The 120,147-nt window shown below is 41.8% G+C and overlaps 3 protein-coding genes across 5 annotated transcripts; 1 reads left to right on the top strand and 2 right to left on the bottom strand.

The window, feature by feature from the left end:
- The first annotated feature begins 4,686 nt into the window (after positions 1 to 4,686).
- Positions 4,687 to 33,873, top strand: wdr26a (WD repeat domain 26a). The gene is made up of 14 exons (XM_042489825.1): positions 4,687 to 5,343; positions 10,437 to 10,536; positions 10,769 to 10,825; positions 12,781 to 12,917; positions 14,236 to 14,333; positions 15,698 to 15,854; positions 16,617 to 16,755; positions 16,851 to 16,991; positions 19,886 to 20,005; positions 20,604 to 20,749; positions 21,658 to 21,736; positions 21,874 to 22,003; positions 23,696 to 23,890; positions 30,665 to 33,873. The coding sequence occupies exons 1-14, from the start codon at positions 5,045 to 5,047 to the stop codon at positions 30,685 to 30,687; spliced, it is 1,821 nt and encodes a 606-aa protein (XP_042345759.1). The 5' UTR covers positions 4,687 to 5,044; the 3' UTR covers positions 30,688 to 33,873.
- An 8,843-nt stretch (positions 33,874 to 42,716) lies between these two features.
- ppox (protoporphyrinogen oxidase) lies at positions 42,717 to 56,800 on the bottom strand. Of its 3 annotated transcripts, none has more exons than XM_042490898.1 (13): positions 56,625 to 56,800; positions 53,528 to 53,618; positions 53,029 to 53,163; positions 50,959 to 51,074; positions 49,264 to 49,396; positions 48,785 to 48,929; positions 47,514 to 47,707; positions 46,423 to 46,483; positions 46,043 to 46,161; positions 44,407 to 44,520; positions 43,659 to 43,808; positions 43,462 to 43,504; positions 42,717 to 43,373 (listed from the first exon to the last, which is right to left on the bottom strand). In XM_042490898.1, the coding sequence occupies exons 2-13, from the start codon at positions 53,609 to 53,611 to the stop codon at positions 43,237 to 43,239; spliced, it is 1,431 nt and encodes a 476-aa protein (XP_042346832.1). In that variant the 5' UTR covers positions 53,612 to 53,618; positions 56,625 to 56,800; the 3' UTR covers positions 42,717 to 43,236. The 3 variants fall into 3 exon arrangements, with proteins under 3 accessions (XP_042346832.1, XP_042346833.1, XP_042346835.1); XM_042490899.1 differs by lacking the exon at positions 56,625 to 56,800 and adding an exon at positions 56,473 to 56,610; XM_042490901.1 differs by having other exon boundaries at positions 43,259 to 43,373; positions 44,364 to 44,520.
- Positions 56,801 to 59,820: 3,020 nt separating this feature from the next.
- dyrk1b (dual-specificity tyrosine-(Y)-phosphorylation regulated kinase 1B) lies at positions 59,821 to 104,264 on the bottom strand. Its single transcript, XM_042489612.1, is given in 14 exon segments — positions 59,821 to 61,564; positions 63,519 to 63,622; positions 65,820 to 66,002; positions 67,485 to 67,605; positions 68,202 to 68,342; positions 69,768 to 69,914; positions 71,118 to 71,254; positions 72,939 to 73,088; positions 74,409 to 74,556; positions 75,759 to 75,947; positions 76,520 to 76,639; positions 81,615 to 81,710; positions 81,712 to 81,785; positions 102,176 to 104,264. Coding segments are annotated over 14 exon segments (2,229 nt in total). The 5' UTR covers positions 102,279 to 104,264; the 3' UTR covers positions 59,821 to 61,048.
- Between the last annotated feature and the right edge of the window lie 15,883 nt (positions 104,265 to 120,147).

Genomic DNA, 120,147 nt, shown 5'->3' with positions numbered 1-120,147 from the left:
TCTTTGTACTATGAAACTTGGTGGACGCGGCTTCAGGAATTTTCCTTGAACTGCAGTGTGGTCATATGAGAAAAGAAGGCTGTAACAAAATTATTTTAAATACATTGTAAAGGTGTTATATTTCATAATGTAACAAATCCTGGTCATGGTAATTCTAAGTGCTAAATCATAGGTAACTGGACTTGCTTAAGTTGAATATGATTCAGCTCTCATCCAAGAGGTTTCTTCAGTTCTAACAGACTGGTGGGGAGTCGCAGGCTTTACCTGGAACGACCCTGCTAAACAGAGGAGGTGGACTACGACGCCACTTATCAGCCACTAACAACACTGTCAACAGACAGCTTAAAACCCATTTGCACCTGGACACTTACATGACAACGGTTCTTGCATGAAACATGAAACTTTTGTTGCCATTTGGCCTTTCATTCACATGACAGCAGCGTTTTGGGGTTCTGAAAACACAAACTTTTGAAACCAGGTTCCAGAGTGAAATCTTTTGAAAACGGCGCCCTGGCAATGTGTGGATCCTGTGAGAACGATGACATCATGGCTGCACTTACATACATACATGTGGTGTTCTTCTATGGTGTTGTCATTACAAGTTTAAACCACCAACTGCTGGCCCAGCTGCAGGGTTTTTGGTTGCTTTTGCAGATCGCTGTACATGAGGATCGTTTTCACAATTTTATCATATGAACGCAATTTAGAAACACAGAGGAAAGACTTTTCATTTTTAGTATGGCTGTTCTTGTCGTAACGTGGCCTAACCCTGGAGACCCACATGATGTCCAGGTGGGTCAACAACTCAATGTGAACTCAGCGACTCAGTGAGGGTTCACACCCTCACTGGGTTTAAAGCCGCAACTCCTCACCAGTGCATTTAAAACTGAAGAAGCCTGGGGCGTCCGGTGGCTGAGTGGATAAAGCAGGGCCTCGATTCCCGCTCGTGGCCCTTTGCTGCATGTCGTCCCCTCTCTCTCTCTTCCCCTTTAACATTATTGATCTGTCCTATCTAATAAAGGCTAAAAATGCCAAAAAAAATAATCTTAAAAAAACTGAAGAAGCCTCTTGGAGGAGAGGTGAAATGTCCTCAAGAAACTCAAGCATGTCCAACAGCCTATGAATTAGCTCCTCACATTCATGATGTAAAATGATGACAGCAACAAACGGTTCGAATACATGATGTTGAGCTTGTCGCAGCCTTCTACATTGTTTGCACATGATTTGGATCATTCCCATTCTGTCTCCATATAAACCTGCAGTCTGGATAACCACATGTGATAATGAGGCCTTTGTAGGACAGTCCTGTCCCACCACAGTGCTGCTCTTAAGCAACAGTTTCCACCTTGCTGTCATCCATTACCATCCAATAGGGGACCTTTCAACTTGCTTATTTCTTCAGAATGTGGTCAGACTGTACAGGCCTTGTTCACACATGACTGAGGTCTGATCACACTGTGAGCCAAATCACCTCCAGATTTGCATTCTGTGCGCATTTACACCTGCATTACCATGTGAATTTCTGATGCAGATAAAGCATCAGATACAGATCTCATGGTAATACCAGGTATGCACGGGGGCTTACTTTTCTGGTGAATTATGGCCTGCAGTTTGCTATCGTGTGTTTGTCATTTTAGTCTCCGCTTGCTTGGTCTTTATATTCCAAAATGATCATGGATGTGTACTGCAGACAGGTACAGGGGTCTGCATATGCTAACATTTTCACACATGTGGTCTGTGTGATCCAAAAACATCTTTGGTCCACACAGAAATCTGCAAGCAGTCTACACAGACCCTCACAGGACTTGGCTGGGGGAAAATATGACAGCATTGGGGGTTTCCATTACAGACTTGCACAAAACTTAAGCGATATTTTTGAAATATTGATAAAACACAATTTTTAGATGACTATGTTTCCATTGACTGATGTTCTGTGACTTCTCCTCTGGTGATAACATTCCATGAAGCATGGTGATGGATGTTCAAAACATTAGCAGCTTTATTTGTATTGCAGCCACCACACTAGCTGTCATTATTTCCAATCCAAGGTCACGTAGGCGTGTTATGTAGCCATCATGGAAAGGCGAGTCCCTTATACGTGGGAGCGGCCACATATGAGGGATTTCTGAAGGTTATAGTCAACTATTTCACAGAGGAATTATTGATTCAAACTTCTGGCTAATCCCCTCAACTTTTGAAGCGATGCAGTAACACCTCTTGTAGCGCCTGCAGCATCATACCTGATGGAGCCAGTTTCTACTGACAAGCACATAGCCATAGCATCATGTGACCTAGAAAAGCCAAAATAGGGTTTCCAATTGCAGTTTGGATATATATGGCTTTTTCAAATCACCTGAAATACCACCTCATGCCAGCGTAAAACCTTTGTTAGTGATATATGGGAGGGTTTTTTTTTTTTTAATTGACATGTTTCCATCAGGTGTATTTGGTATTCACCATCTCAGTTTGTTGAGGGTTAATGGGAACCTGCATACTGGAACATGTGGTCACACAGTCTACTCATAAGAGGATATGTCCTCTCACAGCTTTCGGATGTCTCAGCAGTTGAGTCTTCTTGTCACCTCTACCTAAGGTGGAAGTAAGATAGAAAGGCTTGATGCTTAAATCGACATGATAAATTAAGGTACACTGGAAAAGATTGTCACTTGAAGCTTAGAAATGTGGAAAAACATGTTGGTCTTATGATGAGAGTTTGGAGCAGTTGTAAGGCAAACTGTGTGCTGGAAGGAGGTGAGCCAGTCTGCTGACATGCTGGGACTGCTGCCCGTCATGGCACTTCTTTTTAGTCACAAATCTCATGTTGCTTCTGACTAAACACCAAATGAGATTGCTGAGAAGGTCTAACTCTCCCTGAAGTTTGTATTTGGGACGTACGAGGCGCTGACATGACAGCAGTGACAAGCAGAAGAAAGAGCACACCCAGCCGGCAGGAAGCAGATGGACTGTGTGTGTTTTGGGTGGAGGTATATGTACACTGATCTGTCCTCTGCTGATTGTAAAGCCTGTACATGTCTCTGTAGAGTGGGATGAAGTGCAATAGTTTCTTCTTCGACAAACCTGATGCTCTCCTCTCTAAAGGAAAGGTTCAATCATTCTTTCCCCTTTAATTCATATTTTTATAATGTTCTGTATGAGTTTAGTTCTATTTAAAGAAAGGGAAGAGGACTGAGTGTCCTCACTGTACATAAAGTTTAGACAGTGTTTATTGTTTAGATGTATTTATTGGAAATGACAGGGACATTGTTGTTTTTTACACAGATGTGAAAGTGCCAATAATAAAAGAACAGCTTCAGATGTAAAAAGCCAAACGTGGACCACGGCTATTCCCTGATGTGTATTTAAAAGAATCTCAGGCTTGGGAATAAAAAAGCACTTTGAATAATGTGTCATGATTCCAGCTTTTGGTTGCAACTGAATTTTTTGAGCTAAGTAACAACACGAGAACACTGAGAGGCCATCTGGAAAGGCCTGTGCCAGCAGAGCCAGCCGATGGTAACAAAATGATTCAGTGGTGTGGTTCTAGTTGTTGTCAGCGTTCAGCTTCTACTGTTCACAGTTTGATTCCGAACTCTGATTCCTCTTCACAGTCTTTGTGATTTGAATTAGGTATACTGTAGGTCTACTTAGCCTGTTCTGAGCAGCTGATCCCAAATCTTTTTTGCTTTTTTTATGTTGAAGACCTTCTCATTAAGTGGTCCCTCTTTCATTTCAGTTGTCATCATAAGGTGAGTTATTAAAAATAAATAAATTACGATGAGCCTCTGTGTCATGATTACTGCACAGTGAGTGATACTGAAGAGCTCATCAGCTCTGCTGTCTCAACATCAGCACAGGTGACTGAGTTTGAGCAAAGAGGCCAATAAGAGCATCAGCTAATGAGTCAGGTGTAAAGGCAGAATCTCTGGCATCGCTGCTGCTTCTCTTTGATTTTGGCTCGGTTTTAATTTGCACACACTTAGAAGTTGAATAAATTTAGCTCAGTGCTTTAGAAGAAAGAGAGAAAATACTTAACTGACCTTGGTTGTGAATTCTATCATCACCACAGCCAAGTTACACGAAACACAGCAAACAACCCAGGAGCACTCACAAAGAGGTAGATCACCCCAAATAAGAAAACTACAACTACAGCTACTTTAAATGGAAATTAAAATAAAAACTGGGACCATACTCCATCACTAAATCCACTGAACACAAATGCAAACACAACAAAAGTGCTGGGTTTTGAGTTTTTGGTCAGTATATTTGATTGCAGTACCTTGTAATATGCTGTAGCCAGCATTACTACATACTGCACTGTGTAATGAATGTATGCAGAGATACAGTTCCGTTACACTTGCAAAATTACAACCTGTAATTTAGATATTAATATTAAACTTATAATTTATAATTTATGTCCAAATTTGAATTAATCTTTTTCTGTATAACTCTTACTGCAATATGGAAGCAATTGAAGTAACACCAGTGGTATAATGTGCTGATATTGAAATACGGAGCCACATTATTAGTATAATTTTAATAATTATTAAATAAAATTTAATATCGGTTTTGACTGAGGCCTACATTATGCCTAATAAGGTAAACAGAGGAGCACAGCGCCCCCTTCGGCGACGCAGCCCGCGCAACAAGACGTGAAGGAATTTCCGCTGACGTCACTGCGTATGTCCATAACAGGGCTGCAGCTGTCTGAGAGCAACAATAACAAGCTCTACCCAACAACTTCACCGCGGCTCTAACGGTACCTGACAGCGCCAAACACCACCGAATTTCTCACAATGCGGCTGTCGAAATAACTCAGGCCTCTGTTTCTTCGTCGTCCGAGTCGAAAATCAGGTATCGTCGCGGCCACCGCCTCGGAACAAACACGGAGACTCGGCCGCAGGGGGAACAGGGCAGTTCGGGGCTGCATCTGGGTCAGTGGGCCTGTCGGCGGCAGGACCGGAGCTTTTTGTTCTCCCCGCAGTGTCCCGTCGCGCCTGTCATCTGTTTAACTCCACACCGTGTTACCCGCATAAACCGTGAGAACATGCAGGCTAACGGGGCAGGACAGGACCGAGACTCAGAACTGTCCTGCCGAAATGGTGCGCAGAACGGTGAGTCGTCCTCCACCGGAGCGGCTCACTCCAATGGACTTCAGTCAGTCAGCAACAATGGAAACACTGTGAGCAACAATAACAACAACGGAGTGTCAGCGCAGCCCGCCGCCAACAACAGCAACAGCCCGGCGGACAGCAACACGGGCGGCAAGAAGAAGAAGCGTCTGTCTCAGTGCGAGGAGGATGTCATCCGGCTCATAGGACAACATCTACACGATCTGGGTCTCAAGTAAGTCAGCCAGTTCAAGTAAGTTACGTTGTCCTCAGCCGGCCGAACCTGTCCTCACAGCTGTCACATGAATTATCGCACTCAAATCCATCATGCAGGCGGGACAGGCATGGAGGGAGGAAAACATCCCAAAGCTCTGTTGAAAAATCCGGCAGCTCGATGCTGGCCTGTATATCAGCAATGCGTTAACATGAACAGATACTACTGAGTACATGTGAGAACTCTGAAGGACACAGGTGGATGGTGCTCCCACATAACCCCGCAAGCAAACAAGTTTTTATCATGTGTTTGGGCCTCTGGTCCGCAGTGGAGGAGACAGTCCCGCACAGGATTGAAGTTTTTAATGGAATTTAAACTGGCTGGCTTTCTTTTTAGCATAGAGCTACAATCAAGTAACCGACTAGTTGAAAAGTATTTATAGCCTTTAACACCCTGATCAACATCAGTTTTCTTGTGCTGCATTCAGACGCCTTTCACATGCACTCAAACCGCTGACACATTTGATTTCTTTCAAAAACATGGGAAAAACATACTGAGCAACTTGGCACAAAATGTCCCGCAAACTGAAAAAATAAAATAAAACAAAACAAAATACTACTACAATTACTACTTTTGCTACTATTACTACTACTGCTACTACTACTAATAATAATAATAATAAGAAGAAGAAGAAGAAGAAGAAGAATGGTTATTATGATACCATTACTACTAATTATAAGTATGATCTGAAAATTAGCTGGGTGTGATTATTAGATATGATCAAAAAACAAAACATGGAAAAAATGTCCAGAAAGCTTTATTTATATTCTCTTATACATTTAAAATGATGCAGCAGATTTTTTAGCATTTTTTAGCATTATTTTTTTTGTTTAAACATTTTCTCTTGGTAATTTTATTTTTTGTTGTTCACTGTTTCTTTTTTCTTCTTTGTTTTTGTTGCTTATTTTCAGGTGATTTTCTTGTAATTTCTTTTCACTAATTTTTTGCTAACATTTCGACCATTTCTGTTTACATTGCTCATCACCCCCTTTCAGTGTTTTCAAAAGAAATCAATTTGCTCAGGTTTCGAAGGGTTAATTAATCAGCAAATAATTTCATTATCGATTTGATATTGGTTTGAGCATTTTTTAAAGAAAAATGTCAAAATTATGTTATTCTATACTCTTTAATGTAAATGTTTTTGGTTTCTTTCCTTCTCATGACAAGACACTAAATTTCTTTAGTTTGTGGACAAAACAGGACATTTGATGACCTCAAATAAGGCTTTTGGCATTTTTCACCATTTTCTGACATTTCATAGACTAAACACCCTATTAGTTAATTGAGAAAATAATCAACAATAAAACTAATTGTTAGTTGCAGCATTAGTTTGACAGAACGTGATGTAGGATGATGACAGCAAGCATACCTTTACAGTCAAATACAGCTTGGTGGATATAATTGACACATTTAAGAGATGCTCCTAAACATTTAGAAAAAATGTCAAAAGAAGGTTGAACCTGCCTCAGCTGATCACCCTTCATGGCCTAAATCCCTGTTATGCTATACTGTAGGACCAACAGTATGGTGCTCAGAAAGATAGATTCACTGCAGATATCTCTTTCCCAGTCTAAGTTTACAATGAAAAAAATCTCATTTTGGGGCCCAATGGCATCACCCGACAGACCCAGAAGTTGTAATTACACAGTTTGGCCAGTTTGGCACAAAACTGTTTGGAGTATGGCAGCCTGTCATACTCTGTTAGTTAGGGCCTGAGCACAGACCGGTGCAGGACCTTCTTGGAATGCAAGGAATTATTATTATTATTTTACCAAAATAATTGCATTTTTGGAGCTCTAAATATGCTCAAAAACTCATGAAAGTTAGTACGGTGAAAAATTTGGTCTTTTGGGGCAAAATGGCTCCACATCGCCCCCTAATGTGTAGCCCCTATAGGAAGTTCATATAAAGTGTCACCTACAATTACGAAATTCGGTACATTCATGTATCATGCGGAGACACACATAAAGCCTTTTGGACCCATCCCTCAAACCCAGCAGGAAGTCGGCCATTTTAAATTTTGTGCTCATTTTGGGTGATTTCGGGCCTTCTAATTTTGCCATGTTTTCCTATAAGATTCATTCGATCGACTTCAGAATTGGTGTGTTTAGTTATCACAGGTTTGCGCAAAACTTTTACGGTTTTCCAGTTAAGTGGCAAACAATTTTAGTGTTTCGCCATACAACAGAAAATTGTTGTAACTTTGATGTACATTGTCTGATCTGCCTGAAACTTGAAAGTTTGATGAGGGTCGCGCCCTGAATAGATCTGTATGCTAATTTTCACTAGTCATAATAGCACCACCTACTGGCAACAGGAAGTAAGCCTTGAGGGACAATTATCATTGAGTTTACTTGATATTTACATGGTTTGGCGAACAAACGATGTACACAAAGACAACATGGAATTTGTCTCTCCTCCGCTGCCACCTTTTGGCCGCTGGAAGTACTACACCATGTGAAGTAGCTCACTCCAGGGTCCAAACTCTTTGCTTATATTATCCGACGTTCACAGAAATGAACAACTGCTTTAGCTTAAGTCCTACCAGTACCCCGACATAGGTGGGGGTGCTAGGGCCTGTTCATCGCTGCTTACAGCTTTAATTTAGCTTGAAACTGCTGAACTAGCATACTACCATACAAAGACACTGTTCACTATAAAAAATACAAGCACAGAAACAATTAAAGTTGCAAGCAGTGATGAACGGGCCCTCGCACCCCCACGCAAGTCAGGGTTAGGGGCGTAACTTCAACTGTCCAGATCTTTAATTCTAGTGAAAGTTGGAGAAAGTACGCAGTGTGAGAGTTTGGACCCTTAAGTCAGATATTTCACATGGTGTAGTACTTCCTGTGGATGTCGCTGGAGGCCACACAAAATCGAAGTCATCTCGGTCTACATCATTTGGAGACCGCACAATGTAAATTTCATGTACATTAAAGGATAGTTGTGTTACGAGGCTTACTTCCTGTTGCCAGCAGGTGGTGCAGTGAGTATTGTATTTAAATGACATGTTGATGTGTGCAGGGCTGAAGCCTGACCACAACTGTGAAATCTGAGGCCAATCAGTCGATGCAAAGTGAAGTTACAACATCTTCCTTTTTGGCGGCAACCACTGGGTCTCCATGGAAACGGCGTTCATGGAAGAACCTATACTTCAGAGGCAGGCATCATTAAGGTCGTGAAGGTTTTGTCACCAGATTTGAAGTCAGTCGGATAAAATCTGTAGGAGCAGACCATCAAAGAAGAAAGCATGTAATTTCCATGACATTTCATGTTGCCAGTAGGGGGCAGTATAAGTAATGATAATGGTTGTCATATAGATGTGTTCAGGGCAAGACTGTCATCAAACATGAAGTTTGGTGAAGATTGAACCATTTCCCTTATAGTTATAAAATACTTCCTGTACTTCCTGGTTAACGGTAAGACATGGAAATGTCTGGCCCAGAAACGGCCACACGGTGTGACGAAAACTCACAAATGTAATAACGTTTTATGTCCCAGGCCTTCTGAGAGGATGTTTTCATTTTGAAGTCAATCGGATGAAATCTGTAGAAGGTCTAAAAATTGCGACCCCTGAAAATGGCCAAAAATACGCCAAAAGTGAACATTCAATTCAAAATGGCTGACTTCCTGTTGCGTTTAGGGTATGGCTCCAAGAGACTGTTTTGTAGGTCTCGGGCTGTTACACATGCCTCCCAAGTTTTGTAGCTCTAGGTGAAATGTACCACAGGGGCTGCTTCATTGAAATCTGTAGGGGGCGCTACAGAGCCATTTTGGCACATCAGTGCAAAAGAAAATCATATCAGATATCACATTTTAGGACTTCTGATGTGTGTGCCACGTTTGCTGAGTTTTGGTGCATGCAGTTTTTGATGTCATGTCGAAACATTGAAATTGACCACCCGACTTCGGTAACACCTTTCAACGAAGCTCTCAATATTGATTTTCAAACATCATCAACGTCTTAAAGATTTTTTTAAACCATTTTGAGATTATTTGAGTCAACCTGCTAGGAGCTGGACTTCTTAGTGTAAAACTTTGCCTTTCCTGTGCCAATAGGTGGCGCTCTCATTATCGCTTAAAATTGTCATATAAATGTGTTCAGGGCAGGACTCCTATCAAACATGTGAAGTTTGGGTTATATTGGACAATTAACAGCAGAGTTACATACCACTTCCTGTTTACTTCCTGGTTCAAAACACAACATGCAAATTAGATGCCTCATACAGATCACACGGTGTGATGAAAACTCATGATTTAAATAACTTTTACCGTCAAAGGTCTTATGAAGGTAGCCATAACATTTGAAGTCAATCTGATGAAAGCTCTAGGACAAGTTTTAAAAATTATGACCCCCCTTGGTTTTACGGTATGGCCCCAAGAGACTTTTTTGTTAGTCTTTGGGTGTTGCACAGGACTCCAAAATTTCACAGCTTTAGGTAAAACGTGCTGCAGGGGCTGATTCGTTGAAAATCTGTAGGGGGCGCCACTAATACGTTTCCTCCCACCGAGGCACAAGGCCATTAAAATATCAAATTTTTCACCAGACCTGGTAAGTCTGCAAAGTTTCATGACTTTTTGAATATGTTAAAGCCCTCAAAAAGACAATTTATTTGAGAAAATAAAAATATAATTAATAATAATGATGATAATAGTAATAATTCCTTCAGTTTCAAGAGGGTCCTCACACTACTCGGTGCTCGGGCCCTATTATTAATAATTCCAAGAAATTCAAGAAATTATAATGTATAAATACCATCATTAATTTTTGTTCAACCCACCTGTTTTCCTCATCTCTTCATCACTGGTTAGTTACAAAAATTACTATGAAAAAAATCAAATGTGTCGCTCGTCCCTCTCAGTACATAGTGTCACACTTGTGTATAAGCTGGTCACATGAAAAGACTGTACATGTTCTATTTTCAGTGATTTTATTAAACATTGATCATGTGTGCTGAGGTATGCAGAGGTTATAATTATTATTAGTACTGGTATAGTTTTGTTTTTAGCATTATGTTAATATATTTGTCTTGTGCTGCGTTCATTGTTTGCAGTCAGACGGTGGACCTCCTGATGCAGGAGTCTGGCTGCAGACTGGAGCACCCCTCTGCCACCAAGTTCCGCAATCATGTGATGGAAGGAGAGTGGGACAAGGTGGATGCAAGTTATCTGAACTGCATATCCATACTCATAGGATTCTTTTGGAACTTCCTCTGCTGAGTCTTCTTTTATTTAGACTCAGCAGAGGAAGTCTAATTTGACAAAAAAACAGATTGTTTTCATGTGTGATGTCACCATTAGTCAGTGTTTATCTATTAATGGGGTGATCAAATGTTCGACATACCCCAGTTTGTTTTGTTGATGCTTTATCCCTCTTCTTATTCAGGCTGAGAGTGATCTGAATGAGCTGAAGGCATTGATGCATTCTCCAAGTGCTATAGTGGTAAGTGGCAGTGCCCCACAATCCTCAGAGCACTGACAGAGGGCTGTGTCTCTGTGCTGTCTCATCAGTAAATAAATGTTTCATGTGCCGTTCACAAACACAACAATCGCAGAATTGTATACTGACGAAAAAAGTGGTCAAAATGTTTATGTGCAAGAGAATGAATAAAAAATATAGACTTTTCGAAGTAAATTAAAAGTGCTACATTTAGCTGTTCCTGCCCAATACGCTAGAGTTTCCCAAACATTGATTTGTGGCAACTGCCATAGTGTTAACATCGACAGCCACGTATTGATTTTCTTTTTTTTTTATGCCTCCATGCTGGTGATAGCCGAGGCTTCAGGCATTATGTTTATGGGTTCCTATAGTCGCGTTATCTGAAGAATGCCCTGAGGGAAGTTCTTCAATTCTGGCACAATTATTTGAGTAGACTCAGGGATTAACTTGTTTTGGCGGCCATAGGTCAAGGTCATCTTGCATTCGTCTCATTCTTGTGAACGGGATATCTCAAGAACACCTTGAGTGAATTTTTCTTCAAATTATCACAAACATTCACTTAGACTTAACAATGAGCTCATTAGAATTTAGTGTTCAAAGGACCTTGCGTCTGTCTCATTTTCACCCTGCCTTGAGGGAGTTTCCTCAAATTTGGCACAACGCCCATTTGGACTCAAGAATTCACTAATTAGAATCTGGTGGTCGCAGGTCCAAAGTGAAGGTCACTTTGAACTCATAAAACATGTTTTTAGCCATAATTCAAGAACCCTAGATGCCCAGCTTTAAACTGTGCTGATTGTATAAATTGGCTGTGCTGCCGGCACAATAAATAAATATACGAATAAACACAAAATATAACTGTAAGAATGTGATGTGATGCAATAGATTTTCACACTTCTTTTAACAGTTCACCGCAGTTTATTTCACATTGCACTAGTTCTTATTTCAAAAAGTCTTTTTTTCCAAGGTGTCTATTTGACAATCCCATATTCCCACAGTAATGGTGATTTCCATCCCAAAGTATTCTTCAAGACAAAGCAGAGCAGAGACAGTTTAGGATTGGCCAGTCACCTCAACAGACAATCTCTTCAATCACGTCAAACTTACAAGATAGACAGTGATGAACAGGGAAATGTGGTCAAAAATGTTGATAATGTTTTCATATTTGTTTTGGAAGTACAGTAACACAGGTTTTTTGTTCAAATCAGTTTGAAAGTGTTCCAAGAAAGATACAGAGTTTTATTAAGTGATGGCCCAAGTGAGACAGACAGCCAATCAGAGCGGAGCTTCTCCTCACAGCACCAAAGTGTCTGAATGAACAATATTCAGAGGTGGAAAGTGACTTCCTTAGACTTCTACAGACCACTTTATGTTAGTTTCAGGTTTTAGTCAGACTTTGGATGAATTATTTAGAAACGCCAGGATGCATCACTCCGTGTCTCATCCAGCTGCTCGCGCTGAGCTTATTATTACCAAGGGCAGATGTAATGTTTTTGGGGCCTGGGGCCACAAGCACACGACCTTATTTTCAACCTTTCTCTAACTGAGGGTGTTGGAAGGCTATTGGCAGCTATAGAGGAAGTAGGCCTATTCAAAACTTTTTTTTTCCAAAGTTAAACAGTTAATAGCACAGAGCAGAAGTTGAAGTCAGAGTCCTGCAGTCAGGAGAGGTTGTCCTATTATGAGCTCAATGTATCCGAAGTTTGTTTAAGATGGACTTTTATTTCTTATATAATGCTGGATAGTTTAATAAATAATAATGCATCATCGTTCATTACACACCATGGTCACATGAAACCATGTCAGTGAACTACGAGGGCAAAATACAAAACAAAAAAAGCAAAAAACAAAACATTTGTTCATTAATCATAATCGAGATGAAGTGTTCAGTTCAACCTTTAATAACTAATGTCCTTGTTTAATGTGTGGCCTTGTCATCACCCTGTCCTCCTGTCCAGCGGATGAAGTTCTTGCTGCTGCAGCAGAAGTATCTGGAGTACCTGGAGGACGGGAAGGTCCTGGAGGCTCTGCAGGTCCTCCGAGCTGAGCTCACTCCTCTCAAGTACAACACAGAGCGGATCCACATTCTGAGCGGGTCAGTTCCCCAGCAGACAGGGACGCTGCTGATGGAAGCAGAGTTATTATTTACAACACAATGTCAAATGTTGCTCATTGTTTTTATGTTTGAGTTTAGCTTTTTATGCCTCTCCACTTGAGACAGCTGTGGTTAGAGGCTTTATAGTCACAGATTGTCCATCTGTGGAAATGTACATATGTATGTTTGTCTTTGTCCCATTCTTGTGAATGCAATAGCTCACATACACATTGAGGAAAAATATCTTCTAATTTGGCAATAATGTTCACTTGGACTCAAGGATAATCACATTTTTAGTCATAACTCATACAATAATTATGACAAAATCTCCCACAAATGTCTGTTAGGATAAAATAATGAAGTGATGACTTTTAATGAAGCTCAACTTCACTGTGACACAATAACGTTCTAAAATTGGGTTCAATATCTTTGGTGCAAAGTTGACAGTTTGGCCTAAGAATGGGGCTAGAGGGATTTCTCAGTCCTCATAAACAATGAGAACATCAGACAGCGTCTACTGGGGACCTTGAGCATCTCTGGATATTCTTGACATGAGATATAGAACTGTGGACCAGACTTACCAACATTCCCTAAAGTCACCAGGTCTTCTTGTGTAATATTTGTTTGGACCTTTTGCCAAGTTTTCCTCCTTTTAATGCTGTGAAGATGATACAACTGATATAGCTAGCCAAGTATTATCCCTAAAAAATTAAAAAATATATAATAAAAATACAGAACCAGGGAGATTAAAGTGGTAATTTACAAGATAAAAACATGGATATTCTATAAGATTATGAAGTCATTGCAGAAAAAAAACATGACATTAAAGTGACATTATTTTTTTCTTTTGTTGTCAAGGAACCACATTGCTTCACTTTGCAAGGTTGGGTCAACATCATTACATCAGAGACACTGTCATGGTTGAACTTGTTACAGTGCACTAAAAAGATGAAATAAGCCATACTTTTTGTGAAAATACTTATGTAAGATATTAATTGGTATTTATTAGGTTGATTTTTGGATGTGTAACACCTCCCTTAAAAGCCTGATTTTGAAAATTGCATTTTGTTTGCAGAGTGGTATGTGGTATTATTAAGCGTCCAGTTCAGTGGCATTTTCCTGCCTGTTTTTTGGGGGTTTTTTTGTTTTTTTTGTAGGAATAGTGGAGGAGGAGCCTTAATTGTATGAGTTGCAAGCATGACAGGATTGACTGCTGATGGAGAGGTGTGTGTGTGTGTGAGAGAGAGAGAGCTCACGGTAGAAGCAGGTGTGAGTATGTCTGACAGGAGATGAGAAACTGTCCTCTTGTGTTCTGCAGGTACCTGATGTGCAGTCATGCAGAGGACCTGCGAGCCAAAGCAGAGTGGGAAGGCAAAGGAACGGCATCCAGAACAAAGCTGCTGGACAAGCTGCAGAGTGAGTGCAGTCTGACTCAACTCATAGTTTTCTTACTACACACAGTTAACACTCTCTCTGTACTGTCATTACCATGTACAGCAAGAGCAGCTGCATCAACAGCAGTGGGTAGTCCTTGTGTACAATATATATTTGAAAATGTCAAGCTGCTTACAAGCTTACGTCTCAACCTGTGCAAACAACAACGTTGAGCAGTGTGCACATCCTGGCCATAACAATCTTAGGATGCAATATTACCTTGATTATAACTGGATGTAAATCTTTAGGCAGTATTAAAATATCATGTTTTCAGTTGCCCAATTGAAACTTATTTAATCACTTTCCTATTGTTTGGGACCGGCTTCACACTGGACACACCAAGAGCGCATTTCTCTGCACCAATCAGCAGCCATTCTTCTTCTCTGCTTTTTTCTAATCACATGGAGAGCTCTGTCCCTCCCTGCTTCTTTGTGTGTGTGTGTCTGTCTCTGTGTGTGTGCTCGTCTCTCTCCCTCTCTGTTTAGACACACTGGATGCATATTATATCATTTATATGATCACATTATTTATATCATATCCAACATATCCTTTATATTGTCAATAATAGAGTATTCAGTGTGTTTTCCTGCCAGAGTCGCTTATGGCTTGTGGAAAAATAGACCACACACCGAAACTGTTGCTGCAGATTGTGAGCCTGACACAGAGTGTGAGGCTGCAGCGCATCCAAAATGAGTGGTTGAACTGCTTAACATGGGCGCCAAAAGCAAGCAGCTGGCGCTTGATGGAAAAGTGGTGGGCTTTGTAGCCTTTCCTTGGAGAAACCTCATCTTATTTGTAGCAGATAAACACATAAATTGACAATTTTGGCACCTAGCTACTTCTCTATAGATACACATACACGTCACCGCGACCTACACAGAGAATGGTGTTATGGGTAACTGTAGGACGCAGAGGATCACAGAGGGCAACGTAAACATATGTACACTTATAAATTGTACCCCCCCCCCCCCATGAGTCATTGTTATGAGCAACTTAAAAAGAAATTACCCCAAAATTAGCTAGAAATTAGTAAAAAGGTACAAAAAAGTAACGTCAAAATTAGAGGAAAAAAAGCAAAAAAGGAAAGGTGTTTTTTAAAAATAAAAAAACAGAAAATATGGGGAAATTACCTCAAAAAAGTGTTTAAAAATATGGTCATGTGTGTCCCAGACCACCTCGGCAGCTGGTTTCAGTGATCAGATCAGAAATGTGTCTTGGTGGCCATTAACGCTTGTGGTTCACGCTGTTCACTAATGATCACATAACCCAAGATGCATGTTAACAGCAGGTGTGAACAGGGTGTAAATGTTCTGAACTGATGAGAATCTTTCTGTGTTTAACTGCAGCATACCTGCCTCCGTCAGTGATGCTGCCTCCTCGCCGCCTGCAGACTCTGCTGAAGCAGGCGGTTGAGCTGCAGAGGGAGCGCTGCCTCTACCACAACACCAAGCTGGACAGTGGACTGGATTCCGTGTCTCTCCTGCTGGACCATGCCTGCAGCCGGTAAGAACCCACACCAGGGCTCCACACAGGCCTGTTTAACCTTTAGGTGCTGTTTGTCCCACAGCCATCAAAGCCTAAAAACATGCATTGTATTAATTCTAGGTGTCGTTCTGGGCTTTTGGCCTGGAATTTGTCATTTTTACTATTTTCCATCCAACAAATGGCATTTTTTACCATATTTGTTATGTAGAAAAAATGCATGCTGTTTCAACTAGGTGCACTGTTACAACCTATGTTACTGCTAATCATTGACATATCTCAGGCTGTGATCATCAAAAAAATCTACTTTGCATGTAGTATATTGAAAATAGTTCATTTTTTGCGTGTGTTTTTTTCCTTATAAAAACATAGCGGCATCATGACAAAAACCTGGCAATTAAAGGGTTAAAATGCTGAAATGTAATGAATATTTGATATACATTATTATAACTGATTTTGGTTTGAAAAAAATAAAACTCAATAAAAGGAGAAAATTTGATTAATATATAATAATTTTTAAAACTTGATTTTAAAAAGTGCATTTTGTGCGCAGTGCAGTTCAAGTGTGTGTAATATTAAAGTGGGCCCTGTGGGTTAAACAAAGTAATCAAGCTTTGATGTGTGTTTCCGGTAGTCTGCTATAAATACGTAATCCTTCAGTGTACATCATAGCCAATCATATTAGATAACTGTCAAACCAATGTATCTGACCATTTACATTGTTAAGTTGTGTTAGCATGATGAAGCTTGATGTCTACCTGTGCGTGTGTTTCTGATCTTTAGGAAACAGTTCCCCTGCTACACTCAGCAGATTCTCACTGAACACTGCAATGAAGTTTGGTTCTGCAAGTTCTCCAACAACGGCACAAAACTGGCAACTGGGTCCAAAGACACCACCGTCATTGTGTGGCACGTGGACACGGTGATCAATCATTTCCTCAGCATCAGTGTCACCTCACAGCACAGAGAATGAGTTGAAAGAAACAGATTTTGACTGGTTTGTGTGTTGGTCAACAGGAAACCCAGCAGCTGAAGTTGATGAAGACTCTGGAGGGTCATGCTTACGGTGTTTCGTACCTGGCATGGAGCCCTGATGACACCTATCTGATAGCCTGTGGTCCTGATGACTGCTCTGAGCTATGGCTGTGGAATGTCCAGGTACAACATGTGTCACACGCTGTCAGCTGCTCATCGGCTTCCTTCTGTCTGACTCATTTGTGATCCACATTTAGAAAAATCAATCAAATATAACTACAGTGACAGTAATTGAATGGCTGCTACTGTTAGCTCTGTGGTGAACATTAATCAGCAGCGGGCCACTGGACAATCAGCTATGAGCTCAACTATGCAGAGGCCACTAGCATCATTCTGTAAGATTTTATTTATGTTTTTGTCTTACAGACTCTGAGGGTCTGTCCTGCAGGCTTTAAACAGCTGGAGAGGGTTCCTGTAAGAAAAGCCAGCATGTTATCACAGATGCCAGTTATGTACTAATACAGAAAGTGTAGAGTAGTTAGTACTGCAAAATTCTTAAAAGGGAACAGCGGCCATTTTTAAGAAATTATATTATTCAGGAGGCTGTATAACATGATGCAAAAAATACGACAACCTGCTCATGAACGTGCATATTGCCAGGGCGCTGGGAAACCAGTAAGTGTCAGCTAGAGCTGGGCGATATGGCTTCTAAATAATATCACAATACTTTTAAGTGATATTGTGATACATGATAAATATCACGATATTTTGAAATCTCAAAACTACTGTAAACTACTAAAATACAAAATAATTAAATGAACCACAGTTACAGATAAAGTAGCTACTGCCATAAAATACATTTACATAAAATACTGTTATAATAAAGTTTAATTAAAACACTGACAAATATAAACAAATATAAAGTTAAATCAAGTGCTGCTATAGATTAATTGCAGTTAATTGTATTTGCAAGTCATAGTGGTGCTTTGTCTAACTTTTTATACCCAAACCACATTCAAATGACAGGAGGAGCTCCTCTTTTAGGGCCCTCTGACTCTTTCAGTCAGAGGCTGGATACAGGTACATTCAAGCAGACAGTGTGAGAAAAAAGTGTTTTTTAAACATTAGAGTATGTCAGCACGCAAAAGCATGAACCTGAAAATGAGCAAAATGTGGGACCTTTAATATAGCAGTATGAAAATTTGAATTCGTTGTTTATCTGCGGTTAACTATGCAGCTGCAGCCCTAATGTATTTTTTGCTCGTAATTAGAAACAGTGGGTTGTTAACTTCTCCATGACAACCAGCTGTCACAGCCTGTCCATCTGTCACTCACTCAGCTCACAACTGATTCTTCATGGTCAACAGGAACTCCCAGTCTTTGTAGCAGAGTGTACTGTCTATCTGCTGCTGCTGGTGACATCAGCTCAGCCCCCTGCTCTTTGCTGATATGTACAAGTCTCCTCAGCTTCTGCTGCACTTTGAAAAAATCTGAACTAATGCTTTAACAACACCATCTATCTTACCCACATGGAAAAGGGTTTTTTCTTCACCCTCCTCCAGCCCTTCATGCTGGCTGTAAAAAGATCCCGGTAATGCTTTGTAAACTTCAGCTGAAGCTACTCTGAAGGTTTCCACAGATACTACAGTAGAGAGTTAGTAACACAAAGACAGTGTTGGTAGGAACTAAGAGTGGGCTAGAGCAAATCCAGATATGGTGTTTTGTGTGTTTGTACCCTTTGTAGTTCTTTTCTATGTATTTGAACACAATCTGGCCAAAATCAAGATAATAATGAGTAAATCAGTTGAATCACTGTGCACAAAAAGGCTGAACTGCTTCTTCTTTTAATTAAATCTTCATTTTGAACAAGAAACAACACGTTTTGCTCACTGCTTCATCGGGTTTGTATAACAATGCACTACACCGTGTTTTATATGGGCTGCAGCTGCAGCTGCAGAGTCCAATCAGAAGCAGGGTGGAAAACCTGCTTAGTAATAGGCCATTTATGGTCACATATGCATGCCTGTTACTTCAAACTGTCACACCTTGTATGAGCAAATGAAACAGATCCTATTATTACATATCAAAAATGATAGTTTGTCAGTAACACGTCATCTTAAAATATCAACAAGACAGATTAACTACATATCCCTACATCATGGGGAAGATAGTGAGAGGGGAGGAGGGAGTGTCCTGCCTTTCCTCTTCATCAATCTGGTTACATAATCTGTAAGCAGAAAAAAATCATTCATTAAATAAATTGCGATGTAGGAAGAAAGAACAATTATCTAAAATTACAATGACGATCAAGCTCAAAGAAAACAAATAAATTATAAGTGGGGAAAGCAAACATTAACCCAGTAACACAAAGATATGCACAAATTCAGTCAATATATAATAGATGTCCAACTTGATGAAGACAGAAGACAAGCTGTGAGGACTGACAGTGCTGTGCAAGAGGATGTGCCTTTGAATGTGTTCATCAAGATAATAATGACTTTTGATCAATATGCATCTTGTAACTTCTTAGATTCTGACTTATTCTTGTATCCCATTCGTGGGCACTGAACAAGACTTTTAGATCCCCCCACACTAACCCAGGACGGTTTGTGTATTCATGGTGTAACCCACCAGACAGTGTTTTAGTATTTTGCATTTTTTTAGTATTTATTTATTTGCACAGTAAAAAAATCAACAAAATAGAACAGATTGTGCAGGTGAGATACAGAAAACCCCTAGAGGCATATAAGAGAATCTCACATCAAAATAAATTACAAAAGCAAAGAAAGAGTCCCACAATATTAAAGCAAGTTCACTCTGCTGCAGTCTGGCAAGCGATCCAGAGGATCTCTGAGCAGCTTCTTTCCTCAGCTCCACCTCATCCTCTGCTCTCCACTATACAAACACTTAACTGCCTCTTCACACACTCTCAAACCTGAAGGGTTAGCAGTATTTGCTTTTTTTTATTTTTCGGGCAATTAGAAGGTCACAACAAAAAAATGGAATAAGTGTGTTGTGGAGTTGTTGTAGTCTGATCTTTTCAGTCCTATTTCTCTTTCCCCGCTTGTGTTGTGTAGACGGGGGAGTTACGAACAAAGATGAGTCAGTCTCATGAGGATAGTCTGACCAGCGTGGCCTGGAATCCAGATGGTAAACGCTTCGTCACCGGTGGCCAGAGAGGCCAGTTCTACCAATGTGTGAGTATCTGTCGCTGACTCTGAGCATTACATACAGTGTATTTACATCACACTCTCTGACTGGAAAAAACACATTTTTAAAGGTGTCCTGACGGTGGTTGAAGCACAGAAGCGAGTGCCACCTCAGTCCACAATTTGCCTAATAATAATGTTTTCATTACCTAAATGCTGCTGGTTTATTTACAAAAGGATGCTTGGATATGATCGGAAATGACATTCTGATAATCGCACACTGACCAGTGCAATCTCTGTTTCATCTGAGCTGGGATGAAAAAAACATCCTTCTAACAAATCTAATGGCTTTGTTTGAAAAACATCAGCCATCCTAAAAAAAAAAAAAAGGTTGTTATGGTACTCTGTTGCCATTCATTTAGTGCCTCCAGGCTGGATCATTAAGGAAGAGGGGGTAGATGTTCAGATGTACAGTACTTTGACCTCACCATCCCTGCTGTCGCCCAGTTACTCAGAAACTTTAAAAGTGCTGACACCACAGAATGTTGGGTCCGATAATGTCTTGAGTTTTATGTTTTCAAATACTGATAAACATTGTGGTGTTGATGGTGTTTCTGAATGCATCCTGTTTCCTCCTGACTCCCAGGACCTGGATGGAAACCTGCTGGACTCATGGGAAGGAGTTCGGGTGCAGTGCCTGTGGTGTCTGAGTGACGGCCGGACCGTCCTTGCATCTGACACCCACCAACGCATTCGGGGGTACAACTTTGAGGACCTGACGGACAGAAACATGTAAGTTACCACTAAAATTAAATAATTACAAATGCTACCAAAATTCATTCACATTTAGATTCATCAGATGAAAATTTCTGAAATAAATTTATATCTGAGGCTGCAGTGACCAGATATGTAGTGTTGTATAATGTAATATGTACTGTCCAATAGGCCTTGGCGAAATTATCCTCCAACACAATATTGGTCCTCACATGTCTATTATAGCTGAAATATATTCAGTTATGCAACGGCTGTTATGAATTTTGCACTATATGCACTATATGCATATTGCACTTTTTCTTTTTCTCTTTCTTCCACTTTGCTTCACTGCATTGTTGCAGTGTATCACAGCAAAGTAACAACATGCTGGCAGACATCTGACACTGTACGTAATTACCCATGTAGGCCTAACCCCATCAGGAAAGATCTGCTCACTGTCTGCTCTCTTTGGCAAAAAGAATGCAATTACAACATTGTGTTTGTTTAATAGATAAGAAAATAACACTTTTTTTGTAGTCATTCACTTTTAGAGAATTACAGTCAAAGGATAAATTTATTTTCAAAAACAGAAGTGCACCAAATGACTTGAATGACTGAAACAGCAGTCATAATAGATAGTGTCTTAACATGTCTCAGCCAGGGAGTCAGCAGGGCCATCAGGAAAGAAGGAGTCAGAGGTATAGGCAGTATTTTGATATTGACATGACAGCTTAATTGAGTGGGTTGTATTGCGTGTGTGTGTGTGTGTGTGTGTGTGTGTGTGTGTGTGTGTGTGTGTGCGTGCGTGCGTATGTGCGTGCGTGTGTGTCTAACCTGCCCGTTATGCAAACTATTTGTCTTGTTTTGTGGCATACCTGTGTTTTGGCCTCTCTGTGCAGCAGTGTGTGCTCTGCCTGTGGTTGATGATGTGTGTCGTATCATTGCAGAGTGCAGGAAGACCACCCCATCATGTCTTTCACTGTTTCCAAAAACGGAAGGTTAGCTCTGCTCAATGTTGCAACTCAGGTGAGCAGCTTGTTACTTCCTCACATTCACACAGCAGCACAGTATCACTTCCCCTTCATTTTATCTTCAGTCAATGGCTGAAATATTGGGTCTGGTGATTTGAAATGTATGTCTCAATAAATGTTGTGTGTTTGTAGGGAGTGCACCTATGGGACCTCCAGGACCGGGTGCTGGTGAGGAAGTACCAGGGGGTGACCCAGGGCTTCTACACCATCCACTCCTGCTTTGGAGGGCACAATGAAGACTTCATCGCAAGTGGCAGTGAAGGCAAGACAACAGAAGGCAGCTCAGACAGACCAACAGATTAAAATTAACATAGTATCACTACAATGACATCATCAGTAGTTATTTTCTCAGACTTGGCAAGGCACCTTTAGAACCATAGACTGAGGGAGGAATTATGGCATAAGACATAAATAAACAACTGTGCAAACCCACGCAGAGATGGCGCTGGGTAAAACTGGGTCACAGAGTTGATGGACACATCTCCCAAATCTCAACAAGATGTCATGCAGACATGCGCGTTAGGGAAGTTAAAAATAAAATCAAAGTGAAAATTAAGTATGGAACAAACAGTACAATTATTATAAACAGCTACGCATTCATTTCCAAGTGACCCCTGTAGGCTGCACCTTCGCCCACATGCAGCCTGGAGAACCACAACTCCAGCCTGAGAAGTACGCCACACCATGAGTGAATAGATTCTTAAATAATCAGTGAAGTCACCATTTAATTCTAATCCAGTAATCCAGTCCTAATAAAACCAGCTGTAGCACGCTAAGTTTTAAAGATAACATAATGATAACATATTAAACTAGATGACTTAAGGTATCGGTTGGTACCACTCATGCTATCTAGTCGGGAAGGGAGGAAAAGAACGCTCCAAAGTTGCACTACATTTTGGCAAGGGATATTATTTTTGAGGGGAGAGAGAGGTGCAAAACAGGTAAAGTGTTTCAGGTAATTCTTTAAACACTGGGGAGGGAGAAATGTTTTTGATTCGCCATGGGGGGACAGTTAACGTAAGTGGCTGTATTTTGTGTTCAAAACTCACAACTGGGTTTTTGCCCCAGCCATCCCCCTTCACTGATAAATAAGTCTGTAAAAACAGTGTGTTTAATATTTCTGTATAACAGAATATTTTTTTATATAACCCCCATGGGTGTGAATGAGGGGCCCATTTTGGAAAACTTTGTCCTCCTGCCTAAAATTTCTAATGGCTGGCCTGCCTGCTGCTGCAGCTTCACATGAAAAACTTTTATTATAAAGTGGTCACAGAAAATACAATGTGTTTGTCAGTCAGAATCAGAATCAGTTTATTGTCCCTTCCATATATAAGCTAGCACACATGGAGGTGAAATACTGTGTCCCACAAAACAAGACAGCAGCCATTTGCAGTATTTATTGATGACAGATGAGTCTGAAGTACTGCAGTGAGGAGCAGAGAGGAGCAGTGAGGAGCAGTGGAGCAGTGAGGAGCAGTTCACTGTGCTATCAGGTTAGCTCTGTGTTTGAGTACAAAATGTTGCCAAATACAAGCTTTTGCTTGTCATTTTGATCCCAGATCCTCCGCTGTTGTCTTGATGGTTGAAGCTCATCAAGTTATTAATGAAATCTGACTCCTGCTCCTTTGTGCTGCCACTGCCACTCTGCTGCTGCTTTACCGAGCTGACACAGTTTAGAACTGTGTTTTCCTTTGTCCTAAGTATGTATTTTAAAAAAAGTTAACTTTGGTGGGCTAATACTTGTTGAATGCCTGAACATCAGTGCAGCAATAGTCTGGTGACCTTTACAGGGTGTACCCCGTCTCTCGCTCAGTGTCAGCTGGGATAGGCTCTAGCCCCATGTGACCCTTAACAGGATGAGTGGTTACAGCTTATGAATGAATGAACAGCATGTAACATGGCGTAGCACACAGTAAACTGATAGCTGATGAAATTATGTCCTGTTTCCTGTCAGACCACAAAGTTTACATCTGGCACCGGCGCAGTGAGCTGCCCATCGCAGAGCTGACTGGTCACACCCGCACAGTCAACTGTGTAAGCTGGAACCCCGTCCTGCCGGGACTGCTGGCCAGCGCCTCTGACGACGGGACTGTCCGAATCTGGGGACCTGCCCCCTTCCTGGATGTTCAGGATGCAGAAGGGCTCAACGGTATGAACATGACAACTACTCACTGTATTTAAAGAGCATACATCAAGATGTTTTTAAACAGTCAACAAGAAACAAATTATATAATATCAATGAAACATAATTGAACTGAGACAAAAGAAGAAGACAAAAACAGTTGATGAGACTGCAGTTCTGCATAAATGCTTTTTTTAAGAGAGACAGAAATGAAGAAACAGGAACTTCCGGCACGACTCCAACATGGCGGGAGCATAAAAAGGGAGCTCCCTGACATTAAGATTAAAAAGGTCCTATGACCTATCAGTTTGAGAAAGTGACGATAAATGCACAAATGTGGTGGTTAGGGCAATTAGTAAGACCAGAGGAAAAAATCGAAAGTCAAGTAAAAATGCAAATTTGAACCTCAAACAAGATAACGAGCCAGCTAAGCTAATAGGCGAGTCAACCGAATTGATGTGAGAGACTACTGAGCTAGCTGAGTCAACAGGTGATAGAGGGACAACCAACCTAGCAACGAGACCGAGCCAAGAAGGAGAAGAAACACAACAACCTGCTAAAAGTATGGCAGACCTGAAGTCAATATTGCAAGGGATACGTGAGTTTCGCCGGGAGAACTTTGAAAACCTGAAAGAAATCAAAGATGATATTAGGAAGACAAACAATAGGATAGATGACACTGAGAAGCGGGTCAAGGAAACAGAGGAGCGCACTCAGAACCTGGAGGAAGGCACGTTGGAGCTCATGGAGCTGCAGAAGCAGGTCGAGACCAGAATGACAGATTTAGAGGGGCGCGCAAGGAAGGAGAATGTTCGGATCCATGGGGTGAAGGAGGGTGCAAGGCAACACTCAATCGATGATCACTTTTGTTGAAAACCTCCTGAGGGAGAAACTGGACTAACCCACATCACTGAGCAACCTACCAAGGACTCCCCGCCTAGATCCATTGTGATGAAGTTACAAAGTTTCCAGAATAAAGAAGAACTTATTAAGATAGCCTGGCAGAAAAAGGGCTTCACATATGAGGGGAGAAAGGTGTTTCTAGACCACGACTATGTGCCGGAGATTTTGAAAAAATGCAACAAATGCGCAGAGGCAAAAAGGGTACTAAGAGATAAGAATCAACAAAACAGGGTAAATCAACAAAATTGCTGGCATAAAAAACTAAACAGCAGGCAAAAAACAATATCTGTAGAATAAAGGACGCAGATACAGGATCAACAGTGGACAAAACAGGGGAAATTCAAAAGTGCTTTGAAACTTATTGTAAAAATCTATATGCTCAACCAAAAACTAGTAATAAAACTCAGATGGACCAATTTTTAGAGAACTTAAATTTACCAAGAGTAACAGAAGAAGAACAGAATCAGACTTTAACGGCAGAAATTACAGACGAGGAAATAAATAAGGCGATTTCAAATCTTAGGGCTGGCAAGTCCCCAGGTTCAGACGGATACACTGCAGAATGGTACAGATCGCTTAAGGTAACATTAATCCCACTTCTGCGGAAGGCATTTAACTGGGTGTTGACAGAGGGAGAAATTCCTCATTCATGGAGAGAAGCTATGTAATTCCAAAGGAGGGAAAGGACCAGCTGGAATGCTCCAGTTATAGACCTATCAGTGTACTTAATCAAGATTACAGATTGTTTACAGCCATTTTAGCCAGACGTCTAGAAATAATTCTGCCAGAAATAATCCACTTGGACCAGACGGGATTCATAAAACAAAGACAGGCGCAGGACAATATCAGGCGCACTCCACATGTAATGCAACATGTAATCAAAAATCAGATAGAGACAGTAGTGGTGGGATTAGATGTGGAAAAGGCATTTGATTCTGTAAAGTGGGATTTCCTATATAGTGTGCTGGAGCGGTTTTGCTTCCGCAAGACATTTATTAAGGTTATTCAGGCCCTGTATAATAATCTGACAGCTAGGATCAGGATCAGTGAGAGTCTTTCAAAGTTTATCACATTAGAATGAGGCTGTCGTCAGCATTGCTCAGCGAGTCTGCTTCTTTTTGCCATTTTTTGGAACCCCTGAGCTATTGGATAAAACAAAATGAAAATATAACAGGTATAGACATGGAGGGAGGGATACAAAAAATAGCTTAATTTGCTGATGATGTGCTAATATATTTATCAAGCCCGAACACGTCCCTTCCTGCACTTATGACAACCCTTACAGATTATGGTCACCTATCGGGTTTTAAAATAAATATACAAAAAAACTCAGGTTTTTACTTTCAATTATAGACCAGGCCAAGCGATTAGAGACAAGTACAAGCTCAATCAAAATCAATAAAATATTTGGGAGTTAATCTACCTCAAGATTTAGGAAAATTAAAATCCACCAACTACGATCCGTTACTCAATAGAATTAAATCTGATATCAGCAGATGGAATTTGATACCCTATATGAGTTTTACACAAAGAGTGGAGGTGATAAAAATTAATGTACTGCCGAGGCTTCTGTACCTGTTCCAGAGTCTACCGGTGGAGGAGACAGATATTGAATTCAGGGAATGGAATAAAATGATCTCTAGATACGTCTGGCAGGGGTGGAGACCGAGGATTAGGTACACAACGCTGCAGTTACCGAAAAATAAAGGAGGGCTAGCACTTCCGTGCATGAAGAGCTATTATCAAGCTGCACAAATAAAAGCATTGCTAAATGTATACAATCCTTCCTACTCAGCGAGATGGAAAGAAATTGAGGCCAGCACAACAGACGGGGTTTCTAAACAGGCTATAATAGGGGACAACAACTTGAGAAAACACCTCAATGAAGGGACAACCCATGGTTGGATATATCACTGAAGCTTTGGTTTGAATTAATCACGAAAAACAATTTGAGGATACAAAGTAGATTATTAAGATGGATTGGGTATGATTACGGATTTATACAAAATAGAACAGATAAGAGTTTTCAAAATTGGGAAAGGGGACCTACGATGTTCTGGGAGCTCTTAAGAAAGAAGAAGATTAAACATTGTCAAGAGATAAAAGACCAATTTAGGCTGACACATTGAGATCAATACAGACATTTTCAATTAAGGCATTATCTAGAGCAAACACTAAGGGGAATAATAGAGAGGAGGGGATTAGCAGTCATTGAGATGTTTATTTCAGCATATGAAGCAAAACTGGGGGAAAAAACTTATTTCAAAATGATATGGGAGTGGAAGACTTAAAGGTAAATGACACAGTGTATACAAAAGAGAGGGGAGAGAGAGGCAAATATTGTCATATTAGTGGATGAATGGGAAGAGATAAATGAACAGCAGTGGAGAACAACTTGTTCCTTGTCTTGGAGAACATGGGTGGAAGAATATCATAAGATTTTTGAGAACACCAGCGCAAGTGTTGGCGATTATGTGGAGCTGATAAAGCTGACCACTTTCACGTATTCTGGAGTTGCCCCTCCATTTGCAGCTACTGGCAGGAGATTAAGAAGTGCATGGATAAAATACTGAAGGTAGACCTCCCACTTACATTTGAGGTATTATACTTGGGGAAACTGGACAAAGATTTTACAAGATTAGAGGACAAACATATTTATAGAATAATGTTGACTGCAAGCAAAAAAAGCGATTACCAGGAAATGGATGAAGAATGAGGTACCTAAGGTTGAGGACTGGATTGAAGTTATACACCATATATATGTGATGGAAAAGTTAACTTTCTCTATGACACTGGAGGTGGACAGATTTAAAAGAATTTGGGAAAATTGGATAGAGTTCATAAAACCAATTAGGTCAGACTTTATTTGAGTTGTCCATCATTAGATGCAATGTACAATTTTGCAGTCCTCCTACAGCTTGTTCACAAGTGTGCTCGAACAAAACTATTTTTATATCGCTTAGTTTTACACCTCAAGACTAAAAACCTCTTCCCAGAGGGGAGAAGCTGGAACTCACCGTGCAAAGGATGCAGTTCATCGGCTAACCACTGTAACTGTCTGGTATACAGGGATGCCGGGTTCAGCTGGGGCTCACCAAGCAGCTTACTTGACCATTTCACAATCTGATTTAAAGAGTTCCTGTTCTTTACAGAGAGACCTCCAAACCATGACACCAAAGAAAAGGATAAAACTGATTCAATAAAAGTATAATAAAATAAAATCATCATGGTTTTATCAACGTGGAAGTAGTACAGTAGTACACAGTAGGACAGTGGAGTCACTGGTGTCCTTTTGTTACACACAGCTGTACAGTTTAGTTTTGAGTCAATGACAGTCCCAGTCCCAAGGCCACACATTGCACTGACTGGCCATTAATGGTTGTGACATCATTGGTGTGAGCAAGTTTTCTAAAATTAATAATCACATCTTTCGTTTTGGCTATGTTCAACTGAAGATATGACTTTCATTATTCTGGAGGAGACTTACAGCAACAGAGTCATCAACATACTTTATAATGGTCCTGTTCTCATATTTGCTCTGACACATGTTTATGATGATTATGGTGATGATGATGATGATGATGAAGATGAAGAAGATGGTGGTGATGATGATGATGATGATGATGATGATGATGATGACAGTAATGTAATGTAATGTAGTTTTATTTAGACAGGGACAGTGCACAATAAAACATTAACCTTATATGAAATAAGGAGAGATGCATTGTACCAAGTTCTAGCAGAGCTGCTATTTTCCGCCTCTTATAGAATAAATTAATACTTAAATGATAGAATTGGATTAAATAAAATACAAAACATCATCCATCCATCCATTTCCGTCCACTTATCTGAGGACGGGTCGCGGGGGCAACAGATAAAGCAGAGCAGGTGTCCCTCTCCCCAGCAACGCTTTCTAGTTCCTCCCGGGGGACCCCAAGGCGTTCCCAGGCCAGACAAGATATGTAATCCCTCCAGTGTGTTCTAGGTCTGCCCCGGGGCCTCCTACCAGTAGGACATGCCCAGAACACTTCTAGCGGGAGGCTCCCAGGAGGTATCCTGATCAGATTCCTGAACCACCTCAACTGGCCCCTTTCGATGTGAAGGAGCAGCGGCTCTACTCCGAGCTCCTCTCGGATGTCTGAGCTCCTCACCCTATCTCTAAGGCTGAGCCCAGCCACCCTCCACAGGAAGCTCATCTCAGCTGCTTGTATCCGCTATCTCATTCTTTCGGTAACTAACCAGAGCTCATGACCATAGGTGTGGGTCGGAACATAGATGGACTGGTACATCGAGAGCTTCACCTTCTCACCACAGCAGTCCAATGCAACTCCTGCATCACTGCGGATGCCGCACCAAACTGTCTCTCCATCTCACGCTCCGTTCTGCTCTCACTTGTGAACAAGACCCCAAGATACTTGAACTCCTTCGCTTGGGGCAGCAACTCACTCCCCACCAAGAGGGGACAATCCACCATTTTCCGGCAGAGAATCATGGCCTCAGATTTGGAGGTGCTGACTCTCATCCTGACCACCACTGTTTGGTGATGGAGGCAACAGAACCACATCATCTGCAAAAAGATGCAATTCTGATGTCCCCAAACCGGACCCCTTCCTACCTCCGGCTGCACCCTGAGATCCTGTCCATGAAAATCACAAACAGAATCGGAAGACAATGGACAACCCTGGCGGAAACTAACACCAACTGGGAACAGAACCCGCATTTATTCCTCCTGAATTTGAGGTTCAACAATGGGACAGAGCCTCCTTTCCAGCACCCTGGAGTAGACTTTCCCTGGGAGGCTGAGTAGTGTGATACCCCAATAATTGGAGCACACTAAAAAATGGGAACCACTACCCGGTCTGCCACTCCACAGGCACCATACCCAACCTCCACGCAACACTGAACAGACGTGTCAGCCAAGACAGCTCTACAATGTCCAGAGTCTTAAGCATCTCAGGGCGAACCTCTTCCACACCAGGCGCCTTGCCACAGAGGAGCTTTTTGACTACCTCAGTGACCTCTGCCAGGGATATGGATGAAGTTTCCCCCGAGTCTTCACACTCTGCCTCCTCCACAGAGGATGTGAAGGCAGGGTTCAGGAGTTCCTCAAAGCGGTCCTTTCACTGTTCGACAGTATCCCCGGTCCAGGTCAGCAGTTCTCTCCTGCTGAGGACAGCCTGAGATAAGCCCTGCTTCCCCTTTCGGAGACGTCTCACAGTTTGCCAGAACTTCCTTGAGGCCAACTGAAAGTCCTCCTCCATGGCCTACCTGAACTCCTCCCACACCCGAGATTTTGCTTTGGTGACCTCCTCCACTGCAGCCCTTCTGGCCAACTGGTACCAGGCCTGCCCAATCTACAAAAATTGTGATAGTGATATTTGTGATGATGATGACTGCTGGTAGTGATGATGATGATTGCGATGGTGATGAAGATGATGATTGTGATAGTGATAATTGTGATGATGATGATGATGATGATGATGATGATGATGGCGACTGTGATGGTAGTGATGATGATGGTGGTGACAATGATAATGATGCTAGTGATGATGAAGATGATGATTGTGATAGTGATAATTGTGATGGTAGTGATGATGATCGTGATGGTGATGATGAAGATGATGACTGTGATAGTGATGATGAAGATGATTATAGTGATGGTGATGATGATGATGGTTGTGATGACGATGATTGTAATGATGAAGATGTTGATTGTGATGGTGATGATGATTGTGATGATGAAGATGAGGATTACCGTGGTGGTGGTGATGATGATGGTGATGATTATGATAGTGATGATGAAGATGGTGATGATGTTGATGATGATGGTGATGGTGATGATGATGATGATAATGATGATTATGATGATGATGTGACCTCTGTGTATGTCTCTCTCAGAATGCTGCAGCATGGACAGCTGATGGCGTGCTGTGGCGATGACCCTGAGGAGCACTGAGACTCTTGTAGACACTTGAATGGATGACGCACGGACAGCTGGTGATGAGACAGCAGCGTCCTGGAGACGGAGCCGGTGCTGCTGCTCATCAGGATGTCACAGCACAGAGATGTTAGACTCAGTGACATTATTGAGAGCAGAGCCAACCACATGAAGCTGGCCTCTACATCTTCCTCCTCCCGACCCACTCCCTCAGCACCATCCAGGACCATCAAGGACCATCCAGGACCACCCACCTCCTCTTATTTATTATCAACCACATTATTTATTCAGGAGTAGTTCACTAACTTGTGATAGGCTGTGACGTAGCAGCGCTTTGTTTGGGGGGGGGTAGTTTTCCTCAGTTCCGAATCTGAGCTGCTCATATGAAGAAGCTTCGACTTTATTTCTCTTTCACCTACTGATCCTTTTACCAGATTTTAACTAGAGGAACATTTGATGGATGGATCCAATCAACAGAGTATCTTTAAATGAAAAGTTTTACGTAATCTTGTCTTGTTTTTATGCAGAGTACATTTATGAATTCTCTCTCCAGTTGCTGCTTCTAGCCAGAGAAAGAATAGTATTTGAGGAGCATGTTGCATAGGATTGCACAGGATGTTTGACACTGGCAGTGTGTCCTGAAAGATGCTTTGTGAGAGTCTACAGCCGCTGATGTGGTAAAACCTATACAGTTCAGAGGATTATCTGTCACCCCGTACCCCCTCACATGGATTATCTGTGTACTTTCCTTCATGCCGTCAGTGTGGATTTGCTCTTTCTTTTGCTGTGACTAGCTTCACTCTTTGCTCTTTCTTTCTGTTGCCATCCCTCCCTGCATACACACAGCAGTCTACATGCGATTTTCACTTGGTCTGTTTTCGTTGTTCCAACTTATTACCGTGTTTGTTTTGTGTTTACTACGAGTGGAGAAGGAACATCTGAAGAGACACTGATTTCTTACTGTACCCAGTAGGGCCCCAAAATCCTGGTTCATCTGTGAACTGTGAAAAAATAAGACTGGTGTTTTTCTCTGTTTCAGATGGTCATCAAATTCCATGAAAAGACCAGAGCCAATAATGTGTTAGTATGTCTGTCAAAACTTTGTGACCTCTTTATCCAGTCTGTGGCACTCAGCTCCAAACTCATTGGTTACTACTGACCATGGCAATCTTAAAAGGGTCTGTATGTGATATTCAGAGCATTAATACAGCAGCACACCACTGTTAGCTATGTGAAGATAGAGTGGAGTAATGGCATCCTGAACAGAGGATGAAGTCACGCTCCCTCTGTGTGTGATGTAATGAGAGCTTCTCTAGCCGATGTTGTGGTAAGCTGGTCCACCGTGCGTGCTTTCTAGTGCATGTGTATATCTCACAGGGCTGTAACCAACTCAAATTATTTCAGTCAAATCAGATTTGGCCGATAAATATTGAATATTCGATTATTCTGGTTTTGTCTGCAGTTTGCAACAACATTTTTTGCTTTTTTGTACACTAGATATCAAACAGAAGCCAGAGACTGTATTGTATTGAGTTGCTGTGAGCTGTGAGGAGTGTTATCTCGGAGCCTTACAGTGCAGAGTCTCTCTTTCTTTGTGCCGCTGCGTCGCACCTGCTACTGCCTCTACCAAAGAGTAGCGTAACAGTCAAGAGAGTTCACTCCACAGTAAAGTCTGGGGACCAAAATGTCCCCAGACTTTGACAGCACACTGACTAGCCTCTGAGTGATGATTCCAATCTCCGTCTCTCAGGGGGCAGTGCTAGTATCTCACAGGTTTGCTCATTGCCACCGCTTTGCAGGCAGGGCCCCGTTCGTTCCTATGGTACCTGCTCAGTAGTGCATCAAGCAGCGGTATGAAAGTACCCAGATCCTCCGTATTACTGGGCCCATGAGGCTTGTGCACAGTGTGCTAGAGCAGGTAACTTCCGCCGGCAGAGCGACTGACATCCGGTTTAGCGCTCTGCTAGCTTGAATGGCTGTCAAAAAATAAAAATCTTGCTGCTCTTTTAGACTTTCTAAATGTTATGAAACTGGATGGCTTAAAGCTAGATAGTGAAATGAATTGTTCCACGGGTGTTTTGACGTTCACAAAAACATATCCACTGATTTACAGACGTCTCTTTCCTGATGAAAGAAAAAAAGAAAATGTCAATGGGGAAAAGTCTTTCTGGGCCCATGTGTATCATGTGACTGATGCAGGCGTTGTAATTCCACTTTTGGCCACTATGTAAAATTATCTTCAAAGCCTGGCGCACTACCTGCGGACTTGTAGCCTAGTGTGCTATGACCATAGGCTACAATGAAATATTGCACATCACAATATACGGTAATATCAGTGAAAGTCAGGATGTAGGCTAGATAATGACCTCACAGACCACAGCCATCTACAATGTTGTCTCTGTTTAAAGGTACAGTACTACAGCCTCCTCCACCATCACCTTTGTTGTTGTGTGAAACTTTTGACTCCGTCCTCTTTAGCCATCTATTGGCTGTATCTATGGCAACATAAAGGAAGCATGGATGTATAAAGGCAGCAACGTTTACACTGTCTGAAACAGACAGGTCTATTTTTCTACGTAAAGGGAGAATGAATGAGCCGTACCAGCATTAGCTCTGTCAGCACTCTTGCTGTTGTGTAGCGCTGTTCATGGAGTTAGCACCATTAGCTGCTGGCTCAGCCACCACCATGTTGAGAACCGTGTGCAGACAACTCATACGCTCTGAATTTTGCATAAAGCCCCTTTAAAGAAAAACAGGCTCAGTCATTTCCTTCAGCAGCTGCTCACTGTAGATTTAACAACAGCCACCCAAAGAGGAGGACACAGTGCATGTGCTGGGGACTATTTTCAGTAGAGGATTAATCCACATTTGGTGCTCTAGTATTTGGGACAGCAGGATGTCCCATTGTATGTGTGGGACTGGTCAAAATCTATTCAGTGTGTGTTCATGGTAATGAAGGAATAGTTTGTGTATAACAATTGAGTGGTATGATAGAGAGGAATAACATCAATCGAGAGTTATTTTTTTGGTTGGTCTTCGTATAAGATTCGTTAATGATTTTAAACACAAGTAGAAAATTGCCTGCTTTATCCTTTACCCTTTGAAACCGGGGGAAATTGGCTTGATTTCTTTCAAAAACATGGGAAGAAGGCAATGATCAACTTAAGAGGAAAACTACAGGAAAATTACCAGAAAATTAGTAAACAAAACAAACAAAAAACAAATAATAAAAAAATGAATTAAATGACTGTGAAAAAGGTGCTAAAAATATATTAATGCTGTAAAGTAATTTTAATTATTTAATCATGATAATTATAATGCAGTCTCATGTTTTTCCCTGGCTTAAAAAAAAATAAATCTACGAATTTCTTGAAATTGACACTAACATTTCTTGCTTAGTTGCCTATTGCCACGAACCAACTTGCACGGAGATCAAAGGTTTAATGCTCGTGAAAAGCGTGTTAATGCAGCACAAGAAAAGTGATGTTTGAAAGGGTTAAGTGTAAGACATCACCAGTGAAATGAGAGGACACTAACAAAAATGATGGAGTGTGTATGTGTAAGAATCAGTGTGTAAAACATTTGTACACACGTGTAACATAACGTTATTATGAACTTCTACAAAGTGTTTCCCTTCAGAGAGTCAAAAGAACAATCTTGTCTACTATGATATTCTGTGTAATCTGTGCTGTATATTTGTATGTTCTGGCATGAGGCTGTGTGCGAGTGGCAGATAGGATGATGCGTGTTTCAGGGTTCCCAGGCCTCTTCTCTACTGTCATATTCAAAAAGGTTTCAGCTGCTCTGTCAGAGCTCTATACCAAATGCACTACTGTTGTAATATAAAGCCGCACATTTTCAATTTTGACTGCTGACAAAACTCCAGTGCAGTCAAGTGTCCATTCTAGATTGCTGATTTCCATGACATCTTTCCAGACTGCTTCTACAGAGAATCATTTTTCCAAAACTTTTTTCCAGTCCTGGCCGATTACTGCAGGACTGTGGGAACCCTGTGTATCTGCCCAGACGCCGTCACCAGCTTCAGCTCTTCCTCACAGAGCACACACGCTATTGGTACACAACGATAGATGTCGCACACACTTGATTCAGTCACTGATGTGGTGTTCTAGTTTCTGCTTTTGAACTTTATTTGTTTCTTTCAAGTATTTCAAGCTTCTCTTCTTTTCTCTTCTTGTTGTAAGAAGCCAGAGTAGGAACTTTGTTTGCTTGCAGGCAGTTTCTGCCACAAACCATTTTACACTTTAAATGTGTTATTACAAAAAGTGATTGTACTGTTCTATATTGTCTGTAGGAGAAGTGTTATGTATGCATATTTTAAATAAAGCATTCAGGGTTTTAAAATGTCATTTAATTCGATGTCCCTCTGTAGATCTTTACTTTAAAAGAACAAAGAATCTCAGCCATTTTGACATGGTTTGTCTTTCATTATTTGAAAGAACTATTGGATTGTTTCCTCTTTTTTCCTTTTGTCCTACCTTTTTATGATGGGACAATTGATATGTTTCTTCCTGTGTCTTGGTGACAGAACCCTTTAGACTGTGCCCATGAACACTGCATGCTTTTTTGATTGTTTCAGCCACTGCAAGTACACTTTAAAAATTAAACAATTGTTTCACTGATATAAAAAGGGTCCTCACAAAAACTCATCTGTCTCTGCAGTATAAAGATGCAAATCCATTTTAAACTTGTGCTACATGAGCAGAGAAAACAGAGAAAATGATTGGGGTATTGGCTTCTGCTCAAAGGTAGAAAACCTACAACTACCAGAATGCATCAGACTAAAAAACGCCCCTGCTGGTGGGTAGTAATGCGACCTCGTCCGTTTGACACAAAGGCAGCCGGCTGGATCTCATCTTCAAGTTAAACAATAAGCTGAATCATTTAAGATGAGAAATATGTAGCTCATTAACAGAATCTTGGTTTATATTTGATCAGAGCAGCTGAGATTTACTCTTTGGTCTCGTTTTTTTGTCCTTCATTTTGGCTGTGCAGGAACCACCAAACTCTATTGCAAAATGGGATAAAAATACATTTCTGAAAACTTAAGCAAAATATAGGCAATGCAATAACATAATCTTGATTTTTATTTGAGTAGCTGGTTGAAAATCAGCAAAGTATCCCTTAAAGTACATTAAGTTGACTCAAACTAAGCATTTTAATGATATGTAGTGTAGTGGATGATGAGGACAACTCTTGATAAGATGATATTTAAATGCCTCCCCAAAACTGAAACTTGTTTAGGAGATTCCTTAGATGAACCTCGGAGTCAGCTAATGGACCTAACTGCCTTGTTGAACTTACAACTCTTGTAAGCAGAACTAAATTACGACAGATTTTATTGCCCGACCAACAGTTTGAGTTAACTTACGACTCATTTGGGGCAACGAGCTGTACACTGAGCGCCTGCAAAGACTCAAGGAGACATCAGGAGAAATGGACAATTTATGTCTTTGTTACACAACCAACAGGTGACATACCCGCACATCTACAGACTGTAAGAGAGGAGCACATTAACTGATTTTTGTATTATGCGACCTTTCATAACCCCCTGCCAGCAGTGTGCTACACACTGAATGGAAAGACTCTTAGTACAGAGTTGCATTTTGATATGCATCTCCTCTATCTGTATCTTAATTATCCTTTCTTTACACTGTTGTGTACAGATGCCAAATTGTTTTGTAATTATGTGAATTGTGATTTTCTAATTATAGGTTTTGTTGATACACCTTTGGTCATATTAAGTACTTTTATACTTTGTTATTTTTTGATGCTAGTACTTGTTATACCTTTACTCAAATAGGATCTTTAATAACCTTTAATTATATCAGTGTTTTGACACCGTAGTATTACACGTACGTTTTTTTTTACACATATTTGTTCTGCCAAATAATTATTTGGTTTTCTCATAAGTGTTCGGTATCGATCAGCAGAGGAGAGTGTCATGGTTTCAAATATTGAAGATTTGAAGGCCTTTAATGAACTCTATCAATACTCAAGGAAGAAATTAGATCATGACAGTTAAAACAGTAGAAGTGATAGAAGGGAGAAATGTATTTTTCAGGCTTTGACTGTCAAGCATCACACCTTTTTTGTCACAGGAGTTGGCGCTTTTTGGCTTTTTGGGTTTTGGGCTCTTTGTGCTTTTGGACTTTTGGGCTTTTGCCTCCCCACCCCCCCTCCTGTGCTGCAGCCCTGAGATGCTGTGAGCTGCTGTTTATCTACCTTGAAAGAGAGAACTTTTGAAACAGCCCGTGCGACATGTGTTCTAAATGACGATTCAGAACCAAAGGACACGAGAGAGACTGTGAGACAAAGAGAGACTTCAAATGAGACCTGAAGCCTGATAAGCTTTCATCCTGATCTCATCTCAGCCACATGAGGTGTCAGAAGATGATCCAGCTGTTCATGGAGAGATGGAGGAATCAAACTCAAGCCGAGTTTGCAACGCTTAAACCGACCGAGGCCAGCCATCGGAACCACAGGAGTGTAACCGAGCTGTCCGTCCAGTGTCCTTATAAAGGCCACACTGCAACTTTCCAGAGCGAACCGTTTCCCTGGCATCGAGACTTCTGAGGGAGGTGAAACGATCTTTCCTGTGCTGTTATGGGGTTGATGCTCTTAAATGATAGGGACACATATGAAGCGTTAGACCTAGGTTATTAATACAATTATGGGGTATTCTCTGATCAGGCCTCTTCTTTATCTTTCCTTGTATGTTTTATGGAATAGGTTACCTCTCTGCTTTTAATCGATGCTTGACATAGACATTTCTTCGATCTTAACTTTTCATCTGCTTGATCATCTTGCACTATTTCAGTGCACCTGACCAAGTCCAGATGTCACATCTAATTCAGTTTCTCACTGGTTTTCATCCCCTCATTTTTATCGTCACTTCATTTATTAGTTTGTTAGTGTTTTGCTGTGTAGTGAGTAGTTTAATAAGCCTTTCATTTATAAAGACACTTGATCTTGTGATTTTTGTGTGTATAATTTCGAGTCCCTGTACACCTGGAAAAAGAACTCTTTAGCAAATTATGAGATTATATTAATTTATAAGGCAAAATGGGCTATCAACCTTTCTATTTTAATGTGGTGCTCTGAGGTTTTTAAACTCTTAATTTTTAATGTAAACTTATTGTTCCTGATAGCCAAGGTTGAGTCCCATTACTCCACTTCATCTTTATACCACCCCCCTGCAAATTGCCACCTTAGCGTGTGTGTGTGGGGGGGGGGGGGGTTGCGTGTCCCTGTGATCCTGGGAGCTGTGTTGTCAGGAGCTCTAGCTCCTGGTAGGGTCACCCAAGGCAAAGAGGTCCCAGGGGAGGGGCCAGACTAAGAGCAATTCACCAAGACCCTGATGATACGGCCAAATCAAGCGGAGTTAACCTTTCCCAGTTTGGGGACACTGGGGCACCACCCAAGTCTGTCTCCAGAGAGGGGGCCCGGTGTCCCTGTACTGGACGAGGTTATCAAAGGCCAGCGTCTGGGGGCTGGGTCTTTGGCCATCGGTCCTGGTCGGGCTCAGCCTGAAGGATTTACATGCTGCCGCCACCCTGAGGGCCCACCGCCTGCAGGACTGGAAATCAGGGCTGGGTGCATTGTGTGCCGGGCAGCAGATAGGGGCGGGGCCCCGGCCGTGCTGACCCCTGGCTTCGAAGGCTAGCTCTGAGGATGTGGAACGTCACCTCTCTGGCGAGGAAGGAGCCGAAGCTTGTGCAGGAGGTGGAGTGGTACCAACTAGATATAGTTAGGCTCACCTCTATGCACAGCTCTGACTCTGGAACCGTAACCTTGGAGAGGGGCTGGACTCTCTCCTTCTCCAGAGTTGGCCAGGGTGAGAGGCACCCGGCAGGTGTGGCGATACTCACAAGTCCCTGGCTGAGCGCAACTATGTTGGAGTTCTCCCTGGAGAACGAGAGGGTCGCTAAGAGGAGGTCTCTCACTGTTGTTTGTGCTTATGCACCAAACAACGATGCCAACTGGGGGCTCCATTGTTCTCCCGGGGGACTTCAGCGTTCACTTGGGCAACAATGGAGTGACCTGGAGGGGCGTGATTGGGAGGAGTGGCCTGCCCAATCTGAACATAACAAACACCATGTTCGAGCATAGAGATGTTCATGAGTGTACTTGTTACCAGAGCTCCCTAGGCCAGAGATCAATAATCAACTTTGTGGTCGTATCATCTGATCTGCAGCTGTATGTCTTAGACACTCAGGTGAAGAGAGGGGCGGAGCTGTCAACTGATCACCACCTGGTGGTGAGTTGGATCAGGTGGTGGGGGAGACTGCCGGAAAGACCCGGTAAGCCCAAATGTGTAATGAGGGTGAACTGGGAACGTCTGGTGGAGGCCCCTGTCTTCAACTCACACTTCGGAAGAACTTTTTGTGCATCCCGGGGGAGGTTGAGGACATGGAATCCGAGTGGTCCTTGTTCAAAGCCTTCATTGTGGAGGCTGCTGCTAGAAGCTGTGGTCAGAAGGTCGTCAGTGCCTGTCATGGTGGAAACCGGAGGACCTCCTGGTAGACACAAGTGGTAAAGGAGGCCGTCAGGCTGAAGAAGGAGCCTTTTGGGCACTACTGGCCCAGGGGTCTCCTGATGTAGCAGACAGGTACCAGTTGGCCAGAAGGGCTACAGCTGAGGCGGTCGCCAAAGCTAAAACTCGGGTGTGGGAGGAGTTTGGGGAGGCCATGGAGGAGGACTTTCAGTCCGCCTTAAGGACGTTCTGGCAAACCATGAGACGTCTCCAAAAGGGAAAGCAGGGCTTGTCTCAGGCTGTGCTCAGCAGGGGAGGAGAACTGCTCTGGGGATATTGTTAAGCAGCGGAGGGAACACTTTGAAGAAGTCCTGAACCCTGCCATCATGTCTTCCGTTCATCATCATCATCGTCACCACCATCATTGTCATCATCATCATCACCATCAATGTCATCACCATCATCTTCATCATCATCATCACTACCATCACAATTATCACTATCACAACCATCATCTTCATCATCATCAACAGCATCATTATGATCATCATCATCATCATCATCATCATCATCATCATCATCATCATCACAATTATCACTATCACAATCATCATCATCAACATCAAAATTATCACTATCACAATCATCATCTTCATCATCATCACTAGCATCATCATCATCATCATCATCGTCACCACCATCATTAATCTCACTACCATCATCACTCTCACAATCATTATCACAGTCGTCATCATCATCATCACAATTATCACGATCACAATCATCATCATCATCATCACCACCATCACAATTGTTACTATCACAATCATCATCATCATCATCATCATCATCACCACCATCACTGCCCTCATATTTTTATAATTTTATAACTACAATTTTGCACAAATTTGAGATTTGTCTTGATTAGGTGGGGTGAGATATGGGGATAATGATGTCAGTAAATTTTATGAACTTTTGTACATAAAATTTACTGACTGGCTTGTTACCAGTTGGCCAGAAGGGCTGTAGCAGAGGAGGTCACCAAAGCAAAAACTTGGGTGTGGGAGGAGTTCAGGGAGGCCATGGAGGAGGACTTTCAGTTGGCCTCAAGAAAGTTCTGGCAAACTGTGAGACATCTCGGAAAGGGGAAGCAGGGCTTATCACAGGCTGTCCTCAGCAGGAGAGAAGAACTGCTGACCTGGACCGGGGATACTGTCAAACAGTGGAAGGACCACTTTGAGGAACTCCTGAACCCTGCCTTCACATCCTCTGTGGAGGAGGCAGAGTGTGAAGACTCGGGGGAAACTTCATCCATATCCCTGGCAGAAGTCACTGAGGTAGTCAAAAAGTTTATCGGCGGCAAGGCAGGTGTGGATGAGATTTGCCCTGAGATGCTGAAGACTCTGGACATGGACAGTAATGTGGGTGCTCCACTGGACCATTGTGGTGAACAAGGAGTTGACCCAGAAGGCGAAGCTCTCGATTTACCAGTCCATCTATGTTCCAACCCTCACCTATGGTCATGAGCTCTGGGTAGTGACCAAAAGAATGAGATTGTGGATACAATCGGCCAAAATGAGTTTCCTCCGCGGGGTGGCTGGGCTCAGCCTTAGAGATAGGATGAGGAGCTTGGACATCCGGGAGGAGCTCGCAGTAGAGCCACTGCTTCTTCGCATCAAAGGGGCCAGTTGAGGTGGTTCCAGGCATCTGATTAGGATGCCTCCTGGGCACCTCCCATTGGAGGTGTTCCGAGCATGTCCTGCTGGTGGGAGGCCCCTGGGTGGACCCAGAACACACTGGAGGGATTACATAGCTTGTCTGGCCTGGGAACGCCTTGGGATTCCCCAGGACGAGCTTGAAAGTGTTGCTGGGGAGAGGGATGTCTGGAATTTTCTGCTTTGCCTGTTGTCCCCACGACCCGCCCCGGATAAGCGGAAAAAAATGGATGGATGGATGGATCTTTATACCAATTCATATTTCTGAATCATAATTTTGCATTACGAGTTATAGTTAAGTATTTTGGTAATGATTTATTACTTAATTAATAATTTGAATTATTTGCTAATTAATTAATGAATCCCCTATTTAAACCACTACATAGTATAGCATTCTGTTCAAAAATTGATGAAAACGTCATAGTATAGTATGTCTTCCAATAATGGAAAAAAACATCACAGTATAGCATTTAATCAAAAAATTGAAATAGTATCTCATCCAAAAATTGATAAAAATGTCATAGGATAGTATGTCTTCCAAAAAGTAACAAAAATGTCATAGTATTGTATGTTGTCCAAAATTTGATAAAAACTTTATAAAATAGTTTGTTGTCCAAAAACTGATAAAAGTGTCATAGTATAGTATGTTGTCCAAAAAATGATAAAAATGTCATAGAATAGTATGTCGAACAAAAATTTATATAAACATTATAGTATAGAATATCATCCAAAAATTGATGAAAATGTCATAGTATAGTATGTTGCCCAAAAAGTGATAAAAAGGTTACAGTATAGTATGTTGTCCAAAAACTGATAAAATGTCATAATATAGTATATTGTCCAAAAACTGATGAAAAGTTCATAGAACAGAATGTTGTCCAAAAAGTGATAAAAACGTCATATTATAGTTTGTTTTATGTATGTCATCCATCTATAGAAGCCCTGAGGGGCAAAGGAGAAAAAAAAAATCAATTTTCACAAAACAAAGTTTCTTGCAATTTTCTTGCAATTTAAAAAAAAACAGATTTTCTCATAAATATTTTTTTTTCTTGCAAAAAACATTGTTTTCACTCTATTTCACACATGAAAAAAAAATTAAACTTAGAAAATGGATCACCAGGGAAGAAAAATTAGCACTTGCCCCTCAGGGCTTCCATATCCAAGTATGTCAACCAAAAAATTGATAAAACATCATAGTATAGTATGTTGTCCAAAAATTGATAAAAAAAAAAAAAAATTATAGTATAGTATGTCCTCCAAAAACGGATAAAAATGTAAGTTTTTATGGTTTTTTTTCGTCAATTAAACATTTTCAGTGCCAATACTTGGTTTGATGCCATTACAACTTTTTGCAATGCAAGTGTTTCAGTGCCAGTGTTTGTTTTTCAGTTTTCAGATTTTTTTTTTTTTCAATGCCAAATTTTATTTTCAATGCCAAACATTAAAGTTATCATTCTGGCTCCATACAAAGCAAGTAAAAATAGACTTAACTTACCTCATTAGTGTGGGGAATGGCGGCACGGTATTTCCTCTTCTTGCTTATCACAGTGACTAGCATGATGTTTTGTTTTCTTAATCACCAGAAAGTTATGTCATCTCGACAAAATGGGCTTTGTTTTCCCAAGATAAACTAATCCGTTATCACGAGAAAACCAGTTTTGTTTCCCAAGATAACAAGAAAAATAAGTCATTATCACAAGAAAACAACTGGATATATGTCGTTATCACGCATAAACAGAGCAAATAAAAAGTATAGAAATATGTCCTTTTAGGGCTTCCTTACCATAAAAAGGAAAAATCTAACAGAATTTTCTTTACTTTTATTTACATGATCACAAATGTGCCTCAGAGGGCTTTACATATGTACACCATAGGCCACCTTAGAGCACTCATGAATGCATTAAAATATAAAAATCAGTTCATATATGCTCATGAGTCCATCATGAAGTCTTTCCCACAGAACCAACATGTGATGACAGGTTGAAGGTACATTAAGGCTTTAAAGTGCAAGTCACATGAGTTGTACTGAAGAGCAATCAGCATCAGCCTCTTTGAACCACACTGTGAAAATTATCACACACTGTGCAACGATCCCAGCACACCTCCCAGCCACGCCCATTTAAAACTTTTTTCACATTTCAGAAGGGAGGCACCCAAGCCAAAAGTGGGGGGTTTAGTTACTCTTTAAGGACTGAACTTGAACACGAAACACAAGCTGTTTGTGTGATACATGAATGAGTGCTTGATGCACACATGGGTACAAACAAAAATGGATTCTCAACAGCACACTGAATATGATGTATAATTTTTTTGAGCTGCTCCATCAAAGTCGAGTTCCCAGCAACTCCTCTGCAGCCATTCGTCCACTGAAGATGACATCGTTGACTGACACACCATCATAGGAGGAACCAATCAGAGATAGTGAGAGATTCTTCTCTGTTATGAAGCTACGCATGGACTCTGGAAAGACAGACAAACCATAAAATAATGTTTCATTAAACCTTATCAATGTATCATTGTCACGTGTCATGTGTCAGTCAGTGCTCACCTACTCTCCGAAAGTGTCCCAAATAATACTGAGGTATGCAGTCCTGATAGGAGAGAAACAGAATGTTCATTACTACTGCAAAGATGCAGAAATAACAGATGTACTGACTTCTAATAAAGTGATGAAATAAACAACAGACAGACAACAACAGAGACATGAACTGGGAACTGGTTTCCACAGACACAGTCCTGTCCTACCCTCTGCACAGTCACCCGGCTCCAGCTGGGTGCTGTTGTGACTCCTAGGTGGCAGTGCACTGCCTCTGTGGCTCGTGCTAAAAGACTCTCCTCTGTTACTGCTTCTGGGGCCCCAAACACTTCCTGAAACCAGGCCCCTCCCATCATCACCTGGAAAACAAGGTCATGACCACAGGTTAGCGATGTGGACTCACTTCACTCAGGGGTGTCCAGACAGTGAGTGAGTGAGTGAGTGAGTGAGTGAGTGAGTGTGTATGTTTGTGGGTGTGAGTGAGTGAGTGAGTGAGTGAGTGAGTGAGTGTGTGTGTATGTTTGTGGGTGTGAGTGAGTGAGTGAGTGAGTGAGTGTAAATGATAAATGGACTGTACTTGTTTAGCGCTTTCTAGTCTTTTCGACTACACAAAGCGCTTTCACAGGACATGTCACACACACACATTCACACTGTAGTGGCAGAAGCTACCGTACAAGGGGCCACCTACTAGATAGTAACCATTCATAAACATGCACACTTCGATGACGTGGCATTGGGAGCAAATTGGTGTGTGTGTGTGTGTGTGTGTGTGTGTGTGTGTGTGTGTGTGTGTGTGTGTGTGTGTGTGTGTGTGTGTGTGTGTGTGTGTGTGTGTGTGTGTGTGTGAGTGAGTGAGTGAGTGAGTGAGTGAGTGAGTGAGTCAGTGTGAGTGAGTGTGTGCGTGCGTCACTGACATATTATAGAGAAGTCCGGGTGTGCATGCGAGTGAGTGAGTACCGTCAGTCTGGTGGTCTGTCCATGAGGTCTGTTGTGTTGAGGGAATGGAACAGAGTCATAGACCACTCCCAGTAACCCCCGATCCTCTGATGATGGAAGCAGGTGACCAAAACCCTGCCACACACAAACATATACACACAGACACACACACACGGCCATAACAAACAAGCCAGAACAACTGACACAAGCTAGTGTGACGTCTGAGGTGGGGAAAAGTGGAACTGACTACCCACTCTCTTTTTTTCTCTCTAAGTTATGACTGCAATAAGTTAACTAAAACTGTCTGAATAAATAAACATTCAGAATTCCTTTCTGGAAAAAATCTGGAGTCTCTCTCAGAGGCCCCTCTCATTCCCCACAAAAAAGGAAGTCAGGGTATCAAAAAAGGAAAGAAAGAAAAGAGAAAAATAGGAAGCAAGCTGAAGGAAAACAACTTTTAACGACTTTCTTTCAAAAGAAAGGTGGGCACAACTCACACAGTTTAAGAATGATTAAAACTAATACCAGCAATTTAGATTCAAGGCAGTCAGCCAGCAGGAGTCTAGCCTGGATAATATTTGCGTTTTATATAAAAGTTTATTATATTCATAAATTACTCAGCATCATCGGTACAATCTCATATGACATTATATTTTTAGATATTACCTCGCAGTAAAGTCAGTCAGCTTTGGAGCGATATTTAGTTAATTTCCCAGAGCTAGCTTAACATATTTCAACAGATCCATTGCAATCTCCAGATTCATATGATGTAACTGACTTTGCAATAGCTTTAAAAGCCTGCTAATGCCCTACAAACATGATGTATTTAATTTCAAGTAAGATTATTTCTATTAGTGTTAAAGAAGTTAACTAAGAATTGAGGGGAATAATTCCAATTTTAGGGTCATAGCATCAAGTGTGGCTGAATCTTACTGAAAGTAAACTGTAGTTTTTGGAGTTTTTTTTCACTTTGAGGGGTTAGATTATACCAAATAAGCCCTTGTTATTCAACAAGTCACTTGGCTTCAAATAATCTTAAGAATAATAAAGAAAGTGAAGCAGCGGCAGGCCCCTCAACATCTGCTCATGTTTCTGAGGATGTGAAACGAGGTGAGCTCATAATGTGGCAACTAAAAGTAATTCCCAAGCAATCATTTGTAGTCGTTTCACCTGAAAGGAACTTAGAAACAGGAACAGTAATTATCCTGTTTTCATGTATGTTAGGCTAAAAGCAGGACGAGACTCTAATATTCATCCTGTTTGCTTTCTTGTTTGTAGAGGGTTCAGTCCTAGCAGATAGAAAGGAACAGGACGTGTTAGAGGATGAAGGAAGTGAAGAGTATGAGGGTAGTGACAATGATGAAGAGAGGACAGAAGAAGGTGAAGAAAGTGAGGGCAGTTCATTTGAGTATTTGCCAGACTGGTTATAACAATTGTGCAGGGTTGTCATGGGCCGTGGTGATGGGGCCCAGTGAGATATGTTTTCATGGGGTCCAGAATTCCTGGCGATGCCCCTGAATGGAGTCATTGTGTTCTTACACCAATCTGCTGTTTAGGTATTTTGCTCTCAAATCCAGTCATCTGATGACCTCTGCAGAGCTCCATTCACAGTTCTAAACTAAAGTATTTAGTGTGTGTGTTCGACTGCACTCCTCACCGTCACAGGCAGGATGGAGCCCTCATACTCCAGATTTACCACAGCGACTGTTACCGTGGAGATGTCTTGCAGCAGCTGGATGAGAGGCTGATAGGAGGAGGGCAGGACAGAGGCGAGCGCTGCAGGGCACAGAGAGGGGCGAAGACAACATCTGTTTTCTATAGTTCTCTATTGTGATAGAATGAGAATGTTTGGTATTGTGTACAAAAACATTGAGGTTATTATTTTGTAGCAGCAAGTGTAAGACATTTATAATATACATTTTACATTCAAATACCGACATTGCACTTTTAATTGTGTAATTTATAGCAATACTTAATAATTTAAATAAATACTAAAGATTTGATCCTACTACTTATATTCTGTTAGACACTACTTACCTTTGGCAGGCAGCGCAGAGATGATGTGGTCAGCAGATACAACTCCATCCTTCAGACTGATCTACACACACACACACACACACACACACACACACAGACAGACAGACACAGACAGACACACACACACACACACACACACACACACACACACACACACACAGACACAGACACAGACAGACACACACACACACAGACACAGACACAGACACACACACACACACACACACACACACACACACACACGATGAAAACAGTCATATTAAAGAGTCCAGCATGTTTTGGTTTCCAGCCTGAAGCTCTGCTCATACATGCTAATGTTTACCATATTCACCATATGAGTTTAGTGTTTTAGCATGCTAGCATTTGCTAGTGAACACAGAGTGCACCTAAGGCTGATTTGAATGTCGTCAGTTCTGAAGGTTATCAACAGAAGTATGGGACACATTCAAATGTTGACCTAATGGTGGCACTAGATGAAAAGTCAGAGGATCACCAAACTTCTTATATCTCTGCTAGTGAAGAGCACCTGTTATTGAGACTGTGATGGACAGAAGAACCCTGATCCTGAGCCACACTGCCAACACACAGTGCGTCAACCTGGGACTCCCCTTTGCACTCCTTTTTAAAAATTGATTTAGTCATACAATGTGATCAGATATTCTTCTGTCACGATAATGGACAAGCTGCCTGTAACATAAAAATAACAAAAATGATTGCATGTTCTGATGTAGTGATTGAGTTATTTTCTCAAATATAGAGTAATGCTACTCTAAAGGGCTGAGAAAGGCACCTTTCAGCTGATTTCAAACCAAAACTCAGCAGCGTAAGTAACCATGGCGATTAGAAGAAAGCCACATTCATAGGATGGAAAAGTCTGGCTTTAGACTCAACATAGCTGGCTAACACACTGATCTGGCTTTCTGGTGCAGATCTTCCCCTCTCTTTGCTCTGCAAACTCTGAGGAACTTTACAGTTTCAGTTGCCTTATTGGACTTGATGATTTCCATTAGAAACACCATGCTGAAGCAGCTAAACATTAACATCACAGTCATAATCTCCATCATGTACATGCAGTTTACAGTCTCACTGACCTCCCAACCCGAGGCTGAAGGGCTGATGTGTCGAACAGCTGCCTCTCTGTGCAGCTGCACTCTGCTGCTCTGCTGGAGATACTCTGTGATGGATTCTGGGAGGGACTCCACCCCCCTACTCAGGGACCACTGAGCCCACGACTCTTTCACAGATCTTTGAGCGAGAGGGCCAGGGGGGACCACAGGAGAGGGACCTGCAGGTTTTCAATCAAACAACTTTAGTCCCATAATGCACAAAGATGAGACACATTACTGTGGGGTTTTTTTTGTTGTTGTTTTTTCACATTTTATACAGCGTCCCAACTTTTTAAGGACTGGGGTTGAAAAATGGTTTCTGTCATGTTTATTTAAATACTCTATACAATACAGTACATATGCATACTACTTTTGTGTAGCTCACAATATTAGATTTTTTTTTTTAACTTAGACTTAATCAGAGAGGTGTTGTTTCAACTCTTTCTATAAACTTTGTATTGTGTGTTTTTATCAGCTATGTTCTGAAACACGAGTCACAGTCAGATAGAACTCATCTGCAAATTCCAGTTGCTTCCAACCTCTATCACATTCTGTTTGCTTTCTTTCCTTCTGCCTTCTGTATTCTGTCTTTTGTGCAGAAGTGGAGCACAGAGCGTCAGGGGGAGCAAAGGTTCTGGCTGTTTTTAATGCTGGGGGGTGGGGGGGAGCAATGAGCAATAAAGGAAGAAATTACATATGAGCAAGAACAATTACCTGAAAATTTGTTTTTTTTTAAAAGAAAGAAGGTTAAAATAATAATAATTATTAAAAGTTGTAATAATTTAGTAATATACTTTTAAATATGTAATTATGATAAAATGATATCTCTGTTTTCCCCAATCTACAAATCCCTTGCAATTTATAGAACATTTCTTACCAAGCTGCTCAGTGCCTTTTTTCCCATGTTTCTTCGAAGATTTTTTTTTGGGCATTTTTTGCCTTTAATATACAGAACAGCACAAGTGTGAAAGGGGGAGAGAGAGAGGGGCAGCAAAGGGCGAGGCCGGAATCGAACACAGCCTCTGTACGTGGGACACCCGCTTTATCCACTGAGCCACCAGGTGCCTCTTTCCATTGTGTTTGACATAAATTGCACTAATTTGCTCAGGATTTAAAGGTTTAAATACTTGTGAGAGGTGTCTGAAAGCAGCACAGGGAAAGTGATGTCACTCCAGGTTTCAAAGGGTTAAGAAAGGAGAATGAATCAAAAGAACTGTCCTCAAAGTAGCATCAGTATAGTAAGTGTTGGAGTGTACCTGAGCCCAGCAGCATGCCCAGAACCACGGATCCTCTGTGCTGCTCTGCATTGTACAAGGGAGGAAAACAAGAGCGCACACTCAGCTTCCTGCAGTCCCCCGCAAACACACCACGACACAAACTGTCCACAGCTATGTCTGCCAGCTGAACACACACAGAGGAAGAAAATGTCATCAAAGGTAATGACAGACTCTTCATAATGACATTAGAATGAAGAGATCCCTTCCAAACAGTCCTCCATTGTATGTGATGGAGGACAAACTCTGCAGTCTTGGTGCTGTCTTCTAAAGCTCAGCTGAAACGGGAGCTTCATCTCACTCAGCAAACAGGCAATGTTTTAAGGCAAACTAGGAAATATGTGATCCATTGGTATCCACTGCACATGCTGTTTATGTAAATATGCTATGCTGCCATTTAGGTCTTTCTCTGGTTTATACATCCTGCTGCTTTCAGCTGGATATCACAGTCATCTCCTCACCTCCTTTCCTAGCCTCCTTGAAACGAATGAATGGACGGACTCGTCCTCTTCCTTGCCTTTCTTCACCACTATCTCCTTGGCAAGACTCCAAAGAAGAGGACGGGAGAAGGGGGGGACAGTCCTCAAAAGTCCACTGAAAGAGGGACGGAGAGACAGAGAGACAGAGAGACAGGACATTGAAAACACAGCTGAGACCAAAAACTAAAAGATCACAATATTGTTACCAGCCATCATATTCATCTCACCTTCTAAAAAAAGTATCAATACTTATTCTTTCACAGGTGCAATGAAAATATGCTCAGTAACCACTTCATGAGGTACACATTACATTTCTATTGGTTCAGCATTTTAATGTTCAGGCAGATCAGTCACTCTGGCCCGAGCTGGTTGCACCTTGTTCTATGACGAGATGAAAGTTTGCACAGTGCCAGGAAAATGCCGATTTAATGTCAGGCTTTACTTGGATACGTATAAGGCAGGCTGAGAAAGACCAGGACGCGGGATACACACGTCCCTGAGTGAGGACCACACACAGCAGAGAGGCTGCGGATGAGACAACAAACAGCGTGCACTACTGTAAGGAAGCGCAATAAAATGTATCTTTGATTAATAAAATTTTACTTTGATAAATTTGATTAATTTTGTTTTCTTTCATTTTAAGACCGTTTTACATTACTTTTATTTTCATTTTTATGTATACATGTTAAGTGTGTGTGTGTGTGTGTAACTGTGCAGCAGGCATAGTGTTGTTGTTTTTTTTCCCCCTTTCTTTTCTCTTGTGTATTTACCCTCTTCCAATATATATTTTAATATATATATATATATATATATATATATATATATATATATATATATATATATATATATATATATATATATATATATATATGTATGTATAGATATAGATAGATAGATAGATAGATACATACTAAGAATTTGTTTTCCTTCATTTCCTTTTTCAGATGTTAGCATTGCTATCACTGTTTCATTTTATTTTTGACAGTAGTAGCCTAGCAGGTTGGGATCGAGGGATTGGAAGTATGAGTAGAGAAAATTAGTGGATTGGGAAGAAGTAGGTGCTTTTCTTTATTTCTACATATGCTCATTTTTGTATATTATTTAGAAAAAAAAAAGAGAGAGTCCGTAGGAGTGTGAATCATCTCAGAGAATAAAGACTCATCAGAATGGGTTGGCAAGAAGAGCAGCTGTGTTATTTGCAGAGCTGAATGTGTATTTTTGAAGGATTCTACAGGAAATGGATTTGCTCTTGTTCTTCAATCTTCTGGCTGTCAAAAACAGGAATGTGGTGGACAAATCTCTAAATATCAGGTACAACTGCACCTCTGTGCAAAATAAACATTTAGGCAGAACAAAAACCCTGGCATGTTCCTCACATGCATCATACAGCAACCCTCAGCAGGGAGGTGATGATATTACTCTAATATGATCTCACTGGAATATGTCGTTGAGTCAGATAACAGGCAACCCGTTTGTTTGCCAGTCTTCTGTCTTACATGCTTCTTCACAGCCATGAAGCCACTTTCTCCTTGTGTTTGGTCTTCCTGCTAGTTAGTAAGACTCGTAACAGTACTATTTGGACTTGCAATTTTCAGGATTTACTGAAAATTGCACAGATTTGACAGCAGTTAGCCACACAACAAGCTGTGGTGAATATGAGACACTTTTCTGACCAACCTGATCCCTGCAGGCATCCTGTGCAGCTCTTTGTTGACGTACAGATATCTGTTCTTGGAGGCGACATCACTGTAGGTGACTGGAAGAAGCTCCCCCCCAAGACCCAGGTCATCCACCTACACACACACACACACACACACACACACACACAGTTACAGGGTTTAATATTAAACCGATAGGCTGCTGTGCCTGAATACCATGTAGCAGAGTCGTTGCTGTGTGTTTGGGATATTTCTGTGTCTCACACTAGATCTCAGTCTGTCATTCCATCCATCCTCACAGTTCCCTCACCTCTCATTAAACCCTTTTTCCACTAACATGGAACCGGTTCTGTTCTGGTTGCCGCAACTTATTTTGAACCATTCAAAGCATTTTGTCCAATAATAAATTGGTTCAGAAGCCAAAAAGTTGGTTCTCAGCTGGAACCAAAAACTAGCAGGTTTTCCTCGACCTGAAGCTTGAACCATGACAACATCAGTGTGTGTGTGTGTGTGTGTGTGTTTATATTCCAGTTTGGAAGGAGAGGATGGAGAAGACAACAATGAAAAGTGGGCTCATTTATGGTTGATTTATGCTTGTTTTTTGGGGGTAAAAAATATTATCTGTAGTTACAGATCAAATGTTCACAGGTAGTCAATGTAATCTGCGATTTTGCTACTACTACTGTTTCCTTCTGTTGTGCACTAATGACACATGATTACAACAGTTCTGTGCAAAACTGATGGAACACAGGCTGGTTCACTGGAAAGCACCGAGGTTCTAAGAATCCTGAACTGAACTGGTTAAAGAACCAGAGCTGATTTGGTGAAGAAGGGCGTATTTGAGATGCTGCTTCATCTGCTGATAATGCAGCTCTTAAAAAGGCAGATTGAAGTGAAGCATCTTGGAAATTAAAGTCTTGCAGTTTCTCTCTGGAGAAGGTGGGGGAATCCATTTGACTCGCTGTCATGTTAATGATGGAGAAGTTCTTCACCTTGGTGACTCCAGTGGTTGGATGATTTCATAGTCTGCTCCTCCTGAGGTCCAGTCACCATGAAGCTGCCCAGCTCATATTTACAGTTTCAGTGTTTATCCTGCAGCTGCTGTGGAGTTTAAAGTCTGCTTCTATCTTGGACTTTTTTACAATCAGAGGTTCCCAATCTTTTTTCCATGGCTTGTGTCTAAGATAAGCCAGGCATCCCCACCCTCCCACCCAAACCCCCTGCCTGCACACACATGCACCAAAAGAATAAAGTGATTCAATACAAATCTTTAATTGCAAAACTGAATATATCAATGAATATCAATTGTAGGTTTTTCCAACCTATTCTCTTTGCTTTACCCTGTATACAGATAAATTTATTTTTCTTTCCACCTTTTTTTTTTGTCACCAAGTGCGTCAAATACACACAAAAAAAATAAGAATTATCGCAAGTACATTAAAATATTTCTGATAAATGTCTCTTTTAAACATTTAAACTTTAAACATGAGCTTAAGCTAGTGCGAGTCGGCCACCTAGCTGATAGACCAAAAAAATATTTTTGAATTGATTTAGGACTTCTGATTATCCCATTGGATGTGTTATTATGATTTTTTATTTAACATGCACAACTACAATTGTGTTAAAAAATTTAAAAAAGTATATTAATTGTGACCAGATTATGTTAACTACATATTCTAGTCCTGTCTTGGAGAAAAAAATGGAGCGTCTTGATGGAGCATCGTTCCTGTGCACTCCTGGCAGCACTGAACCCCTACTCTTGCCTGACAAGGAGTCAATGCACAAACCCGCTACTTATACATATGTCATCACAGCAGCCTGCTCTTTTTTGTTCTGAAAATGTCACTATGCAGCCCTGTTCTGTGGACAATAAACAAGGTGCAGACTTCACTCTCTATCACCGGTGAACAAGGAAATACAGCGAGAGCTGCTTGACCCTGACCACATGTAAGAGTACTGTCCGCGATGGAAACCCTAACAAGATCTAGGGTCTAGGTACATGTTTGTAGGAGTTACTTTTGGTTCCCACGGTACTTTACTGGAAGCCTTTGATGGAAACACAGCTTTAAAATTATTGATCAGCACTTACCATATTGAGTGTGTTGCGTCCCACCGCCCCAGCAGGTCGAATCCCTCTGGGTCCATGTTCAAACACCGCCCCATCTGACCTTCTGGTGGACCACAGCCAGCCTCCAAATCGACTACTGGACTCTAATACAATGACCTGGAGAGAAAAAAAAGGTTTTTACATTTGCAATCGTTACGGTTGGTTGTCTGTCAATATGTGTCATATAGACACATATGTGCCTGCGATGGTCTGGCGAACTGTCCAGGGTGTACCCCGCCTTCCGCCCCATGACAGCTGGGATTGGCTCCAGCCCCCCCCGCGACCCTTACGAGGACAAGCAGTTACAGAAAATGACTGACTGACTGACTGACTTGTGTTCTACATTTCCCTGCAGTTGTTTTGTTGGGGGGGGGGCATCAATACAGAATAACATGATCACACAGTAGTGTGTGTGTGTGTGTGTGTGTGTGTGTGTGTGTGTGTGTGTGTGTGTACATGCGTGTCAGTGTGTGTGCATTACCTTTGTAACCTGGGGGCTCTTGCAAAGGTAGTAAGATGCTGCCAAACCCCCAATCCCCCCTCCAAGGACTGCAACTGTTCTCATTGGCTGACTGCAAACACAAAAGACATGAGCTTAGACCAGGCATGTCCAAAGTCCATCCCAGGGGCCGAATGTTGTCCACAGACTTATTTTAAATGGCCACCGGCTTGATTTTAAATATATACTGGATGTGGCCCACAACACATAATTGGTTAGTCAAGAACGAACACTTGAATTTTTTCCCTCACAGTAACCGCAGCATCAGTTTGTATTCATGTATCATAAGAATGACGCAGGCAGAGCTGATGTGTTTTCATAAACAGACAGTAAACAAGCTAACAGAATGGAAACCTCATGCAGACATGTCATGCTCAGAGGAAGACACGGCCTGCTCAGAGGAAGACACGGCCTGCTCAGAGGCAGACACGGCCTGCTCAGAGGAAGACACGGCCACAGCAACGAGGCAGGAAGACCACAGTGACGACTGCACACTGCTCCTTTCAGGAGAGCTGGAGCACTGAATACCTCTTCACTTAACGATAAAACAGCTGAGTTTGTCTCATTATTTTTAAGAACTCGTGTGATGTGAGAGGCCACTGGCCCCCAGGTCTTTACACATGATCTAATGTGGCCCCCGGGTCTCAACACATGATCTAATGTGGCCCCCAGGTCTCAACACATGATCTAATGTGGCCCCCAGGTCTCAACACATGATCTAATGTGGCCCCCAGGTCTCAACACATGATCTAATGTGGCCCCCAGGTCTCAACACATGATCTAATGTGGCCCCCAGGTCTCAACACATGATCTAATGTGGCCCCCAGGTCTCAACACATGATCTAATGTGGCCCCCAGGTCTCAACACATGATCTCATCTGGGCTCCATTCCAAAATGTTTGGGCCCCCCTGGTTAGACACACTGTGTGAGTGTGTGTGTGAGGTGGTGAGACAGTGTGTGAGTGTGTGGGGGGAGGTGGGGGGGGGCGTGTGTACAGTGTGTGGGTGTGGGTGAGGGGGGGGGGAGGGGGTGTGTGAGTGTGTGTGTGGGGTGGTGGGACAGCGTGGTACAGGGTGTGGGGTGGGGGGGGTGAGACAGGGTGGGGGTGGGGTGGGGGGGAGGGGGGGGGGGGGGGGGGGGGGGGGGGGGGGGGGGGTGGAGTGTGTGTGGGAGGTGGTGAGGGGGTGTGTTGAGTGTGTGTGTGGGGTGGGGAGGGGGGCGTGTGTACAGTGTGTGAGGGGGTGTGTGGGGGGTGGTGAGACAGGGTGTGTACAGTGTGTGGTGTGTGTGTGTGTGGGGTGGTGGGACAGGGTGTGTACAGTGTGTGAGTGTGTGGGTGGGGGGGGGGGGGAGGGGGGTGTGTGAGTGTGTGTGTGAAGTGGTGGGACAGGGTGTGTGGGGGGGTGTGTGAGTGTGTGTGTGGGGTGGGGGGGGGGGGTGGGTACAGTGTGTGAGTGTGTGTGTGGGGGGGTGAGGGGGGGCGTGTGGGGGGTGTGGGGGAGTGTGTGTGTGAGGTGGTGAGGGGGGGGGGGGTGTGGGGGGGTGTGTGGGGGGGGGTGGGTGGGGGGGGGGGGAGACAGTGTGGGGGTACAGTGTGTGGGGGTGAGGGGGTGAGGGGGTGTGGGGGGGGGTGTGTGGGGGGGTGGGGGGAGGGGGGGGACAGGGTGTGGGGGGGTGTGGGGGTGGGGGGGGGGGGGGGGGGGGGGGGGGGGGGTGTGTGTGTGTGGGGGGGGGGGGGGGGGTGTGTGTACAGTGTGGGGGGGGGGTGGGGGGGGGGGTGTGTGTACAGTGTGTGAGGGGGTGTGTGTGGGGGGGGGGGGGGGTGTGTGGGGGGGGGGTGTGTGGGGGGGGGACAGGGTGTGGGGGTGTGGGTGGGTGGGGTGGGGGGGGGGGTGTGTGTACAGGGGGGTGGGGGGTGGGGGGGGGGGGGGGGTGGGGGGTGTGTGTACAGGGGTGTGTGTGGGGTGGTGGGGGGGTGTGTGGGGGGGGGGTGGTGGGGGGGGGGGGTGGGGGGGGGGGGGTGGTGTGTACAGTGTGTGAGTGTGTGTGTGAGGTGGTGAGACAGCGTGTGTACAGTGTGTGAGTGTGTGTGTGAGGTGGTGAGACAGTGTGTGTACAGTGTGTGTGTGTGTGTGAGGTGGTGAGACAGTGTGTGTACAGTGTGTGAGTGTGTGTGTGAGGTGGTGAGCCAGGGTGTGTACAGTGTGTGAGTGTGTGTGTGAGGTGGTGAGACAGCGTGTGTACAGTGTGTGAGTGTGTGTGGGAGGTGGTGAGACTGTGTGATGAGTGTGTGTAAGTGTGTGAGTGTGTGACAGGGTGTGCCTGTGGCCTGAAGCCTGTGGATGTTGATAAGGTTTATCAGACCAACTGTCCATCTTCAGCGCAGACAAAGGACAGTTTCACACTGAGGGAGTCTCTTCTGTCTTGTTCACTTAATGGCAGTTTTTCTTCATTTAAACCTTCCGAAATACAGAAATAAACTATGTGAAGCTGAAGCAGAGTCTCCATCGTCTGTCCTGTAGAACCTGCTTCACCCCCTGTCCTCACCATCACCGAGGTATCCTCATGTGGTCCGGGACATGTTCGTCCTCTCTGTGTCCTGTGTGCAGACTCTTTACTGTGTGCCCCCTCACCTGCATTAGCTAACCTTTCACATGTCTGTGAGCCCCAGTGTCCTCCTCCTGAGGATGGGGATGTCTCGTTGCAGACCGCAGGCAGCTCATCTGAGGAGCTGGAGAGGATCGCTCATGTGATGGTGCTGGTGTTCAGAGCTCTTCTAACCTCTGAAAGCTGAAATCTGAGTTGACTGCCCCGATTTCGCTCAAAAACATGAGCAAAATGCAATCAGCAACTTAACAGGACACGGCTCCAAAATAATCAAGACATTAGTAGCTGAATAAAAGAAAGAAATCAGTAACAAAATCACCTGTACAGAAAAGGGGAATAAATACATGAATAAGAAAAGGATCCGGAAGTTGAGAAAATGATGGAGCTTGACAACTTTCCTCTACTAATAACCGCAGTGCCATGTTGAACAGCGAACCAAAGCAGCCAGCGTGACAGTTTTAATATCCTTACCTTTCCGTGGAGTTAACGTCAGTAACGTTAACGTTACCGAGTCTTAACTCTGACGTCACTAACACACGATAGCTCCACAAACACGCGCACACTGACACTGACTGCGTCACAGTTAGCTCAGGAGGCGTGAAACCAGCGAGAGGAGGTCCGCTGGAACCTCAACTTGGTCCGCGGTACCGGAGTGCGACGTCCGGTTTGACAGTAGCTACCATGATACTTCCGGTCCGGATTCCTTCAAAATAAAAGCGTCTCCTCCTCAGTTCCTCTGCTAGGAGTTTGATGGCACGTGGACGGAAAACAATGGAAGAGCGCGCTATCGCCACCAACTGGTCTGGAGTATGACTCAGAATTAGAAATTAATTCAATAAGTAATAATAATAATAACAACAATAATGATAATAACTTACAACATGACAGCTAATTTTTGCACTTTTTCCACCACAAACTTATTCTATTTTTTCCCTAATCATCATAAATATGCACATAACACATGTAGAAATTCAAATTTTTAACATTTATACTGTGTAACACACTGCAACTTCCTACTGTGCAATAATATTTGACCACTTACTATGCAATATAATTTACAGGCTATATTTCTATATCTTTACAGTAAATATACTACACAGCATGCATGTAGTTCAGTTAACCTGCATAAATATCAATCATGAACATACAGTATCTGTATAAGTAAAAGGTGAATATAGTGTATATAGACATTTTATTATTTTATCTTTATAGTTTAATTTTTGTAATATTTTATCCTTTTTTGCACTCAAACTTTTAAAAAAGTTTTCTCTCCTTCTGTGTCTTGAGGTGCCGTCCAGTTCTCTTTTTCTTGACATTCTATTCTTCACCATTTGATGGCATGAAAAAGTCCTGAGACATCAGTTGGAGCTCAGAGGTCAGAGAAATCATTAGGATGATCTATACTGAGGGTTTTGTTATATATTTGGGGAGATGTGGATGCAGCGCTCCTGCTGCTTATTTTTGTTGCAATAAGAAGAGCCAGCCATCCACTGACACCATGGAGTGTCATCACACTCCTCTGTCCAAACAGAGAGCTGCTTTAACAAACTCTGAACGTAACCCTCGACTCTGAGCTGATGAACGTTGAGATGGAAAAATTACTTTTTGGTTCCAGAGTTGCTGAAATGAGTGAGTTTAATCACCTCTGAGAAGTTGAGCTCTGACATTGCACTTACTGTAACTGTGGCAACAGGCATGCTCACCTGCAAATAAACGGCAGATCTTCCATTTATATCCAGTGGCCGTGTGGTGTGCATGTGGGCCTGTATGCAGAATGTGCACATTTATATTAAAAAAAGATAGAGTCAGAGAGTGGGAAGTTTCAATAAATTAACACAATAATATTTCCTTTAGTGTTGTCCATTAATTCATCATTTACACCGAACCCTATGTTCCATTTTAATCCTGAGCAAACTGACCTGATGTCTTTCAAAAGCATGGGGACTGAGCAATATTAAAAATGATTCTAAAAAGGAATTATAAGCCAGTGCAGTGATGCAGGGAGCGCTCCTGAGTGCTGTGTAATGCCAACTAATGTGTTGCTGAGCCGGGGCCTGGTGACTCTCTTTGGCCTTAACTCAGGTTTGCTTGTATCACAAAGCTGGCTCACTTTGAACAGTGTGAGTGTTTCCTTTCTCACACAGACCAACCGGAGTGTTTGTTATCCACCACACTCTAACGTGATCCTGATATTCAGCTCAATGTCTTCCAACTGAAACACAGCACATTTTCATGGCAACTGGCTCACAAAATATTTGTGAAATACATGATGTGTCTCATGTACGACGCAGCAGCTGAGGAGATCGAGCCTGGTCAGCTGCTACTTCAACACTTTCTTCTGTCACATCCTCAGCCTGACCCATTGTGCTCCCAGTGGGTTGAACTCTGCTGCTGGGGAGTTTTGGGTTGGATCTCTTTCCTGATTCGGGTGGTTTGCTGCTGTCCTGCACAGCATTTACAAGAGTCATTTCAAAAGGAAGTCTGGAACTTGCATGAAATCAAAGTAGAACAGTTACTACAGCTGTAGCAAAATCCACCCAAACAGATTGTCACCTGTGAGTCACCGTTTCAATCTAAAAGTCATTCCTTCATTGAGCATTTCAGGGTTTCACTCAGAAATAACCAGTGAAAAGAGAGAGCATTGAAATATGATGAGGTTGAAGTGTGACTCCACATTTCAGTCCGATACTAACATCACGCAGGCTTCACACAGAAATAGACAAGTCACTTTCAGCTACTTATAGGACTTTTTTTTGCACTCGTGGTTATTTTTATATTTTCGAGTATGACGTTCTCTTAAAGACCATCTGTTGCAAGAGAATAGTACACATTCATAAATGGAGCAAATATGCTACGAGGACCTAAAATTAACTTATTACTAATTCAGTGATTATTATTATTTTGTCATGTGACTGGAAGAGGACAAAAAAGCAGGAAAACAAACCAGTGGACATGTTTAACTAAGCCATCGAAGCATGTCCCCCAAATGTTTTTGCAATTGACCCAGAGGACAAGCATGGGTCAGCAGAGATTTGTATGTAAATGAATGAGCATCTGTCTGATCGTCACAAAACCTGTTGCTTATATTTAACGCAGGCGTCGTAAACTGACACCCAGCTTTCAAGTTTTTAAGCTTCGTGCTGGCTTGAACCCCAGAATTGCTGCTTGTGGCTGTATTCTAACTTTGATATTAAGATGTTACTGCATGTTTTAATGTCTGCTTGTGTTGGACATTTAATGGACAATGATAAAGATGTATTTCTCAGAGTGCTTCTGACCACGCAAAGTTTTCTCTTACCTGAGAGAAGAGCAAAAATAAGAAAGCATGGTGCATCCCAGAAATCAGCAGCTTACAAAGAGAAACAGAGAAATTTGCTTCTGTATCATTGACTGCATGGAGCCCTGTTTCATTCTAAACACTTTTCATCCCAGTCATTTAGGACAACAGCCGCTTATTGATTGGCTGTCTGCTCCTCAGACCAAACAGCCAATCAGGGTTGATGGTGGATTGTGGCTCTTATTTCTGGACAGAGTATTGAAGGTGTTGTGATGTGAACTGTGCGTGGTGGTGCAGGAGGAGGCATCCCGTGTGACGAGTGTCACCGTGACAACACGAGGTCATAAAGTGTTGGATCAGATTAGTAGGAAGAAAAGCGGAGATCTGATGTTTTCTTTGACTTTGGTGTGCAAAAGTATACTCTTTATTCTTATTATATATCCAACTTTATTTTGCCCCAACCCCTCCCCTCCACCCAGCCCCCACAACCGGTGGCATTCCCATGTCACCAGTTACTGTCACTGTTACAATAGCCAATCAGAGCTCACCTGCAGAAAGAAGGCAACCAAACAAAGAAGAGCAGAAAAAAGGGTTACTTTCAGTTTGTTTTTTCTTGTTAAATAGTAATAAATACATTGAGATGCAGTGGTTCTTACTTTATCCTTTTCTCTTAAGCAGAAGGGTTAAAAAGTTTTTTTTTTATTTCTGTTTCTATTTCTTTTTATTTCTTTATTGATCTGTGTTGGATCTTTAGCAGCAATCCGGACCAGTTGTCATGGTGATTAGCAGCACAGAGAGGAGGAGCTGTCTGGAGGAGAAACACAACAGGAGGAGGAGGAGAGGAAGAAGAAAGCAGGGGGAGGGAGAGGACGAGGAGGAGAAGGAGATCCCTATGAGCGCCAGGAAGGCATCAGTGTCCTGCCACCTTCTCCTCCCTCCACCTCCCTCCCTCCCTCCAGGTTCTCCGTCACCAGCATGTGGAGAGCGGTGGACAGAGGGAGGACGCGAGCAGACACGAGAGAGAATCCATGAGTCCTGAATCACACATACGATGGTGTTTCCTCCCTGCGAAACCAGCGTCTGTCTTCTTGATGCAGCGGTGTGTGTGTGTAAGTGTGTGTGAGTGTGTGTTAAGACTGCTCATCTCTGGGGACTGTAAATATGACCATCCTAATGTCAGAACTAACCGGTGTGAACATGAACACGTGATCTTCCTCTTACAGCCAACATATGGAGTAAAATGGAAAAGCATGGCTCCTCTCTCTTTCCTCTTCATCCTCCTCCTCCTCTCCAGGCTTAAACAACAACCAAGTAGAACACACAACTCCTCAAACCCGAGAAAAATCAAATAATATTAAACAACAATAATATTAATAAAAACAAACTTGTCACAATCATTCCTTTCCAATTACAGTCGCAACAAAAGACAACAAACTAAAACAGGATAAAAGGAGCGTTTTCCCAGCATCTTCCTCCTTCCTCCTCCTCCTCTCATGCAGTACAAACTGTCTCCTGCAGCACAAAGTTCACCTCTTTGTCTCTGAACTCTGGCTGTGTGTGTGTAGTTGTAGTAGTTGTAGTTAAAATTGTATGGCTTTAGGGCATGGTTCAGGTTTTATCAAGAGTTGGCTGGCCCCTCGTCTGAGTCCGGCCTCCCTCTGCCCCCCGCAGCGGGGTTATTGTTGTTGGAGGCAGGGTAGTAGTCCTCAGGGGGCGGGGCTTGTGGCCCGGGGGCGGTGGGGGCCGTCCGAGTCCGGAAGGCAGACAGTCCGATTGGCAGAGCGAGGGGCAGGGAGGCAGAGCCAAACTGAGAGGCCTCCATGGAAGACACCGCCCCCAGGTGGTGCAGCCCTAGGGACACGCCCACATCCATGCTGTCACTCATCTGGGGCGAGGATCCCTGCTGGCCCCCCCCTCCACCAATGCCCGTCTGTCCGCCCTGCCGCAGGCCGCGCCCGCCATTCCCATGGTGGGAGTAGGTCGGGTGTGGGTGGTGGGGCGGGTCCAGGAAGTGGCGCTGGTGTTGTTGGGAGGCAGCCGGCTTGTGGAGCAGCAACTGGGTGTATGCTGGGTCCTGACCCCCACCTCCACCATCACTGCCGGGCCACATCCTCATCTGCTGCTGGGAGGGAGCCTGGGGGCAGACAGGGACACAGAGGTTGAGACAGCATGCTCTCATGGACGGACATGAAGATACTTGATGGGACACAATGGGTGCGTTCCAAATCGCATACTGTTTCTTTTTACTTTTAGTAGGTACTATGGCTGCCCTTGCAAAGTATGCACTGCTGCATGCAGTATGCACACAATCAGGACATACTACTTCTTCATAATACTGCACCCTGAACTTTGACCCTCTTTCTCATATAACTGTTACCATGGAGAAAAAACAAATTTCCATTCACCAAACTCAACAGAGACAGAGGTTAAGCTGGAGAGCTCTGCTATCGTTACTTAACAACATTTAACCTTTAAGTTATAACTGCATACATTGTGGATTCTAACATTATATATACATTTTATTAGCCTACATATGCATTTCTCTGTCATTGTTTTTTTTCATTTATTTTTGTTGGATGCTTATCTGTATGATTTTTTTTGTTCACTTAAACAATATATATTGCTATTATTACCATGTGACTGGTCATCAGTCCCTTGAATGCACTGTCATTCATCATTGCGGCTTCTGGGTAAGAATAGCCAGAAAAGCATGCTGGCTTGCTTACTGTAAAATGCAGCCAGATGTAGTAAGACATCCTGGTATTTTTGGCATACTGCATTTCACATACTTTTACTGCCATACTAAGTAGTATGCTGTGAATACTTTTACGGGCGTCTGCATAAACTGGGATAAGAAATCCTTTCAAACACACGACCAAACAGTGCAGAGAAACACCCCAGTACATACAGCACCGGTATTTCACCTCTCATCTAACTATCGCTACAGTGAGTAAGTTCAGAGCTGAAGAAGCCTCTTGGATGAGAGGTGAAACGTCTTCAAGAAACTCAGTGAAGTCCAGTTGTCTACCATTCAGCACCTTAAAGTCAAATATGGATGTTTCTGCAAAGAAAGCTCTTAATCATGGATGCTTCACACACATCTTCCTCCCCAATCAGCACAGAATATCTTTACAATCAGCACATTTTACAGATCAGTGTCACAAACTCAGTATCTGACCAGATGTCTCCCCTTCTGTTCCTGAGATATCAATTAGACATTTGTGTGAAGGTTTGTCATAATTAGTGTATGAATTCTTGAATTATGGCCTAAAACATGTTACAGTGATCTTTGACCACCAGAATCTACTGTTGACACTGGACTTTCTAACTTAGATACAGTTGAGAAATACTGATATTTGATACTACAGGGGAAAAATGGACATGTTACAGGTTCAGACTTTTTGTTTCTTGGTCAGTAGCAGAGAACAGCACAGTAAGGGGAGCAAACATTAATCGTGAGAGCGAGAAAGCACAGTTGCTATGCAGTACCATAAAGCTGTAAATCAATATTGAAACTCTTTTTAATAATCAGAATTGATATGCATCAAAACTACCAATATCTAATCAGTTAATTGTTGAGTACAACTGGACAATTGTGCCAAATTTGAGAAAATTCCCTTAGAGTGTTCTTTAGATATGGGAGACAATGGGACGGACATCCATATGTATAAATGGACAGACACACTGAGAACATAAAGAGGACGAGAGACAGATAAAGGAGCACAGTGCTGCAGTGTTCTACTGGCTGGATGCTGTGCTAATCTATGTCAGTGCAACTTCTTCTAATGTTGTGTGTTCAACACTTCACTCGTCTACCAGGCAGACCATAAACATTATGAGGCCATCCCACTTGTCCCCTTTACAATGACGTATGTAGAAAAAGCTCCCAGAGAGGAGTTTGTCAGTGTGCTGAGTTTGTGGTTCAGGGCTGTCTGTGTGACTCTGTGCTCCATGACAAGAGCACACAGATCATGTGATCCATGCAGGATGTGAGCAGTGTGTGTATGTGTACGTGTGCGTGTGTGTACGTGTGCGTGTGTGTGTGTGTGTGTGTGTGTGAAGCTGGTCGGTGCTGCGGGGCTGTGTACCTGAGGGCTGGTCATCTCATAGTCTGAATGTGTAACAGCAGAGTTGTAGTAGCGGTTACTGTAGCGGTAGTTGCGGTTATCATTGGAAGAACCACTGGAGCCACCTGGAAACAGAACAGACCACATTTAACACACTCATATTAAACTCACACACACTCACCCTGCACTGACAGTTTGTGGTCATTCAGTTTGTCTGATGTCATTTGTCAGAGTTTTGGATGGGCCAGAAGCAAGCTGACTTCTCCTCATCATGGACAGAGACTGACTGACAGCTGGGCTGATGTGCCCCTCTGCAGGGTTACACCAGGCTCCCACATGTTTTCATCAACACAATTTCAAAACTTTTCTAGAACTTTCCAAGCACCCACATTTCCATTTTGGAAAAGCATGTCAACCTGATGGAATCTTCATAGTAGCTGATGATTTTAATCAACTCAACCTTAAACTCCAAAGATGTAGCAGGATCAAGGATAAACAAAATTTTGATTTTTAAACTTTCTTTGAAAAATGAGCAATAAATCTACCTTCTACCCTCTTCTTTCTTCTACACTTGCACACATGCACATGAAAGTCTTGCTTCCTGTAACAAATGTCACCACACTATGTCTTAAAGGGGAAGGCTCGGCTGCTTTTAGTCACAGAATATAAGAACTGTGCTAGTTTTCCATTAGCATCAAGGACGAAACGTCCTTGGATGTGTAACACAATGGCAATGTTGAAACAATATATCATGCAGCTCTGACTCAATGCATATTAGAGCTACAATGTGTCAACAACTAACTTACAGAAAATACATTTGATGTTATGTTACATTACATGCAAGGTTATCCCTGAAAGAAACAGTTAATTTCATCACACTACTGATGTCCAAGACTTTACCAAAACTTGTTCAGGTTTTCTGTGAGCGTGGAACCCTGGCTCCAGTATGAGGAGCCACCAAACACCTACTGAGTGTAGTCCTCATTTTTACTCGCCCTGTATGGAGTCATACTGAGCCCAACAGTAGGGCTGGATGATATGGCTTTAAAAGAGTATTGCAATATCTTGAGGTGATGTTGCGATACACGATCTTGATATTTATTAAATGTCCTTTAAACTAATGTTAACTACTAAAAGTTAAATAAAGTACATTTACAATGACATTTTTTACAAAGTATTGTTATAACTGAATTTATCAAATTCAAGTAGTACTTTTATTTTGAAGGACCTGTCTCACATTGGGCCAGAGGTGATAATGTTTGTGCTGTGGACCTAAAGCTTATAGCCTACGTTTGGATGTTAGCAGACAGTTAAACGGATACCGCGGCACCTTTAATCATGAGGATTCATTCACTGTGAGCAGCAACAAACTAACAACTCTCCAGTTCATAGATTACTAATATTTGCAAGTCGCTCTGGTGCTCTGGGATCATAAAAGGAGCTCTGCAAAAGCCCTGCTTTTTTGTGTGTGTCTGTTAGAGGCAGAAAGCTGTAGGAGAGAGTAACAGAACCTAACCTCCAGTGGCTTATAAAAACTACGAGACCATTTATACTCGATGCTCATGATGTAGTCATTAAATATATATCGCACATGGACAAACCACAATACCCCGAGTATATATATATATATATATATATACATGGATATATATATATTTTTTTTTTTTTTTAAAGATACTTTTGGGGCGTTTTTGCCTTTAATTGATAGGACAGCCGAAGTGTGAAGGGGGGATACAGAGGTGGGGTGACATGCAGCAAAGGGCCGAGGCTGGAATTGAACCTGCGGCCGCTGCAGCGAGGACACAGCCTCTATAAACAGGGCGCCTGCTCTATCCACTGAGCCACCAGGCACCCCACCCCAAGTATATTTAATATATCACCCACCCCTACCCAGCACGGACGCTGGGGATGAACATTATTAGTCCTCCATCATCAACACATCACACAAAAACATCTTACATCACAGCGAGATAAAGGAGATGTGTTTGTGGTATGGTGCCCTGCAGCAGGGTTTTCTCAGGCAACAGGTTCAGGGTCTATCTGCCCTTTCTGCTGTTTCACTGGACAACATGGCTGTCAGGGACATATGAATGAGACACGTTACCCCCTCTCTCTCTCTCTCCTGTCCCTGTCACCTGGGACTCTGTACCACCCTGACTCATTCTCTCTGACAGCAAGGAGGTAAACCAAGATCTTTAAATTTCAGCCCAATTCATTCTGCTGCAGGGTTCATCATTTTCACAGAGTCAGGAAAGTGTTGGAGGAGGAGAAGAAGAGTCAGAGAGTGTGTGTGTGAAGTGTGTGTGTGTGTGTGTGTTTTACCAGAGCTAGAAACAGAGCTAGTAGTGGAGGTTGAATGGGAGTGGTCCATGGCAGGAGAGGTGGATGTCGATGAACTGGTGTTGGTTCCTTCATCTGTTGTCTTCTTGAAGAAATTGTGCTGCAGGGCGTAGAATGGCGTGATGCGGCTTTTAGGGTCATAGTCCAGCATGCGCAGGATCAGGTCTGTAGGAGGTCAAACAGGACCAGGATGATGATGAGATTTTGTGGAAGCCACAGGAAATGGTTGGCCAGCTACAACACTTGTCTCCCCCCGGCAGGTGCCACCATTCAATGCTACCTCACTGATGCATGCTGAGGTAATCATGCATCTGACCACTTCTTTTTTTGAAGATTATTTTTTGGGCTTTTGCCTTTATTAGATAGGGCAGATTCAGTTTTCAAGGGGGAGAGAGGGGGGATGACATGCAGCAAAAGGCCAGGGTCGGAATCGAATCCACAGCCACTGCGGTGAGGACGTAACCTCTGTACACAGGGAACCCGTTCTACCAACTGAGCCGCTGTGCTTTGGCTCTGTACTGGGTAAAGACAGAGGTCATTCATTGCTGCGGCTTTCGAGACAAACTGTCAGGCTGCTTGAACACATTTCAAGAGTCGACTGAACTCCAGCATGAGAAAAAAATGAATCTGCACAACATTACACTTCAAAAGTGTCATTTGTTTGTAACACTGCGTCCTAACAGAGAGAGTGTCTGAGTACTTTTGTTGTGAAATGAGGAGGTTTCAGATTCCTTTCAAAGGAATTTACAATTTTAAACCTGGAGCATGTTGGTTTGACTTCTCTCAAAAAGATGGGGAAAAAGGCAATGAGCAACTTGGTAAGAAATGCTCAACAGATTTAGAAAAAAAATATAAAAAAAGAAGAAACCAAAAAAAAAAATGCTCGGGAAAGATGTCAAGGGAAAAGGAAAAAGCTAAGGTCAATGATTATAACTACAACTATATTTATAATTACCATAATAATGTAATGTTACAGAAAATTATTGAAATGTTTAAGTCCCCTTTTTCAGGTCATTTCCTTGGCTTTTTTAAAATTTTGTTTGCTGTGCCAATTCCAGGCCATTTTCTGTTTCCTTTTTTAAAAATGAATATCCTTACTTAATTTTATGGGTAATTTCTTCTTAAGATGCTCTTTGCCTTCTCCCATTGAGTTTGAAAGAAATTAAGCCCATTTTAGTTTATGTTTGAAAGAGTTAACTGCCAAAACTAACGTCAAATATCCATTGATTTAGAAATGAAAGCTTTTTGTGTGTGTGTGTGGGGGGCGGGGTCTGTCCTGTGTGTTGCTCTAGTCCTGGACCTAGAGCAACACACAGCTTTTCTCATAATAATAATGATAATGACTAACAAAAAATATTGTTTGGTCTGTTTCTCTTGACAGTTATTACTGAGGTGGATTTGAATGGCATGTTAATGCCACATGCCACGTGTTGGGGGATTCCATTTAATCCATAATAAAAATGATACTGCAATGAAACGTGTGACTTTACACCTTCAGTAATGCATTGGGTTATCAGTGATGATAATTTTTCATAAACAGGTAGCTGCCATAATGGCTGTATTTTGACTTACATACATAAATAAATAAATGGGAGTCCGACAAATCTGGTGTGTGTCCCTGCAGATCATTACAAAGTGTGGGCTTACCTTTAAACTTCAGGTAGTCACAGGGGGCGTGTCCTGGCTCCCCTGCCCTCCGCCCCCCTGGGCCCCCAGTCTCTACACCCAAAATCTCATGAAGACGCCGTGTGGCTGGGGGCTTATACTCCTGGGAAACACACGCAAAACACACAAATATTTAGATACAGACAGAGAAGGATTTAGAGAGCCCAGTTACCTCCCACAGCAGTACCCACAGGCTCTAATAGATGCATACATCTGCACGTCCTGTAAACTCTTAATCATTTCTAACACTACAGCTGTGTTACTGTTTTGAACACGTTGCTGAGGTTTCAAACTATTGAACACTGAGACAACAATCAAGGTGAAGTAATGAAATCCACAACAATCCATGTCCTAATAAGCCACAGACTAAGTCAAGACAGTTCTTCTATTCTTCTCCTCTGACAGAAAAATAACACCCAATGAAAACTCCAGTCATTTGGAATTCATAGTCTTTAACACTCTTCACAAAAACGTGCAGCATCTAAACATCTTTTTGATGAAGACTTGTAGTAGCAGCATGTGCTTCAGCTGCAGCACACCCACACGTCCCAGTGACTTCATTCACATGCTGCCCACTGTTGCTTCACACTCACGAGGCTTTCACTTTGTTTACAAGTCCAGCTGCTATCTGTGTCACCAGTAGGAGTCAGAGGACACGAGGTGAACGCTGAAGAGGGACCTCTGAATGTAGTCAAATACCTTCTTGATGTCCTTGTTCTTCTTCACTGTCCACAGACCGTCTGACAGCTTGTCAAAATACTTCCTGGCTTTAGGAGCTGCGTCCAGCATGTGGCTGGGAGGGACCCCCAGAACCTCCACAATCTTATTCATCTGGTCAACCTACACACACACACACACACACACACACACACACACACACACACAGATAATTAGTCTTTGTATTGTGGACAAACATGTGAATTGAGGCAGCAACATATAACAAACATGCACCCGAGTGGGACTAGGATCCAATTAGAGCGGTTCAGGCTCCTGACTCTGATGGTGCACGCTACACTCCAAGTCTGTGACCAAAAATATGCTCCTTTTCCTCGTTTATTAGAAGTGACTAATTTGCACACAGCATGCTGGGATATCTTTGATGTGGACAGAGTTGGCTTTGAGCGCGTGACAAGTCAAAAATTCTAAAGGTGCTCACATCGAGACGGACACTCAGGCTGCAGCACCGGCGACTGTCTAAACAGCTCTTTGTACAACCAGGAAATGCTGAAGTGAGACTAATGATACATGGATCATATCTGATAATCTATACATATAAAAAAAACATGTTTTTCAGTGAATGCCTACGTTTAAAATATTGTTCATTTGAGTCAGCCGTTTCCAGTTGAATTTGTAAAATATGACAGAAAACCGTTGTGTACTTTTGTACTGTGCCTTTTCTTTAGGAAGTATTTCACTAATATAAAAAAGACCCTCACATAAAACTAGGCCATTTTTGCAGCAGAATGATGCAAATATTTATGGAACTGTTGCTACATGAGCAGAGAAAACAGAAAAAAGGACACTTTTGATCAAAAGGTAGAAAATCTACATCTACCAGAATGCTATGTGCCTGATAAGACCAATAAACTTTTCCACTGGAGGCTGATGATTTGTAGACTGGTCTGAGTAAAAGAATGGCAGCCAGCCTGATGTTGTAAAACATATAAACTGTAAGCCTATATACGTTTCTGAAAACATTTGAGGCGAGAAAAATGCAACTCAGTAACAAAATCTTGGTTTATATTTGATCAGAGCAGCTTAGTTTTACTGTTTGATCTCTTTTTTTTCACTGCGCAGAAAGCAGTATGGCGCCCACTTCCAGTTCACAAACTCACGCTATTACAGCTAAACAGGGTGTTTAAATGTGTTTCTGCAAACATATTAGGAGAGAAATGGGTAGCGCAGTAACATAATCTTAATTTACATTCAATCAGCCATGCTAGGTTTACCTTTTGGTTTACCACATTACTTTGATGAAAATTCAAAAAAATGCACTGCAGGAAGTGAACAATGCCATCAGCAGCAACATGCCCGAGCCGCCGGATGGAATTCTTCATAGTACCTGCCGATTTTAATCAACTCATCCTTCAACTCCAAAGATGTAGCATGAATGTATTGTTGAATGCAGCAGAAAGTTTCTTTTTAGCTCATGTTAGAGCTGGAACCCAGAAACCACGGCCTAAAAGCAAACCAAATCAAAGGTTTCCACTAAATCATGGCTCTAGCCTTTTTAAAAGGATATGTTTCTGGTGTTGTTGCTATTACCTCATTGGAGCCGCTGAAAAGAGGCTCTCCTGTGTGCATCTCCACTAGGATGCATCCCAGAGACCACATGTCGATGGCCAGGTCATAAGGCATTCCCAACAGCACCTCGGGAGAGCGGTAGAACCTGCTCTGGATGTACTGATAGATCTGAGAGGAGGAGGTGGAGAGGAGGACACATTACACCACAAAGCTTTGCTTTATATCTTCTCATGTTCAACTGATTCAGCTGCTTTGTAGAGCATGTGTTGCATCATTAACAACTGTAAAGCACACGTCACATCAAGGTCTCATATGGAAGAAGTCAGCTGAGTGTAGCGTCAGTGTGCTGCCTGCTGTTCCAGGAGCTGTCCACTGTGAGGAGCAGCAGCACAGCCAGTCACACACAGTCTGTTGCTGCCAGCCAGGAAATGAACCCTTCACATTAAAGCTCACCTGACTGCAGTTTGTTTTCACACAGTAGCACTCACATTTCCCACCTGCATCAAACACTGCTGCTACAGTAAGGCCAAAGGGCTGTGGCTCAGAGATAGAGCGGGTCGTCTTCTGATTGGATGTGCAGCAGTTTGATCCCCGGCTCCTCCAGTCAACATGTCAAAGTATTATATACTATATAGGATATTGAACCCCAAATTGCTCCTGATACTGCGTCATCGGAGTGTGCGTGCGTATGAATGGATACTGAGTAGCGGGTGGCAGCTTGTACTGTAGTCCCTGAATGTGTGTGTGAATGGGTGAATGTGACATGTAGTGTGAAAGTGCTTTAAGTGGTCAAAATTTGGATTACACTTATTTATGCTTATTTAAAAAATCTAATAAAATGAGACAACACACAAAATCAATGTTTGGATTCTGTGTTGACTGGGACATATGTGTATGGCACATTCATACATCTATTTTCTAAAACTTGATTGATGAGGAGCATCCCCCAGTAAGTACATGTGAGCGACAATTATAGTGAATTTCTACATATGAAGTTAACTGATAAATGCACTATGGGGAGCCTGTTGGCTCAGTGGATAGAGCGGCGCCACATTTACAGAGGCTGTGTCCTCGCTGCAGCGGCCGCGAGTTAGAATCCGGCCTCGGCCCTTTGCTGCATGTCTCTCCCTCTCTCTCCCCCTTTCATGCTCACACTGTCCTGTCAATTAAAGGCACTAAAAGCCCCAAAAAATTTAAAAAAGTAAATGTACTCTGACAGGCATATTTGGAAGGTCTGTGTGTGTGTGTGTGTGTGTGTGTGTGTGTGCGTGTGTGTGTGTGTGTGTGTGTGTGTGTGTGTGTGTGTGTGTGTGTGTGTGTGTGTGTGTGTGTGTGTGTGTGTGCGCGCGCGCATGCGTGCGTGCTGCTCACCCTCTGTCCGAGCTGGCAGGAGGATCCAAAGTCGACTATCTTGATGGCAGATCTCTTGGGGTTACACAGCAGGATGTTCTCTGGTTTCAGGTCGCAGTGGATGATTGACAGCTCTGGAGTGGCCAGGAATAATAACGCTGTGGACAAAAAACACCATCATTCTTTTTTATTATCTGGACCACCTTCTTCACTTGGTGATCACTGTAGTTGTGTACATCCTATTTTAACCCTTTGGAACTTGAAGCAAGATCACTTTTCTTGTTCTGCTTTCAGACGCCCCACAAAAGTATTCAAACCTTTGAATAAAATGGTGTGATTTCTTTTGAAAACATGGGAAAAAAAGAAATGAGAAATGTTCCACAAATTGCAAGAAATTAGTCAATTAGAAAATTATTTTTAAATAATTATTATTAAATGCTAATTATCAAAAATACATTTTTAAAATCTTACAGAATTCTTATTATTTTCAAGCACTTTTCTGGGCAATTTCTTTTATTTAAAAAAATATATATATATTTTACTCATTTTCTGGTAATTCTTAAAAAAAAATTTCTGCTGATATAAAATTGATATGTGGCATAAGTAGGGCTGGGGCAACGAGTCGCTGTAATCGATTACGTGAATACATCGATTCCGGGTAACGTGTGTCAGCTGCAGCACATCTAGAGAAACGGTGGCTTGCCGTTTTTCTGTTTGTCAGAACAAATCGACAGTGAAGATGGTGCTTTGATGATTATAATGACTCTATACCACTTTTTACTGCAGTTTAAAGTCTCTCTGTCACAGAGATGAGGAAATACAGAGATGTCTGTTTTACCTCAACTTCCTTGCTTCCCTTTCAAAACAAAAGCCCTTTGACTGTGTTTCTGTGGACAGAATGCCATCAGTTGCTGATTCAATGCATTTTATTTTGAAACATTAACAGGACGGTGTTGTCAGCTGTGCAGAAGCTTGCACAACTTCATAAATGAGTGGAATATGTGCTAATAAATATGAAAATACAGCACTCATGTCAGCAGGCAGCGATATGTCTTAAGGCCCAGTTAAGGCTGGACTTTTGATGCAGAAAGAATGTACTAGTTATAATGGTTTCTGTTAGAGAAAAGTTATAGTGTTATTCAAATTGCACTAATTTTACTGTAAAGATGTTTTGTCATTGTTTGTTACTATAACAAAGAGTAATTGTTTTTGTTACTCCTCCCATAAGTGACTTGTATTTTACATTGTTTTATTTTTTTTGCTGTTGGATTGCTAAATTGTAGATTGCACTACATTCCTTTTACTTGAGTGGAACAAGCTCTTGCATTAATTTTATTTTGGAGAGACTTTATATCAGGCTGTAATACACAGATTACCAGTTAAGACTGGGCTATTTTTTGTGTATACTCTGTCATGATTGAAGATGATTGAATAAGATATTGAAATATAAATGACAAGTTTTAAAATGATCTTTTCGGAAAAGTCCTTATTATATTAATCAAGTAATAATAAAAAAAAGTTAGATACTTTTTTTTTTTTTTTTTTTTAAAAACAGTCGATAAAACAATAATCGATAAAAAAATAATCATTTAGTGCAGACCTAGGCATAAGCAGTACATGAAATACATTACAAAGGGAAAAGACCTCTGTCAAGGAGCTCTTGAATCATCCCCCTGATTTATATTTTCATAATTATGAAATTTTGTCCTTTGCTTTAATGAGCAGCATTTGACCCACAATATTTCTCCCTGCCTGATGTGATCCAAAACTGCTTTCTTTTGTCCACTTGGGGGCAGACAACAACAAGCTACAGAGCACATGTGAGCGTTTCCCTGCACCCACCTGTACAGAGCTGCTGTGCAAATTTCCTGGTGAGGTTGAGGGAGACTCCTCTGAAGTTGGTGTTCCTCAGCAGATCGTACAGGTTGTAGCTCAACAACTCAAACACCAAACAGAGATGGTTCCTAAACATAAAGTGACGCTTCAGGTGGACTGCACAGAGACAGATTGACAGACAGACACAGACACAGACACAGACACAGACACACACACACACACACACACACACAGACAGATGGGAGACAAGGAGGAAGGTTAAGAGATCAACTGAGATATGAATAAGGTCCGCAAACAGAGCACAGAGCAACAGGACAATCCTTTCTTTGAAAATTACACACATGTCAATGCCATTTCAAGTCAAAATCTCCTGAGTAATCAGATCTCATATCAAAAGTGGGGTGCAGGGTCGTCAAATGCGTCTTTCATCATTCATTCTGGTTTGCTGGTCTGGTTTGGGAGGAGCTGACTGGAGATAGGGATTACTGATCCAAACCGTTCAGCTGTTCTGTTGTCCTCTTGTACTGTCATGGTATGTGCTCACCTTATTAAAGAACAACTAAGCCCCCCACTTTTGGCTTGGATGCCTCCTCCTTCGAATGTGAAGAAAGGTTCACCCAATTGTGCTGCTTCTCAATCCACAGCACCTCCCTGTCCCCCGCACTCACCCGAAGTAGTAAGATGGTGAGAGGAGGGCAGTGCAGTAGTGACAGGGGGCTTGGTTGATGATGAAAGCAACTCCTGCTTCCAGGATCAGCCAATAGCAACATTCAATTGCAATAGCAGGTTTGAACCTTTAGAGGGCAGTCACTGTGCATATTTATAACACAATATGAAGAATTTTGATACTGCCCCTTAAATAGAAGAGCTGGACCTGAATCAATCAACAACACTACTAAATACAAATATATATTGCTTTTCAGCTAAAAAAGGGGGGTTTGGGGGTTTAGTTACTCTTTCAACACAATTATATTACTTCTGTTTATTAACAGCTAAAAGTCCCTTTCTAGCTTTTTCTGGAGCTTTCGATAGCATCCCACAGTCTTCATTAGTGGATGGATCTCAATCACTACTCAACTGTGTTTTTGCTTTACAAGCCACATACTAATTTGTGTCGAAGTTAAAAGTTCAATATCACAAGTGGCCATAATGAATCTGTGTGTCTACAGTGATGGTCAATATAGATACTGATTAATTTACTGAAGATTGTGGGGGATAAGAGGGAGCTCAGTGGGAATAAGAGTTCAGCTTGACTGTGATTTTATCCTCCAACATTTCATTATCATTCAGGACTGGCTGTTTGCAGTTTTCATCGTAAAATAAACCTTTCTATCTATAGTCTGATATTAGTGTGACTGGAATGTCTGTCTGTGAGGTTTCATGTTCAGTCGATAAGCAAGGGAAAAAAAACCTTCTAACGAAAAACAAAAACCTTGTGTGTGTGTGTGTGTGTGTGTGTGTGTTGATCCTCCTTACCTATGTAATATTTCATCTCAGTGTCATGCTTGTTCATGAGCTCCAGCAGGCGTAGTTCAATCTGTGCCTGGTTTAGAAATGCCTTCTTGTTCTTAATGATCTTTATGGCGACCCATTCCTGCTCATGGTGGTCGTAGGCCTTCACCACCTGCACACAAACAGAAACACACTTTGTCAGCTCATGCCATGATAGGCACATACGCTTAGAGTTATTATCTTCTTCATGAGTCAGGGAGTAACTTGATGTGTCCTGTCATGTATAGTATAGTATAGTATAGTATAGTATAAAGATAAGATAAGATAAGATAAGATAAGATAAGATAAGATAGACTTTATTGTCCCCAGCGGAAATTTTTCATGGACGTAAGTGCAGTGCTTCTCACAGTAAATACATTATTTAACACGGAAAGGGAAAAAAAACAAAAAAAAAAAAAAAAACACAGACAGATAGTGGTCCACAATGACCCAAAACAATCTGTGTTGAGAGTACAGAAACTTGCCTGTTCAAAGCGGGAATATCACGTGGAAAAGGGTGACAGGGTGGTCTCCCCTCTGAGCCAGGATAAGAGGTAGTAACAGACACCGAAGCGAGGTCTGTGTAAAATGTAAAGCTGCAAGAATGTGACCATGGTTGGCACAGGTGTGCCTGTTTTGATTTTGTGTTATGTTGGCGACCATATCGCAGGAGATTTAAAAACAGCTGTTAGCACAGTGGCTTAGTCAAAGAAAAAGAACAGCGGCTGTAAATGTACGCAAACTGGGAGAACAATGAGATTCAGGTGCTCCTTACCCTCTGAACAGAGGACGTGATTAGCCGCCATATAGCAGAGACGGCAAATGATTGTGATAGACATGTTATGCCTTTGTTATTGTTTTGAAGGTGCTGCTGACACATTTATTATATGTCACACTAGACAACATGCTGTTGTGCTACACGTCACGCCCGTCGTGCCTCTTCTGATTGCGGGATGCAGTGATGCAGTGTATAATCACACACTGGAGTGGAATAACGCCCTGGTTGTCTGTGAAAAATACAAAGGAGGCATAAAGAGGGGACTTTGTTGCTGCCCTATGGTGCCATCTCTGTGTAAGAGCAGCTTTTGGCAATTCACTAAGACCAACTTATCTCTGACTGTTGGAGCCACTCAAGACATTAAACAAATCAACTGCAATTTGGTGACATTTCTGCAAACATGCTTGGTTTGCCTACTGTCCAGTTCAACCAATGTGATGAGGAGAGGGTGTTGTGCTTTGAGAGATCTTAGAGTTGATTGGTTCTTGATACCCCATCTCAGACTGTTGGTGTTTATAAAGAACCAGAATTTGTACGTGTGGATTCAGGTTCCTCACCTGTCCGAAGGAGCCCTTCCCGATCAGTGAGTCTATCTCATAGCGGTCCAGCCACTTTTCTCCATTCTTGACAATGTAGTCATAGTTGTCGTCGTCATAGCCATCGTTATAGACTTTTCTCTCCTTCTTGGTGCTGCTGTCCTCTGGAGGGACCTGCTGGGCCCGCCGCTTCTTCTTAGTATAGTACACCTGTGGATAGACACAACAGCTCAGGCTCCTTGCTCTGTATCATGGTACACCTACAGAACCCCACAGCACTAACAGACCATTAACTAGCATTATTTCACTCTTTTGTCCTTCTTAGGGTATCAGGAGCTTGAAGCCTACAGCTGTAACATCAGCAGCAGTTGCTGTAGTAAGGAAACAGATATGCGTCAAAAGTAGTTAAAAAAACTCCTAAAAAAGCTACTTTAGTAGTATTTTATTAGAAACGTGTATTTTTTAGTTAGTTAGTAGTTCAGTGCTAAGCAAAAGCTGATGACACATGCTGATACTGAGTGGGATTGACTTTACGTAGCTTCTAGACCCCTCTGCTCCCACCCACAAACAGTAAACCCCAGCCAAGCCTGATAACCAGCCACGTATTCCTTACAATGATTTATCCCACATTTGGCTTCATCTCAGCAAAACAGGCACATACACTGAACACCTGAGAAAGTCTTTAAAACAACAAGAGTCAAAATACACACGTGTTTGTTTGTGTGTGTGTGCACGCACGAGCATGCATGTGTGTGTGGTATAGGCAGTCTCATGAATCATACCTCATTGATGTGCTTGTAGGTTTTGATGAGGTCAACAGAGAGTTTCCTCAGTGGGGCGCTGGCAGGGTCTCTGAAACTAGGGGGGATCCTCCGCTGGAGTATGGTCATATCAGACAGCACCTGCAGAGAACAGCAACATTTCAGACACACGCCTCAAGTCTCAATGAGCACGTGACAATCTGGAAACCAGAGGGTGGAGCGTAGTTGCCACTACCTTAGCACAGACATACAGGTGTGGAGGTGTGACAATGCTGGGACATGTGGATCTATCTGTCAGAAAGATGCTATGACGACGGCAGCGCATGTAGATGCAGCAGCCAGTAGCTCCTCAAATCCTTGCTCCTTTTTTGCTATATTTTTTCGACACCATGGCCCCTTCTGCTGAAGCAAGACTTTTATACGATAGAGAAGCACTTATCAACATCGGGAAAAGTTATGTGGGTTTTGGACTAAATGCAACAGACTGTGTGACAGCGGTGAGTCAGACCAGAGGGGAGAAATGAAACCGAAAGCGCCGGAACGGAGAGAGGCGCCGGATTCTACCTTCATCTGTCAGGACATTACTGAGCACTTAAAAGAACTGAAAACACTATGTGGATTCTGTATATCAGTAACTGCAGTTCATCTCTGCATTTTCTGGTCATAAAAGATCAACCACATTTTATTGGACTACAAAAGGGACCAAGGGCAGCCAAAAGAACCATCATGTTTTATCAATAATGTAGATTCCCACCAACTGTGCCTAGTGCAGGAATGCCTTCCTTTGGCAGATTTTTGGACAGCTCAAAAAATGATCAAATGTAATATGCTATATTACCTTGATGAAGTCATTTTAATAGTAACATAACTTATAACATTCTTAGCAGGGTATCTAGTAATCTGTAACCTATTACATTTCAAAGGTAACCTCCCTAACACTGCTTATGAAGAAAACAGAAGTTATAATGTCTGAGAGCAATCGAGGATGTGGAGGAGGATGTCAGGACAAAAGCAAAGGACTAAGATGTCCAGCTGACTTTTGCCAGCAGCTGCTGATTGCCACCTTCAGAGAGTGGACATAACCACTCATATTCCTAACTCATACAAGTTCAGCTGAGCAGTGACATGACGTCAGCTTCATGCAAACATCTTCTTCTCTTGGTCCCTGTCCAAATGTTGGGAGCAGAGGGGAGAACTGGAATAAGGACTGATAGGTAAACAGAGAGCTTTGCTGTACAGTACAGCTGGATCTCCTTACCCACAGTTCAACACGCATGCGTGCGCACACACACACACACACACACACACACACACACACACACACACACACACACACACACACACACACACACACACACACACACACACACACACAGCATCACAGCAGCCCACAGTGCCGGCTCCTCTTCAGTTAGTCTGACCAGGTCGCTGTAACACCACACACCTAAAAGCTGGTTACACCTCAGCGCCACCTCCAGACTTACTAGTCTATCACAAAAACTTTGTTGGATTTAAAAGCTATTCTTGACTCAACCCAAATCACCTGAACACAGCTCTGACTCTCAATATTCAGTTCATGTCATCACGGCCCTTGTGCTCAATTCTCTGCAGCACCTCCCTCAGATACCTGGGAGAACACAAGCATTAGCTTTGTCCACATCCACAGATCACATGTTAACAGTATTGGCAAACTGCCGTGACCCTTGGTTTATCTGTGAGAGGATCAAAAGTTGCTCTGTAGGTTGTCTGCAGCCAGAGGAACCCTGGCCTTGTTCTTCCTGGATCTGAGGTCCTACAGATGGCTTCCCCAGGCAGCAGTGGGATTCTATGATAGATGAGACACACCTCTGCCTCACACATTTCAGAACTGAATAATACTGAGTAACACTTGGTACCAAAGAGACCTAAAGAGCCTTGGAGATGGCTCTAACACCCTGGCTGTTGCAGCTGTACCTCCTGTCCAGGAGGCAGGACTGTCAGCTTCAGGTGCTCCTCAATGTGCTCCTCACGACTGTGTAGGAGGGGGAGTGTGTATCTCTGGCAGAGCAGTCACTGCACTGCACTTCTCCTACAGGATACACACTGCTGACTCTCAAGCATGTTTTGATAAAATTAAGAACATGCAGTGTCACTGATGGCCAGCTCCTCACACATCTCACACAGATGCCCAAATTCCCTCAGTGTACTGACTCGTGACATGTCCTGCTAATGGACCAATGCTAACCATGTCAACATCAAGCTGAAAGCTCATTGGCTGCTGGTGTGTGAGTGTGCAGCCCATAAAGGCTGAGATGTTAGCTGCAGCCCGGGTTACACTCCACCCTGTGCCCCTTTGCTGGGAGTCATCCATGCATGTCATTCTTGCACCCTCCTTTCCTGTCACTGGCCAGCTGTTCTGTGCCATACCTACACATGTGTGTGTATGTAACATTTCCTTCATTTGATGGTATGTATGTGATAAGGTTATTCTACAGGGTGGTTGGTGGACAGCAGCAGCCTGTGGTGAACAGTCAGATTGGTCCAGAAGTAGCTGGGTTCCAAAGCGGCAGCATGGTGCTTTGCTTCTCATTCAAAGAACACAACAGTGATGTTGTTAGGGGCGACCGCTCACTGCCTGAATAGTTGGGTGGGTGGTGCATATGAACACTGATGTTGGCATTGATTACCAGCAAACTTGCGCCTTCTAAAATCAAATCTTCTGTTTTAGCTCTGATGGACACATTTCCTGATCTGTAAGGTTCACATGTTAACTTTCACTTGGATAGAATACCTGAAACTAAATTTTAATCTGTCAACAGACTAACTTTGAAAAACAATACAAGTTTTCATTAAGTCCAACTGTTGGCTGATTATAGATACTAGACAGTGTGAAGAGAGTGAATAAGGATCAACTGTGGTAGTATGTATATACATTTTGCACTCTGTATGTATGTTTCCAACACAGATCTGAGTGAGCCATGTGTACAAAGATGCTTACTTTTCATAGACAATAGAACATTTGCCTTTACTGTTGGTGTTATAAAACAACTTGAGCTTGATCTATACTTATGCAGTAGATGTTTTGGACTCAGCTGCAGAGCCTAAACAGTGCTATGAACTAAAAATATATTATGGTGTTGTGTTTTCTTTACAAAGTATTCTAAGAATCATTACATGGAATTTTTATACAATGGAAGTTTTTCGACAATATCGTGATTCTCAGAGACACTTCCTTGTGAAAAGGATCCTGGTTCACGTATGCAAACATGTAATGGATACTACAGCTGTGTGTGAAGGATGCAGGGGACAGATGTACACATATGCATCCATGCTTTCATGCGGTCTCATACACGCACACACGTCACTAGCCAAATGATGCCTGCCTACAACAGCTGGTTGATGAGCTATGAAGTTATGAAAGAAAGGTGGCGAAATGATGTTTGTGTGTATCTGTCTGTCTACTTGTGTATGTGTCTTTCTCTAAACTTTGGTAATGTTTTCTGTTGAGAAAAACATCTTAAATACTTTTTTCTTTGTACATGCACCTGTTTTTTTTTTTGTTTTTTTTACTGCACCACTTGTTGTATTTGTCCTTGTTTATCAGCACTTCTGTTGTAGCCAGATCTACAACTTTTCAGTTTAGTTTGGAGTGAGATAGTCAGCAAACCTGTTAAGGTTTTTATGACTATTCAAATATGAGGAAATCATGAATTTGTTTTATTGTAAATTGATGTTAATATTTTCCCTTTAATCAAAAACTGCACTAACAAAAGTTCCGATTTGACAGGTTCACAGTAAGGGTCATCCTGAACACAATTCCACTGAATATTTCAGCAAACCTCTGAAGGAAAACATGGAATCATTATTTTCAATACGTTGAAATGTCATCTGAGTGACACCTGGAGGCCATTTGTACAACAGGATGTGTGACTTCGTTTGTAGCTTGATTATAAAATAAATCCAGCAACTGGAGCTTGCTCTAAAGTTTGGAGGTTTGGCAAAGTATTTATTTAATAATGTTAAAATACACTCTACATCTCCAGGGGGAGACAGAGCGTGCCAGTATGAACACAAGCTATACAAAAACTTTGATCAGGACACGTCACGTTACTCTACACTCCTCAGTGTGTGGACTGCACTGCAGGCTGCAGTCTGCTCTCTGCTCAGTGACAAAAGAGTGAGAGCTGAATCATGTGACCGGGCCCAACACATCAGCAGTTCTGCTTCTACGTCTGGTGAATGATCTGTATCGTCAATGAGCTGCATTTAATCAGCTATGATCATCTGGTCATGGGTCACAAAACTTCTTCTTCAGTGACGTCAGATATTCAGCAGGTTTTATTTCACATATGATGTGAAATAAATGACTGCTGAAATACGAGTCTTCCTTAGTCCTTTTTGATAGCTCCAGGTACCAGTACTGTAACAGATATGTATTATACTCTGGCAGCTGGCTTGACCGGGCTTTATATGGTGCAGCTGTTAGGCTAGGTTAGGTCTTGTCTGTCCATGTCATATCAATGTCCTCCCTCTGCATTGCCACATTATCAGTTATGAAATTGTTTGTTTGTTTATGGGCTTTAATTGCATTCATGACAGAGCAGCTGCAGAGTGAGAGGAGAGGGGATGACATGGAGCAAAGGGCCACGGGTTGGATTCAGACCCGGGCTGTTTCCAAGTAATTGGCCTGTACGGGTCACATACTTTGCTCTGTGAGAAAATGGACGTGTGGCATGAGAGCACATGAAAAGTTTTCCAGTCAGTGCGTCAGATTTGGCAGCTCTCAAAGTTAGGTGCACCTGTGCATATAGAGCTCAGAATTGCACACACATCTCAAATTTTACGTGCATTCCTGTGCATATGCCTCTCCCTTGATTAGCATCAACACCAATACAGCTATCCTTTGGCTCATGACCAAACTTTCAATAAAATGTTGTGCAAGTCTGTAGAGTTATGTGTTGTGATCTCTATCAAAAAATACATGAAGAATTTAAACACAGCCCTCTGGTGTTGGGGTGCTGCTATGACAATCAACAGGTGAAACAGGTGAACTATAAATCAGTTCCTGTGCCAAAGGCACGTATGGCATAACTGCTGGAGTACTGTGTGTGTGTGTGTGTGTGTGTGTGTGTGTTACCTGCTGCTGCTCGGCCATGGAGTGGATGGAGCTGAAGGAGGGGTGTGTATGTGTGTGCTGGCTGGTCATGGCTGGCTCAGCGAGGGAGAAGCGGCCCCGCGAGGGAGAACCCCTGGGCAGTGGAGGAGGAGGAGGAGGAGGAGGTGGGCGGACATCCTGAGCTGCTTACACCTGGAGAGAGAGAGAGAGAGAGAGAGAGAGAGAGAGAGAGAGAGAGAGAGAGAGAGATGATTAGAGAGGGAAACCCCAACATTCTGATCTGTTCCTCTGCCTCCAACATGGCTACCGCTGCTTTTGTTCACAAAATATGATCAGAAAGCACATGTCCATCACTTCCATTTTTACTTTATGAATCAGTCATTCATGCTGTACCATCCACTACAAATATCCAACTGAATAAGTTTGAAAGTCTTTCCATCCCAAGCTGCAAGAAAACACACCAAACATTTGAAATACATGCAGCAGAGGATTTTCAGAAAATTTGAGGCCTCCAGAAAGAATCTCAAGAACTGCAACAAGAGTTCCTTTAAGCCAGAGTTAAGCTGATCCTGCATGGCTGAGGCTTCAACAGCAAAATCTGTCCCTTTAAAATGTCATTATATTCATTACTTAATATCAACACATAACATAAGCAAGTGGAATATGGTCCCCCTAAAGTAAAGAGCTGTGATGTGATCTGGAAGAGGTGCAGAGAGCTGGATTTTCCCAGTGCAAACATAAACACCAACACAGTGTATGGAAATGACCTCAGACACACCACTGACATTTCTGTACTGATATCTGTGACTTATTTGCCAACATACATGCTACTGATACAACACTGATAAATTTGTGATAACTTAAAAGAAAAACTTCACCCCACCAACAATCATTTGTATTGTTGTGACTTAGCCAGTGTTATGTTGAATTCATGAAGAAAACTTTGTTTTTCTCTCATGCCTCCAATGAACAGAGAATCCATGCTCAGTATTTTCCAAACAGACCACCCTTTTTGACAGGGAACTGAATTAAAAGTGAAACTTATCTATGCTTTCTCCAAAGAAACTCCACTGACAAAAACAGTCATTTGACCTCATTCGAGCTGCTGATCTACCAATGACCTCAAGCACTTAGACTGTGTTGTTGTGCAACTTTGGCCAATCTGAACTAATTCTTTAAAACACCAAAGTCACACAATATTACTACCTAGGGGTTGAGCGATATTGGTTTTTCAGGGCCGATACCAATAATTAGCAACTAATGAGACCGATAAATGATATTTGGAACCGTGTTACAAGCATTTTTATCAGAACTTGGGCTGGATATATATATTTGTCCTTCCTCTTCATCACTGGGTTTCTACGACTCTGACACATTTTTAATGTTCCTTAGAAACTTTATTTCCCCTTTTCTTTCCTCCACTAACTGACACAGGTTAGATTTATTTACATCCTGCTCCTCTTCCTGTGCACACACATGTCATTTATTAATGCATCGTAGGGAGAAGTTAATGTGTGTCTGTTTTGATGCAACAGATCCTCCTCCAACACAACGTAAGTAGCAGAATCATTAAGTAAAATGACATCATATAGAGGACTGAATCAAGACTGTAATGGTATTTTTAATTAATAATGAGGCTCTACTAGGTGGCAGATTACACTCTGTAAAGATGAACACTGTGTCAACGTTTTTAACTGTTAAAAAATGTGCATGAACATCTGTCAACCACCAACAGCCAACTGTGAACCAAAAAGACCATATAATCTGCATCCGTCTTAAAGAACACTGAAGACAAACAAAAAAAAAAGAATATAAAGTAAGACTTCATGTGATTGAGTGAAACTTAAACTGTTAAAGCAAACGTTTTGCTTTGCTTTGGCCTTGGAAAAAGACTAAATGCTAAGGTCAGTAATCTGCACTAAATGAGTGAATCCGTGATTCACAACAACCAATCAAACAGCTCTCTACTGATGTCTTCTGATGTCAGCTCAGCATGCTCAATCAGCTGAAAGACAGGCCAACACTGGGCTTAGCAAACCACACCAGACACACTCCAAAAGCTACAGCTGCTGGTCAGCACAACAATATGATGGCTGTTCAGACATCTGTCAGTCTCATCCTGTAATGCAAGCGGGAAAAAATTCACTACAGCCAATCAGAGTGAGCTTGTAATAACCAACCAGTGTGCAGGGTCAGTTGCTCTTTGACCTTTCAATGTAAACAAATGCTGGTGGACCATGGTTGTGAGCACCCTGGCTCAGTGAGCAGCTGCTAAGCTAATTGTTAGCTTGATTCTTTGTTCTATTATTCTAATCCAGTTATCTTTCAACTGTTGTAGCTCACATCTTGTCAGCTAGGCCAAGCACCTCCTGCAACACCATGCAGCTGGTGAGCTAGCTACCAAAACAGGACATGTGTGGGTTAGAATACAGCTGGGCTTACGGCATAATTCTTGATGGCTGGATTTACAGTTGACAGACTGTTCTTGCTATTTGACAGATTCTCAGCGAATGACAAACGAATAGAAGACTGTAGCAGTGCTTCTGAGGGTGGTGCCTATGTTCTGACAGGTGGGCAAAATCAACAAGTAAATGGAAAAGCAGGATTTATAAATGTGCTTCACAATTAGCCAGAGAAAAAAAGAGCAAAGTTAGAGAGAAGCGTGCCCCTCACATGTTCTACACCAGCAGCCTGTGGATCTGATCAGCACATGGCCTTCCTCTGTGGACAGCCTCTGCACAGAAAGCTTAAGGCATCAAGACAATCAAGACTTTTTCCCACTCACATAAAATGATAGGGTTTGTGTAAATGAAATATCAACGACAATCCATGTAACATGGAACAGGCAGCTGAGCTGAAACACACAGCTACACCTAGTGGTGGCGGGTGAAGTTACAGGACTGTAAAGAGCCGGCTCCCAGCAGGCAGAGAGAGACTGTGAGGAATAACGGCATGTTTTTACATTTAACTTGGTAAATTAAGGATTTATTTGGACTAAACTAGAGCTGGTGATTGCTGGAGCAGCACTTACTAACTACATTACCGGCAAGAGCAACCAAGCTGGTTTAAGTGAGTTTTATTTTGTTTCTGTGGAGTTTGTTTAAAGTGTGTTTCATGATGAGTTAATGAGGCAACGAAGCCTTGTCAGTCTTCTGTGACCGAGAGAAAGTTTAATTTAAAAGGTGTACAGTTGTATTTCTCTGTTTAATAAGGAAAATATGTGCAAGAATATTACTTTTTTAACATTTTGTGGGTTCCTATTGTGTAGCTACTGTTCTGAAAGGCTGAAAGTAAGTAACGCACTCCCCGTCGGGTTTGAAGTGGGGGTTTGTTAGCACTGCACTCTTATACCATCATATACCACATGCCCCGCTGAAATTTCAGGAAGGTGTATGAAATATTGCATACTGCCCAAGCCTAACAGAAATGTCATTACACTATAAAATCTATATCTATATGCATGATGCTTTTATTGTAAGGCAGCAGTGGTACGATGAGAGCACATTAGAAAACACTGAATTCAGTGAAGTCAAAATAGGAACAAGAGATTCAATTACAGGTTAAAAAGTCCTGAAAGCACAACACAGACAGTTTAGAAACGCCATGTCTCTTTTCACATGCATGATGACAGACACTACTTGGTTAAAGGAGAACACAAGCATGGATTGGTCCCATTACCAAGCAGGTTGACAACACTGCAGGTCAGAGCAGATAAAGCAGGATATACTGAATCTGAGGGAAAAGGTCATGACATGACCAACAAGTGATTTACATGTTTGCAATGCTCTATTAGCACTACTACTGCTCTCTACAGCTGTCAAAGTAAAAGACATTTAAACATGAGGTAGAATCCAAGGTAGACATTTACAGTGAACATCAGAATATATTTGTTTCTTTGTAGTGGCCCACCACAATATCAATGTTCACTGCCACATATTGATTATCTATTTCTGGAGCTCTTTCTATCTTTCTAACAGACACATTGGGTGCGTTTGTTAAACAGTCACTCCGAGCGCCAGAGCGCACTCTGGGTGGAACACGATCACTCATTAAATGGAGCGCTGTTGGAATATCTAGCGCTGGGTTATTCAGAGCACCACACTCTGTGAAGGGCAGAGTGCCAGGCACAGTGAAACTTAACCATGTGTTACATAGAAACACGATTATTTCTTTAATCCTTTGAAAACTGAGCAAATTGACTTGATTTCTTTGATAAACATTGGAAGGCGGCAATGAGCAACCAAAGATGAAATGACCCAGGAATTAGCAAGAAATAAAAAAAAAAAAATACAAGAGAACCTTGTGAAAATCAGTTAAAAAGGAAAAAAACAAAACAAAACAGTCAAAAAAAAGCAAACAGGACTTGTAAAAAGTTTTTTTTATTTTTTTTTAAATATCATAACTACCATAATTTTAAATATGTAATTATGATGATTCTAAATCTATTTTTCCCTAGCTTTTTTTCTTTTTTTCCCTTGACATTTTTTTCCTGGCTTTTAAAAAAATAATTTTCGAAATCAACTAATGTCTTGCAATTTCTGGAACACTGAGTTGCTTAATGTCTTCTCTCCCATGACTTTGAATGACACTGTACCAATATGCTCTGGGTTCAAAGTTTTTAATACTTGTGAAAAGCGTGTGAAAGCAGCATGAAAAAAGTGATGTCGCTCCAGGTTTCAAAACAGTTAAACAACAGCTGATTTTAGTGCAGAGCATCAGATGGGATTTACAAATGCACAAGATATTAACCATTGTCTATCGTTTCTCCAACCTACTTTAGGTGGTATCGGCTGCATTTCCACAGAAACCATGTACCCAGCACACAAAGTCTGCCTCCCCATACTCCACATCTTTTTCCACACCAAATCTCCCTGAGATATGAAATGAAGCTTTCTGCCTACACGAGGTTCTCTTTGTGAAGCTGTGTGTTGACCTGCATGTGTGTACTTGTGTTGTGTTGTGTGATGGTGGGGAAAGTAATCCAATCACTGTCAGTGGGACTGTTGTGGTGCTCTGGGTCCTGGCCTGCTTACAGATATGACACTGCTGGAGAGAGAGAATATCTGCCTAGTACTGAGAAATCTGCACCGTCTCTTTAAGAGACTGAGAGGCACTCACAGCACTTCCTCAATCTGGCATCCCCCTTCTTGCGCTGCCATTGGTTGGAGCCCCCTCTTTCTCTGTCAGCTGATTCGCTGTTGGTATCTAAGGGCTGGCTGGCCAGCACTCTATAAATAAACCCAGTGCTGTCTCAGCAACCAGCCTACAATACTCATTAGCTACTTCTCTCTCTCCTCTTCCGCCTCTCTCCTGCTAAGCAAGTAGCTTCCAATAGCAGGCCTGGCTCTCAGCAGAGGCAGGCTGACATACTCTCCCCTAGCAACCCAACCCACCCTACCAGCCGCTCTCTCCTCCCCCTTTCCTTCATCATCCTTCCTGCTTTCTCAAACCTCTCTACCTCTGAGTCCCATTCTCTTTTCTGTGGATCCATCCATCATCCACACATCCCTCCAACCCTCACTCCCATCTTCCATCCTTCCTTTCTTCAATCACATGACTGCTCAGTCTTTTTTAGGAAGAGACATTTTCTCCTTTTCTGCTGACTGTTTCATCTCTCCATAAGTGTTGTGTTGATGCACAATGATGTAACAATATTTGGGGCAAGAGTGAGGAGTCACTCCAGGCAACACAGCAACACACACCACAGCACAAACTCAACCGCTCACAACCAGTGGCTATATGATGGCAAACAACACCAGTGAAGCCCAGTGTGCTCTGACCACAGTCCATCACAGTCAACCAACAGTTCGCCAACACTGCCTTGAAGAAGGCACCCGTTGCTGCTGCTGTGGACACAAATCTATTGCACAACTGGAGTCAATACCATTTAAGCCCAAACAAGTCCAAGCCTGAGCAGTCCAAGACCAAGTCCAATAAAACCAGACCGTGCTAACCCAGCATATGATACAGTTTGATGTAGACCGAATCAGTGCACACTGAGACGTCACACTTCCACTCAGAGAAAGGTATCCCTTCAGACCTTCCTGTGTTGCATTATTTTGCTAACATTGTGATACGACTCCTTAAAAAATAGTATAAAAACTACATGGACTGGACTGGTTTAACCCTTTAACGCCTGGATCAACATCAGTTTTCTTGTTCTACATTTAGATGCATTTCACAAGTATTTAAACCTCTGAAACTTAAACAAATTTGGTCTGACTCCTTTCAAAGATACGTAACAAAAACATTAATGAGCAACTTGGCAAGAAATGCAATGTGCCAAAATCTAGCAACAGGTGGCAAGGAAATAATTTGAAAATTAGCTGGGGGGAATTATTAGAAATAATAAAAAGGGACTTTCAGGTAATTTTCATGTATATATTTATTTTTTACTAATTATTGCTCTTTTTTGGGGCCATTTCTTGTTAAGTTGCTCATTGCCCTCTTCCCAAGCTTTTGAAAGAAATTAAGCAAATTTTCTCAGGTATCAAAGGGTTAAACCCTGCTGTCTGCACAACAGGAACATGTCACACACACACACACACACACACACACACACACACACACACACACAGAATGAATTAAGCCTTTAATCCACAACACACATCAAATGAGCAATAGTAGAAAATGAATACTGCTTTAGTTCACACCTACATCACAGACTAACACTATGACAGGCCACCTCCACACTGTGTTGAATGGACAGAGCTGTTCGTGCGAGACTACTCATGCTCACTGTTGTGCTCCAGGTCAATGCTCAGCATGACGGCAGCTTTTTACAATCAACTTGTAAATACAGTGCAGTCATTTCTATCTCAGCAAGTCACGTGCCCACCAAAATCCTGACTACGAATGTTTGAGGATCCCAATTATGTGTTGCACATGCAAACATCATCATCAACATCAAGCTGCTAGCAGAAACCTGGAGAAGGCCTCATGCAGGTTCTGAGAAACCTCCATATGTTAGCTGGAAACTCCAAGAGACAACTGCACACAACTGATCAGAAACCTGAATACTGAGATAACCAGGTGCCTCATGTCAACGTCATATCCGAAATATGATCAGAACCAGGACACCAGTGGCAATGAAAACTTCCTCAGTGTGACAGTCCTTGGTAAACAGACAGCTGAAATTTAAAAGTGTGTTCAGACTCAACTGCGTGAATGCATACAAAATCAAAACAAAGATCCAAGCACACATGGATACACTGTAGGCGCTGACTGAGATCAAGATGCATCTGAGGGTTGAAAATATTTCAACAAAAGTTTCCACATGGACCAACTGTGATACTTAATGAAAGTGCAGAGACAAGAGGGACAAGGAGACGGTCAAAGAAAGACACTCAAGAACTCAAGTTAAGTGTAAGATCAGAGTGAGTCACTTTCTTAGCAGTCACATAAACACAGTTAGCAGAAAGCTAACAACTGCACATTGGCTGTTTGTGTTGAATAAACACACACATGTACACTGCAATGATTGAGAAACTGCACATCAGTCTGTATCCACAAAGACAAATATCCAAGGAGGTAACAATAAGATCCAGTTTGGACTGGAAGGGTCTGGAGGGAAAATTTCATATGTATATATAACTCCCACTCTCAGCCCACAGTCAGCTAGTGCTCTTAAATACATTTTTGAACCCACAACAAAGTTTTCAAGACGATGATCAACAAAGACTGAGTCCTCTTCCAGCAGTTTAATCAGCAATCATTCAATATTTCTTAGCCATGCTACATCTATGGCTTTCGGTCCACTGTGGTTCAGACTGACATATGTCAACAACTACTGGATGTATTTCCATAACATTTGGTTTATACTTCATGGACATTTTGGAGGCTGTAGTTTGTGCTGTTGAATTATTTTGCCTCAAACGCCAGAACATGTTTTATCACAACTTCCAGGTAGAAAACCCTTGTGTCATGCACATCATAGCGAATGCTGTTGAGCAAACACTGCCTTAATAAAAAAGCCCCTCCTAAAAAAAGTTTCAGTTTAATTAAACATTTTATTTAGAATATTTTCACAGCTTGACCTTGCTGCCACTTTCTGGTTGGCTACTGGAACCATCGTATCAAAGCCAACAGACTCCACTGACAAAAACAGCACTGGCGCACTGGAGTTGCTGGTCTACCACAGTTTCCATTTGTTATTGTGTAAGATTTATTGATGAAAATATTTGAATTGAGTGTACACTTACACTAATATTACTTTATTTAGATGGCTAAAATATGTTTTGCTGTGGCCCCGTTCAAAGCAGAACATTGCTTAGCCTCTGTGCCACTAGATATGGTTTATCAGAGCAACGTAGTACATTAAAATAAGCACAGCAGAAACATCAGATTGGCCAGTTCAACTGTATATTTTATAATGTTACAATTCTGTCTGCAAATGACAACAGAAATCAACAAGCTTGCCGATTTCACATTTCGCTGAGTGGGTTTTCCAATACATAGTCTACCCTTACTGATATAACAATGATTTGTTAATCATGTCCTTGTCACTTTTTAGTGACATTTCTAGCCAAGCTGCCCATTATGTTTTCATTATTATGTTGTGCCATGTTTTTGAAAGATATTAAACCAATTTCCTCAGGTTTTAGAGGTTTAAATGCTTGTTGAAGGCATCTGAATGCAGCACAAGAAAACTGATGCCGATCCAGGTGTTAAAGGGTTAACAGTTAAAGGGCCATCAGCATGTCTGAAACAGTTACAACACGTACTGAACATCAGAACCTTCACAAAGGGGGGATTTATTGCATGACTGTGGTATCAGACTGCATTACTTTTGAAATGTGTACCCAATAAACTATAAATGTGTATGTGTATCTAAGGAAGCATCTGCACACAATATCTGATCACCTGTGTGTGTAAACTAAAGAACACACACTCTGAGACAGGCTGTAAGCTTCTCTACACACCACAAGCACATACTGAGCCACTCACTGAGCGACCACAGCTGACCGCAGTCCCTGTTTATGGCACGGCACAAACTGGTCGCTTGTGTATACATACACAGAATGAGAGCAGTCATAAATACAGACAAACACATATACAAAGTTGGATAAATAGATTGCTGGCTGGATGGACTATGGCTAATTTCATGTTTACACAGGAAGAGTAGTCTACCAGGGTCAGAGTCCACACTCAGAACAGGGGTGGAAGTAACTAATTACATTTTTCACTGACCTACTTTTTAACTTTGATCTAACTACATTTTTTCAAAATTGTATTCGAGTAAAGAGACAATAGTACTTGTGGTTGAACAAAGTATACTGTTTGCACAGTACTGACTTGTAACTCTCTGGGTCAAACACACATTCTGAATCACTGTAGTTACACAGAGAAAACTCAAGAAAGTAGACGAAGCATAAAAATGTGCTTTGGATAATGTTCATGCATGTATAAAAGGAGTAAGAGTCAAACACCATGCCACCTGTGTAGACAGCTACAATGATTAAAAATCTGAGTGTCTGTGCAGGCATGTGTGAGATGGACAACTGAAAAATAAGGCTGAAATGCATCACAACCTGGCTGCACATGTAGTTTTGCCTGGGTCCACACCTTTAAACCTACTCTATCCCTACTCCATCTAGTTGACTGATCAGTCTGGTATCGTAACATGAAACATCGGGACTAACAATTAGCCAATCATCACCGTGGGTGAGACTAGTGCCATTGTCATGCTGGTGTGAAGCTATTGTCTAACAATGCAGTGGGACAAATGAGGAGTAATGACAGCAAACGCAAGCGTTATAGACAGGGTACATATGGAAACTGTTGTAAATCGACAGAGCTTTTCAGTAATGCATGTCATCGTAGTTTCTTTTTACTTTACTTTGCTCGAGGTCAAGAAGTTGACCTGTTGGAGGTGAGCTGTTTGCAAGGGTGAGAGCCTGCTATCTGTAGCTCTTTTTCTAACACATCACTGTGACTGTTTCTGCTCCTTCTCTTTCATCTTGCCATATTAGTCGACTTTTTTATTGAAGAAACGCTACTTAAAAAAGTTCCACTAACTTGGTGATAAAAAACATTTCATTTTAAGATTTTTCACAATAAAAGTCCCACCTTCTCTTGCAATGTAAAAACTTTTATTGTGAAGCAGCCAAATAAGGAAATTTTGAGTCTTCTTCGGCAGTTACACAACCCCACCAAACAGCTTAACAGTAAAATAAAGCACATATATAAAGTAAAAACAGGGGTGCAGGACAGAAACTACACTCCAAAGAGATTCAATAGAAGATAAGAAGTACTGAGAGATGAACACACAGACTTTTAAAACACCTTTCTCTCTGGTCTCCTGCACAAGGACTGCGCATAATCTGGAGCTGTCACAGATACCAATTTCCTCGAGTTAATAAATTCCAGCCCGTCGCCCGAAACCACAGCATTTGGGGGACTCAAAGACACACTGAGGTAACATGCTGTTGCTAATTAGCTACCTAGCTCTGTGCAGCTAAAAGTTGCAGATTGATTGATGGGTGGATGTCATGATATTATTGGTTGAAACTGATTGTGATGTACGACAAACTGCGACTCTTGACTTGCAAGATTACCTTGACAATCATATGTTTAATTTCCAGCAATTCAAACAGAATAAAAAAAAACAAGTTTTTGTCTTTTACCATTGACTACTGTACAGATTTTTTTTTTCAAAAAAAGGTGACATGGTCGACAGAGGACATTGCCTTTCTATTCAGTAAGAATCATTGGACCCTACATGCCTGCCTATATCCAACACAAAAAAGAAAAAAGTGATGACTTCCTGGGACCAACTAGGCAAAAACTCAATTTCAGTCCCAGCAGTGCAGTAACATACAAAGTGATCAAACAAACAGCACTGGAATATTCACTCAGTGTACAGCCACTTTTGCTGTGTCACACTGGACATGAAACAAATACGAAGCACGCTGATTTTCCATGGAGCACTGGCTGGATGATTATGGCATCCCTATTAACCAATCAGACCATTCACACTGAACGTGCCACAGCCCCAGGCCCCGGGAGCCCGGCCCCGAGCCCCAAGCCCCATGGCATGCTCACGATCTGCAGTGATAGTTTTGGCATTTGGTCTATTTTTTTCCACAAGCTGTAAGCAAATCTGGCAGGAAAACACACTAAATACTCTTTTATTAACAATATACAGCATATATTAAATATGATAAATGATAACATCCAGTGCTACCACTATGCTTGTCAGTTGTGTCTCAATGGGAGAAAGACAGGCAGACACACAGAGACAGACAGGTTGACAGAAATGCACACATACACACAGGCACAGACACAGCCATAGAGACACAAGCAAGCAGGGACAGAGAGACAGGGACAGAGCTCTCACTGTGATTAGAAAGGAGCAGAGAAGAAGACTTGCTGCTGAATGGAGAGGAGAAATGTGCTCCTGGTGTGAACAGCCACGCAGCTACTGATGGGCAGCTGCTTAATATATCAGGGTCCTTCTGCGTCCAGTGTGAGCCCGGCCTTACACTGACCAATCACCATCACACTAGCTAACATCCAACAATGAGTCAAACTACACTGGAAAGAACATGTCTAATTATGCAAGGGGGGGGGGGGTCTGAATAGTGCCTTACAACTGGCTGATCTATGTTCTTAAGTTGACCAGAGCACCTCTTTGAGAAACTTGCTCTCCTTAAAAAGTCTTGCGCCAACAGAAGGTCTCATACTACAACACTGGTAACCACGAGGAATCCCCGATGAGTATGTCATGCGATACGTGGGTTAGGCTAATAACTTTGAAATGTGGCTACCATAGTCCACCTTCCAGGCATTACATGATGATGCTGCTATACAGACGATCAGCACAGATCAGTTTTATTCATAGAGAAGTCATCAAAGAGCCTCACAAAAAGGGAAAAATAAACAATTAATATAAAACATTAACAAATCAAGTCAAATTGAGATAAACGTGTTGTTATTTCCCTGAGCAGGTCCATCCAGAGGGTCTGGGTCCTGATGATAAAGGCCACTGCTCCTTCTCTAAAACTGGAGAGAACCTGGTCACAGGCTCATATAGGGTTGAAATATCTGAAATATACCAACAGGCCAGAGGCCTTTCGGCTGACCAATAAGATGTTGTGCAGAGAATAAAAATAAGTCCTGTGGTATTATGCTCAAATCTTTAATTAGCTATATATGATATATTTCACATCAACTGTGCAATGATTTAGAGAACTCAGCATACTGAGGACAAACATTGGACCTAACAGGGAGCTACAAATGCGAGCCACTAAGTCAGCTAAGGCAGAACAGTGAAAAGAGATGCCATGACTATGCATGTGACCCTGGGAAAGCAAATAAAAGAATAAAAGAAACACAAGTGATCCTAAAAGTAACCCTTGAGGCACACCATACATGACAACAAAAAGGGAAGAGACATGGTTAATAATAGATAAACAAAACTTTTTGTCCCTCAGATAAGAGGTAAACTTATTCCTGCAGAGTACAATACAGCCAGCCAATGCCAACATGTGTCCAAAACAATACCATTTTCCGGTGTGTCTGCGTTAAGTCAAGCAGCACAGTGATTTTAAGAATGGTAGTTTGAAACTGTGACGCTGCTGGAAGAACTTTTTAAAAGCACTCCTGTGTGTCACGGTCATAAGATGACTAGACACTTTCTTTGCCAAATAAAAATAAGTTATATATGTTAAAGAATTAGTAAGAGGCATAAATGACAGACCAGCACTGATTGTGAAGGACAAATACTAAACCAAGACTAGACCAGTGATGTGTAAGTGAGGGTGAGCAAGGGATGAGTATCTGGATGTTCTATAGCCGTATAGAAAGTAAGAAATATTTACAGCTTCAATGATTCCCATATCTATAATACATTATAAGCACACTTAGAATGCCTTATAATCTGTTTAAAACTCTGAACACTGATATTTATGAGCACTCATAAATATTCACAATGCTTTATAACGATAATCACTATACATTATAAAGCATTCAATAATGACTTAGGGACAGTGCACGTGCTGCGTCTTTAACCGTCTGGAAAACACGAGGTCGGGCACTGGTTGCTACTCTTGTGTCCACACTGTGCCAACTTTCATGAGCGCTGAGGCAAGTTGTGTCTGAAGTTGCTAAGCAGCCATAAACAGCACCGTATCATAGCCCTCTTACCAGAAATCCTGAGTGGAAAGCTGATCTTCGTCCAGCTGTTTTTTAAGTGTGTTTTGGGCCTGAAATATAGTTCATGGGAGAGAAGTATAGCTCACGTTACCTCTGCATTAAAATGATTGACTTCTCCTCCATATTTATCACAGTCATATACTATAGAAGAAAGGAAAAACATCTGTCCGTGTGATTGGTTGTTCCTTGTCACATGACATGAAGTGCACGCTGCTGTGTTACAAAAGTTGAACTCTGTTCATCTCAGGGTGCAGCCTTCATACCCTGAAAAACAGGCGCTCAGGAGCATGTGCACATCGCAATGTCATTGGTGTGGCTTAGAAGCACGCCTGTTGTGTGTCTCCACTGAAAACAACAGAAATCAGTGCGTGATTATTGGTATAAAGCATTATAATCATTTATGTGTGCTTATAAATATTCTTACACAGCACTATAAGCAGATTTTCACACATTATAAGTATGTTTCAAATGCATAATAGGGATATCTTGTGACAAGTAGCAACATGAAGTGTAATGTCATGTTGACGGTAAGCAGTGCAAGACAAAAAGCTATCAAAGACTAGGAGATGGAATACATAGGAGATGAAATAATCCACCTCTGATGATGACACACCAGAGCTGTTTGTAAAACGTTGAAAATAAATCAAAATAACTATAATATCTTGAAGTTTTACTCTGTGATTCTGCTCTGCAGTCAGCATATTCAGCAGACTGATTCAGACACTGTCTCATGCTAGAATCATTCAAATAAGAAAATATCATCACTTGTATGACAAGCTAGTTACATACAGAGGTAAAAACTGAAAATACACTGTTTACATTCCAATACAATGCTGCACCTTTTCATGTAAGGTGGCTGATCTTAAATTGACAATGAAAAATAAATAAATGTGAACACACCTTTACTAAAGTGGTAATTAAGGCTCAGTTTAAAAAAAAATTAGTCCCACTTCAAGAAATTCGACTTAGTATACCTTCCGGTGGACTAACATGTTTACATGTATTTTAACAGTCCAGTTCTAGTTGGACTAACACCATAATTAAACTTTTTCTAACAATATGTAAACGTATCGAGTGTGACGAGGCAGAGCTGGTTCTGACCTTCCTTGGGCCCAGAGAAAACTTCTGCTGAGGGGCCCTCCTACCTGACCACAAAATCACATCGGGCTGCCAGTGCTCCCACTACTCACTACCTACTCCCACTACCCACCTGCTTTCAAACTTTGTCAAAGAAAAATTCCTATTTTGATGCAAAGACGCAAAATGACAAGGGCTGTTCAACAGCTGTTCTACTTTTCCATATTTTGACGTGATAAACAACACCTTAGGGCACGTTAATCGGAGTATGTACAGTTGCATCTAAATAGGAGTATTAGTGGGATAGTCCTCTTCATTAGCCATGTAAATAACTTTGTAGGAATAAAATTGGACTCCTTTTTGCAGATGTCGATCCATCTGCACAAAAGATGCAGATGGCATCTTTGCAATGGATGCAATGTCCATCCATTGTTTTCCATCGTGCATTAGTCATGTGATCATTTTGCTCAGGGGTGGTAACTAAACCTTGACTGAGACTGTGGATAACTATTGTCTTGTTTTAAAGTTACGTGCATCTGTGAGGAGTGCCATCACATTCATATATAGTTGTGACTGGTCCCCACAGAGGCTGCTGCGGAAAAACATAACTTTTATTTTGTGCATGTGCATATGATGTCAGTAAGAGAACAGCCCTGGAAGTGAGGAGCAAATAAGGAGGACACACAAAGAGTGGTGTCTGCCACTGACCATTGACCACTCAATGTGATCACTTGCTGACATCAAACTTCGGCGAGGAAAATTCATTCACATGGTGATTTTTTTTTCTCTTTCTTTGACCTGGAGGATAGTTCTGCTTCATCCTCTCATTAAAAACACTGACACCTGCTTTGACACGACAGAGAGGCGGGGCCCTTCAGAACTTGTGGTGCCCTACACAACATGTGTAGTGAGATGAGTGCTGCCTGGCTCTGTGACCAAGGCCTGTGCTATATGATTAAATAAAAAAGGAAAATGTATTTCTTTCTATGAGTGTTTCAGAAATACACGGTAGGAAAAAAACTCTTTGGATCTGGAGGCGCGCAAACTGACATGAAAAAAGCGATCTGTCCCTGTCACGCAAGCTATGCAGCATATAGCAGCTGTTATGGAAAAGGGCTGGGACACAACCTGTTGGTTAATGCCACTGACAGCAGAAAAGTCCAATAACCAAACCAGCTAACATACAAAGCTCTGTCCTGCTGGAGATGGTGGGGGATGTCATGCTGAGGTAGGACAGCCTCAACATGCACACAGTATTTCATTTACTGATCACCACTGACACTAACATGAACCAAACACGATTGAATCATGAAGACAAAAGAGAAACACAGGTGGGTCCATCAGTAGACCTGCCAAGATCATAACTAACTTCCAGAGCTTAATACTTCAAAAGCATGTGTCTCTCCTCCACACAGCACAACGCCTGAGGAGGCATTAGAAAGTTTGTTCTGCACCAGCCTGGGCGTAGAAAATCTGAGAGGAGATAAGTTGTACCTCTTCTGAAAAAGTGTGATGGACTTCATGTTTCCTGCCAGGTCAACGCATCTGAACTATTCTGCTCAGTTGGAGGTACCTTTGGTGAAAGTTGTGAAGACTTGTTACATATTTTCAAATTTTAAAAATTTAGATGGTTGCTGTTGTGCCAACATCTGGACTATTGGCCAAAAGTTTTAGTTAAGGGAAGTTTGGTTTATCTTCATGCATGGGAGAGCAGATTTTATTGGGGGAGTGGATGTAGCAGTAAGAGTAGAAGGAGGCGGAGGCACAAGAAGAAGAAAGTGATGAACAAGAACCAAAAAAATAGGGCAAGAACAACAGCCATGACAGAAGCACTTTCACATTACTGCACATTTATTGAATGCAGAATGAAGCAGGAAGCTTCAAGTCTGAATCAATGGCTCCTTTATATTTAATATAACTTTATCACAATCAGTACGTTTCCATGCACAGTTTAGTGGAGCTATGGTTATAGCTTAATTAGGCCATTTAATTGGACTGCTGTCCTTGTCCCAGGATACAAGCACGGGGGGAGAATCGATTTATTGATGGAAGTATGTCCGACTCCTCCACAGTGGGTGGAGCTATGCTACCTTTCAGCTGGTTGCTATTGGACCTTCTTCTGGTTGACCTATTACATCACATACAAAACAAGCAGGCAAGCTGTAAATGGGCTACATATGAAAACATGGATACCTTATCAGAACTGTAGATTTCGTAAGTACTCTACACTTTAGTTCTTTTCCCTTCTTCCTCTTTTATTTTTCCCAGCTTTCTTTTACAAATTTATGCTGTTCGACTTCCGGGTCAAAGCCCGGCGCAGGGACTATGGAGCATGCCCATAACACCTAGGCCAGTTCAGCTCCAGTGGCAACGTATACATGAAAGAGTTAATAGACCCCCAACCACATTATCTGGCTGTGTTAGTCCACTTTGAGAATTTCAACATAGTACAATTTCAGTCTAACATGTTGACATGTATCTTACCAGTATTTTAAAAGTGCAGTTTTAGTCAGACTAAATAATACAACAACAATAATCTGATTTTTCTAACATCATGTAAAGGTACTGAATAAGTTGGGGCTTCTGCTGTGACAGACACATAGGCCCAGTTGAATTTCCCTCCTAACACTCACACACTTTGCCACTTGCTCACACTCAGTAGTGAGGGCTCAGGGCTTTCTCCAGCAATGATAAATAATACGATTTTATTGATACCAATACCACTATTGATTCTGTTTATCGGTCAGATTCTTTATTGATTCCTGTTTGGTTTTGTGTGTGGAAAAGTAAGTAGGCCTATGCAGGTTTTGAACGTCAACGCAACTGTTTTATGATCTGTGTATGAACACGGTGTAGATGAAATAAGAGAATATTTGGATGCAATCAAGTAACCTCGCAAGCAGGCACACAAATCATCACCTCAACAAAGCAGCGGCTCCATCTCCCACACAGGCAGCGTAGAGCTGCACTGCACAGGTGCTACTGTGCTCATTTCATTCATCGCACAGATCAACTTTTGCATAGTACGTGCAGCATACTTGAAGTTCTTCATGAAAAGAAGCCACACTTTGGACTGTTTCCTCCGGTCTGCGATTACTTCTTCTGGTTGAAAGTTTCTAGAAGCTTGGAGGCGTTAGTTTTATGTCACACATTTTGCAATGCACAGTTGTCACAAAAAACCTTTCAGCATCAAAAAATAGAAAAAACTGATAAACTCAGAGTCAAACAATTCTGATGGATAATATTTGGAAGCAGTTCTTGATTCCCATCCTTAGCTACTCAAATGCTCAGAGCTGTCCCACTGGTTTCACAGTGGGACAGCTCTGAGCATTTGAGGATTCTGTCACAGACTTTTTTAAGCGCTTTATGCACACCTTGTGTAGGTCCACAGCTCTGCAGACTTTGCTTACTAAAAGAGCTACGATGCATGACAGTGTGACATTAAACAGCAATGACAGTGGCATTGCATGGAAGTTGTTTCTTTTGTAAAAAAAAAAAAAAAAGTAAAATAAAAAAACCATGGATGGGTTCAGTAAGATCAAGTTTTCCTTCAAGTTATAACCTGTCATGTTGTCGTTGACAAGCAGAACTCTATGTGTATGTGTACTCTCTGTATGTGTGTTTGTTGTTTGTGTTGACGATGCAAGGATTTAGTGTGACATGCCTGTTTATCTTATCAACAGAAAGTAAACAACAATCACCCATAAAACTTCATACAGTTTCAGATTTTTTGTTCAGGGAACACAATTTCGTAAAGTGATATCTCATTCATTAAACAATGTTTGGAACCCTCACACACACACTTCTGGTGATGTCACAGGTGACGCTGAGGATTCAGTGCTCAGGGCTTAGCAGGGACGGTTGGAACTGGGCCATGGACTTCTGGCAAACAGGAATAAAATACCTTTCATTATACTAGACAAGTTCTGTATGAGTTTGTATCATATACACGTGTTTGCATGTAATAATTATTGATTTTCTCTGAGTGTGTTTTCATCAGGCTGTCTAAGCAGAGTTTCACTGTTAACTACTTAAAAAGTGTTGGCAAATTGTTTCAGTGAGAATAAAACTGCACTGGTCTCACATGGTGATTTGTCTTGACATTTCAGCCAGGTGTTATTTGTGGTTGTGGTAAAAAAGTTTTTGTCATTTGATGTTGTTTGTGGTCCACCACAACATTACACGCCGTGCAAAGAAGTGAGCTTGGTTATGTTATGCTGGGAACTGCTATGATTTTCAAATCCATGGCAAACTACGATGATTGGTTAAATATACAGAAAAGTTAGAGTAATTGGACATAATTGCAAGGTCATGCAGAATTTGCCTGGATTGGTTGAATTTGGACTGAAAAATGAAACCGTGAAATTCCATGACTATTCCTGGTTTTCCATGACAGTGTGAACCCAGTATTCTTTTATTTCCAAAACGCACTGGCATTAATTATTAACACTGGCATGTCTTTACAGAAAAATAAAGTCCAATCAAGTAGAGAAAATTTGCCATGATGCAGTGTGGAAAAATAAAGCAAGTGTGCTTTGTCCTGAAGTTTTCTCACAAACACAAAGTCACAAGAACACACAAAGTCACATGTCTGTCGACACTTATTCCAGATTTGTAAGACAAGAAAAAACATAAAAAGCAACCGCTGAAAGAAAGACTTTCAAACGCAAACTCTGGCGGAACAATGAGGTAACCAGCTGGATTTCTTACTTATTGTAAAAACATGTCAATAAATGACCAAATAAATGTGCATGAAATGCATCACAACAATAACTGTAATCTCCATCAGAGATGACAAATATACTGTAAGCCCATATTAACTACATTACCCAACCTCAGATGTGCAAATTCTCACTTGTGTATCTGGTCACAGTCCACACACACACACACACACACACACACACACACACACACACACACACACACACACACACAAACACACACAAACAAAACACATGCTAAAGAATTAAGTATTATTTGCCTGCATCCCTTCTGCCTGTGTGTGGATTTGAACCCTGGACCTCTTTGCTGTGAGAAGACTCACTAACTGTGCTGCATCTTCAATATATTTCACTGAATCGAAAATCCTATCGAAGTGCAACTGAGGCCTAAAAGTGTGAAAAACTCAGCACTTTAGCCAAGCTTAAAAACAACATTAAAAGCTTTTAAACAGCACTCTCAACAAATGCCAGCTTACTTAGCCTCTGCAATGATTTTCATTAGAACATGTAAGTGTAACAGTAACAGTATTCGTAATGTACAGAGCAAGTTGACAGCTACTGCTTAACAAAAAATGATGAAGACAGGTCTTTTACAAGATAGGTTTAACACTAGGTTAGTATCTCTTTTTATGAAAACATACTGAGTTTTCTGTGTTGAGAGTTAGTGCAACCAAGTTGAACATATTCTGTGTAAACTTGTGTTTGGTAATGTTGTGGAGCAAGCTAGCTTCTCCAGGCTGTGAGCATTGTAGACTGTGGAAGAAACGCAACAGTAAATGGACAGGTAGGCAAGAAAAATTTGGCCTGCAGAGGCAGAGCTGACCGACTTATTGCACTTTGTTGCAAGATAATAGCCGTTATGGAAATTCGCAACACTTCAAACTTTGTTTTTATTGGCGAAATTGATCCAGATGCACTTTAAGGCTGTGACCACCTGTTGGAAACCACAGGCAGAGATTCATATTGTAAGTCAAACAAAGTGACAAGCAACACGTATGTGTGTGTGTGTGTGTGTGTGTGTGTGTGTGTGTGTGTGTGTGTGTGTGTGTCTGATCATGGCCAAACACAGATAGTTCAGCACAGACAGCATCCTCACATACTGTCCCTCAGCTGTCTCCGACTGAGCAACCAACCGACTGACCACAACTGCCACACTGTGTGACCACAGTGCTGTTTCCTGCTGCAGGTCACACTGACCGGCACGGAGCGTGAGCCTGTCCAGACCAGGAGCAGTCAGGACTCTGAGCATTAACTTCAGCCTGAAGCATGTTGATAGACAGCCAAACTGTCACACACACACATTACAAACTTCAACATTATAACTCAACAGTAGTACATGCTGACACACAGCGCCACTGCAACATGTTATCATAATTACATACATACACACACAACCATCATATATATGAACTTTAAGACTGCTTTAAACTGCTGACAGAAACTAAAATAATTATCATACCATAAAGACATACAAACACAGAAACATAAGTATAAGGAAACTACTATGACTGCAAACACACACACACTTGTTCAAGTAAGGAAGATAGTTTACACTGTTTTTATCTATAGAACTGCGTGAATGTGTGTGTGTGTGTGTGTGTGTGTGTGTGTGTGTGTGTGTGTACTGACTCTTGTTCTTGCGCAGCAGGGCAGAGGTGATCCAGGGTTCTGTTTGGACCATTCTGCAAGAGGGCACGTTCTTGTCCTCCACAGATGATGACGTGATCACCATGGAAATGCTTGGCAATTGCTCAATCCAGCAGGGAAATAACTGTCAATCAACACGCTCTGACAGGTGGTTGGGGCTTGTGGCTGTTTAGTCTGTCATCAGATGTGTTTTCAATCCCAGAGTTCGCTTTAACAGTTTACATCCAACTAAATCAATGAATCTTGAAATGGTGGGAAACCAACCAACCAATCAAAAGGCACCGTCTTCTCTGGCTTGTTTCTCTCTCTTTTTTGTGACTGCGGTTTCTAAGGCAACCAACTGGTGTACAGGCAGCTTGTCTCTCTGAAGTAAAAATATAAAGGATGTAATCTATGTCTTCTGTGAAGTTACACTATAGATATAGATTTCTCATTCTACATATATATTCTGTATCTCTGTGGCTATGGGGAATGAAGGGAAATAGAATATTTGGTTATTCAGGTTAGCTTTTTGTTTCGTTAGTTTCGGCAGTTTCATGCATTCTTTCTGTGTGCAGGAGGTTTGGAGCACTCCAGAGTGCTGGTGACTGATAGTTTAAGTATTCAAAAGTAGGTCTTTCTTCTACATTAAAATGACTGGCCACTCCGATGAAGAGTTTGAACTAAATGTCCACGGGGGAAAGGCATAGACTTCACTTGCTAATGAAAGGTTCACTTATTACAGGGAAGGTTTAACCAAAAGTGCACAGCTAATACTTCAGACATTTTAGTAGTAATCCAGCACAGGATATGTGTGTCCAGTACAGCCTGAACCAGTAGAATAAAGTACAGATAGTATTCCCAGGTTAGTAAGACTCCATGGTCAGTGTGTGTTTCCAACAGATCAATCAGCACAATAAGTTTGTCCAATCTGTGTTCTTCCAGACTTGTTGTAAAACACCTTAACTAGTTGTGAGTCAAGTTTGTGCTAACCAGGCTCGCCCAGCATACTGCCAGGTGGGCTGAGCGAGGTAGTGTGACAGAAGGGGTGGAAGAGAAGGAGGTGGAGGGGAGTTGGGTTTCCAACTGCCTGCTTTTACCCCATCCCTTCCGCTAAAAATAGCTCCAATTACTGGCGCTTTGTGGGGGCCTCGCCAGTGGACAGAGTACGGCAGTGTGGAGTGATGTTACCACTCAAATTAATCCAGTGACACACACAGCCCTCCACTCGCAATGTCACCGAGCCCGTCCGGCCACAGCTCCACGGAGCGTGCGTGTGCTGCGGTCACTCAGCTCCGCTTCAGCCGCCTGACAGCACAGGGTGGCTGGCCTCTGCCGGCCTTACAGGAGCCCCTTTTAAAAAGCCAGGCAATAATGTAATCCCCGTACACTACACAGGAGGTTTCTGTGACAACAAGCAGTTGCACAAACACACGTTACACACAAAGCAGTCCGCTGGAACGTGTTGATTTCACAGAGTGTGCACAAAAGTTCCTCCGACTGGTTATCCACACTCACGGACCAACACAGTGACGGCTCATTACAAGCAGGGACACTGCACCTCAACTGCAAAGCTCTCTCTCCTGGGGATAAAGCTGAAGAACAAAACTTTAAATCCAGTATTTGGGGTCACATGCCAAATGTACCCGGTGTTGAAGAAGCCCGCAGAGCGCGCGGCTGCCGGCCTGCATTCTACTGCCACTTTCCGATAGTACCTTCACTTTACCAAACTCGATCCAGGAAATTGTCCGCCTCTGAGGTAAACACGCTCAAGTTAAATCACAGACAACGTCTGAACAGCAACGAACCAAAACTCGAGCCTCTTATCAAAGTAAACGAAAGCAACCAAATCCAGTGAAGTTCCTGAGCTGTCTGTCAGACGGCACTGATCGCTTCTTGACGCGCCTTCTCCTGCCGCCCGCTTCCGCTCTCCCTCTCTCAGTTCAAGTCCTCTACAACAAGTCCTTTTTACAACTGCGGGAGATTTTTTATTCCTTCAAGGTGGAAACCTTCGCAAGGGCGATTTCGACTCATGTTTCTCGCCCGTTTCCCTTTCCGTGCTTCTCCGTTAGACGGAATCTGTGCTCCTCTCCCACACAGCTCCCCCACCCTGCGATAGGGACTATACCATGTTGCTGTGGCGGGGGGCTGAGCTGCTCTGTCTGGCGCAGCTTCATAAAGTACTGCTGAAACCGGGGCACATACCCACACACTACGGAAACGCGACATTATGGACAGTTCGAGAGGAACTTCACATAAAACAGAAGTCAGATGCTGACTGATTAGGGACCGTTATAAACAAGGCCTGTGAGTTAGCGGGACAGTAACCTTCCCTGTGTCCATAGTAGTCTGATCCGAGCAGACCTCTGCTGTCCTGGCCATTTATAGTAACAGCGGGATATATATACTGGAACTTTATATTCACGCATACATAGACAACCTTTACTTCAACCACTTATATAGTTTTATGGATCTGAAAAAAACAAACGTGTTGCTAACTTACAACCACTTCCTACAAAGTCAATAATTGGCATTACTTTTTAACGTGTAATGGTCTGAAACTCTGCAGAACCACATTATAAATACATTTTCTAAAGGTTAGAGAAAATACTGCTTTAATTTAAAACTAAATACAATTTGTGGGTTTAATAAACTGGTGTGCTTCGAGTTAGAGCATTGTGCAATGTTATGGAGAGCTGGGCTGGAGGGAGGGGAGTGGAGAGGGGACCAGGAAAGGCCTGTATTAATAATGTGCACTGTGTTTCTCCTTCTGTGACAAATGCATGTCTTCACACACAGGCTGCAATTTAAACGGCAACAATCAATACAGTTTCAGTGGATGAAGTTTCAGACAGCACCCATGTTGATTGAATCCGTTTTTATAACATTTTATATAACTCAGGCAAATATAAAAGACGTGCACTAATAGCAAATGGACAATTGTGAGGTCATTTATTCCACCATGTTCCACACAAAGCCTCGTGTTGTTCATTGAGTCTTTGAGAATGTTTGAACTTGTGTGTGCTCGGGTAAACGCAGCCTCTACCCTCACTCAGCACGCACCCTCTATGGGCGCTGTTGCTACCCGACGCGATGGCAGCTGCACTGCCATTGGCTACATAAAGTCCCATCCTTGGCTGCGATTGGGTAGCGGCCGGGTCTGTGGGAGGGGCGCTCGGCTTAGTTTCCCAGTGTCTCTTCAAACGGCGCGAGGCAGGAATGACGCGGAAATAGTTTGAAGATGTCAGGTAGAAATGGAAAGAGGGAGGGGAGACAGAGGGGGTGGGGGCGGAGATGCAGCCGGGGGAGCGGGGGAGAGAGCGGGGCACATGGTCACTGAGTGACTCTCTACAGCTGAGATGTGGGACTTCTCCACACAAACCAGCCAAAGCTAAAAGTTGTTACTGTTGCTATCCGAGCATTCCGGCTAAATCAGGCACAATGCTGCCTGGGAACAGCTCCGCACACAAACCGTGTCATAAACCAGCTGACTGCTCCTTAAAGGAAAATTTACCAGCCAATACAGCTCATAGAGCAACCACAAATGTGTGTCACATTTTTCTTTTCATGTGATTTTTATCTTGAACCTGTGCAGATTAATCAGTCACTAATATGTAATTAAAAGAAGTGACAGTGAAAAGCCCACTGAAGCTTGCTTACTGTAATTACCTACTGTACAAAGGTAAGCTCCCCCCTGATAATACTGTACCTAGGCACATCCAGCTGGAACACAATTTCAATAACACTGTCAACAACACCATATATACCAGAATATACTAGCACTGCACATGATGCCTTATTATGGTAAGCTGCAATAATAACACATTTGTACAAATTTATTGTTAAAATGTAAGTTAGAAATCTTTAATTTACTGCACTGTAAAAACTGAAAAAGGTTGATTTTACTTTATTTTTTTTAATCTAGGAAACACATTTCCTAAAAAAAATCCTAAAGTCAATATAAATAAAAGTCTTAATTTATGTTAACTTTATATCTAATTGCTAAGTTTACTTAAAATCTAGTTATATGTATTTAATTTTGTGAAGGTGTTGCAACTTAAAAATGACACGTTTCATTAAATAAATCTTTCAAAATTTTAGCAACTTCAGTAAACCAAGTTTACTGAGCTACATATTTGTATTCTGCTGGTTGCAAATTAATCAATCACATTAGTATTCTGTTGTTAACAAAACAGAACTCACAGATCTCCTAACTTGGCCAAATCCTCTTTGTCATGATCAAGTTAAGTTAGACCAACTTGGTTTACTGAAGTTGTTAGCGCTTAGAAAGAACACTTGTCGTTTTAAAGTTGCAACAACTTCACAAAATTAAGTAAAGTACAGATAAATTTTAAGTAAATTTAACATTAGATACAAAGTAACATGAATTGAGATTAAAAGTTATATTTACTTTACCTTTTCAAGGTACTTGGTTTTCAGGATTATTTTAAGGAGGACCATCTTGTCAGAATTTACACTGTGTATAGGTAGAATTTGCAAAGCAGAGCTAAATTTTGAGGCAAACCTCAGAAACTTTAGTGACTACATTCTGGCTTTACAGTAACCCCTTGACTTCAGTTCTTGCAGCTTTTCTAAGTAATCTTCTCAAGCTCCAGGCTCCACAAGCCATGGTTCAAATCACTATACTACTAAACTCCCACACAGTGTAAAACAGCTGACCAGCCACAGCCAAAATAAGATAGCATGGCCTAATAACATGCTGTAGTTAGGCTATAGCTTGCATTAAATTGATGCCATAAACAAGCAAGTAGTCATATTATAGAGGAATACAGCATAGCAGCAATGTACACAAACACAGTAATCATATGCAGATGTATCACTACAGGCGGTCTGTTCACAAATGCCTAATGCCCAGCTCAGAGTGATTGGGTCTGGGTCTGAGTGGGAGCCAGGATTATGTAAAGCATGGCACAAAGGAAAAGACACACACACACACACACACACACACACACACACACACACACACAGAGTTCCATAGGAAGACAACAGGTGGTGTCATGTTTATGGTGACTCTGAGGGATTGCCACCCTGGAGGCTCCACTATGATTCACACAAAACTGAACTTGTCCTGTAGGCTATTAAAAGCTTTAAAGACAGCTCTTGGTGCAGAGTGCAAGATCTGTCCATCCACACCAGAAGTTGGACTTTGCTAGCTGCGATGAAGGAGCGTAGAGAGGAGATCAGAAATAAATCCCAAAACTGAAAAAGGTAACGAGTGCTACAAATTCAGTTGAGTTACAGCTAATACAGGAGGTGGATGATGATTGAAAATCACTCTGATACCATTTTTTAAACAGCGTTTCTTCCCTAAACCAAAGGAGGAGACAGTATGGAGAGTTTTTCAAAAAGCACGAGAAGCCAGGTTTTTCTTATAAAAGTAATACTGGATGTCAACATGACTAATGTTAAAATACAGGTTGAATAAAATGAATATGTATGATGAGGACATGTGAGTGACAACTTTCATTAAACAAAAATCAACTCCCATCTACTGTATTCACATCTCCAATAGCATCACAGTTAACAGGCAATAAATTAACTGATTAACTGTTTGTCATTTATTTTGTGTAGGTATTCTGTACGTATGTAACATAGTCTTTTCTTACAAAACTGTGACTGTTTAGTTGGCTCAAGAAAAATATACTATTCAGTAAAGTATGTTATTAGCATGTGCAGAAAGCTACAGCATCATGGGCACTGGTCTTTTTCACCTTGACTCTAGGTCAAGTTTAGTATAGACTTTATGAGCAAATGGCAGTACCTGCTACATTATGTTCACCTTAACATTTTTAGTTTGGTTTAAATTGTTCATCTCATGACTAAAATGTTCAACGGAGATGATTAAAAGGTCACGTTTGCACTATCGACTTTTCATCAACATATCCAAGGGCATGTAAGCAGGGAATATAATGTAAACAAAGGATAAAAACTTGAAGTATGTGCTTCAAAGGACACATAAAAACACATAAAGCAGCACTCCTGAACAGTCAAAGGAAAAGGTGCAACAAAGAAGGCTGTGTAAAGCTATCTAGACTCTGCAGTGACTGAAGGCATATGACACAAAGTGTAGCCCAGTTCACCTGTGCACTCACACTCATTTTGATTTTATGTCAAGCAGATTTCTGCATGGGCAGACATGCCATCAGATACACAACAAACAGGAAACAACAAGGTGTCTGGGCACACAGAAAGACAGAGAGACAAGGAGATGAAGCTTAACCCCTCTCAGTCAGCTTTCCACTGGCCCACTGTGTTTATACATGTTTGCACTGAGGAAAAACGTTTCTACTCCCATCATGCCATGCAAACCCCACAATTATCTTAGCTCCACAATTACAGACAGATGAACAACAGGTGAAGTGTGTGTGTGTGTGTGTGTGTGTGTGTGTGTGTGTGTGTGTGTGCATGTGTGTGCTGGGGATGAAAGGACATTCATATAGTGCAAACAACAGCTGACTGACAAAACTGTTATGTAGATTCTCTGAAGGGACTGTTGAGTTTTTGCTGGCAAAGAGTTAAAATACAATAGCCGTAGTGGAAAGAATAAAGCAACATTTATATCTATTGAGGAAATCACTCAACCAATAATGTGACTATTAAATTCCTGTACAAAATACATGATGACTCAGTGTCCTGTATAGAAATTTTATTTTATTGAAAAGACTTACCAGTTTCACAACGGAAATTATTTCAAATCATATACTGTTATTCAATCAAAGTTTTAATGGCACATTTCAAACTTGGATTTAAATGTGGGCAGCAGTTACAGCAATACATATACTATCCCGAGACAGCAGCAATTTGCGGTAATAAATAAAATGAACATTAATGCATATTATGAATTATCATTCCATGTGTTTAACCCTTTGAAGCCTGGAGCAACATCACGTTATCAGACGTGTTTCTCAGGTATTTAAACCCTGAGCAAATTGGTGTGGTTTATTTCAAAAACATGTGAAAGAAGGCAATGACCAACTTTGTAAGAAATGTTCCGCATTTATTGCAAGAAATTAATAGATTTAGAAAATTATTTTTTAAAAGCTTGGGAAAATGTCTTGGGGAAAAAAAACAGCTAGGGAAAAATTGCATTCATAATTATCATAATTACAAACTTACAATTATCTTTTAGAGTTATTATCATTTTAGGTGCTTTTTCCAGGTTTTTTTTCTTTTCTTTGTTTTGTGTTTCAATTTTAAATAACTTTCAGGTATTTTTCTTGGAGGTTTCAAAGGGTTAAAGCTATTTTGTGCTAGAAGTTGTCACAACATAAACCATTATTTTTTTAAAATGCATTTGTCTTTCAGAGCTTTGTTTTTTATTTCTTTTTTTAAAGCAATTAAAAAACTCACTGAAAAATAATAGCTTATTTTTTATGTCTTCATGTCTTTTTTTGATTTTGCCTTTCTTTGATTTCAAACACTAAATCTGGTAATGATCGCTGTAGCTCGTGCTCCAGTCCATGGTTCGGTAGTGATACAGCATATTGCTGTAGCAGAAAACAGCTTCCTACCGGCGGACTATCGCTCCCTGTCGTCTGCTCAGTCGCTTCTCGTGTCTCTCTGTCTGTTGATAGTTGTGAAGCGCATTTCTCTGCCTATATTACTGATTAGTATTATTTCCCTTCACAGAATTACTGACAAGCTTCCACCAAATCACATTCAGCTGTACTAACGACCAGACAGCGGAGATTACAACGGCAGTGCGAGGAGGCAAGCAGACTCTGAGACTCACGTGCCTTGCAGCAAAATTCCACCCGGCAACTATACACTGTACCATGGCAACAGCCCTGCCATTGGTCCCCGGTGCGTTTTCAAATGACCAATGGGATGGCCAGCCGCGGGTGATGCTTGTTGCTAGGTAAACATGATGCAGAGGAAAGATAGAGGAGCAGAATTACCATGCTGCTACTGCAGGGTGCTTTCAGCAAGGAGTGGAGGAGGGAGCACTTCACACTCGGAGATACCCTTCTCACTTGGCGGTGCCAGAGAGACAAAAACAAAACGAAGCAGGAATGACACAGGCAAAGAGAAAAGGAAATAGAGGAGTGGGTTAAAGCCTGTGGAAATGCTGCTACCTATGCTCTTGCCAATATTCCACACACACAAATACCATTAATGTACAATAAAACTAGCCAGTATAAAAAGTCTGTTTTAAAATCAAATGAGCAACCTATTTCCTATTTCTTTCTTTAAACAACACTTACTGAAAGGATTTACTGAAACACTCAAAATAGGTGGGAAAAAACCTACATGGAGTAGAATGATGCAGCCTCCCCAGGACTGAATAAAATTTGCAATTGCAATTGCAAGAGGCTGTCCAATCAGCCTTCAGTGAATTGTATGGATGACCATACTGCCATGCATACAATCATATGACTCCTTGTAGCAGTGATTTCCTGTTCATCAACTGTTTGTGTATGATGATTGTTTGGATAAGAAAATGATTCTGGGTTTCAGAGGGGCTCTTATCCATACCAAAAACTATTCAATTATCTGTTTCAGCTGCAGGTTGCAGCTTCTCAACCATAACTGCCCATGACCTCATTTCAGCATCTCACAGTTCTCATTAGCCAAACATTCAAGTTGTCATGTTCATTTGGCTATGGAATATTTTTGGATTGCAATTTATGGATGGGGTTACTAGGTTGGGAAGCTGCAACCTGCAGCTGAAGCAGATAATTGAATAGTTTTTGGTATGGTTACTCCCTGTAAGTAATTTACTACTCTTACATGACTTTTGCATGGCTGGAATATAGCCCACTATCAAATTGTATAAATATGACTTGTATAGGAGAGAGAGCAAGGGAGAGCGAGAGAGAGAGAGAGAGAGAGAGAGAGGACAGTGCAAGGCATAAGCCTAAAACCACAGAACTTCTGTTAAAACAACTCACAACTTGGAATACTTTTAATGAAAAACTGTTTTGATTCTTTGATCAGGGGACCCTTACGTACCCAAGGACAATATAATCAAGGAATGGACATATGTTCAGACTTAACAACCACTTGAGAGGGAGGGAATCACAACTTTTTTCGAATCTATTGTTTACCATGGCAGTTTTGTGGTAAATGAATGATACTTTGGTGCTCATGGTTTCATTAAATGAACTAAACGATTGAAATGCAGGGAATCTAACCAAGCTAACCATTTCATACTGACAAATGTAACATTTCTATTTGTATTGTGCAATCAAAGCAGCTGACTAATGATAGCTCTCTCTCTCTCTCTCTCTCTCTCTCTCTCTCTCTCTCCACATATATATATATATATAATATATATATATATATATATATATACATATACACACATACACACACAATTACAGTAGGTTTAAATTTGTGAATATATTAGCCACGAGTGATTTTTTTCTTTAGGCCGACACAGAAATTAGTATGACACTGATTCTCTTGTCAAAAAGTCAACAGGATTTTACATTGGATTTTGGATTATTGCAGAAAATAAAGGCAAACAAACAACTGGCACTTATGTGGCAATGCAATAGCCAGAAGTAAAAAGCTATCGTAAGGCTATAAACAAACTACACTATGGTTGCATGACTTAACGTCACCACCACATTAAGGCTGTAAAGCCGTGTGTCGGCACAGCTTGATGACGTTCTGTGGTCTTATTTAGCCACATGTTAGCAACCATCTTTTTTAAGACACATAAAAGCATCAAAGTTCACAGTGTGAGTTAATTGTATGTTGTCGAACAAAACAGGAAAGTCTCTTCAGCTTGTGTTAACCACAGAGGATTGTAACCAAAAACCTATGTAAAAAAAACACATTGACTTTGAGACGAGGAAACAGAAGTGCTGAAATGCAAAGTCATTTCTGGGTTTTAGGATTCATTCCTGGGGTTCTCTGTAGGTCTTTACGTTCAGTATACAGCTATATAATGTGTTTATATTGTGTTTCTGCACCAGGTTCTCTCACTGGCATATGAACCTACACAAGCACTACACCCTGCTGGTGAACATCCTCAGTGATCTGTGAGAAGAAGTGGCTGCTGACTCCACATGGATCAGAGCAGACATGTCTACAGTGGCAGCAGAGGAACTGTACGCCCCAAACTGGGAAAAAGGGCCAAGTGTTACACTTATTCATATCAGATTTGGTATATACAATCCTTACTCATGATGAAACAACTTTTACAAATGCCCCCTACTAACCAGTGTCAGAATGCAACTGTGCACATTTACTAAAGTACTATACACTCACCGGCCACTTTATTAGGCACACCTGTCCAACTGCTCGTGAACGCAAATTTCTAATCAGCCAATCACATGGCAGCAACTCAATGCATTTAGGCATGTAGACACGGTCAGGACGATCTGCTGCAGTTCAAACCGAGCATCAGAATGGGGAAGAAAGGTGATTTAAGTGACTTTGAACGTGGCATGGTTGTTGGTGCCAGACGGGCTGGTCTGAGTATTTCAGAAACTGCTGATCTACTGGGATTTTCACGCACAACCATCTTTAAGGTTTACAGAGAATGGTCCAAAAAAGAGAAAATATCCAGTGAGCGGCAGTTCTGTGGGTGAAAATGCCTTGTTGACGCCAGAGGTCAGAGAATGGCCAGACTGGTTCGAGCTGATAGACAGGCAACAGTAACTCAAATAACCACTCGTTACAACCGAGGTATGCAGAAGAGCATCTCTGAACGCACAACACGTCGAACCTTGAGGCAGGTGGGCTACAGCAGCAGAAGACCACACCGGGTGCCACTCCTGTCAGCTAAGAAGAGGAAACTGAGGCTACAATTCCCACAGGCTCACCAAAATTGGACAATAGAAGATTGGAAAAATGTTGCCTGGTCTAATGAGTCTCGATTTCTGCTGCGACATTCGGATGGTAGGGTCAGAATTTGGCGTCAACAACATGAAAGCATGGATCCATCCTGCCTTGTATCAACGGTTCAGGCTGGTGGTGGTGGTGTAATGGTGTGGGGGATATTTTCTTGGCACACTTTGGGCCCCTTAGTACCAATTGAGTATCGTTGCAACGCCACAGCCTACCTGAGTATTGTTGCTGACCATCCCCATCCCTTTATGACCACAGTGTACCCATCTTCTGATGGCTACTTCCAGCAGGATAACGCGCCATGTCATAAAGCTCGAATCATCTTGGACTGGTTTCTTGAACATGACAATGAGTTCACTGTACTCAAATGGCCTCCACAGTCACCAGATCTCAATCCAATAGAGCACCTTTGGGATGTGGTGTGCAGCCGACAAATCTGCAGCAACTGCGTGATGCTATCATGTCAATATGGACCGAACTCTCTGAGGACTGTTTCCAGTACCTTGTTGAATCTATGCCACGAAGGATTAAGGCAGTTCTGAAGGCAAAAGGGGGTCCAACCCAGTACTAGCAAGGTGTACCTAATAAAGTGGCCGGTGAGTGTATACTGTAGTTCAATCCTGAGGCCCCTCACACCTCTAACCCTAAAGGAGCCAGGATTCCTCCACAGATGGTGGAACTATTCAACAATTCCTCTCCCCCAACAGCTTCCCATCACCTGTGGCACAAGTAAGTGGTACATACCACAATTTCTGACCCACACCCTTTTTACATCATAACAACTCATATTTTTCAAGCATAACTCAATCCCTATCTTAAACAACCTGTTACACTTCAAGTAAGCAGTTTTAGATTTAAAAAAGTGAGGACATAAAATAAGCATAAAAAATATGATGCACTGTTAGACTATGGCAGGCCGCCACAGTCTAATTTGTCCCACCATAGTCTCAATGGAGCTGGACTGTTAATTAAGAGCCTTATTAAAACACTACTGAGTTATTTGTAGCGCAGTAGCGGTAGAGATGCGCAGCAGAACGTCAGGCGCATTAAAAGTGAAAATGAACCGTTCATTCTGCTGGGCCTAAAACTGTCTTTCACTTACAAAAATCTTCAAATACCTCCTCTCATCTATCGATCTGATCAGCTGTGAACGTATTAACAGATCAATTATCCACCTCAGGAGTGACATTCAGCTGTGAAGGAGATAAAAACAACTCTGCCTGCTGCGCTGCATTCACGGACCCGCAAAAACGTCAGATATTAGAGTGACAACACAGATAGCGTGACATTAACCGCTACGAAAAACTAACTAGAACAAAACTGAATGAACAACAAAAGTTAAAAACAAAATAAAAATAAAAACAAAACTAAAAAAAAAAATCACCTATCGTAACCTCAACAATCAACTCAGGACTTTTAGTCTGCTGTAATAGTCCATGTAGTATCACAAGTTACTTTTTGGGCTTGAAGCAGGGATGTCAGCTTTGGTTAAGTTTACTTTCAAAATGCCACCAGTTGTTAACCAGTGACTAACCAGTTAATTTCTGACAAAAAAAAGACATGAAATACGAAGTCTGGCTCTACATAGACCCAGTGAGCGTGCTGCATTTCAAAGTGTGATCTATTCAGAATTTATGAAGTTATGATTTTTTTAATGATGTTAATGTCTTGACTTTTATTTTATTTTCAGTTGGTTTTGATGAGAGACAGCCGGCCAGCTGTGTAGAAACCTACCCACCACCCAGCCTCCGAGCTACACTGGTTCTTCAGCTGTTCTGCACTGTGCACCACCCCGCTCGGATGGGAGCTAACATTAGCTTGCCGGTAACGCCGTCCCTCGCAGGTCACCTTGGTTGCATAAGCTTCTTCATTTTGACAGCAAAACCCCTGAAGCTAACTATGTTAGCAGCACTAACTGTGCTTGCACTGCTAACGGTGTTAACAGGGAGCTAACAGTGATAAGTCAACAATGCTAAAGGGGGTTTTAATGCTCAGAATTGATCCACTTACTCACCGGAGGGTGGGCACAATGTTTCCACACAACATAGTTGGGTCTACATGGAGTTATTCACAGTAATGAGCCGAGCTGCAAGCTCGCTAGCTCCTACCAGACCTAGGAAGGTTGCAGTACAGTATACTACGAGTAGCACAATTTTCCTATAGACCCACACATGTAACCGCTCAAAATTAGTTTCAGTGGTTGACATCCCTAGAGAGGACAGATAAGTTTCACTTTCAGTTAAGGTCCAAAGAATAAGGTTTAGTGAAAAGTTGTGTGTCTGGGAAATACTGAGCATGCCACTGGATAAATGAGTCATGTACTGTACAAGTTGTGTGAGGGTTTGTAAACTGATGTTTTGATATAATTTTGCTTTTGTTGAAATGGACCCCTATGACTTCTACTCATCAAGCATTTTTTCTGGTTTTGAATTCTTCATTCACTGAAGGCATGAGAAAAAAAAACAACTTTCTCTTCATCGATCAACATAACACAGGATGAGTCATCAGTATACAAATGCTCTTTTTGAAGTATTCCATTAAGGTATAAAACCTGTATGATATATTCAAAGCAAGAAAAAGACCAAAAACATTTAGTCAAGGTGAGGTGGGTTGTTCTAATAAACCATCAAAAATGTATGCAACCACTGTAATAGTTAGATTCATTACCACTTCTTTCTCTCTCTCTCTGTCACTCACTCACACACACACACACACACACACACACACACACACACACACACACACACACACACACAAACACACACAGAGCAGATTTTTATTGTTAGTGTTAGCGGGTTTTTTTTAAATGTAGATCTCTATTATTGTAATTGGAAACGGAGGGATTGCTAATAAGTTGTTAATGTATTTCTATCGATCAGTTGGTGACATCATGGCCACAATGTGAGTCGCTACCCCGCTGACAGTAGTGACATTGCTTATTGCAATGGAAACACCTTCAAAACCAAAACTCCCCAAAGTGTGGGAGCATTTCACTGGTTGTGACCTGTAACATATGCAAAGCTGACCTTGCCTGGTATCAGAATTAGTTATGCTGGAACATCTGAGGAGGAGGCATATTGGCTCTCTGGATGATGAAGACTTGTTTTGTAAGTTAGTGAGCTTGTTAGCTAGCTAGCATCATGTTAAAGCCATGATTTCACCTAAGTTTTTCCTTAGGTGATATGAGGGTGTAAGGGCAAAGGGATGTCGCATGCTGTACAGCCCTCTGAGGCAAACCGTGTTTTGTGATAATGGGCTTTATAAATAAAATTGACTTGATTTGACTTGACCCGTGAGCCGAAGCACGAGCTGCTCTGAGGTGACAGACTCTCCTTAGCAGCCACAGCTCACAGAGTCTATGGTTACATTGCAAGCACATCCTCCAGGCCAGGGAACGAGAGCCGAAATTACAGCCTAAAGTTAGTTTTAATTAAAAAAAAAAAAAAAAGTCAATTTCTCTAGCATTTCAGAAACCGATTTCTTTCTTTTGTTTGGATTTGTTTATAATGACAATGATACATTTTATAATTTATAAGGAGCTGTCTTTTTTTATGCTGCTATGACACACCAGAAGATGGGTCACTCAGGCACAGCTCCATCATTGTTCAAACTTAAAAAAAAAAAAAAGATCATACTTTCCGATGTTAGTTTTAATAAAAACATGAATTAAAAAATCATTAAATAAATAAATAAATAAAAATCAAGGAAAGTTTTCTGGCATTTCTACTTTTTTGCTGTTCTGTATCGAACCGACCATAGTCATAATGTCTTATAAGCCCCATCAGTAAACCTCTAGTTTATAACTCGTCGAGAGCATCAATCAGACACTTGATACATATAATTCATGGTTGTGGGTCGTTCTCTAACCGGAAGGTCAGCGGTTTGATCCCCGGCTCCTCCGGTCAACATGTTGAAGTGTCCTTGGGCAAGATATCGAGCTCAAAATTGCTCCCAATGCAATGCATCAGAGTGTGCATTTATATGAATGGTTACTACCTAGTAGGTGGCATCTTGTATGCTAGCCTCAGCCACCATTGTGCGAATGTGACATGTCCTGTGAAAGTGCTTTGAGCAGTAAAAAAGACCAGAATATATGCTATACAAGTACAGTCCATTTACCATTTAGTCATAAAGCATAATAATTGCATTACAATACATTATGAATGCCCCATAACAAGTGTTAGAGAGTAGAGGGGTAGGAGATACCACAACAACAGGTAGACCTCTTACTGAGAAATAAGTCTTGTTCTGATTGATGAGTTTTAAGCGTACATAGGCTAATTATCTGCACTACAAGCAGAAGAGATGACTCTGCCAAAGGACACCCACCAAATCATTCAACACACAGCACTTGATGAAAAAACCCATGTACCCATGTACCTCAGACCAACAATGCCTCCGGGACAAATGGGACTTTGTATGTAAATATAACTAAGGCTTAGCAAATGACAAACTGAATGGAGCTTCTACAACAGAGCACATCTCACCGTAAGGACAGCTAGTTAGGTGTTAGCAGCTGGTGGACAGCAGAGTTCTGTGGTGTATTTGGCTGATGTAGGTAAGAGCTAACTGAGCTGACTGAGCTAACAGAGTTCACAGCAAACAGAGCTAAACACAGCAGGACAAAGAGTTTCTGTTCAGAGGAACATGAAGCGTTCAACAGTGAACTTAAGTTAAATGTGACAACACAAAAAGTGTACTCTAAATTAATCTGGGGTCCTGACCTAGACCATGTTGGTCACACATGGGGCCAAAAATCTGTCAAGTGCAACTAAAAGTTTTCATTGGTTGCACTGGTGCAACTGACATTTATTACACTGATGCATGTAACACGGAACCAAAGTTTACAATGGCAATTTCTGCCATTGGCCTATGCTATGGGCAACAGGTGCTGCAAGCTTGCATGTGGGGCAGTCACACTTCTGTGATTTTCAACCAGTTTTATATCAAAACAATATGAGTAGTATGTGTTGATAAACTTTCCTCCATCTGACCAGTGTCTAGATATCTGTCCTTCACCCCTGGTGAAACACCACCGGATGATGTAATTCATGTAATTTTGCTGGTGTTTCACTGGATTTTGGGGCTGTTGCTTAAACTTCAGGCTGTCGGTTTGGTGTGTTTCTGTCAAACTTTTGGCCGAGACACGGCGACATGAGGGCGACGCAGCAGGGGGCTTTCAACGCCGCTAGTTCTCTGATGTTGGATTGGTGTGTCTGGGCTTTTAAAGGATGTGGCGTTTTGTGGTTGTTTCCATAGATACGAACTGTATAAAAAAAGGTTTACCAAACTTCTGCCAGAGATGAAAATAAGAATCCAGATACATCTTCTCCATTTTGAACTGAAGTACACTGCTGAGGTATTTGTTAACAAAAAAGTGGACATAGCTGTTACTGAAGTCCTTTACATGAACTTAAAACAAAACAGCGCTTAACTCAGATAAATTATGGTTTATTTTAAAACTGAGTGTTTCTTTTAGTGTGACTTTTCTATGTAGGGCTAGCAAAATAAGTATAAATATCTATTTCTTTAACATCATAATCTTACTTTTGTTATGCAACTACCAAGTATAGATTATAAAACATCGTAAAGTTCCACAGACTGTGAACTAAGAGATCATGAAACAATATACCATATGTACACAAAGATATTTTAATTTTGTTAGTCTTTCTCTTAATGAAGGGAAATTTACCACAGCGTTAAGCTGTGGTAAATCACCTTTTCTGTTGGTTATTGTTTCTTCATAAGTTTATGTTTGGGCCATCAAAAACCTACTTTGGCCATATTTAGGGGGTTGGTAGTCCATGGAGCCAGTGCTTGAAAAAAATAGGGTCTATTGATAGTTCAGTTGGGTCACTGTTATGCTGTTATAGCAGGTCCATATGAGCCTATATAGCTTTGGTCCAGCTGTAGTTAAGACTGGAATAACACATGCACATGCACACCCACACAGACCCACACACATGCACCGACAAACACACACACACACACACACACACACACACACACACACACACACAGATTGCATACATATATATACAGGCACTGTTGCCAGGCGAGACATAGCCAGTTTCAGTGTGAGACCCAGAAATAGTCCCAGTAAGGACAGGTGGAGAGGTCACATGCAACAACCCCTCACCCAAATTACCACCATGCATACAGAGACAGAGAGAGAGAGAGAGACACACAGAGAGACAGACACAGTGAGACAGAGACGCACACACACAGACAGAATGAGAGAGAGAGACAGACATACAGACAGGGACAGAGAAAGAGACAGAGAGACAGAGACAGAGACAGAGACAGAGACAGAGAGAGAGAGAGATTGACAAAACTTTAGTGAGACAAATAAACTACAGCCACACAAGCAGAGAGACTTGAGCAGAAAGTGCTGACATGTCTGCATGGAACAGGGCTGACTGTTGATGTAGTTCCCTTTGATTTGTAAATCATAAACTAAATAAAACATACACTTGTGAATAAAGAGACGGATGTGCATGTGTGTCAGAGCATGAATCAGTGTGTGTTTGTATGAGGTCATGTCACTGGTCACATTCAGAGTCTAACAGCACACTTCACACTGGTTGACTGGGGGCATTTTGTCACACTCAGTGCACCTGCCTTCAGCATGATGTCAAACGATTCTGATCTAAGTTAGAATATAGATGTTTGTTTGGTACATACCAGTTCAAATGAAGGCTAAAGTCCACTAAGCAGTTTTTTCCAGCGCTTTTAACTGGACCTTCCAGTCTTCCTCAGCAGGCAGTTAGCATAGTTCTCATACAATGACAGCTTATTACACTACAGTCGTACTGAAGTGCTCTCTCGTATCCTCTTGGAAAATAATTGAAAAGTGTTGGAATTTATTTATAAAATTGTCAGACTAAATGCCATTTAAACATTCAGTCTCTCCCATGTGCTACCACAGCTCTTTTTGTATTGTTGTTTTTCTTTTGCCCAGTTCTGTGCCAGAACTCCCTGTAATTGGTCTGAAAATCTGAACTGTTACCTCAAAAATTGTCACACTAGAAACCAATCAAACTATAGTTCAACTTGATCCAGACCGAGACATCCTCTAGCATGTCCACGCTGTATATTGTCCAGGTGCTGCGCTGCTCTTAAAACTGAGTTCCAACCACTTTCAATATCATTTG

This window comes from Plectropomus leopardus, chromosome 7 (genome assembly GCF_008729295.1).
Source record: "Plectropomus leopardus isolate mb chromosome 7, YSFRI_Pleo_2.0, whole genome shotgun sequence".
NCBI lineage: Eukaryota > Metazoa > Chordata > Actinopteri > Perciformes > Serranidae > Plectropomus > Plectropomus leopardus.
This window is presented reverse-complemented; position numbering and strand designations above follow the sequence as displayed.

Coding starts and splice junctions, on each gene's coding strand:
- wdr26a (XM_042489825.1), top strand. CDS start 5,045: ATGCAGGCTAACGGGGCAGGACAGGACCGAGACTCAGAACTGTCCTGC. Junction 21,737..21,873: donor TGCTCAATGTTGCAACTCAG/GTGAGCAGCTTG, acceptor GTGTGTTTGTAG/GGAGTGCACCTATGGGACCT. Junction 22,004..23,695: donor CATCGCAAGTGGCAGTGAAG/GCAAGACAACAG, acceptor GTTTCCTGTCAG/ACCACAAAGTTTACATCTGG.
- ppox (XM_042490898.1), bottom strand. CDS start 53,611: ATGAGAACAGTTGCAGTCCTTGGAGGGGGGATTGGGGGTTTGGCAGCA. Junction 48,930..49,263: donor CAAGGAGGCTAGGAAAGGAG/GTGAGGAGATGA, acceptor GTGTGTGTTCAG/CTGGCAGACATAGCTGTGGA. Junction 46,484..47,513: donor CTTCAGCCTCGGGTTGGGAG/GTCAGTGAGACT, acceptor GTGTGTGTGTAG/ATCAGTCTGAAGGATGGAGT.